Genomic DNA, 144,179 nt, shown 5'->3' on the forward strand with positions numbered 1-144,179 from the left:
TACATTTTCTTTTCTTTTTCATTATACAATTTCAAACTAAATCCCCCCACCGGCCCCCCAAAAAATGCCAGCATCGAGTGCTACTTTCAACAGTCCTGTCTTTGTTATACTATTTAGGTAATCCTTATAATATTTTAACATTTTATCATTTTAAAGCCCATTTTTTCCCCCTCTCCAATCTCATGATGCTTCCCTCCCCTTCCCACTCCTTTCCCATATGCCTATTTATGGATCATTATCCCCTTTTCCATCAACATCTTCTCAACTTAGTCCTTGGAGGGGACTCGGTTGGTGTGAGTCTCTCTCATGATGAATGGGGTTTTTTTCACTCTTTGTAAAGTGCTGGCTTTCACTAAGGGCAGCTAATTTCTTTGTAGCTACTTGGAGTAAGGAGGTTAGGTTACCAGTACTTCTGCTTATCTCATTCTAAAGTCAATGATCCAACTCACATGATCACCGCCTATAAATGTGGGGAAACAGTTACACAGAAGCCCTAGTAATTGATTAGTAGGTATTTCCTGAAATGAATCATTTACAAGACAATGCTTCAATTCCCAGAGTATTTCTGAGGCAATTAAGAACTCGTCAGTTGCTTAGTTTTTGACTGTTGGATGATGGTCATTTTTTCCTGGTGTAACGTGTGAGATGGAGACTCGCTTTCTCAGTGCTCCGGCCACTGGCTCGTTCTCGTCTCTTTGTCCTGTGCTTCTGTCCAAAACCTTCTCAGGTAGATGCTTGTGAAACAGTTGATCTTGAGTTTCCATCTGTCTTGGTTTGGATTGCACTGAAACGTCATGGGTTGTTTTGATTGTTGAAGAAAATTGTAGTCGAGATCTGCGTCCTTCCTCCTGCCTTGCCTTCCCAGGGTCAGCCGGTCATGTCAGAGGGAAAGTGAAGGGGACGTGTGGTGGAGGACAGAAGCCCTGTCCCTCTTCCCGAGGCCTGGATGCTCTCGGGCTATGCCCACAGAGAATGCCTGCTTTGCATCTTGCAAGGCGCTCAAGGCTGGAATTCTTGATTTTCTATGCATATGGTATTTATGACTTTGTGTACCCCAGGCACTAAATTGCAGGCTGTGCCTTAAAGTCTGTGGGACAAGAAGTCAGATAATAATTTCTGTCTTACACCAAGCGCTTTCTGTGAACAAGGTTTTCATGCTGCTAGCTTAACTTACAGCATCTTATTTAATCTTAGAAACACTGTGTGTCCTAGATGTGATCACCCACATAAGAAACCCAAGGCTGGGAGAGGTTGGGTGTATTTTCCAGGTCATCAAAGAAATTCAATTCAAACATAGATTTGCCTAACTTCACAAGGTGCTTTTAACCACCACACCGTCCTGCCTCCCTCTTAGAGAAAATAAATGATAGGCCAGAAATACATGAAGTGGCATGAAAGTCGCTCAGTCATGTCTGACTCTTTGCGACCCTTGGACTATACAGTCCATGGAATTCTCTAGGCCAGAATACTGGAGTAGGTAGCCTTTCCTTTCTACAAGGGATCTTCCCAACACAGGGATCAAACCCAGGTCTTCTGCATTGTAGGCAGATTCTTTACCAGCTGAGCCACAAGGGAAGCCCAAGAATACTGGAGTGGGTAGACTATCCCTTCTCCAGCAGATCTTCCCAACCCAGGAATCAAACTAGGGTCTCCTGCATTGCAGGCACATTCTTTACCAACTGAGCTAATACATGAAATAATGCCAGAAATACACGGTACTAACTAAAAGGAAGTTACAGAAAGGTGAATTCATGGCAAGCTGGAGTAGTCAAGGGTTATAGAGCAGAAGGAAGGGGTCCAAAGAGAGTCTCTGATCCCATGTTTCTCAAACTCTTCTCTTTTAGTTGTTAAAAATAAAAAAAAACATTAAAAAACATGGAATGTTTTGTGAGTTTCTACAGGGGCCATGCTAATTTTCTTTGATTCTTTCCAATTTGGTATATGTACTACCAGTGAGCACTCTTACAGTTTTTAACTTTCAACCCACAACATAACATGTATTTTACTTTCAGTTCAGTTCAGTCGCTCAGTCGTGTCCGACTCTTTGTGACCCCATGCACTGCAGCATGCCAGGCTTCTCTGTCCATCACCAACTCCTGGAGCTTACTCAAACTCATGTGCATAGAGTCGGTGATGCCATGCAACCATCTCATCCTCTGTCATCCCCTTCTCCTCCTGCCTTCAGTCTTTCCCAGCATCAGGGTCTTTATGACCCAGTAAATGCATATATTTATAACTGAAACAAAATTTTACTTCAATACTGGCCCCAATTCTATGCAGTGCACCCCACTTTTCTTTGTTTTACATCTTTTAAAAGAATTTTTAAAATGTGGACCATTTTAAAAGTCTTCATTGGATTTGTTTCATTATTGCTTCAATTTTATGTTTTTAATCTTTTGGCCCCAAGGCATGTGGGATATTAGTTCCCTGACCAGAGATGGACCCACACCCCATGCATTGAAAGGCAAAGTCTCAACCACTGGGCCGCCAGGGAAGTCCCTATATCATTCTTGAAAAATAATTCTGGTCCTAAATAGATTCTATGACCTACAAATCCTGATCTAAAAACGTCAACAGATGGGAGACATCAAAGCCTGGATATGCGTTGAGTCCTCAGCATAGTGTCTTGCAAGTATTAAAGCCGAATGTCTTTATCTCTTTATGTGACCCAGCACACTCATGTAGCACCTCAGTGGGATAGAAGCCAGATTTCCTGATTCCCAGTCCAGGCTTTTTGAGTCAAGGAAAGCTTGTCAAAAGGGAGAGACTCCCCCGTGGCAGAGTTTCTTCACAGGCACAGGTAGAAGTGGGAGGAAACAGCAGTGGGGGGACACTGACACAGGTCACAGCGGCCCCAGTCCAAGCTGACGGTGTTCGGACAGAACTAATCCCAGGGCCCACACTCCTTCAGTGGTGATCTCTCTTGTTTGCTCAGTAAAATCACCTGGGAGCCCTTCAGCAATACCAATGCCCAGGTGACACTCGGATCAATTCAATCCAATTATTTAGGGACAGAGATGGCCTTAACCTTCCCCAGGCGATTTTACTAGAGAGCTACAGCCTCAGTGCAGTGTAGAAGGTATCCCTTAAAAGCCTTCCTGTTTATCCTTCAAGCCTCAACACAAATGCCCCTCTCCCAGGCCCACAGAGTCCTGACTCAAATTCACAATCAAAAGTGACTGCCTTTCCTTTACTGCATTCATCCAGCTCTCACAGATCCTTTCATCCGGTTTGTCTCCCCTGCAACATGGTGCCCGGATTGAGTCCCAAGCTTAAGCCTTCTCATCTTTGTATCTAAGTGTGTAATAAATATTTACAGAATGCCCTTTGCTCAGATGGTTCTTCTCCAAACCTTCCAGACCTCGGAAATCTACTCTGATCCAGCTCCAAATCCTACCGAGGGTGATGAACACTCTCCCCAGGATCCGTTCTACCAAGGACAAAAAGGGTGCTCATGTGAGGAACTGCAAAATCCTGACCAGTGAAAACAACAGTCGTCAAATGCAGTGACACGGAGGCATCCCTCCCCGAATGGCCGGGCTTCCTCTCCCACGCATTCCCTGCCAGTCATCTCCTCCAGGTTTTCAGATTTCTGACAAGGCAGTGTGGCCCAGTGGGAAGAACCCTGGACAGGAAGTGGGGAAGAACGGCCTTCCTGTCCTGATCGTGACCGTTAGCGTATCCTGCTGCAGGGCCTCACTTTTCCGTTTTATTAGCTAGGAATGACAGCGTTCCAAACTCAATTGTCACCCTCTGCCCCTTTCCCCTTGGGGATTATATAAGAACCCTTACATATGAAAACAAGCTTTGTTCAGGTCCTTGAGCTTTTCTGAGGACTGTGTTGTATAAATACGAGATACCTTTTGTTATTGTTTGTAGCCCAAGGGATTTGCGGAAAGACGCTGAGAGCCAGCGATGCTCGTTTTTATAGGCAGAAAATAGCTGCTGGAAAAACAACCTGGTGGGCAGAGCACAATGTTCTTATCGAGCAGACAGAATTATCTTTCCCAGGCAGCCATGAACACAAAACACCTGGTGTACACGTTTCCTGCCCCTTCACATATTTGGAAAGAAAGAGACCTTTACCCTGACCTGTCAAGCAGTGATCTTCATGAACTTCTGTCCACAGACCATGACAGTTATCTTGGCCTGCCGCTGTGGAGTTAAATAGTAAACATAGCTGATCATCACTCGTAGGGCATCTTCTCCACATGTCACTCAGATCTTATCAGGTCCACACATGCATTTCTTCTTCCTAAAAACACAGGCCCTGGATGGGCTAAGAGTCAGGGGCATCCTGACATATCCAGCAAACACCAAGTTGGGTGCTGTTGAGAAGATGAGAAACTTGAAGACTTGATCCTGACCCAGCCATAGATTAAAATCTTTGGAGAGAAAACAAAATAAATCCACTAAAAATATTTAGAGAACCGTACAAATCTATTCATAAGATTCACTCCCTACGTTCAAGACTCAGGTGTTTAAAGACAGTAGAAATCAGTGTGGGAAAGCTCCATGGGAGATGAGGATGCAGCATACACAGAAGGTGCCAGACGGTATCAGTTAAGTGAATGAAGGAAAGTGGAAATGGGCTTTGAAGGACAAAAAGCATTCGAAATGGTGGTGCTTGTACACAAGTCGCTTCAGTAGTGTCTGACTTTGCAAGCCAATGGACTGTAACCTGACAGACTCCTCTGTCTACGGGATTCTCTAGGCAAGAAAACTGAAAGGGGTTACCATGCCCTCCTCCAGGGGATCTTCCTGACCCAGGGATCTAGCCTGCGTCTCTTACATGGCAGGCAGGTTCTCTACCACTAGCACCACCTGGGAAGTCCTTGAAATGATGGAGGAAGGAGCAAATAACTGTGCTGGGAAAGCCAGAGCTTAAGGACTGACTTTGGAGAGAAGCAGGCTGACCTGGGTATGCCACTCACCAACTATGTGATTCTAAGCAAGTCAGGGAAGCACTCTAAGCTCTACTTCCCTGGTCCACTATAAGTCAGCGCTCACAGTACCTCCATCATAATTTTGGAGAAGAATTAAATGAGATTAGTGAAGGCAAAGTTCTTAGCCCAATGCCAGGCATATAGTAACTATTCAGTGTTTATATATTGTTATTGTTGCTATTAGTACTAGAAAAATATAAACCAAGGCAGGAATTGCTCAGTCTGAAAATAGGTTTTCTCCATAATAAAATAATCAAAATACTTGATATTAAATGATATTTATGTATGATAAATTTGAGCAACCAGCACCTGCCCATTGCATCATTGTGAGGGAAAGAAAATGTCTATTTATACCTCTCTCAAGTTCTGACTTCCTGCTTCTTTCCCCACCCCTACGACCCCTGTATCCCCACGGTCCCACCAAGCACCCACAATCTCTCCTCTTTACCCTCTCCTCCCCCCAGTCCCCACCTTCTTCCCCAACCTGGTGAGAGACTGGTGAGTCATAAGGATGGATCTACAACTGTAACCTTTCAGGCAATAACGACAGACTAAGGGATCTGGGGATCAAGATTCTCTTAAATACTTTTTGATCCTGTCAACTCATATATGGACAGCTAATCACCTCGAACACAAGAAGCTCTGTGCAGGAGAATTTCAAGTTCCTTTATAGATCAAATTTTCAAGAGTGAAAACTTAAGAATTCTTCCAGGCAGAGACATGGATTGGACCACCAGTGTCACGGCTAAGCCCCGACGTCACAGGTCATTAGGGCTGTTGGGAGCTGCACACAAGGGCCTGATGCAGGCCTCCGCTGGTCAGGCTGTGATCTCCCACACCTCTCCCTGCCCAGTGGTTGACAGTCGTGCTCCTACTGGGACGGTCTTGGCCTCATTCCTAGGTTCACAGGTCTGTCTTGACTTCATATTTTGTCCTACCTCCCTTCGAAGACAATGAGCTGCTTTTCTGGGCGCCTGATGTCCTCTGCTAGCGATCAGAAGTTGTTTTGTGAAATTTGCTCAGCGTTCAAATGTTCTTTCGATGAATTTGTAGGAGAGAAAGTGGTCTCCCCGTCCTATTCCTCCGCCATCTTGGCTCCTCCCCCTGTCTTGACTTCAGATTGTTCAGTCAGAAAGTCATGTGCAACTCTTGTGACCCCATGGACTGCAGCATGCCAGGTTTCCCTGTCCTTCACTATCTTCCAGAGCTTGCTCAAACTCATGTCCACTGTGTTGGTGATGCCATTCAACCATCTCATCCCAAACTTCTTAGCCTATCAGATAATGGTCTTTACATCATCCCTTCCTTACTCTCTGCCTTCTCCTTAACTCCTGCCATGACAGATTTCTCCCCAGTGCCCTGAACAGCACCTCCTTTCAGGTCATTGTTCTTTGATCTGAACCTTGAACCTTCCCTAACCTTCCCCTGGTCAACCGGTGCTCACTCTACCAGAAGCAGCTTCAGTATCATTTCCAAAGTAAAAACTATCATCTCTTCTCCAGGCTTTGGACTCTACAATTCTTTGTTCTGGGTTGTTTAGACTCCCAAAGTTTTGTATATAGTAATATGTTCAAGAAATATTTCTTGAATGAGTTCAGACTTCAATAATAGCATTTATTATGATGTGTGGTAACTGTCCTACTTAACTTGTTGGTTTCTTCATTAGGCCGTGAGTTTCTCAAAAGGATGAGGTGAAGGGAAATTGTATCCTTTATACTTATATTCTAGGATCCTAGTATGTGACTCATAAGGCTTTAAGTTGAAGTCTGACAAATTTAAAATTTTCTAATATATTTTTTGCAAAACTAATATTTTTTCTCATTATGAATTCTTTCTTTCATGACTAGGTTGCCCTTCTCTGTTAAATGTTGAGTTGAGGAAGGAGATAGGGAGATGTCTCCAAAATACAGCTGAAAATGTGAACAGCAGGAAAGCAGGTGAACCTGTCTTAGGTTAGAGTCTCTGAAATCGGAGACTGAGTCTCGCGCAAGTGCTCTCAGGGACACTTTGGAGGCAAAGTAAAGCAAGATGTGGATTCAGCTGCAGTCCAGCCTCAACCCAATCCCATGGGAAGCTCTGGGACAAGGGACAGGGATGGCCTCACAGAACTATTCCACCTGGAGGCAAAGGGGCTGGGATTTTATACCCGTGAATTTGTAGTTGGCTGCAACCACCCCTGGACACCTCCCAGGCATTTCTGGGTAGAGGAGCGCCCGTGGACAAAGAGCAAGTCTTCAGGGAAGGATCAAGCTGCAAGCTGCAACTCACAGCAGCAGAGCCACAGGAGAGCTGGCCTGGGAAAGGATCTGGCAAGCACAATGAAAGCTCCTACCATACCCCAAAACAAAAGATGATGAAAGGACTTACCCCTAGAAAGGATTATGTAAACCTTTATTTAAAGCCTATCTCCTCTTATTTCATTTACAAGTCTCTCTGGACCAGTTGCTCACTTCTTAATAGATGGGAAACTGCAAGAGAGTAGAGAGTGCAGAGACTCTTAAAGGTAAGTGCACTTGTAGAAGCCAAAAAGAAGCAGGAATTTCAAACAGCATAGCAGTCTGGAACCTTGTGGGATAGAGCCCTAGAGGGTTGTATATTCAAGTCTAAAAACATTGAGATTTACAGTGATACCCTAAGTCAACGAGAAAGGTCAGCAAATGGCATTTGGCATCCTATGTTTAAAAACACAGGATGATGTGCCAAGTAGCTTTAACATATTTTGTTCAAAGTTTGGAAGCTTATAGAATGCAAATAATTACATAGTCATTTTATTTTTGCGGATTATCTCCTTCACTGCCAGTCCTTGAATAAGTGAGGTGTCACTGAACTATACACCTTGGAGAAAACCTGACCTCCAGGAGCCTGTTGAAACTCCTTGGATAGTAGCACAACTTCAGACTTGTTTGAACGTTCTGTGGTTCTGATGCCACCTGGCACATATGATTACATAATCAGAGTTTATAGAAACCTCCAATCACTACGTACACACCATCTGGTATACAGCGAGCTCTAGCCTAGCATCAGACCTGTGGGTTTCAGGCTCCTCCACCTCCAGTCACCACGTACACACCGTCTGGTATAGAACGAGCTCTAGCCTGGCATCAGACATGTGGGTTCAGGTTCCCCCGCTGTCATTAGGTGTATGAGATCCTAAACAAGTCCTTTGTCTTCTCTGAGTCTCAGTGTCTTTGCCTGGAAAGGGGGCATAATCATATTTATCATATTAAGACTTGTTATGTCACATATTGCACCAATGTATTATATGCACTATGTTGTTATATTTACTAAATTAACAATATTTTTTTATCATGTCCCATCAGCCTGCTATGAGGCACAAATGAGATAAGGAGAAATTGTTCATAAGGGGTGTGAAATAATTAAAATGAAAGTAGAGTATTTGGAAAAGTAAACCCTTTCTTTCCTTCATTCTTCCTGATGCAATTTCTGACAGTTTACGTAAACCCATAGAACTGATGCAGTAGACACAAATGCCATCTCCCATCAGTTTACTGTGCCCAGTGCCCCACCACCTGGCTTCCTAGGCTGCCCTCCTGGTTGGCCAGCCTGTCCCCGCATTTCTTGCTCTGGTTTCAGAATGACTGCCTTTGGAGAATGGGGTTTCTCAGGAAGAGCATTGCACAATCAGAAAACGCTGATCTGCCAAGTCTGTAACATTTTTTTTTTTCCTGGAGCCTTTTCAGGAATGTGTCACAGGAGGTGGGGGAGATGGGCCAGGGAACAGAGAGTACTAGGCACCAGCCACCAGGTAATAAAATGTCCGAGCATTCCTTTTCACAATCTAATGAAGACATCAATCTTCATTAAGTCAGAGGGTCTGGGGTCCACAGCAGTGAGATTCACTAGAGCTGCTTCAAAAAGCAGGAGGAACAATGACCAAAATGCAGGCCAGAAAGCAGGAGGCGGTGAATTCTAGAACTCGATGATGTCTTTTTTCAACAAGGGTTGAATCTGCCAATAGCTATAGCAATTTTCACTAAATATGAGCTCGGCGTTGTGCCAGAGCTGGCTTGCCCGAAGCCAAGAGAGCCAGTTTTTCAAGGCTCTCCCCCACCCCACGCTCAGTGATGTCACATCGGTAGCTTGTCACTGACTCAGGTGGCAGTATTTACACCATGGAAACCAGCAGGTGCCATCAATAGGGCCCCTCACACCCCACCCAGAAAGCCAGTCTACCGGCACATCACTGCTTAAGCTTGTCTCCAAACGTCAGCAAGATGTGTGGGATCCTGAAATCGCTCTCAGAAGAGCAGGGCTGTCCCTGAGCTTCTGTGTGAACCACTGAGGGAAGAGGTCTGTGTACATAAATATCAGAAACTTTTTGCTTTCGGTCTGAATCACCTTCCTCATGTAACCTCTCTTTTCCTCCAGGCTGGACGTGGAGAACGGCTACTACTGAGCTGAGAAAAGCCTGAGTCGCTGCCACAGCCTCAGCACTGTCCATTTGATGGTTTTTCCCACAAGTGTTCCCAGGCTTCAGCTTCTGCCGGCACGGAGGACCCCTACGGACAGCAACTACCCCGTGGGGAGCACACCCTCAGTACCGGATCCTGCAGAAAAGGAGGGGCGAGATGCTGCTCTCTGCTTGGAGCAAGTTTGTGAAGCAGATTTTGGATCCAGCGGAAAGTGGCCACCCTGGCGGTGCGCTGTGCTCCGTGTGACTGACTGACTCAGTCGTGTCTGACTCTTTATGAGTCCATGGACTGTAGCCCACCAGTCCATGGCAGTTCTCTGGGCGAGAATACTGGAGTGGGTTGCCATGTTCTCCTCCAGGGGATCTTCCCAACCCAGGGACTGAACCCTAGGTCTCCCAAATTGCAGGCAGATTCTTTACCGTCTGAGCCACCACGGAAGCCCAAGAATCTCCTAGCGACCCCATGGACTGCAGCCTCCCAGGCTCCTCCGTCCATGGGATTTTCCAGGCAAGAGTACTAGAGTGGGTTGCCATTGCCTTCTCCAGGGGATCTTCCTGACTCAGGGATTGAACCCGGGTCTCCCGCATTGCAGGCGGACGCTTTACCCTCTAAGCCACCAGGGAAGCCCAAGAATACTAGAGTGGGTAGCCTATTCCTTCTCCAGGGAAATTTCCCAACCCAGGAATCGACCGGGGTCTCCTGCATTGCAGGCGGATTCTTTACCAGTTGAGCTATCAGTGAAGCCTGGCCAACCTTAGTAGGAGAACATAATTTTCTTTTCTTTTTTTTTTGGTCACATGACACGGCTTGTAGAATCCTAGTTCCCAAACCAGAAACTGAACCCTCAGCAGTGCCCTCAGCAGTGAAAGTGCAGAGTGCTAACCACTGGACCATAAGGAATTCTCCCTTCTTTCTTTCCATACCAAATGGTAGGACTAATGGAGAATTAAGGGGAATAAAAATACAAATATGCACAATATCCACTTCCACAGACCTGTCTTTCTGACATCTTTGGGGCTGTAGCTGGTGATTTGCATCACTCTTTCCCATAACTTACCTAGAGGTTGAAAGGAAAAGGCATGGGGAAAAATTAGCATTTATAGAGCACTAACTGGCTATCAGGTACTAGAGTGTCTTAACCTAGTTGCCACAGCAACCGTGCAAGAAAGGTACTATTACTTCCATTTTTTTCAGAAAAGAAAAGATAAGAATTACCTAAGGTTATCAAGGCACAGAAGCAGGAATTTGAATACTGGTCTCTGACTTCAGATTTGGGGCTTTTTTCACCGTTCCTGCTACTTCACTGACCCATGGAAAAAGCAGAGCCCAACTGTGGAACTAGTTCTGGAGACGTGATGCAGGCTGCCTGCCCCCGCTGGGGCCGGCTTTCCACAAGGATACACGCTGCATTGCCCAGTGAGAGAAAGCTAACAGGCTTGCAGGTGCAGGGCTTGCAGCTTCTCAGGGACAGTTTTGAGACAAACCCAAGTCTTTGCTGTCATGCTCACTGAAGACGTAAAGCAGGACAAGAGCATGGGAATCAAAGACGAATCCTGGGCAAAGTTTTGAAGAATTTTTTTTTTCCCAAGCTGCTCCGTTCTATAGCCTAAGTAGCCAACTCTTCCCAATTTAGCCTCAAATTATCACCTATGTTCTTTAAAGAAAGAGAGGAAAGAACGTTCTTTCCAGTAACTTTACACTTGGAGAAATAAGTGATGGTCTTCCCCACACAGCAGCAATCGTGCGTCATTTCGTGTCATATCCCAGGCTAAGGAATGAGGCACACTCCCTTTGGTTTCCTGGGATGTACCCTAAAAAAGGACTTGTCTTTTCAGGTTTCAGTGATAAAGATGTTATGGATATTCATAACTTAAATTCATAGAATATGCCAACTCACAACTCCATGAAGTTAATAGCTTTTAGATTTTAGTTGAAGTGTCAAAGAGATATTGTATTGATTTATGCTTGCTACACCTTAACACATTCAAAGACAATCATTTATGCTTCCTCTAAATCTTCTTTTTGCCTGGGCAATGACTTCTTTTAATAGACTTTTTATATTTTTGATTATGTAAATAATAGATAGTCAAAGGTCAAATAATAAAAATTCTAATGTAAAATGATATAAAATAGGATGTTGGTTTAGTTATTAAAGTGAACACTTTAACAATAAATGATATCTTAGGAATTTAATCTTGGTACCCCAATTTTTAATATAAAAATTTTGTATACAATTTTATATAAAGTATTTAAAAATTTTTTATTGTGACATCCTAAAGTCTGGGCTTCCCCGGTGACTCAAATGGTAAAGAATCTGCCTGCAATGCAGGAGATGTAGGTTCAATCCCTGGATCGGGAAGAGTTCCTGGAGAAGGAAACAGCTACCCACTCTAGTATTCCTGACTGGAGAATTCTGTGGACAGAGAAGCCTGGTGGGCTACAGTTTATGGGGTCACAAGGAGTTAGACACGACTGAGTGACTAACAATTTTTCACAAAGTCTAGCAAGGAGAGAAAGAGAGAGAGAAAGAATGTGTACATTTATTATGTTATGAATATGCTCAGTTGAAAGTGTCTTTATGACCTGCAGATGGAAATGTATGCAGTGGACATATGGGTCTAGAACTCAGGAGGAAGTTTTGGGCTATAAGTATAGTTTTGAAATTTATCAGTATATAGATAGCAATTGGAGCCATAAGAATGGATAGGATCACCCAGTAAAAGTACATAGAGTAAGAAGAGGATCAAGTCTAGAACTGAACCCAGAAAATCCCCTACATTTGAAAGCCAGGACTACTCAGATGTCTAAAGCCATCCAAATATTTCCTCCATCTCCAGGCTGACTCCAGTGGGATTCTGTCTTCTACCTTTCAGGTAAATTTTAAACCAGAAAAGAGGCTTCACTGACATTTCAGATCATGTTGGATCTTTTTACACACCAATTTGAAAGCTGCATCATGGGAGAATTGACATTTTAAGAAATGGCATGGGAGAACCCACATTTGAAGTTAGGATGTAGGAGCAGTCAACAGATACAAACCCAAAGATGACTCAGTTATTAGAATTATCATAGCAGGACTTTTAATCAACTATTGTAATATGTTAAAGAAATTGTATTAAAATATGGATATAATAAGTAAAGAGATGAAGTATTTTAGGAGAACAATTTAAACAATAAAAAGTTGAAAATATAAAACTGAAAAATATAGTATCTATGACACTGGTGCTTAAGAATAGCATTTAAATACTGCAGAGGAGAGGACCAGTGAATGGGAAGAAAGCACAAAAGCAATTACTGAAATAGGAGGAAAGAGAGAAAAAGGTAGAAAAATGAATAGATTATCAATAAGCATGGGATAAAATCGAGTTTCTAATGTACATGCAATTTTTTTAAACAGTCACTCCCCATTCTTTCCTCTCCTCAGCCCCTGGAAACTATGCCTTCTTTATTTTTTGGCCACACTAAATGGCATGTGGAACTTCCCTAACCAGGGATTGAACCTGTGTCCCCTGCAGTGGAAGCATGGAGTCTTAACCACTGGACCAGCAGGGAAGTCCATTTCCATGTAATTTGAGTATGAGGGGGAGAGAAACAAGCAGGCAGAAGAAAATACTTTAAGAAATAATAACTGAAACTCTCTAAATCTGATGGAGACACGAACCCATAGATCCAAGATATTCAACAAGCCCCATGCAAGATAAATATAGGGAAAACTCCTCCTAAATACATGATACCCAAATTGGTGAAACAAGAAGAGAAAGAGAATATTTTAAAAGCATCAGAAAAATAAGATATACATATGGAACAATGTTATGAATGATAGCTGATGTCTCATCAGAAACTATACAAGACAAAAAACATCTTAGAAAACAATGCAATACCATCTTTAAAGGAAATAAAACTGTCACCATTGAATTCTATATCCAACTAAAAGATTCTTCAAAAATGAAGGTAAAGTAGGGACATTTTCAGATGAAAGAAGGCAGACAGAATTTGCTGCAAGTAAGTTTATACTATTCAATACACTATATGCTAAAGAAAAAATCTCAGACTAAAAAGAAATTTATCAGATAGCAACTTGGATATACAGAAAGTAAAAAACAATGAGGAAATGTAATGGGCTCCCAGTTTTCTGTCCATCATGTAAGGAACTTTAAGAAGTCACTACCCTGTCCTAACAGTGAAAAGCTGAACAAATTGGAAAATCAACAATTCTTCTTAAGACTTCTCTGTGGGAGAAGTGAGGTCAAAGGTCAAACTGCTGCCCTTCAAATTGAAGAAACAAGTGAATACAGAGAGCCACAACTTATTGGAGCAGAAACTTACAAGAAGAAACTTCTGTGGGAACCGCTGCCTGGGCAGAGAAACCTCAACTGTACTTGACAAATTGCTGCAGGCTGAGTGTGGACAACTCTGAGAATTCTCAACCAATGGTAAAATTTAAAACTAAAAATGTACTTTCTTGCCTTGTAGGCAAGAAAGGCATCTATTTGGTTTTTAGGACAAAATAACTCAAAGAAGCACAGAAACCCAGTTATTGAAAAAATTCCCCAACAAATGTTAGCCTCAGTCCTTGTCTTCAGCTTGGACTAGAAAACAGTAAACTACAGACAAAGCAAAACCTGCCCTTTTGAAGAAATTTTATTTAAAGAACAGAAAAGAGGAAAATAAAATAGTCTTTGAAATATGGCAGGTGGTTTTTAGAGAGCCCTGGAAGCTTGCCTTAATCATTCTGGTGAAATGGAATACATGTGGTCATTGGAAGATGGCCATATTGTTTCTTGTCAGTAATGATCTTCATCTGAAGGGGGGATGCTGGCCTGGGCACCATTTGATGTCATTTAGGCAATCTGAGCTATCAAGGCCAAGTAGCCTCAAGTCTTCCATTCCACATCTTCACTGAATCTCCCCCATATAAGTTTCTTAGCACTGGATGATGAGTGAATGATGGACTCATCAGGGTAGAAAGACATTTCACTGATGGAGCCAGCATGGTTGGGCAGCTCTCACAAAATACTCCTGTTTCTGAAATTCTGCACAAACATAAACACGTTGACTGAGCCAGTTGCTATCTTGCTTTCATCAGGTGATCAAGACCATCTCAGAAGATTCTTTTGAAAGTGGTGCCCATTTTCTTGAAATACCTTATCATTTACTTATCACCCTCCAAGATTAAATGTTTGTAAATCTAACTAAATATGTACAAGATCTATATAAGGAAAACTACAAAATTCTGATGAATAAAATCAAAGAACTGAATAAATAGAGAAATATTCTGGGTTCATGGATAGGAAAACAGCATTATCAAGATGTCAGTTCTTCCCAGCTTGATCTATAGATTCAGTGCAATCCCCATCAAAATCCTAGCATATTATTTAATAGATATCAGCAGACAAACTTGATTCTAAAGTTTACATAGAGAGGTAGAAGACCTAGAATAGCCAATACAATATTAAAAGAGAAGAAAAAAGTTGGAGGACTGATACTACACAGCTTTAAGACTTACAACAGTAATCTTGTGTGATGCTGACGAAAGAATAGAAAATAGATAAATGGGATACAATTGAGAGCCTAGAAATAGCTTTCCACAGATAGAGTCAACTGCTCTTTGACAGAGGAGAAAAAGCAATACAATGGAGCAAAGATAGTCTTTTCACTAAATAGTATGGGAATACCTGGACATCCATGTGCAAAAAAAAAAAAAAACACAGACTTTATACCCTTCACAAAAATTATTTCCAAATGGTCACAGACCTGAGTGTAAGATGCAACACTATAAAACTCCTGGATTATAACATAGGAGAAAATCGAGATGACCTTGAGTATAGAAATGACATTTTACATATAACATGGAGCATAATCCACAAAAGAAATTGATAAGCTGGCTTCATTAAAATTATAAACTTCTTCTCTGTGAAAGACAATGCTAAGAGCATGAGAAGATAGTCCACAGGCTGAAAGAAAATATTTGCAAAAGATACAACTGATAAAAGAGTGTTATTCAATATATACAAAGAGCTCTTGAAACTTAACAATAAGGAAAAAAATGATTAAAAAGTGGATCAATTACCTCACCAAAAACATGTACAAATAGGTGGCAAATAAGCATAAGAAAAGATGCTCCATAGACTATGTTATCAGGGAGATGCAAATTAAAACATCAGTAAGGTATTACCACACCTTTGAGAATGACCAAAGTCTGAAACACTGATACCACCAAATATTGGCAAGGGCGTGGAGTAACTGGAACTCATACACATTTCTGGTAGGAATTAAAAAACAGAGCAATCATTTTGGAAGATGGTTTGCCAGTTTTTCACACAAGTAAACATACTCATACCATAAAAATCCAGCAATCATATTCCTTGGTATTTATCCAAAGGAGGTGAAAACTCATGGCCCACAAAAACTCACACACAGATGTTATAACAGTTTAAAATAACCTTGTTCAAAAAAATAAAATAAAATAACCTTATTCATCATTGCTTAAACTTGGAAACAACCAAGCTGTCCTTCAGTGGGCGTATGGACAGATAAACTACAGCGCATCCAGACAATGGAATACTCAGTACTAAGAAGAAATGAGCTGTCAAACTGTGAAAGGACACGAGAACCTTAAAAGTGTATTAGCACGTGAAAATGTACATTACTAAGTGAAAGCCTGGGGAGACTACATGCTGTGCGGTGCCAACTCTACAACACTGCGGAAATGGCAAGACTGAGGTGGCAGATCAGTGATCGCGGGGAGAGGGCATAAAGCATGAAGAGGCAAAGCTCACAGGAATGTTAGGGCAGTTAAAATACTCTGTATGATATTATAATGATGAGTGCATGTCATTATACATTTGTCCAAGCCCCTAGAATATACAATACCCAGAATGAACCCTAAAGACTTTGGGTGATTATGTGCCAATGTAGATTCATCCCTTGGTAAAAGACAAAACATTTAGTTGGATGATGTTGGTAGTGGGGAAGGCTACGCATGCGCAGGTGCAGAGGGTATGAGGGAAATCTCTGTACCTTCCTCTTACTTATGGTGTGAACCTAAAACTGTTCTAAAAAAAATTAAGTCTAGGGCTTCCCTGGTGGCCTGGTAGTTAAGAATTTGCTACTAATGCAGGGAATATGGCTTCAGTCCCTGGTCCAGGAGGATCCCACATGCTGCGAGGGAGCTGAGCCCTTGCGCCCTGACTACTGAGCCCATAAGCTGCAACTACTGAAGCCTGTGTGCCTTAGAGCCCGTGCTCCACAATAAGAGATGCCACTGCAATGAGAAGCCAACAAACCACAATGAAGAGGAGCCTCCATTCACGCAGCTAGAGAAAGCCCACAAGTAGCAATGAAGACCCAACACAGTCACAAATTAATTGATTGAATTAAATTTAATAAATAAATACATTGACAAAATAAAGTCTTTAAAAAGTCTTCAGAGAGGCTCAGTCATAGGGGCTCACAACTCACAAAAACTCCCACACTTCTGTGAATTTTACTTCTAAGAGTTTTACCAGGTCTTTATAGTAGACAGTGGAGAAATCTCTCCGGGCTTCCAGCAGAAAAGTAGAAAAGAAACCATTTTGAAATATGCTAGAGCATTCTGTTCTTCTGAGCAAGACCTGAACTCAAGAGAAACTATTTCATCAAAGCCCAACTTCCTAGGGTTCTATCAGAGCCTAAACTCACTGGAGAAAGGGAAATACCCAACTTTAGCCCCAACCAGACATTTTGTCCTACTGAAGGATAGAATGGTGGGGAATAAAATTGAGAAGAATTGATGAAATTCACTGTTCAGGACACAGGTCACCAAAAGACTGAGGCCTAATCATAGGATTAGTGAACATTTTCCCTCTCCCCAAACTTTACCACCATATTACTAAAGGCATATTTACTGCAGTTCCTTTATACACTACATTATGGCCACCTTTCAACAAAAAAGTATAAGGCATGCTAGAGGGCAAGAAAAATACAGTTTGAAGAGATGAAACAAGCATTAGATCCAGAGTCAAAGATGACAGGAATGCTGGAATCATCAGACCATAAATTTTTAAAACTATGGTCAACATGCTAAGGCTTTATGGGAAAAGTAGACGACATGCAAGAACAGATGTATGACTTAAGCAGAGAGATAAGAAGTCTTAAAACTAGTTGAAACAAAATGTTAAAGACCAAAAATTCTGTAACAGAAATGAAGAATGCCTTCTGATATCACTAGTGGACTGAACATGGCTGAGGAAAGAATCTCTAAGCTTCAGGATATGATGTTAAAAGCTTCCAAAAGAGAGGGGAAAAAAAAAAAAAAGGCTGTAAAAACAGGGCAGAGTATCCAAAAATAGGTATAACTACCAAAGGCATTACAAACACATAATGGGAATCTTGGAAGGAGAAGAGAGACAGGAAAAGAAGAAATATTTAAAGCAATAAGGGCTCAGAATTTTCTCAAATTAACATTAGACATGAAAGCACAGATCTAGAAATCTCAGAGAACACTAAGCAGGATAAATGAAAAATAAACACAGAAACAAAAAGAACACATGTGGGTATATCATATTCAAATTTAAGAAAACCAAGCATAAAGAAAAATTCTTAAAAGAAACAGTTATGTATAGAGGAGCAAAGATAACAATTACATCCAACTTCTCTACAGAAACCATGTAAGCAAGAAGAGAATAGGGTGAAATATTTGAAATGTCAATAGAAAAAAACTTCCAACTTAGAATTCTGTACTCTGTAGAGTTATCCTTCAAAAGTGAAGGAGAAATAAAGACTTTTTCAGAAAAACAAAAACTGAGGGAATTTGTTGCCAGTAGACCTGCCTTGCAAGAAAATGTTCGGAAGTTTTTAGAGAAGGAAATGGATTTTGATTAAAAACTCAGATTTACAAAAAGAAAGAAAGAGCACCAGATAATAAATGAAAGTAAAATAAAAACATCTATTTTTCTTATTGTTAGCTTATATAACAGTTCATTCAAAATAATAATAGCAATGTTATTAATGTTTATACATATATAAGCATATATACACAAGCATACATATATACATATGTTTGTGAGTATTCATTATGAAAAAAGCTCAATATTTTTTTAAAAAGTGTTAGTTGCTCAGTCACATCTGACTCTTTGCGACCCCATGGACTGTAGCCTGCCAGGCTTCTCTGTCCTTGGAATTCTCCAGGCAAGAATACTGGAGTGGGCTGCCATTCCCTTGCCATTCCCTTTCCAGGGGATCTCCCCAACCCAGGGATTGAACCCGGGTCTCCGTCATTGCAGGAGGATTCTTTACTGTCCGAGCCACCAAGGGAAGCCCCTGTATAGGTTTATGTATGCTTATATATAAATTAAATGAATGACACCAGTGATATAAGGAGTAGGAGGGAGGAATTAAGAACATTCTGTTATTATACATATCAAAAAGCCCGAAGAATAGTAAAAAGCACTCAATTAATCCAAGAGAAAGCATGTAAGCAAGAACAAGGAAATAAACAATCAGATAGAACAAGTTGAAAACAAACGTAAGATGGTAAGCGTAAACCCACTGTTAATTTTAACACACGGTGTTAGTTTTAACGCACGGTTGCAAATTCTCTGACATCTACTCCATTGAATGTTGGAGTCTGTCTCTCCTCCCTTGAATCTGGGTAGGCTTATAAACACTTTCATCAAGGTGACTTCTGAGGCTGGGTCATAAAATGTCACACAACCTCGGCCTTGATCACTGAAAACACTCACTTTTGAAACCCTGAACCAGTATGTAAAAATTTTAACTACCTTGAAGCTGACATACTCAATCTGTGGCTTAGCCATAAAATGGAATGCTACTCAGTAATATAAACCACTGATGAACAACTAATACACAAAAAAATATGATTGAAACTTAAAAATATTTGTTGAGTGGAAAAAGTCTCACACAAGACTATGTACTTCATGACTCCGTTATAGGGAAAACTAATCTAAGATAGAAAAAATGAGAACTATAGTTGACTCTGGTGGGTGGGAGTTGGCAGAGATTGACTGGGAAGGGCAAGAAACAACTTCCTGAACCTGAAGGTACTGTTCAAAAGAGGTTTGGGTATTACAAGTTTATGAATGATCAACATCATCATATATACTTAAGATAAATTAAGATTTGTTCTGTGCATTTTATATCAAAACAAAAAGCTGCAAACAAATACTGAACTCTCCTTAACGTCATGCATACTGAAATATTTATAGGGGAAAAAAACCTGATGTCTGCAAGTTGCAATGCAATAAAGAAAAGATGCATTCATGGGTGGATAGAGGGAGAAACAGATGAACAGATACATGAAAAAACAAATTTAGTTAAATGTTAGTAGTGGACTCTAGGTGGAGGGTGTATAAGTGTTTACTGTCAATTTTATCAACTATACTGTAATTTGAAATTTTTCACATTAAAATATTGGAAAATTCCCCCCACCCCAAAAAGAGGAGAAATTTTTTTTAGAAAAAGGGGAGGGGGGCTGGGGCAGGCAGGGAATGGGTAATTAGGGAGTTGCTCCTTCTCCTTAGAAGATTGTTACTTCTGCAGAAGAAACTGCTTCTATAAAAACTGATTATACAAAGATCCCAGTAGAATGGAGTCCTACAGGATATCTATATTAAGTGGGTTTCAAATCCTTCCAGAATAGGTCGGAAATGCCCAGGTTCCTGAAGTTGTAGGAGATTTCCTTGCCTGAATTTGCCATGGCTCCTTCATGGCTGGTGGCCTGTTTGGGATTAAGCTAGGGATCCCCAAATGCAGCAAGCATTGCTTCCAAAGGTGCTCAGACTGAGAGATCTATTGAGAGGACAAGGTCTCCAGATGGACATCTCAAAGCATCCATTATTCTAGTACAAAGAATATTGCCTATATGGCCCAGAAAAAGGAAACAAGGGGGTAAAAAGTCCCCTGTGCTATAACTCCAGGAAGGCAGAATCCAGTTTATCTTGCTCACCATTTTATCTCCAGCATTTTAGTACAGTGTCTAGCACAAAGTAAAAACATATTAATTAATGAATTAAATGATGGTCCGTCCTATTGAAAATCTTGGAGCAAATTTCAAAATAAATGATCCACACATTTCAACTGCCCTCTTTACCCAGCGTCAGTGGAAACAACTTCCAGCAAGAAGCATAAAGTATAGAATTGATAAAGTATAGAATTGTGCATCTTTGTCAAAATGGTTAATATGTTTTTCCAGTGAGAGAACAAACAAAATGACAATTGCTACTGTTACTGTATTTATTAAGCAGGTACTATAAAGCTAGGAAATATGTTAAGCACCTTACCTTGTTGCCAATACTTGCAATAACCCTAAAAGGTAACTGTGGGATGAGAAAGCCAGTGCTTAGCTAATTTACCAACTGATATACTGTGAGTAAGACCCAATGCATTCGAATGTATGCTGCCTGACTCCAAAGTTTATTTACAACACGTCACAGTGTAAGGTATACATGCTGTATACCGAATAACACATAAATAAATGTAGAGGATCATCTAGTTAGGTTGCTTTTCACCATGTGCATATATGGAGAATCTACTCTTGGCAAACACCTACTGTAGAACATGGGTATGTGTGTGTCTGTGTATGTGTGTGTGTGTGTCTGTGTGTGTGTGTCTGTGTGTGTGCGTGCGCAATGACTGCCTAAACAATTAAAAGAAGGAAGGAAGCACATCCTCCCTGGCCTTTGGCCTCTCCCTTCCTCACCCTCTAGTAAATACAAATCTGTCCAAACCAGAAAGCTTTTCCTAACTCTAGTAGAAACAGTTGTCCTAGCATTATTATTCTCCACCCAACACAGATTTTTAAGTTTTTTTTTTTAATATCTTTTCTCATGAAAGGATGCTCCTGGGGGTTTGTTGTGTCCTCATGCCCTCAGTGGACACTCCAGAGCTCTGTTCCTCTCTCCAGTGAAGATCTGTTTGAACACTGAACAAGAATATCACACATACGGGGACGCAGGAACCATCGACCTGGGGAAGAAACTCACACTGCAGAGAATCAAGACGTACTTAAATTTTGACTTCGGTGAAATCCACCACTCCTGGTCAGGTGTCACAACGAGTCAAACACAACTGAGTGACTAACACACACACACAACATAGAAAATAATGTACAAAAGAAGGAATTGAAAACAGAAGAAATGAATGCATAAAGCAGTAAACAAAAAGTTATAATGTTATTAAATCTAAGAATAATACTGAGCAGATGCAAATGAGAAAAGGATACTTATGATTGGTTCTTATAGTCAAAGTCTGTTTATATAAAGTCCCAAGACAGGCAAACCAAAATTATATTCTTTTACAACAGGTACATACTTATTAAAACAGTAAAAAATGAGAAATTTTTAAAAATAGTTTTTATCGGCATATAGTTGATTCACAATGTTGTGTTAGTTTCAAGTGTACAGCAAAATAAATCAGTTATATACATACATATGCCTACATTTTTTAAGATTCTTTTTCCATATAGGCCTTCACAGACTACTGAGGAGAGTTCTCTGTGCTATATAGTAGGTCCTTACTAGTTATCTATTTTGTATATAGTAGTGTGTATTTATGCTTCAAGAGTACATGAACCGTGAACTTCCAGATGTTCAAGCTGGTTTTAGAAAAGGCAGAGGAACCAGAGATCAAGTTGCCAACATCTGCTGGATCATCAAAAAAGCAAGAGAGTTCCAGAAAAACATCTACTTCTGCTTTATTGACTATGCCAAAGCCTTTGACTGTGTGGATCACAACAAACTGTGGAAAATTCTGAAAGAGATGGGAATACCAGACCACCTGATCTGCCTCCTGAGAAATCTGTATGCAGGTCAAGAAGCAACAGTTAGAACTGGACATGGACCAACAGACTGGTTCCAAATCGGGAAAGAAGTATGTCAAGGCTGTATATTGCCACCCTGCTTATTTAACTTATATGCAGAGTACATCATGAGAAATGTTGGGCTGGAAGAAGCACAAGCTAGAATCAAGATTGCCAGGAGAAATATCAATAATCTCAGATATGCAGATGACACCACCCTTACGGCAAAAGGGAAGAGGAACTAAAGAGCCTCTTGATGAAGGTCAAAGAGGAGAGTGAAAAAGTTGGCTTAAAACTCAACATTCAGAAAACTAAGATCATGGCATCTGGTCCCGTCACTTCATAGCAAATAGATGGGGAAACAATGGAAACAGGGACACACTTTATTTTTGGGGGTCCAAAATCACTGCAGATGATGACTGTAGCCATGAAATTAAAAGACGCTTACTCCTTGGAAGAAAATTTATGACCAATCTAGACAGCATATTAAAAAGCAGAGACATTACTTTGCTAACAAAGATCCATCTAGTCAAAGCTATGATTTTTCCAGCTGTCATGTATGGATGTGAGAGGTGGACTATAAAGAAAGCTGAGTGCTAAAGAATTGATGCTTTTGAGCTGTGATCTTGGAGAAGACTCTTGAGTCCCTTGGACTGCAAGGAGATCCAACCAGTCCATCCTAAAGGAGATCAGTCCTGAATATTCATTGGAAGGACTGATGCTGAAGCTGGAACTTCAATACTTTGGCCACTTGATGCAAAGAACTGACTCATTTGAAAAGATCCTGATGCTGGGAAAGATTGAAGGCAGGAGGAGAAGGGGAGGACAGAGGATGAGATGGTTGGATGGCATCACCGACTCGATGGACATGGGTTTGAGTAAGCTCTGGGAGTTGGTGATGGACAGGGAGGCCTGGCCTGCTGCGAATCATGGGGTCTCAAAGAGTTGGACACGACTGAGCAACTGAACTGACTGAGTGTGTATGTATCAATCTGAAGCTTCCAGTTTATCCCTCCTCACCCTTACATACTGGTAACAATAAATTTGTTTTCTGCATCTGTAACTCTAAGAGATCTTTTTGTCACTGAAACTTAGATAGTGACTAATTCTGATGAGGAAGTAGGGGGACTTGACTTGGGAGGGTTGTGAAATGGTTTCTGGAACACTCTTTTAATTCAATTTCTTGAATTAAATCATTGTTCTCAGAAGTGAATCTCTTTTGGAATTTGGTTATCAAGATGTATAGTGACATTATAATTATTATTTTAACTTTACATATAAATCTTTTGCACTATTCTGAATTATGATTTATCTCATATTAAAAATACTAATTTTAGAGAATTTAAGTTCTAGTTAATATGAAGATGGAAACTGGAACAGTATAAAATTAGTGCATTCTAAATTCCTGTGTTATTTAAGAAGAAACTAGAAATATGGATTAAGTTTTGCTTTGTTCAAAACAGGTAGATTTTCTTACAGAACACTGTTTTTAAATATATATTTTACATTAAAAATATTTTAATGTTTTCTAATTTTAAAAATAATATTTTATTTTATACAGTGTACAATAAAGCTCAGGTAGGATATATAGCTTTTTCAATGCTTTAAAATCTGATGAGATTTTTACATTTGTAAAATGTAAAATTATTTTGCATATTTCATAATGTACTTTATGTTATATTTTGGAAACTTTATTTCCCCCAAAAGAGATTAAATCATTAAGGGCTGAGTATTCATTAGGAATAAAGTTTAATATTTTGATTTTTTTGTTGTTGTTGTTTTTTTTTTTTTTTGGATTTTTTTTTTCCATTTATTTTTATTAGTTGGAGGCTAATTACTTTACATCATTACAGTAGTTTTTGTTATACATTGAAATGAATTAGCCATGGATTTACATGTATTCCCCATCCCGGTCCCCCCACCACCTCCCTCTCCACCCGATCCCTCTGGGTCTTCCCAGTGCACCAGGCCCGAGCACTTGTCTCATGCATTGCAGGCAGATTCTTCACACTATAAATTAAGCTTTTATAAGTCTTCCCCTATGGAACGGGAGTCAGAATACTCCAGCTTTCTGTGTGATCTTAGGGAAGTTACTTTAACTCTCTGGATGTTAATTTTCCACGTGTGAAAAGTAAAAGATGATCTCCAGAACGCTTCCAGTAATGTGTTTCTAAAGCATTTAGTTGTTTCCGAAAGTTTACTGTTATAAAGGAGGCTGCCAGTAACATTTTTGTGCAAATAACCTTCTACTTTTGTTTAGTTCAGATTAGTTCCCCAGTATAAATCCCCAGAAACAGGATTAGTACATATAAATATGTTTAAAACTTTTGATACAACAGACCAGATACATTCTCTAAGTTGCTTTCCTAAGGCATTGTACTACTCATAGCAGTTGATAAATTGGCAGTAGTTAATAAAGGCTTTAAAAATGTTCTTAATCTTAAATCTACCACTCCACCTCTAGGAATAGATCTCTAAGAGAAAGAAAAGACAGTTATGTTTATCAAACAAATATTTATAATTTTAAAAGCTTGAGAAAAAACAAAGCTCAAGAACAGAATACTGGATTTTATACATTTAACAATGGAAGACTGTGACTATCAAAAATCAAGATTTAGAAGAGTATTTATTAACATGGGGAAATGTTTATAGTATATATCTAGTGAAAAAGCAGACTTACAAATGCCATGCATATTTTTATACAATTATATACTTAGATATCTAGTGTAAGTATGACAATAAGTATGTCAATGTATGACATACATTGGTATCTAAAATACACACACACATATAGATATAAAATATGTTTTTGTGTTACTATTTGGTTTCTAATCATATATATTCTAAATATACACATATATGCTAAATATACATAACATATATATATATACTTTTTTAACATATATTTAAAATGTGTTTGTATGTGTTCAGTTGCTCAGTTGTGTCCAACACTGTGACCCCATGGACTGCAGCCAGGCTTCTCTGACCATGAGATTTTCCAGGCAAGAATACTGGAGTGGGTTGCCATTTTCTTCTCCAGGGGATCTTCCCAACCCAGGGATTGAACCTGCATCTCCTGTGTCTCCTCACTGCCATCAGGGAAGCTCATACTTAAAACATATGATTAAAACCAAATTATAATAATGTTATTAGGTAGAGAGTAATGTGATTTTAATTTCCTGAATTTTAAAAATTTTGTATAAAGAACATATATTAGTTTTGTGACTTGAAGAAAAAAGAAAAGCAGTAAGAGACTTCCGTGTTGGCCGTGGTTAAGAATCTGCCTTCCAATTCAGGGGATGTAGGTTCGATTTCTGGTTGAGGAACTAAGATCCCACAAGCTGAAACAAAGACCTAGTGTAGCCAAATAAATAAGTATTTTTTAAAGCAATGAGATGTAAAATAAAACCAAACCAGTCACTGCAGTTCATCTCATCATTCACAGTCAATGGTCTCCTTCATCCAGACTTTATTTTTCTTCATAACAGTTTATTCAGGCACATGGTCTTGTGCTTTATGACAAAGCCACGGGTGTTGGCCATCTTACTTTTGGTTCCCAGGGCTTCCTGATAGATCTTTAGGAGAGTCCCATCCTCCTTGCCAGTGACTGACTCAGAAATGGCTGACTCTGACAAATGAGCCATCAGGTGAAGTCCAAGGTGTGAGCAGGGATCATTTGCTTGCTTCTGAGAGAGAGCCCAAGGAGAAGATGGTTTTTCCTTTACTTCTCTCACTGTGGTCTAGACCAACCACAGCCATCTTGCAGATCTTTGCAACTGCGGCCAAAGATCAGGAACCAGAGAGATGAAAATAACCTGGGTGTCAGGTGGCAGCGCAGAGCTGCTGAAGCCAGTTCTACATCCAGGCTTCCTGTTATGTGAGCTAATACATTTTATTATTGTTTAAATCAGTGTTTCTTAACTTTCACTGTGTAACAGAATCTCTAGGGAGTTTAGAAACTACTGATCCCCAGGTTATTCCAAGGTTAAGTCAAGGTCTTCAGGGGCAAACCCACCCAGGGTTTTCTATTCATTACACCTGAAAGCATTTTGACGGATGAAGACACCTCCATTGCTATTTTCCTTAAACCTTCAAGTCAGGGATTTGCTTTGGGATTTTCTCACATCAGTTCTTCCTGGGCTGAGCTTTTTGCCTCTAAAGTGCCCCATGACTAACGTCTATTTCTTTCAGGCCTACCAAACCCATCCAACGCCTGTTCCATGTGACTTTCCATATTTGTAACACATTAAGGATCAAGATGTGGATGAATCTACTCAGGCATTCCATAAAAGTGTTTATGTTTTCAAAAAATATTTTGTGAAGACTGGGCTTCCCAGGTGGTACTAGTGGTAAAGAACCTGCCTGCCAATGCAGGAGATGTAAAAGACACAGTTTTGATCCCTGGATGGGGAAGATCCCACGGAGAAGGGCATGGCAACCCACTCCAGTATTCTTGCCTGGAGAATCCCATGGACATAGGAGCCTGGTGGGCCACAGCCTGTGGGGTCACAGTCAGGCATGACTGAAACAACTAAGCACACACACACATTTAACACAGTAGTTACATGATATTTTACCAAATGTTGAGTTTAACTATCAAGTGAATATGATATTTGAACATCTTATGTTTTGGTACATTGGTTGGTTCCACAATGGTTGGTACATTGTGGAAGGTACAGGATGCTAGAATCTTCATATATTCTATTTTTATAAATTGCCAGTAAGCCTCAAAAATACTTTTCATGCAAGTACATTCATAAAATCAATCTTAGCAAGAAAACTGTTATAAATAGTACCTGCTTAAAAGAATTCAACAAGGTCTTAAAGATGAAGTCTTTCAGTGCATCGATTCTCAATGCAGACCATCAGAAGCACCGTGTCTGAACAGTTGGTGGGTTCAATGGAGAGGGTATGTATGATGACATACATAGTGGGGGGAAAAAAAATCAGAGAGCCATAAATAAGAATGACAACTTTCAAACCGACCCACTACTCTACTTCACCAGGCCCTAGAAAGCAAACTCGTCTCAGGAAGGCCAACCCTGCACCTTTCAGGGACTAACCCTTCATAGGGATGGCAGTACAGTCAACACAAGCTGTGGGCTGCCAATGGGCTTCCCAGGTGGTGCAGAGGTAACGACTCTGCCCGCCAATGCAGAAGACGCGGGGGAAGCGGGTTTCATTCCTGGTTTGGGAAGATCCCCTGGACTAGGAAATGGCCACCCCCTCCAGTATTCTTGCCTGAAGGATTCCATGGACAGAGGAACCCGACAGACTGAAGCCACGGGGTCGACGCGTCGGACACAACTGAGCATGCGCGGCTGCGCACGCACCGACGCCTGTGGGCTGCCAATAAAACATGGCACGCTTGCCCCACCCCTGTGGGGCCCAGGCAGACCTACCACGCTGATGGTTTTCATGCCATTAAACAGCAAGGAAGTTAATAATTGTAGTGGTTTATCTCAACACTCCCTGCTGCTTTTAGTGCTTGACTCAAATGTGATGTTCATCAGCCTTTGCTAGTAGCAAGAGGCAGAGCTTTATCAGAAAATGTAAAGATCACTTTGCGATTATTATTTCGCCCTAGGGCAAGGCTACCCTAAGTGCCTCCACACGGCTCCTGGTGGGATGTTATCTCCTGAAAGCTCTGGAAATGAGTACGACGGCATTTAGATTTCCGTCCATGCCTGCTCCACTCCACCCCCACACACTCTTTTTAAAAAAATTAATACTGGGCTTACTGAAGTCACACAAATGGCAATTGATAAGATATGGAGTAAGCAGTGTGTGTGTTTCCGCCTGGCCTGGCTGACCTGGTCACTCCACTCCAGTCCCACCTGGTTCTTGCGGACCACAGAGCCACTTACTTTCTTGTCGTCCTAAGTCTCTTGCACAAACTCCTTTCATCTGATGCGTTAAATGCTCAAGGCAGTCATACTGTCCTCCTCTGTGGACTTAGCATTTTACACACGGTGCAGAGTTTGAGGGAGACCATGGCTCAAGAACCCCAGAAGCTTGTGAAGGTCGGTAGTGTGCTGAGACTTTTAATTAAGTGCCTGGTGGGAGACTCTCTCGTCATTTAAGAGAGATTGACAAAGCTTCCAATTAGAGTGAATCAGTCTCTAGGAATCTCCCATCACAAGTTAGTGGACAGAAGATCCAGCCAGCATCTTAAAGAGAGCAGTGACATCAATAAGCCATCACATCACAACCTGCTTTGCAGGGAATGCACATTGGATTCTTAGATCAGACATCATCAGTATTCAAATATTTCTGATTGGAAGCTGCATAGAGGAGACCAGAAGAGAAAGAGAATGTCACTTCAGAAATTGTCATCTGCCACCCAGCCAACCCTTAAACATCTTATCCTGCCCAGGCACACAAACTCTGGAGAGCCTGACAGTTGGAGTGCTAGTTAGCTAATTCAAAGGAAAGAGGCTTTCCTAGATTCTGCTTAAGCATCCAAAATCTTAACTTGCAATGACTTCCCCAGCATCCCACCTGAAAAACAGGTTATTTGCCAAAAAAAAAAAAAAAAAACCCCTATAGCTACAAAATATGAAGCTACTCAAAGAAATAATTACCAGTGTTTTCACTGATTGCTTTGTTCTTACACCGTCTTGAAAAGTTCCCAAATAACGTAAACTTAACTATGACTTTTTTTGAGCCCCAAATGAATTTCTGAAGGTCAGGCTAAATCAGGCTGACAAAGCAGGGAGTGGAGAAGAGCATACTGTTATGGGCTCTACAACATATATTTTTTAAATTTATTTATTTTAATTGGAGGCCAATTACTTTACAATATTGTGGTGGTTTTTGCCATACATTCCAGAAAAGGCAATGGCACCCCACTTCATTACTCTTGCCTGGAAAATCCCATGGATGGAGGAGCCTGGTAGGCTGCAGTCCATGGGGTCACTAAGAGTTGGACTCGACTGAGCAACTTCATTTTCATTTTTCACTTTCATGCATTGGAGAAGGAAATGGCAACCCACTCCAGTATTCTTGCCTGGAGAATCCCAGGGACAGGGGAGCCTGGTGGGCTGTGTCTATGGGGTCACACAGAGTCAGACATGACTGAAGTGACTTAGCAGCAGTAGCAGCAGTTGCCATACATTCACGAGTCAGCCATGGGTGTACATGTGTTCCCCATCCTGAACACCCTCCCACCTCCCTTCCCTTCCCATCCCTCAGGGTCATCCCATGCACCAGCCCTGAGCACCCTGTCTCATGTATGGAACCTGGACCAGCGATCTATTTCACATATGATAATACACATGTTTCAATGCTATTCTCTCAAATCATCCTACCCTCGCCTTCTCCCACAGAGTCCAAAAGTCTGTTCTTTACATCTGTGTCTCTTTTGCTGTCTTGCATATAGGGTCATCGTTACCATCTTTCTAAATTCTATATATATATGCGTTAATATACTGCATTGGTGTTTTTCTTTCTGACTTACTTCACTCTGTATAATAGGCTTCAGTTTCATCCAAAAATATGGATCGCTTCATGAATTTGAATGTCATCCTTGTGCAGAGGCCATACTAATCTTCTCTGTATCCTTCCAATTTTAGTATATGTGTATATGTGCTGCTGAAGTGAGCACTCTACAACATATTTTTGTAATGCTTCTTATTTTGGGTTGGTCTTGATACCAACTGGAGTCTGAGGAATGGCAAATTTCTCCAAAAGCCTAGTGGAAGATGTTTCTAATGGGTCCTAAAATATTTACTATGAGTTTCTGCACTTGAATCAGCTTCTGGGATTAAAACCTAAACCCACTATTTCTTCCTAACTGTACAGTTTTGTACAAATCTGTGAACCTGCCAAAACTTCTATTTCCTCATCTGTGAACTGGTGATAATATTAGTACCTGGCTCATAGGCTTGTCATGAAAACTATATTTATATAAACTGCTTTGTACCCAGCCTAGCACAAACTAAGTTCCTAATAATTTATTGATTAATATTGTTTCTGTTATTTCTATGAGATCAATGGAGATTATGAGGAGGTGCCATTGGTATTTGAGGGGAGTGCCATTTAGTAGCTACCTGCCCAGAAATGAGACTTTGAATCTCCTTCTGACAGATGCAGCTTTATTTCTTTAGCAGAAAGGAACTTATTATTTTTTTATTTTTATTTTTATTTGACTGTGGCAGGTCTTGGTTGTGATACATGAAACTTTAGTTACAGCATGTGGGATCTAGTTCCCTGACCAGGGATGGACTCTGGGCCCCCTGCCTTGGGAGCATGGAGTCTTAGCCACTGGACCACCAAGAAGCGCCCAGATTCAGCTTTAATGGCCTTGCCAGGAATCCACAGCGGCCATGCTGGAGGGCACTCGACCTTCACCAAGATCACCTGGCAACCTCATGCCACAGTGCCGAAGGCTGTGTTAGCGGGAGACACTGCGTGAGCTGGCTGCCACATGGAACAGGGATGGGACTTCAAAGCCTCTCTCAGGGAAGACTCTCACCCTGCCAATGTAAGGGAAACAAATTGGTCCTTGGTGGCCATGGCCCCCCCAAGGTCCTTCCTCCTCAGGGGCTTTGTGGTTGCTGAAGCTGCGGAAAGCTCGGCCTCTTGATCCATTATCTGTCACCATTCTAATGATCTGGCAGGGAAAGATACCTGCCCTCAGTCCCCCGGGACAGACTCACATTCATTTATGAGCCAGCAGGGCACCCCTTCCTCACAACTTAATATGTTTAACAGCTAATTGCATCTGTGTAGGGATTACACTTTACATTGTGCAGCTTTATGGAAACGAACCCCCGGCTTCCTCAGATTCCCCTAAACAGCTCCTTATCTTGGAGAGTGAGATCCTTATCAGGGCCATATGTTAGAGGGCCTGGGCTGCCTCCAAATGACCCCAAGAGAGTCTGGGGCCTCATCAGGCTCCAGAGGCCTGAACAGAGTTGCAACCTGAACCAGCTCAGAGCCTCAAGCCAAGCGTGGAGCTTCTTCCCTGCCTTCTGCCCCTCATAAACCTGTCGAAGGCCAGTCAGGGCCGGGGTGGCCCATATCAGCTCCTCTCCGCAGGTGATTTCCTGCGTGAGCACCTCATGCGCAATCACAGTGAAGCCTCTGGCCGTCCCCAGGGTGCTGTGGAAGCAGTAACACATGGTGTTTTAACTCACTTAGGAGCTAACCCCTCTAACCCGTGAGGAAACCAGGTGACACTAATGGCTTCCTTTTGCCAAGATGGCAAGATGGGCTCCAGCCAGAGAACCGACTTGTTTCACACACCGTTATCACAAGTCTTGGGAGATTCCTGGCCTTGGCAGACACTAAAAACACTCCTTCCCCTGGGTTATAACAATTCAGTGAGAGACCTTGTCTTAAGGAACTCCTGCGGGAGGGGGGTCGGCAGAGCGCAAAGAGCAGGAAATGTCTCCCAGTGAGAGGAGCCTGGAGCCAGAAAGGCCTGCTGGAGTTTTCCAGCCTGTGACTCATGGGGCTACTTCCCTACTTGACCTGGCCTGGACTCCTGCTCCTCGGCCACTGTGTCTCAGCGCCTCTTCCTGTCTCCATTCCACCCAGGCCCTTGAACAAAGCAGAAGTCTGGAATCCACAGCAAGGACTGAAGTGTTGTGTATACAGTTGGGCGTCATCTGTGGAAGTAGCTCTTTTGAAAACAGAAAATAACTTCCCTACCCTGAGAAGAACTTACTGAGCTCTTAGAAGTGTCTACTTTAACAATTGGAGACAGAAACCTTGATTATCATCTCTTGAAAAAAGAAGACCTAGTACATTCTTTTTCATTGATTCATAGTAATAAAGGAAGGCAGTTGTCAAGCACTTAGGTGCCAGGCACTGTACTAAATGCTTTACATCTATTACTTTATTTAATACTCACCACAACCTTTTGAGGTCTGTACTGTTATTATCTCCATTGCATGATTGAGGAAACGGAGGCTCAGAGAGCCTTGTACATGTATTTTGTACATGATCACTTAGCTGCTACATAGTGGAGCCAGGATCCAAACGGGTCTGTCTTATTCAAGCACTCAGCTTCTTTGTCTCTAATATTCTGGGCAGAAAGGGAACTTGGAGACCAGCTGAGTTAACTGGAACTCTGATCCTCAACTCTTGTAACTCCTTAACTGCTCTCCAACAACCTCACAGAACAGTCTCTACTTACTACAGGGACGGCAGACCCTGGGATGCACAAAGGAAAGAGCATTGGGCATCAGATGACCCAGGGTCTGCCGTTCTCGTGGTTTTTATCCATTGGTCTAATCACCATTTGGGAACAGAGAAGAAAGTCAGAATATTCTCCATGGACACCTCTTCATATATGAAAAGTGAGCCCTTGGTTAGTCCCTAACATCTTCCCCAGTCTAACTAGTTCCAGTTTGCCAACCATTCTGTATGTAAGGCCGTTGCGGGCACCCTCCTCTGGGTGTCAGGCAACCTGTTAACTCTTAAGTGTGGCTACAAGAATGGAGAGTTAGAATTAAGATGGTCTGATAGGCTTGGAGACAATGGAACCCTCCCTTCTTTATCTCCCCACACTCACGTAGTTATGTAACTTAAAATTTCCTCACCTCTTTGGAAACCCCAACATACCCTGAAAATGCAGTCAACAAAAGTCCTTAAGGTGTTTTGCCCTTGCTGATGCCTAGGAAAGCAAGCTAAAATGCCAAAAGTCAATTTGCAGAGAGCCAATTGACTAAAATTCTATGTACCAAATGATAGATTGTATCATTGCATTCCACAGATACTGAGTACCTACCACTGTCTGGACATTGTTCAAAACACTGGAGAGGAAGCAATGAACGAAATAGAAATTCTTGTCTTGATGAAGCTAACATTTTTACTATAATGGAATTGCTCCAGCCACTTTTGAGTTCTTCCGATTGCTCTGAATGTCATTTCACAATGCCTCAATGGGCATATTCATCTAGTATTTCTAGCAGTCAGAAAGAAAAATTGAGCATTTCATATCAGTGTGATTAGTTTGGGTCCCTTTACAGAATTTACATATAAATGGCAAATAAATATTATAATTTTATGCTAAAATTGATGAATTTGAATGAATCATTGAAAATGATTAAATGTATTCATGGGAAATGTAAGCCTATGTCCATCAATTTCTGAAAAATTGAAGTTTCCATAAAAGTCTGTTATGAAGACAGAGTGAAAACCAATCCATTACAACTTCACAGAAATTTTCAGTACAAATTAATGTAAACTTTATAGATAATTCTTTAAATCTGGGGGCTTACTGATCATTTCTTTTCACTTTTTTAAGATTTTATTTTTTAGAACAGCTTTAGATTTACAGGAACACTGCATAGAAAGAACAGAGTTCTTTTATACCCCATCCCCCAGTGCTGTTTCTTCCATTATTTTTAAATAATTTTTTAACTTTTTACTTTTTAATTCAGTATAGCTGATTAACAAACAATGTTGTGATAGTTTCAAATGAAGAGTGAAGGGACTCAGTCATACATATAGATAGAATTTGATGAGTTAATTATTAGGCAAACCAAGTATCTGACAAACTAATTCTTAGCAAATTGGTCACTGGCTAGCTGATTTGGGGCAAACTGATATTTGTAAACCAATGTACAGTTATTGCTAAACTATGGTGCCCCATCCCAAAATATGTGCAGAAAAATCAAATTAATTTATTTGAGTCTCTGACCAGTGAGTTTTTCTGAATTCTGACTCTGTCACACTTCAGTCTTCCCAGGAACTTGTCGTCCAGGAATTTGTTTCTCATGCTGAGTCCTTATGCCAGTCTTCAAACCCAGGGACGGCAGAAAATTCCACTGGAGGCTTCCATCCAGTTTGTCAATGGTAAGTTAATTAGCAATCTTTGAATCATTCAACACGCTATAAACTTAACTTCCCTATCCCCAGCATCATCATAGGAAAATGATTACCTTTATTGAATACTTTCCACCATCAGGCAGTATGGTGGCTGTTTTATGTACAAACATCACTTAATCCTCATCAGGCTGAGGAAAGGAAGGCTCAAAGTTAAGTAATTTGCACACAGCTAGGAAGTAACACACTTTCTTCCCTCTGGCAATCAGATGTTTATGGTAACACTCAGCTTTTACATTTAGTCAGAATGAATTTAATTTATAGATAAAGCTGCCTGAAAGATGGGAATCCTGAAGGCAACCATGTATTAACTAAGACGGTCTTTTCCTGGCGGCTCAGCGGTAACAAATCCGTCTGCCAATGCGGCAGACACAGGTCCAGTCCCTGGTCTAGGAAGATCCCACATGCTGCGGGGTAACTAAGCCTGTGAGCCACCACCACTGAGCCGTGAGCTGGGAAATGCACCTACTGAGCCCAGGTGCTGCAGCTCCTGAAGCCCGCAGGCCCAGGAGCCTGTGCTCCGCGACGAGAGAAGCCCAAGCACCTCAACTAGAGAAAAGCTCGTGCAACAACAAAGACCCAACAGCCAAAAATAAATACAATTCTATTAAAAAAACCAAGACACTTAAAGGCACCAGACTACCTTCACGTGCATCTTTTCTTTGGTTTTGATTCATCAGAAGACAAGTCAGTGCACTGCCTTCCATCAGGAGAAAGGATTCCATCCTGATTCCCATCCCAAATATGAGCATGTCCTCAAGATATAAGTAGACAAGATCTAATCCTGGCATGACCTTGCCTCCTGGGGCTTCAAATTTTAACTGCCAGTCTTCACTTGTAACCTGGTGATGGTCGCACCTCACACAAGGGCCATACAAGGATTTAATGAGGTAGTATAAGTGGAATGAATAGGTCAATGCTTGGCATATGGTAGACAATCAACGATCAAGGTTATTTCTCTTTCAGGCTACTCAGGTCTGAGTGACTGCAGAGCTAATTGAAATGTTTATCACCATGAAACAGAGAAACATTGAAAGTGGAATCTATAGTATATGTTTATCTAAAAACTCTATTAAACTTGCTCTAATATATATGTCATCTGAAATTAATACTTATCGGTACTTCCTTTTTAAGTGAACATTGCTAATTCTGTAAGTCTGACTCAGGAATGGTTTCTGGCATGACATCTTCTTGTCTTGTTCATCAGTCAGAGAAGCAATAAGCTCTCCTGCAGTGCAGAAGACTACAAGAGTGAAAGCTGGGCAGAAGGCTGAAATTTACTGATAAATGCGGTGATAAGGGAAGAATGAGGATCTTTTTCTCTGTCTTCATGACAGGTCCTCAAGGCAATTTGCCAACCATATTAGACAGCAGAGAGGGGGGAATGGTACAGAAATGTATCATGATCTATTCACAGTGACTGAACTAAAAGAAAATTCTATTTCTATTGACTTCAAGTATATGCTGCTTAAAAGATTCTCAAGCTGGTTTATACAGGAGCACACTTTGATTTGTAAAACAGATATATTTATGAAATGTTGCACCTTACCTGATAGTATTTTGAAATACCCAAGGGGAAGTCATTATATACAGCAATCCCTACTAAAGAATTCCTAGTAAAACTAATGGCAATTGGAATTTACTCTTTCTGTACTTCGAATGTTCACCAACTGGAAAAGTTTAAAGTGTGGAAGAGTAGTATAAGGGTCAAACAATGTTACTTATGACAAAACAAGCTTCCTTTTGTGTTGCCATACAATGCCTGCCAACATGGAATTCTTCTGAATGCATTATCAGAATCTCCTGTTATATAAGTGAAATGCAAATTTTTCAACTTGAGGTGAAACAGACCAAGAAAAGCCTCATTCCCTCAACCTGCTGTCAAAGGGCTTCTTATCTGATTTTTGCCATGAGCATTCTGACTCTAAAGTCAGGTTAAGTACCCCCACAGTAGAATCTATGTATTATAAAACCTAGAAATGTCCTTAAACTCAGATCTTTGTTCAAAAATGACTGAAAGAAGAATGAGCCAATAATGAGAAATATGCTTAATTGGTTAAAGGGATACCCTAAGAATATGTAGAGAATTCTGGCATAAGATTGAAATTCCTCCTTTCCAGGGTTCTGCTAATAACTTTTAACTCAAGCAGCTAAGAAGATAGTTCTGACCACTAACTGTTAAGGTGCCTGGCACATAGTAAATGCATAACAAACATTTGTAGAAACCATCAATGAGCTCCTTCAATGTCTCCTGCATGGGCTTGCCGTCCAATCTACACTGTGATGCTTATATCTTGCTTTAGAGTCTCTATTAATTAAATTCTTTTCAACAGAGTGTCTGGCACAATGTAGCATTTTTAAAGTACAGTTAAATACAAACAAACAAATATTACTTGCTTAAAATTGAGTATTAAGGGCTGAGTCTTTGGTCCTGATTTCTTTGGAAGGCCTGCTTTGCCACTACAGGCTGCCACTTTTCTCGTTAGCTTAGGCAATGAATGTGGAATGCTGTTGCCCACTCTGCATCCAGCCTGAATTCTCAACATTGGATCCAGGCTTTCATAAGTCCATTTCTGCTCTTTCTGTGACAGTGAACGGAATGTTTTCAATCCCCTTTGTCATGATAAGTCATTTTGGCTTAACGAGATTCCCTATGCAAAGCACCAGGCTCCCTTGAAATCTCTCTCCCTGACGGTGGCTCAGAGTGTTCTTGATGAGTCATTTCTTACCCCACATCCTGTGAAAGGCACATGGGATCAGAGTCAGTCAGTGCTACTGTCCTTCCCACTGAAGAACTCAATCCCCTTTCCAGGATTTATTCCCCCACAAACATTACTCCTTGAAGAAAGGAGAGGACAAAGAGCAAAGAATGGGACAAAACTGGAGCAGAGGTCAGCTTCTCATTCCCTGCCTTTTTCTTTTTGGAGTGCATCTAAAAGTCGAGGCCTTCAAACAATTAAGTATGGGGATACGCTGTCACCAGTTACTAGTAAGTATGCTGTCATAGGTTCTCAAGTATTTAGTATATACAAAACGTGAGACTAACATAAAAAAATCAAACCATATGGTTTCATTCTTTTATTTTTAAACCAAAAACTATGAGTGAAACTACCGAATGTAATGCTGTTCTACAGGTGTCAAGGAATTACAGAAAGGTCATATGCTGTGTTGTAAAAAAAAAAAATCTAAGATGCAATTTGATGTCTTCTCATTAACATTCACTCGTCACATATCTGTCACAGTTTACTGTAATCCTTGTCTTATCAATAGTCTCCTTAGAATAAGTCTTTCCTAATTCAGAGCTCTTTCTTATCTCTGAGTCAGACCTCAGCTGAGTCTGTTATGCTCTACCACTTTAGCTCCAGAACTTCAGGCTAACTTGACTTATTTTTCCTCTCCAAGTTTCTACTTCAGATTTCTCTTCTTCTTTCCATTCTAATCAAAACCAGAGTAAATGTCTTTAGTTTACCTTTTTAATCTCTATTACGTAGGAGCATCCTGTAACTTTCCCCCCAAAACATCAGGCTTAAAATTACTTTCACAAAGACTGCCCAGATTTTCACTTATGTCCAAACCCTTTTGTGGGAGAGACTCATGTAGAAAACTCAATTTTATAAAAACAGATTGGAAGCCCCTTTAATCTGTGCTCGCTCCTTACCTGAAAGCCTGGGCATGATATGCCTACTGCCCCTATGGGACAAGGGCACACAAATGTGAAAAGTTGTATATTAAGAGCTACTCTCTGATTATATGCCAATTAAAAAAAAATAGAGAAATTTGTTTTTAAAAAGGAGCTACTCTCTGAAAGGCATTAGCTTTCTGAGTTTGCTACATTTTACAAGCAGGGTGATAAATATCTGAGTGGAACTTCTAAGACATGCTAGGGGAGACAGGAAAACTGGGCTACTACAAAGTGGTGGGTTATAGATTTTTACTTTTCTTCTTTCATTGAAACAAAAGAATATGCATTGATAAGAAAAGCTACTCTTTGGGTAATGAACTTAAACCTCCCACCACTCTCCTCTCTCCTGTGGTGTGTTTGGGGAGAAAGGATGCTGGTGGTGGGGGAGGTGGGAAGGTGGAGAGGAGAGGAAGTTTAGCGGGAAGAGAGAAACAGAAGGTGAAAGGACAGGGGCTTTGAGAGGAGGGAGGAGAACAAAGCAAGTCAGGGGAGAAAACGAGAGCAGCCAGAAGCCAAGGGGAGACAGTGTGGCCTCACCTAAAACACACCAAATGTCTCCAGTGAAAATTTAGAAAATGAGGCCATGCAGGAAGCACTCTTAAAAGCTACAAGGTTCTTTTCAATACAGGGGCAAAAGAGGAGAGAAAAGGAGCTAAGAACAAGGGGCATGGGAAACAGAAGAAAGAAGGGGAGGGCTAAACCACCCCTCCGAATTATTCTGTCTGAGGTGCTGAAAGCATTTCTTCATAAAGTGCGAAGTTTCAACCGAATCCAAACCCCTGGCATTGGAAACAGTGCCAGGGGCCGCTTATGAGAAACAAAATCTCTTTTTCTTAAAATGAAGAAAATTCTGTTTTTTTGTGAGGTCTTTTCCATCTTGAATAGCCTAGACTCTCCTTCCATTCATTTACCGGACAACATTGTAACAATGGGAAAGACAAGACCAGACCTGACCTACAGTTTAGCATCTCTCAGAAGACCCTGCCTCACTAAGTCCAGCCAAGGGCTCAATCTGTGAGTGCAGTGCCCAGGAGCCACACAAACCTGGAATTGCCCTCTTTTCCATCATAAACTTGTACAGAACGTCTGAGTGAAATGATAGGGTATGAAAAATGGTACAGTGTGTATTTCCCCAACCACAGGGGAAAAGAGGTATATTTAATAAACGACGCTGCTACAACTGCTTGAAGAGAACAAAGCTAGATCCCTACCTCGGTCCATCATTGTTGTTGTTCAGCAGCTAAGTCAGGTCCAACTCTTTGTGACCCCAAGGATGGCAGCACGCCAGGCTCCCCTGTCCTTCAAGTCTCCTGGAGCTTGCTCAAATTCATGTCCATTGAGTCGATGATGCTACCTAACCACCCTATCCTCACTCCCAAATCCCCAAAGGATTTCAATGCAATAAAAGAAAAAAGACAATTTAGAATTTTGCATTATTTTAGAATTGGAAAGATCTTCCTCAATATGATTTTAAAAACATAGAAGACACTTAAAAATATACATAGGCATATCTTTTGACTATATAATCATTTTTAAATCTTTTATGAAAAAAATCCCACAAAGAATAGGACTACCATTCAGTGCCAATAATCTTTAGATAACTCTATTCACTGAATTCAAGCAAAAGTAATCACTCAAAATGGCAATGTTGGAGCAGAGGTTCTGACACTGTAAGGATGGTGTGTGTTAGTCGCTCTTTGCGACCCCACGGACTGTAGTCCACCGGTCTCCTCTGTTCGTGGAGTTTCCAGGCGAGAATACTGGAGAGGGCTGCCCTTCCCTCCTCCAGGGGATCTTCCCAACCCAGGGATCAAACCCGTGTCTCCTGCATTGCAGGCAGATTTTTACTGTCTGTGCCACCAGGGAAGCCCCGTAAGGACAGAGTAAAGCGTTACTGAAAACTATAAATATGCTCCATGCTTCCCGGCACTGCTGGGTCTGGTATCTTGATGATGCTGTCTCAGATATCTTGATCCCTGATTTTCATGGTTGGATGTTCTGAGAGGCACGGGGGTTACTAGAGAGCCAGAAATACTGTTAGAGTACTTATCACATATCTCTCAGTCCATGTTTTAAGAATCTCCAAAGTGTTTGGAATTTAACAAGAGTATGTGTGTGTGTGAATTATTTGTGCTACGAAGAAGAGGGGGAGAAGCAATTATACCTTAAGCCAGAAATATTCACCCTCAAGACAGCTGTGAGAGTATTATACCATTGTATTTTTTTAAACTAAGAATACATTTGTTTATAAAGCATATAAGCATTTTATGAAAACATCCTTTATAAGAAGAGTAAGAGAACAAGCAAAAAATAAAAAGCAGCCACAGGAAATGCTGTCCGAATGTCCCGCCTCCATTTCAGAAGTGAGAGAAATGATGGGTATAGTGATGCAACCCTGCAAAGGATTCCTTCAAGTTTTTCACTTTTTTTTTTTTTAATAAAATGGCATCAATTGCTAAAAGCATTATGACCTTTGTTATGCTACATAATACTGATATGAAATGTGAATAGTACAAAGTTCATTATATATAATATAAGGTTTTAATATATTACATTTGTTTCTACATAAACAGACTATAAATATATGTGCCATAGCATGTTTTATAGTCATTGCCCCCAGCCTCTCATACTATGGTACCAAACAGAAAATACATCTTTTTTAAAAAGAAAAGAACAAGGGCAGAACCAGTAAAGAGTTTTACATGTTAAAAGTCTAAATAATACAATAGGTATTGTTATAACTTGGGCTACAAGGTAATTTTGAAATCTGGCTAAGAATTACTCAGAGAGTGAACAAACCAAATCATATTTTACTAGGGCGTACAGGTCAAATGACGAGAATGCTGACTGGCTGGGAGCGGGGCAGTGGGGAAGGGACAGTCAGGAAAACACTGAAGGGAAGGGGGAATACACGGACAGGGAAGAAGGAATGAGAGCAAAATCCTTCCTGAAGCTTTGACACCACAGCTCCACACCGAATCTACTGCGTTCAGGCTCAGACACATCACATCAGGACAGAGAGGTGGGTGTCCATCCAGAAGAAACCAGAAGCTGGTTCACACAGTCAGAAATCCTCAACGTGACAGGGAGCCTCCATCTGAGTGTCCTTTTCTGTGGCATCCTGAGTCAAGGATCAGTCTGGAGACAAGAAGCCAGAGCTGCATCATTTCCTTCCTGGGGCTTGGCCAGGAGACACGTAAGAGAACGGAAGGAACTCTCATTAGGAGTCGGAAACAGCACAAGGAACTCTCATTTAGCCCAAATGGGAAGAGCACGCAACCTTCTAAAACCAGTCACCTTGTCTGAAGCCTTTACATTTCCCCCACAAACCCTATGTCCCCCACCTCCACCAGAGTCAACACATGTGCAGGTTCCAGGGCGCTCCCCAAGCAAGTCAGCGTCTTCCTTTCCATCAGTCCAAACCCCACAGGTAGGACGTGGCTCCAACAAGCAAAGCTTCCTAGATGGATTTAGCTCTAAAGGTCTTCCCGTCTTCAACACCTAAAGCACTTCCATTGCCGGTTTCTCTCCTAGTTTTGCGAGGTGTCCGCTCCCCAGGCCCTGCTGCTTCTCAGAGGCTGAAGCCATTTCTTGAACTTCCTTTGCTGCAACCCCTGGGGCAACCCAGGGTAGGGTGCATCCACCGTGCTTTTTAAATGAATGAAAAAAAAGAATAAGGTCAACACGGGAAGAAGAAACAAACACATTCTTGGGTCACAAGCATCTCAGGAAATGCCTAGGGGACTGGCTCCCTGCAGTCTGAGGTCCTTTTTTTTGAAATGAAAATCAAACGTGGCTACTTCCTGGTGGTGGAAAGAACAACACTTGAAAATCGGAGCAGCACCTCTCGTTTGATTTCCAGGACTGGAGGACGCGGGTGTCTCCTTCTAAACCGGAGGAGAGCTCAGTGTGGTCCCAGAGTCAGGCTGGAGAATCGGAGCTGCACTGCCGACCTGCGGCCCAACCTCCATCAGCTTTAAAAGTTCAGCCTCCTCGCTGGAGTACACAGTGGTGTCCGTGTCGTCAGAATGGTACCCCGACTGGTAGCCGCTCGTCTGGTTTGAGCCTTCGGATGCCACAGACTCCTTGCTTTTGCTGGGCATCAGTCCACTGCGGAAGAGATGGCATTCAAATAAGTTGGCAGAGAGAAGGCAGTTCTTGTGCATCTTATCCCAACCCCATCCCCTACCCGCTGTGGGCTGTCAGTTTCCTGGAGACACGGCCCATCCCTCCCACTTGTTAATCAACATAGCAGGCTTACTCAGACAATGTCTATTTTCAGGTACTAGGATGAAATCTGAGTTTCAGATAAGTCCTCTTATTCGGGTCCAAGTCTTTCAAGCCTGAGATGAGATGAAAGGCTGTTCTCTTGGATTATGCAAAGGCTCCAACCAATGGAACCTTTTTATGGCCTTGCAGACTGACAAGTTTGTGTACAAGAAAAGGAGCCAGAGAGACTCTTTCATGACGTGGGAGGAAACTGGGATGTTCTGAAAGTCCAATGGTACTTGCATACAGTGCCAAGTAGGGGATCACAAGGCCCGTGCATGGTGTTAATAAAATTCTTGAGCAACTTTAAACTTTACTAAGCTGAAGCGTGTGTGTACAATCAAGCTAGACATGTCAAAAACTGCTTTTTACTCATCAAAACCACATTCTTTGGAAGCATGGAGGACGGGATCACTCGGCAGCAACGAGAGAATGTTTTCAATGGTGTGGAATTGTGACCGACGGTAATCATGTCAAAGCTTAGAAAAAAGCTTAAAAAGGCCTTTTGTAGCTGGGTGTAGGCTGTGTGGAGTGTAAGTCATTCTGAAGTACAGTGATTTTCCCCTTACTAGGTGTTTTACCAATCTATGCATGTTACAAACCAAAAAAAAAAAAAGAAAGGACTTTATTAACTCTATGTTCATATATAGTTTAAAAGTTATTTCAAATAACTAGAAATGCATCTTTTCAATCCAACCTCAACAAAATGGACTTAGTGTCTCAGACAATGGAATGGTACATAGTCATTGCTAAGCAAATAAAATACTTTGAATTGGTGAATAAAACATATAATTGGCTCTCACGATTTGTCATCATGGGCCTAGGGCAAATGATAAAATCGCACAATACCACATTTTAATTTTTTTTTTCTTAACATGAGCATCACTCAATAATGCAAAGGGGCTCCCATTTTATCCAACAGTTAGATTGTAAGTAGATCAAAATCTTCTCAATTCATACCTAGAGTGAAATTGTCAGCAAATAAATAACCATTCTGCATCCCACTATTCTTATAAGTATAGAATTTCTTATTTATTTATTAAGTTAAAAGCAGGTGGTGGTGGTGTAGTTGTAAGTCATGTCCAGCTCTTGCAACCCCAAAGACTATAGCCTGCCAGGCTCTTCTGTCCATGAGATTGTCTAGGCAAGAATACTAGAGTGGGTTGCCATTTCCTTCTCCAGAGTATCTTCCAGATCCAGGGATTGAAGCCAGGTCTCCTGAACTGTAAGCAAATTCTTTACTGATTGAACTACCAGGGAAGCTAAAGGAAGCCAACTGTAAAAAGCAAGTACGTCTATTCAAAGCAACTACAAACTCCTATAGAACCATGTGGAAGACATTATATTCAAAATCAAATTCACTGTTTTCCCCACAATTAAATACTCAATAATTCAGCCAACAGTATTTAAATATCCTAAACAAGTAGACAGTAGTTTACTTATATATCATACGTCTTAAGGACAGGTGCACCCATTTCTGTTCAGGTCTGAAAATTCTTCACTATAGCGTCCACAAAGATTTTAACTATCTCAAGAGTTTTATTAAAGATCAAGCCAATGACCTCTTTGTCACTTAGCCAATATCACACAAACAACTGACCACAGCAAATATGCTCATAAATTCCTTAGTATACATAAAATCTGGTAAAAAAAAACAAAAACAAATCCTCTTATTTCAGATTCTTTTTAGACTTGCCAGGTAATGTGTTTGTTTCTGTTCTTCATTACTTAGGTTGATGCGAATTTGCCTAACTGATAAAGATACAAAAAAAGGAAAACTCTGCACTTATGCTCAAAGTCCTAAGTTCCTTCCAAAAATTCCCCTTGAAATTTGTCTTTTCTATTTGGCTGAACCTTACCTAAAAGGTGGGGCTAACTTGGTTCTGTCTTCCAGGGTTTTCAGCTCTTCAGATGCAAGAACCATCCCACTGTCGGTCTGGCTGTCCTTTTTAAGAGACAATGAGATGGCACAGTTGATTGAGTGTATATACTGACCAATCACTTAATCAAACTGATTTCCTAACCCATCTCTGAGACAGCATTTCCATGTTCTTCAGGGAGAGATAAAGGTATTATAGCCAGAAACTGTACTGGCTATGAGAGGAAGCAATTGCTTCCACAAGAGACCCAGGCCTGGAAGAAGAGAGGAATTTAGGAAGAAGCTAAGGAGACCCATTTCTATCCCTCTTTCCACAGTAATATCATTTACACTTCAGTGGAATTGGGCATGAAGTTCAGTTGTCTTGAACCTTAACCAGGGCCTTCACATATGGAAAAAACAAGGCAGCCCAATAAGTTCCATTGCTATAATGACCCCAAGACACACACCCACAAGGGCAGCCTCATAATGAGGCTCCAAGACTCTAATGCTTAGGCTAATATTTGTCTAGCTAATGTTTCATCTTTGGTATTATTTCTAAGACTATTTTTAAAAGATGTACTTACATCTGGGATGACTTTTACTTCTGGTTCTTCCAACGGGATATCTTCAAATGTTTTTACACTGACGGGCCGGCTCTTTCGCTTACTGTTCTGCAGATACTGACTGCAAAAGAACAAATATTTATATTTTAGTGGTGGTATAGTTGACTGCAGATTCCACAAGTGATACCTAAGTTCATTATCTCTGAACCACAAGTTTAATAGCGACCTTCAAAACATCCTCTGAAAAAAAAAAAACAAAACAAAAATCTTTCTCTGCTAGCACACACCAAGGGCTTAATTTCCTGTGAAAGTCCATTTAAAAGTATAATATAACAGAGGGGCCTAGATGAGCCCCCTTTCCTTTGAATCTTACTTCTGAGGTCCAGGGCTGGACTGAAGACAATAATAGCAGACTCAGTGGTCAGCTGCCTACTACTTGACTTCCTGATTGCCTGCAATTCCTCCACTAAGCTCTCAGCATATCGCTGAGTGTTTCACATCTTTCTGGCCATCTCCTAGGCAAGTTATCTAGACAACGTCCACGGAGCAACCATTCCATGAAAGATGGGCTGAGGAAACACTCCCAGATTTCACTGGGTTCAGTAAAAGATGCTGAACCCAACAGACTCTGGAAACCACCTTCTCCTGCTATATGTAATACAGGATTAATGGGTAGAGGTGGGCTGAATCTCATGATCTCTTATTTTTGGCCCACAGAGTTGGGGCTGTAGTTTGAGAATCATGAGATATTCCGTCTATTTCCAAGTTTACCATGGACTACACAGACTTGGGAAAGCCACCAATATATTTCTATGTCCCTGTTTCCCTATCTTTAAGATGTACAGGCCAAAGCTTTCCTTCCCTCACTTGCAAAGATATCTGGAGGATGAATGAGGTGATCAGTGGTGGGTGGTAAAGATCTTAGAAAGAGTGATGATCCACCAACCAAAGCTTGTTTTCCTCCATTGAATTCCAAAGACTACCAGTTTCTTTCAAGAGTCCAGAGGATAGCACCTGTCAGACAGCACATCACATGTCCCTTAGGAATGCTTCTTCCCCTACCATGTGACTTTGGGTGAGTCTTGAGTGATTTTGTGAAAATCAACCCAAGTGGAGAGAAGCAGTCTTTTTCATAGGAAGGGACAGCAAACTCAGTCTTCACTTGAACCCCACTGTACTTCCCACCCTAGCAGCCTTCTAGATATATTGCATATTCCTTGTGTTTTCTGTGACCAAGTGAAGAGAGGACTCAATTGGGCAAAGGAGGATAATGGAAACCAAGTCTTCCCCCACTGCCCAAGGAGGCTGATTCTTCCTCTACAAAGAGAGAATGAGGTTCACCAGTGACAGCCTCACTCAGGGAACCCCACGGGAAAGAGGACACAATGTATTAAAAATAAGGAGACTGAAAAGCCTACTTCTCCTAAATCCAGCCCCGAAAAGTGGTAGTTCTACCAAATTACTGGTACCATAGTCAATCATCCATTCATTCACTCATTCAGGAACCCTCTATTGAGACGCCCATGTGCCAGGCACTGTGTCAAATGACCCTCAACCACTGTCTCATGGCATCTCCATGGTACCTCTCTAGGTGGGTATCATTAGCCCAACTTCAGATGTGGAACTAAACATAGAAAGGTTAAGGAACTTGTCCAAAATCACATAACTAGACTACCTGGATTATCATCCTGAGGGCAATGAGCAGCCACTGAAGAATTTTAAGCATGAGATTGACAAAGTCAGATACACCCTTTAGAAAGATGACTCTGGGTTCAGGAAGGTAAGACCAGAAATCATGAGATCCACTAGGGATCTGTTCCACTCATCTAGGAGAAGGAAGGGCAGCTTGACCAAAACGTGATGCCCACAGGTCTGGAGACAGATTCCAGGGGTATTTGGGTTGTAGCATCAAGTAGAGTTGGGGAGCTTGGGCAATAATGCAGCTGACTTAGAAAGGCCACTTCCTTGATTTCTGAGCCCAATAATTCCAAACATTGCTCAGGCAGTTCCAGTTGACAAGGCATTTTCATATACATTGTTGCATCTGTTCTTAACAATCTACACAGTAGGTTTTTCTTATTTCTTATTTGGAAAAGAGGAAGTGATGGCTTAGGGAGGAAATAACTAGAACTGGAGCTCAAACTTAGGTTTCTAGAGCCCATGCAGGGTTGTTTTTGTTTGTTTTGACCTCACTCCACATTGATACCCTTGGAATAGCATTAGGAAGGAGAAGGGAGAAGAGGGCAGTGGATATGACTGTTCAGTTCTTCATTAAGCACCTGATATGCATGCAGCCCTGCTTACTTCCATGTGTGCATTGAGCATGCAGTGATGTGGGGTAGAGGAGGGGGAATGTGGGCTGTGAGACAGACAAAAGGTGAAGAAAGGACAGGTTCATTTCAAGCAGTCTAGTATCAGAGCCAATTTCAGGAACATCTAGCCAGCAGGCTGTCCCTGGCATCAATCTACAAGGAGCATTTATATCATCACTAGCAATTAACCAAAATGAGAGAAAAAAAACAGTATGTGCCAGAACCTTTCTCTGGGAGAGAACTGAAAAGAAATCTTTGCTAAGCCGCTTGGAGTGGGAGGTGAAACTCCCCAGGGGAAACAGTGGAGCAACCGCAGATGGTCCCCAAACTACCCTGTAAGGAAGATGAGCCCAATTAAGATGTGTTTTCTTGCAGGAAGCATGCAAACTGGGGGCCGGAGCTGATCCTTAGGGAAATTAGAGACAAAGCAGAGTCTAGACACTAGTGGTCCTTCCTCCTCACCCTTCCCCCACATACCTCTCAGCCGCTTCTCTAAATAAATGCTGAACAAATATTTTTTAAAATAGTTAATGGGGCAAAAAATCAGGAGGCTGGCTCCCACAGGGATGTCTCTGTCCTGCTCTATTTATAACACAATGAAATTGAAAATTATAAGCAGGAAGCAAGTGAGAAAGACACCTCGGCTCTCCTCCTTGAGTGGCAACATGAAGATAAGAGAACAAGTCCCCTGAAAGGCGCCCCGGCCTCTCCTCCTGCTCCCCAGGGAAGCAGAACCACAAGTGATCATCGAAATGAAGTGTGCTGCGTGTAGACGCCTGGACTCTGCCTCGCTTTTAACCTAAATGATTAGAATGTGACCGTGGTGTCTTATTTTTAGAAAAGGGGAAAAGGTGGAGGGGGTTGAGTGGGGATGCAGACAAGAGATTCCAATTTCCATTTTATTTTTCAAATTATGGCTGGATAAAAGAGAAACTGGACTGCAAAGACCAATTCAAAAAGCACAGACAGCAAATAGCAGCCAGGCCTGCGCTGGGAGTGTGGTGTCACATTTGTCCACGCTTCTGGGGATAAATGTTAGCAGCCCTGCTTTAGATCCAGCATCGCATTTGGCACTTCCATCACACATAAATGACTTCATCAACCCTCGGCACCATATGCAAAACGCCCAAGTGAGCCAAGAGGCTGCCTGCCGGCTGGGTCCTCACCCCACCTGGTCACAGAAAACCCAAGGAACACAGCTCATGATCAAATGGCTTTCTGATCAAGCAGAAGGCAACAGTGTTGCAGGAATAATTACCACACCAGAAGGCCAGTTAAACTTGAACTAGGACTTTTTAAACACGGGGGTGGAACTATGGATTTTCAGATCTTCATTTCATTACTCCTTCTATTTGAGGCCCCCTCCTTGGTATGGGAGAAAACAGCCCTGAGTTAGATGTCAGAGGAATGGGATTCATCCCCACAATGTGTTTTAAGCAGCTCATATAATAGCTATTATTTATTGGGTATTCTCCAGGTACCAGGCACTTAGAAACTCATTATGCCATGTAATTCTCAAAGTCATCATTTTTGTACAACACCAGTGTCCCAGCCTGGGTCACACTGAAAATTTGCCCCACATCAGAGCAGCAAAGAGCAGACTTGGGAATCCAACCCAGTTATGAAAGTCAAAGTGTTAGTCACTCAGTCATGTCCGACTCTTTGTGACCCCCTGGACTGTAGCCCTCCAGACTCTTCTGTCCATGGGGATTCTCCAGGCAAGAATACTGGAGTGGGTTGCCATGCCCTCCTCCAGGGAATCTTCCCAACCCAGGCCTCCTGTATTGTAGGCAGATTCTTTATCATCTGAGCCACCAGGGAAACCCAATTCTATCTGACTCTAAAATCTGGATCTTTAACCACAATATTGTATTCTTCCAGGTAATTGCTCTGAGTCTCATATTTAACATTTACATCAAAAGATAATAGTATCTACTTTGCCTAACTCTGGCAAAACCTGGTAAGAAAAAGTTCTTTCAAAAATGCCAGAAGTTCTTGACACAGATGGAATGGACAGCTTAGTAGCTGGCTCCCACCCACTCTGAGCTTTCCTCTCTCCCACGGCAGCACCCCTGCTGCCCGCCCCCCGTGAAAGTCTACAGGGCCCACTGACCAGGGCGGCTCCCCACCTGCTGTCTGGCACCCTGGCCACAGACTAGAGCTCCATTCCCCCCCATCCCGAGCTTCGAGGCCCCCCCTGCAGCCTGTGCACGCTCAAGCGGGCAGGCTGGGCCTGCATGGTCAGGGATGCAGTTATAGGAGGAAAACACCCAAAGGGATGGGAACGGGAACAAAGTGAAGTGAAGTAGTCCCAGGCTTATGAAAAGGCAATTTTAATATCATATTGTAGAAACCATATCAACTCTTTCCTCATGCACAGGTGCTGGGAAAGAATAAAAAGAAAGCTGCCTTTGGAACTCTTCTACAAATCAGGAAAATACTGCAGAGCATGTGTTTTAAATAAGCCCAGAAGTCCCATTATGCAAATAAAATGCTGAAAATCAGACTTGGGAGGGGCTTCTGAAGATGTGCTGTCCAGTCTAATTCAGGACGCATCCCCACGGCAACTGTATCCCAGCCAGAGAGGCAAAAGTGTGCTTTCATAAACGCATAGAACTCTTCCTTCCTGAAGCTTTCCTAAGCTGTTTAATTCACATTAATAAAAGAGTACATGGGGATAATTTAAATACAGATGTCTTTGTAAAATCGGTCTCTTTTTCTGGAGATTAACAAACTATGGCATTCCAGCTATTTGCAGCTGCAGGGCTTAGGATTCTGAAAGGAAGAGCTTCGGCCGCAATGTGGACCACAGATGGGAAGAGGTTCACCTCACCGCCCTTCAGGGGGGACCTCTCAGAGCCAAGGGTGAACGCGCAAGTGAGAAGCAGCAACTTCATACAACGTCCTTCCTCCACCCGCCTCCCCAGAATGACCTTGAAGCCCCCTCCCCCCAGGGGATGTTGACCTTAGACCATACCTGATTCCTGCTGTGTTGTCATAATGGAATTTGGGGTCACATACTTCCTCTTCCTCCATACAGGAAACAGGTGAGGTAGGCAGAGAGAGTCCCGAATCCTCTTCCATGCTCAAAGTCTCTGATATGGGAAGAACAATGTAGTCTTTGCCATCCTGAAACAACAAACAGACAGGGCTATTGTTATGGCTTCAGTCCTTCAAGAGCCTGTACATGAAAAACAAAGCCCATGGGGGCTTCTTGTTTATGGGGACGTGGCTTTCATATCTGAAGGTAGAACTTTAAGACAACTTTAAAAATGGCTTGTCAAAAACACAAGGGCACTTGAAAGGGATGTGTATGCGAGAGTATACTTAAGGAACTAACGGAACACGAGATGGGCAAGGGGGCAACAGAGAAGTCCGGCTACAATGAAGACGAAGCAGGCTGTGGTTACAGATGCAGCAACGGAACAGGCAGAGCTCCGCAGGGCTGAGAAATCATTTCTTCACAAAGTCCCATCTGCACCAGCCAGGTCCTTTAAAGGGCATGTCATCCAATTTTAGCCTCGACACTTCAAGGCAACAGAAAAACTGATGACAGTCTAAAGAAAAGCAATATACGTGCAGGAAAATGGGTCTTCTGAGAAAAGGTTACACAGCTTAACATTATTTCATTGAGAGAAAGAAATAAAGGGCAATTTGATACTTCTCAATGTTTGGGAGGTTTATTGATAAAGACAGACTTGACCCGTTGTCCCCCAGCTGTTCAGAAGAAAAGTAGGAGGAAACTGGCTTCCATTCACTGTGGTAAGAGGTGCTGACTGGAGAGTACATAACTTTCTAAGGGTAAAGACTATAATAAAATCCTCCAATGGAAGTTATGGGGGCCTGGGATTTCATGGAGGGGGGAAAAAAAACAAAACATTTATTTTGCAGGATTCAGATGTGTTTTTGCCTGAAGAATGTATTTAAAATTCCTTGAAATTCTGTCCACTGTGGATATTCACCCACTGTTGATATTCACTTAATCAAAGAGGTTTTGTTTTTTTCAATTTCGGGGTTTTGTTTGTTGTCTTTGCTTTTTTTACTTCGTAAGAGCACCCAAAGACACCAAAATATACATCAGTAAAAATAAAAGTCATCAACTGCCAGGTTATGGATTAGGATCTCATCTGCTTAAAGGGGCAATTAAGACTTTTAGAAGAGCACTGCTGCTCAGATCTGGAATGTGGCTCCTTATTCAGCGGCTGAGAGGACCGCGTGGAGGCCATGCGAAGGCAGCGAAAGGGCCCTGGACACCTAAGTCCTCTCTGCAGAAGCTTCTTGCATGGAGGTCACAGACCTGTTGAGCGTTAGCTTGTAACAGATTTCCCAGGTGCTCCACCAGCTCTGAAAACGTGGGTCTCTGATTGGGATCCCCATGCCAGCAGTCAAGCATGGTCTGGTACCTAGGGAAGCAAAACACTGATGTCATCAACTGTCTCTTTCCTCCTGATCTGATGCTGAAAATAAGCACTTGAATGGGTAAACATTTATAAAGAGTCCACCGTGAGCCAAGATGCTAAATAGGGAGATGAAACTATGTAAGACATAGAGCCCTAGCCTTGTATGGAGAAGGAAACATCATAAATCAACATGTAGTAAAAACCGACTGGTTCGTACAGATAAACTGCTGTCATTTCAAGAAGGATGACTCTGTGCTTGAGATGATCAAGGAAGACTTCAAGGGAGAAGTAAGACACACACTGGGCCACAAAGGTACACAGGATGGGAAGTCTTCTAGGCAGGGAGAATTTTTGTGAGTAAAGAAGGAGGATAGAGAAATATGTGTAAAATCTTACATTTCTGGTGTGGTGTAATCAGGGGCTCTCATTCTAGTTCCTTCTTTCAGTCGCCTACAGAATTCCTCATCAATCTTTACTCCAGGATATGGAGAAGCACCTGAAAGAAAACAGTAATGGGACACAATTGATTAGATTTTCTCTTGCAGAAATCCCTGAGTCTAATTCACACATATATGAGCCTGACTCACACCTTCTTCACATGTATATCTTTCTTTCCCCCTTTCTTTCTCTCTCTTTTTTTAAAAACATTTTTATAACCCAAAGCTTCCAAATAAGTTTCATCTAATGAAGGTGAGATATGGGAGTAACTGACTTTTATCATTTGCTTTGCAGTATGGATGGAGGAACAAGGAGAAGGAACTTACCTAAGGAAAATATCTCCCAGAGCAGGACTCCGAAAGACCACACGTCACTCTGAATTGTGTACACTCGGTCAAAAATCGTTTCTGGGGCCATCCACTTCAAAGGGAGGCGAGCCTATAAGGGTAGAAGACAAAGAATGAGAACCCAACTTAGCAAAAACCTGAAGAAAAAACTTCCATTATCCCTGCACACAGCTTCTCAGGCTGGCCCAGAAGAGTTTGGATTCTGCAACTTAATAGATCACGGGGTGCATCTTTGGAACTTACATCTCCTTTTCTGACATAATCTGGGTCTTTATAAATATCCCGGGCCAAGCCAAAGTCACAGATTTTAACCACGTTCTTTTCCGACAAGAGGATGTTCCGTGCTGCCAGGTCCCTGTGGATACACTGCAAAAAGAATTGTGTGCATGAGAGTTCAGCCTTGCTGATCTCTTCTACATCTGTTGTGACCTCATGCTTTAAAAAAAAAAAAAAACCCACATCAGAAAACCAACTGATTAACAAGCACTGGGTTAACATCTTTTATCAACACTTCGGGAAAAAAAAGTCTGAGTTTCACTGAGACACACATCTGCTTATTCCATAAACAGCCTCGGACCCTGGAACTAACTAATTAAGTTATAGCATGCTGATGGAGTCATAAATAGACTTCTCTTGGACACAGTTAAGAATGTGTTTCTGGTCACATCCACACATCCCTTTGGCCTGGCACCATATACAGTTAAAAGGCGTTATTCTGAGGAGGCCCTAGAATGAATGACTGCGCGGAAATCAGAGACAAGGGGCTCTCCTTGGTTTGGGGCCCTTTGTTGGCTTCTCCATTTCATATGTAACCGAAGCTGGAAGCAATTCTGAGTGGGGCTCACCCTGATTTCAAAGTGCTGGCTTATCACAGAGGCCAGCGAAGGCACTCACCGCCTCTCGCCCATCAAGGAGGTTCTCTGACGCACACAAAAGAAAAGCCAATTCTCCTCGGCTTTCCTTCTACTCTTTTCTGTCCCTCAGTTTCTCTCTTCTCTGCATCTCCTAACTTCATCTAACTTCCTACACTAAGCAGTTCTATCTCTACTGGACAGATTTGTGACGGAACAAGAGCCTCAGGGAACATTTAGAAATGAATGAAAGGCTCAGATGAGAAACTCTTAGGTCCGTGGAACAGTGATGTGTGAGCAGAGCATGAGGGACCCCACACCTTGCATCTCTATAGCACTTTTCCTCTGAACAAGCAAGGCACAGGGACATATTGTATAACAAGGGGAATATAGCCAGTATTTTGGAATAACTGTAAAGGGAGAAAAAAGTCTATAAAAATTTCAAAAAAGTTTTTTACAAAGCACAGTGTATAGTATGATTAAGCAAGCTAGGAGACTCCAAAAAACACAGTCCTTCCTACTTCCTCCCCCACACCCTACCAAAGAGCTTCCTTTTTTGAAGCAACCAGGTGTTATTCAAGAATCAGCTGGTAGATGCAGGGAAAAATGAAAGGTTCTCTCCTCCAACCCCCATTCCCTTCCCTGTGAAAGGAGCCCTGACTAAATGGCAGGCTCTGGCCTTTAAAACATAATAAAATAAAATCGTCAAGAAGGGCAGAAAGCCTTTCTCTTTGCGAAAATCCTCTAAGATTCCACTTCTCTCCCTTCTCCTTGGGAGCAAGAAGACAAGAGTTCCCAGGCAGAAACCTCTGGGATCCTGAGGCTCTGAAAGCTGTGACAAGCTTTAAACCCCAGAAAAAGACACAGCTGAGGGATTTCACTCTAATTTAGAAACAAATAACAAAATAAAAATGTTAAGTCCTTCTTCTCCAAGTAGGCTGCAGCAAATGCATTCTGTCAAGTGATCATTTTTCCTGAAACTTGATTTGAACTTGTCTTGTTTCATGTAAAACCAGCCACTTTACCCTTTCCAGAGTGGTGACTTCAACCTCACTACCTCCACGATGTTTACAACCTTTGGAATGCTTGTGACTTGTCACGTACCCACCTCAGCCTTTGTTCAGCCTACTTTTCTAATTTTAGCTCTTTCAATTGCTCTCTCTAAAGTCTGTCCTTCCTGGTTTCTAATTATACCACTAACAAATACTTCTTGATGGATGGTGATGAATGTAAAAGAAATGAAAAATAGACTCTCTTACGCCAAGATATCTGCAAGGCTCAGCCCCTCACCTCTTCCAGGCCACTGCTCAAATTCCATGTTTCCCTCAAGCCATGCCCACTTAGTTTAAAATCAGTGCACAGAGAGAAGCAGATGTACATAACACACGGCTCCTACAGACTCTATAATTCTTGCTTATTTTTCTACACAGTACCTACTCCCACCTAAACCACTAGGTCTTTCACTTGTTTCTGCTGTTTGCTCCACCCCACTGGAACATAACCTAAATGAAGGTAGACAGTCTGCTTACTTGCCCACACAGCGTCCTTAGTGCTTAGAACAGGGGTCCCCAAACTTTTTGGCACCAGGGATCAGTTTCAGGAAAGACAATTTTTCCATGGACTGGGAGTGAGGGGATGGTTTGGGGATGATTCACGTGCATTACATTTATTGTGCACTTTATTTCTATTACATCAGCTCCACCTCAGATCATTAGGCATTAGACCCCAGAGGGTGGGGACCCCTGGCCTGGAAGACTGCTGGCACTTGGAAGCTATTTATCACATGAATTAACTTCATGAGCTCCTAATATCTCTTTAATGAGCAGAAATGGAACCTCCCCAATAAAGTCTCTTAACAGTCTCAGGAGTGGTGAATGAATTACAGTTCTAGACAAACATGAATGGCTGGCATTGGACATCTCATTTCCAAATCTGTGATGTAAAGAGATACTCTGTCTCACCTTCCGTGATGCCAAAAACTCCATGCCCTTGGCCACTTGGAAGCTGTAACAGATGAGATGCTCCAAGGTCAGGAAGTCCTTGTACAGATCTTCAGAAACTGTCAGAAGATACAGGGGCACAGAGATTGGTATTTCAGTCAGAAAGTATGTTTCTAAGCTTGATAGAGTAATCTTCATTTTAAAAATTGGGAGTTAAATTTCAGGAAATAGAAGCAGAGAGAAAATGCTTCTCTCTTCTGTACATATGCTGAATCATGGTATATTAATAGCCTTCATCAAACCCTTTAGCAAAATATTGGTTTTTTTCCCATTTTAGCCAAATTGGGAGAACAAATCCAGGAGGCAAAATGGAGGTGAAACTGGCATAGATAACAGAGGTAAAAGAGGGCTTTTACAAATTTGCTGTTTTAAAATTGTTTTTTTCATGTACCCAGAGGGATAAACAATAGTTTCATATCAAGAACTCTAAAAATAAAACAACAATCTCCAGGGTCATTGAATCTTTTCTCTCCCAGCTTTGTCCTAGGATAAAGGCTAAAGGTCAAATTATAATCTACAACGGATAACTAAAAATAGCAAAAATATATTTATTTCTCTCACTTTCAAGCTGAGAAAATGCTGTAAACACAGTAAATCAGGCCTGTGAGGATGCTTTTTTTCCTTCAAGGATATGAACCAGAGATGACAGGAACATCGAAAGAAAGATAAAGTTATGTAAACTCATGGTATTTACTTCCGGGCAAGTGGTACATATAAACACTAAGACATTACTGGGTGTTTCAACATGATCTCTTAACTTTGGTCAGATAAGATAAGACATGGCTTCTCTCCTGGAGACAAATACCAGAGTAAATGAAAACTCAGATGTAATACTAACCTTGTAAGTATTAAAAACACTTGAACCTTTTTCTCAGTGACTTTCTATATTTAGGGCTAGAGGCCTCTCCATGAATAATGAGTGAAACCTCTTCCTTTTCCAAAAAAATGAAGGCAAAATTCCAGGCCAACACCCCCTCTACTCCAGTGATTCCCTCAAGCTCTTGGGTCTCCCGCTTACCGGCCACCATCTCGTGAGAGAGAAGACGGGGCAGAGACTGCCCCACTCATGTGCTCTGGGTCACATGAGTTCTAGACCACCTCGCCAGGCTTTTCTAGACCACATTCTACCTCACACTGCCTGCGTGGCTTCTATGGGAAAGAGGTTAGTTTTATGCTCTGTGGCCTCATGTCAAAGGGAACAGAAGTGGGTTTCTTTCACTATTTCATAACAGAACTCTTCTATGCTCACGTCTCAAGAAGAGCCAGATGTCAAGAAGCCCCATCTCTTCCTCCACGGGGCTGTCTCTGCTCCTTCTGAGGGAAGCAGATATACAGGGTATCCTGAAGCTGGAAGAGGTTCTGGAAGTTAGGCTGGGAGCACAGCTCCACTCATAAAGAGCACTAAAATATCACTGGAAGCATAAGTGGATAAAGAAACAGGTATTTGCCAAGACTCCTCTGAAGAAGTATGGGAGACTTGATAATCCACTTGGGATGGCGTAGAAACAACAGATGCCTACACTGCCTTGGAAACGGTTGGGTGTGATTAACTGAAGGACTTGTGTTGTGCTGCTGAAGCAAACAGCGTGGGGCTGAACCCCTGTGGACAATGGGGAGGCTGGTCAACCACCGCTGTGGTTGTCTCCTTTGCACCAAGCTGCTCCTGCTGATACATGTTGAACCAACTCTTGAAGAGCACTGGTTTGACTGTTGCCAACTGCTTAGGTCTCCCGGAAGACCAAGATTTCTCAGGCTAGCCATGCTCCACTCACAACCTAGCCCACTGCTTCTTTAGAACTTCCGCCCTTCCCTTTTGGAGAAACTGAATGGAAGCCTTCTAGAAATTCAGGTCTCTTCCAAATATTAAGTAAGACTTTTCCAGGACAACATTCTTTGTCACATCCCGTCACCTGGGCTGTTCCCACAAGAGCATGGATTCGGCATGGAGGAAGCAATGGCAGGTACCTTCCTCCTCCTCCACATCACTGAGGGACTTCTCCTCAACAAACCCAGAGCTGGCTGAACTCTGGCTGCTGGTGATGCTGTCTAAGCGGCGTTTAGGATCCACGGTGATCTCCCCGACGTATTCTTTCCCCTGCCGGAACTGTGCCCCTTTGGTCTATGAAGAAACAGATGAACAAACTCCTTGAATGCCAGGAAACCTCTAAAATATAATAAACTACATAAGCAATTGTTAACTATTAGAAGATGAGGGACCTCAATTTCAGGATTATGAAATCTCTGGGCTGAAATTTTGGGCCGGTGTGCTACGTAAAACATTTTCTTCCATAAAGCCTGGTTCCTTTTTAACTTAGAGATAAAGGCCTTGCTTCCAGTTTCCCTCAGACACACTTCCAACACTAGGGCACTTTGACAGTGAGATTGATACTCGATAGGGTCAAATATGGCCAAGGAAGAGAGAATAATCCTGAGCTGTCCTCCCCTTCTCATTCTTTTTCCTTAATCATCCACCTTTCCCTACTCAGCATCACCTATAATGGGTCAGTAGATTACACTCACAAAAGCTAAACATGAGATGTGTCCTACAGAAGGTGAAAGAGAAAAATACAACAGCCAAGAAAGTAACACGAAAAGATTCCTCAAAAGTTCCTCGAAGAGTTTTACCAAAACAATTCATCTGTACCACTTGAGTTTTCCTCTGCTTTACAATGTGGCCACAGTTGAGGTAGCAAATGACATACCTTGTAGGGGACGAATTCATTTCTCTTGCTTCTTAAGTAAGTCGACAGGTTTCCAAACTTGCAGAATTCCACAATCACCATGAGTGGCCCTGCAGACAGCACAGCATGCCAAGAAGGAAAAATGTGTTTTCACTCATGTTTCTCACCAAGTGTTTAATACATCAATGAGTCAGAAAACATCATAGACAAGGCTGCAGCCTTTCACTGGAAGCAGGATCGTAGAAATCAGCTGCTTGCCATTCCCTTACATTGTAATTTTTTTTCTTTTTCTAATAGGCAATTCCACAGAAGATTAGTCAAAATTTCAGAAGAAAATCCACCCACTTGCTTTTCAACACAGTCACCTGAGCTGATTTCATTTTAGGGGGAACTACTCTTAAATTCCTTTGCTCTCAAATTTGGGGAAAAGTTTACTTCTGTCCTCTGAACACCTTTTACATAGGAAGCAAACTGGTTATAGTGATACGGCACTTTTTAATTCATAGGAAGTTCTAGAATAATCTATGGTTCCCATTAAATGTCCATGGAATATATTTATTTATTTATTATTTTTATTTTATTTTTAAATTTTTTATTAGTTGGAGGCCAATCACTCCACAATATTGCAGTGGTTCTCGTCATACATTGACATGAATCAGCCATGGATATACATGTGTTCCCCATCCCAATCCCCCCTCCCACCTCCCTCTCCACCCAATCCCTCTGGGTCTTCCCAGTGCGCCAGGCCTGAGCACTTGTCTCATGCATCCAACCTGGGCTGGTGATCTGTTTCACATGAATATGTTTATATCTAGGAATCTGCCAGACTTAAGGAAACCAAGGCCACGGGAGCTGGGTGGTCCCCCGAAGCCAGCAGGGAGGCATACACTGAAATCCCACAACCAGAGCCATCCACAGACACTCACCCCCTGGCTTGGTACAGGCACCGAGAAGGTTGACCACGTTGAGATGGTGGCCGATGTGAATAAGGATCTTGAGTTCAGACATGAGGGCTCGGTGTTCACTGTGTGTTGCTCCTTCTGCAGATACAGAACAAAGAAGGCAACCAAACATGCGGGCCTTACCTTAGGAGGGTGAATGCCACACTGCATGCATCTGTGCACCTTTCCCTCCAGGGATAACATAACTATGAGCCAATTTACAGACTAGCTACATTAAAAGACAAATATAAGTTGTATTTTCTAATTCTAGATCAGATTCTTTAAATGCACCCACAATGCTTGATATTTGAAGGAAGCCATTGTGGGCTGTCTTGCAAAGTGGAGAAATACATCTGCAAAGGAAATCATGCCCAGGTTTTCTCCTTTTACAAAAGTGGATTTTCACATATCAGGTTTACCAAGCTTTTTAGGGCCTGATTATTTCAGGGCTTCCTCATAAGGAAGCAACATCATGTATTAAATATCCTCATGTGTTACGGGCTCTGCTGAAGTTCCCATCTATCTGTGCTGAGCAGGAAACTTAACAAGGGCCAGCTGGCAAAGCCAGTTGGCACATGAGGCTGCTGAGGCTAAGACTGTGAGTTTGATCTGTTCAGACGGGTACACTTCACTGTGATTCACAGACGTGGTCCACACCTCAGACCCTGATGAGCCACCTCATCAGGTGGATGATTACACACCCGCCCTGTCCACAAGGGAGAAGAGGCAAAAGGAGAGAGATGGCTTTAAAATGCACAAGACCTATTGGCAAAGGATCAGCAGCACTGTCTCCATCAGGGAAAGCACATTGCAATTCTAGCGCAGAGCTTTATAGGCATGACCTCCCCAGATGAAAATGGGAAGACCAGAATACCATTACTATCAAGCTTAACAATTGTTTGCTGTCATTGTTTAGTTGCTAAGTTATGTCCAACTCTTTTGCAACCCCATGGACTGTAGCCCGCCAGGTTCCTCTGTCCATGGGATTTCCCAGGCAAGGATACTGGAGTGGATTCCCATTTCCTTCTCCAGGGGATCTTCCTGACCCAGGAATCAAACCCTTGTCTCCTGCATTAGCAGGTGGATCCTTTACCTCTAAGCTACCAGGGAAGCGAAACTTTTAATTCTTAAAATGTCACCCATAATCCTTTTTTCCCCAGCACAACCATTCTTTTGCATATTATTGTTTATATACTCCAATTCTAGGGAACATGGCTACTATTTTTACTTCTTAGATCAAATTTCTTTTTTTTGCTTCTTGATTGTCTGTAGTTATCTTGCTAATGCACCACAGTACACTAAGAAGCAATTTTGAAGTAACCTAGCTTTTATTTTCCTATGGCCCAGCAACTAAATATACGTAGAGAGAGAGTTGTAAAAGCTTTTTCTTGTATGAGGGCTCTCAGGCAAGGTGGGGCAGTAGGGTAGCTGAAATCTATCCCAACTTTGCCTGCCAGGCCATGGACTCTGGCATGAGAGGAACTTTTTATCCAGTTTGCCCAAAGGCATTAAATAGTCTGGCTGCAAGTTTGTCTAGTGGGGCCATCTAGCCACAAAGCCACTGATAAAAAGCCTTCATCACGTTTAAAGGATGGGATGAAACAGATAGAGGGACATATCGCCACATAGTTTTGCTTTTACCTTTCAACATTTTGACAGCCACTGTCTTGCAGGTTGCTGTCTTGTCAATTCCAAAGGCATCTGCTTCAATCACTTGTCCAAAGGCACCACGACCAAGAGGCTTACCTAGAGTCAACAACAAACAGACGTGGACTGTATCACTACCGAAACCACAGGCAGAGATTCTGACTTGACGGGATGGCCATACATCCTAGTTTCACGGACGGTCCTGTTAACCCCCTTGTCCTGGCTTAGTGATTTAATACCTCCCTCTTGCCTGGTGGTTCTGATGGTAAAGAATCTGCCTGCAATGCGGGAGACCTGGGTTCGATCCCTGGGTTGGGAAGTTCCCCTGGAGAAGCGAATGGATACCCACTCCAGTATTCTGGCCTGGAGAATTCCATGGACAAAGTTGCTTAGCAGGCTCTAGTCCATGTGGGGGGCAAAGAGTCAGACACAACTGAGAGACTTTCACTTCATTGGGCTTCTCCCAGGTCATCATCATCTTCACTCTACAAATGTCCTGCTCTGAGCAATTATACAAGGAGCTTACTTCTCAGTGACTAAATGGATGATTACTCAAATTCAAGAGATGAAATGAATTTTCTAAACCAGAATCTAACATTTGAATAGACTAGATCTGTCATCAGCCTAAACAAGGAGGAGATGGTCTGGTAAACCCAATATCAAATCAGTATCGATTGAAAACACACCTAGTTTCAGCCGGTCTCTGGGGAATTCCCATTTGCTGGCATCATAAGGCAGGCGTTCACAGTGCTCATCCAAGGGGAGTTCGTCTGGATCCATGACGATGGATAAGTAGCCCGTCTTCAGTTCCCCTCCATTGGCCTGGAAAGCATTACTCTTTCCAGTCACACACACTCTGTTGTTTGGCTGTTGTTTTGCGAGCTTGTTATTGTTGTTTTATAGAAGCCCTGTTCTTGGTGTCTCATTTTCTAAACGGTTCATGGAGTGTGAGGGTTGTCCTAGTATAATTCTGTTCCCAGTGTCCCCTCAACCCCCAAATGAGCTCAGAGTTTAATTCTCAAATCTTAATTACACTAGACAGTCCAAGCCCATTTCTTCTCTAGTTGCTTCTATCAATTAAAGCCCAGTGGTCCAGCCAAAAGTAAGTGGGTAAGAACGTTATTGTATAGAAATAAAATTGTGCCTATTGAGCCAATAACAATGGAAAGAATCAACTCAAAGAACTCCAGTCAGCTTTCATTAATCATGAAAACCAATGTGAATGGGACAGAAGGAAAATTATTCTGTTACCCGCTTAACGGTCCGTAGAACGATGACAAGAAGCAGCCAGAAGAACATGGCAATCACTGCAGTGCCTACTAGAATAATGACTTCCAAGTTTGTCTTTTCCTGGGCACCTGGCAATACACAAATTAATGAACATCAACAACTGGAAACTCATACCTTTTGACATAAAATAACAAAGTTCAATCACTAAAGCAAAATTTCAATCTTATGAACTCAGAAAAATCCTAGGCACTAATAGTCACAATCTCTAACTTGGATGGAGCTTATAATATTCTTAATGGATAATTTAAAGTTTGCAAAATATTGCTCATGAAAACTTCCAACAATAAAATTCTAAAGTAATAAAGGAGAGAAATATTAATATCTTAAAAGGCAAACAAAGTGTTTGTAAGAAGAGCAGAGTTTGATGGAAAGAAAACAGATCATGTTCTGCAGAGAAGAAAAGTATTATGTTTGGAGAAAATAAATGTCTGAGTTTGTGCTGATAGTCTATATTTTGATCTATATGGAGTTTGAGGAGGACTGTTTAAGAAAACAAGTAGGGAAATAAATGTATTCCTTTGGCCAGAGAACCATTGGTGACCATGCACCTACTAGGTGCCCATCACTGTAAATATGTCATGCCACTGAAGTCTTCTCAATAACCCTCAGTTTTCAGATGGAGAAGACATTCAGAGAGAATTAAGCTATTTCATAAGGACACACAACAAGTTGCTGGAACGGTCAAGAGTTAAACAAGGTCTGTCTGACACGGCTAACATCACATTACCCCATCCTCATGTGATAGTAGCCTCAGTGAGGAAAGAGAGAGAGCTGAGGTGAGTGCATGAGTGCACAATCACTCATGAAAGGACAGAGAAGAGAAAAAGCTGAAGGTCAGCAAGGAAGCTGCAGATGCTCAGGACTCCAGAGGAGGCTCTGAGGGGGGAAAATGAAGCCCAGAGGAGGCTTTCAACTAAGAGTGATTAGCAAAGTGGTGATAAGGAAGCAATTATCACTTAGGGTCACTGCCTGTTGGAGGAGTGCAATGTGAATCAAATTGGGCCACAAGCTGTGAGTGTGGCTCAGGCAGCCTCAAGAAGACAGGAAGACAAGTAATTAATTAGTTAGCAAAATAAGAGCTACAGTTGAGAGACAAGCATCAAGTCTGCTTGCAAGCAGACTTTGTTTCTCTGGTGGTCTTACTGAAGGATTTCTCTATTTATACATAGAGATTGAAATGTCTGTTTGTTCAGAGTAGGAAGTGCAAAGATACAACTGTCTATATAAGTTGGTGCATTAATATTCCCATATGAACATTTGGGAAACTAGCAGGAGCATTAAATACGTACCTCATCCTTTCTTAATATTCTCTCCTGGTGAAAAGTAAACATAATCTCAGTGCCACTGTTACCTAGTTAGGCCTCCTTGAAACCAGATGCAGAAAGCTAACAGAGCTGAGGCAGGGCATGGGAGAGAACTGGAAATCTCCCTTAGGATTTGCCCTAAAGCATAAAGCAGTTTGAATGTGACCAACCGCCATGTCACTTGAAATCTATTTGCAGGTTATAAAATGGCAATAAACCTACAGATTCGAAAAGAAGTCAAAGTACTGAGATGTAATACTTGGCAACACAGATTAGACAGATTAAAGGGACTAAAATCTAGAGCTTGAGAGACAAATTAGGATGCATTCATAGAAATCTGTCAATTCCTCCATCTATCACCACTCTTCTCCTTTCCCCCTGCATACCATTCCTTCACCCACATAATACAGTTCCACTGTCCCACTCATGGGTTATTTTTTTTAAAGATAGGAATACACTTTTGAAGATAAATATTCTGTCACAAATTACCTTTCCCATCTGAGAAAAATGCTAGATTTCACATCATTCCTGCATATTCATTTAGATAAGAACCCCAAACTTTCCATTTCAGAGAAGCAATGCTCCATTGTTCACAACTGAATCTTAATTATCTCCAGTCCAATAAGAACTATGAACCTTTGTGACTATCTAGATAGCACTGATTTTCATGACTAGGCAGGAATTCTACCCAATAAATATAGGGGCTTAATTTTCATAACTAGTTAGTTGAGCCAGTCATATGAAGAAAGAATCAAGGAAAGAAAGACATTCCACCTGCCAGGCTAAGAATTTTTCTACAATGAGAACTGCAGGGATAGAAATGTGATGCAAGCAGAATTAAAATAACATTAATTATGTTTTCTGGTTAAAATAATATACATTTATAGTAGAAAACTTACAAAGTACAAAGAATATGAAAAACCAGCCATAACCCTCCCACCCTAAGTACTTGAGTACAGGTACAAGATAATTTTTAAAAGCGATCTGATTGTCTATGAATCCCCACTGACCTTCTACTATGAAAAACGCCTCCACTTTTGCACACCCAAGGACACTGCACGCCTGGCACGTGTACAGGCCTTCATCCTCCTTCCTCACCCTGCGGATAGTTAGGTTTCGGTTCCCATCTTTCAGCACAATGCCTGAGAAAGGGGGAGAATGTAGTTTTGGTGTTATTTTTAAATTTTTATTGGAATATAGTTGCTTTATGATGCTGTGTTAGTTTCTACCGTACAGCCAAGTGAATCAGCGATGTGCATGCATATATCTGCTCCTTTTTTGGATTTCTTTCGCATTTAAGACACCACAGAGCATTGCGTAGAGTTCCCTGTGCTGGACAACTGTTGTTGTTTAGATGCTAAGGTGTGCCCGAATCTTTTGCAGCCCCATGGACTGTAGCCAGCCAGGCTCCTCTGTCCATGGGAATTCCCAGGCAAGAATTACTGGAGTGGATTGCCATTTCCTTCTCCAGGGGATCTTTCCAACCCAGGGTTCGAACCCATGTCTCCTAAATTGATAGATGGACTCTTTACCACTGAGTCATCTGGGAAGCCGTGCTATACAGTAGGGTTTTTATTTTATGATGTGGTCTAGTGGAGCTTTCCAGGAAAAAAAATTAATATACATGTTTCCCTTTATCTTGGGCTAGTGTCTGACTCCAAAGTGTCAGGGTCAACTGCTATCTCAGCACCCATGGCTTCCACGAAAATTCAGCAGTCTCTGGACACTTGGGCTCTGAGTCTACAAAATGAGTCAGACCATGGACACTAATACTGCTTTTTGTTCTGCCTAAAACAAATCAAGAAACAACATGGATGTTATACTGTATGACCCTTCTACGTGGAATCTAAAAAATAAAACAAACTAGTGAATATAACAAATAAGAAGCAGACTCATACAGAGAACAAACCAGTGATGACTAGTGGGGAGACGGGAGCGGGTGGGGGAAGATACCAAAGGGTAGGGGATTAAGAGGAACAAACTACTATGTATAAAATAAATAAGCTAAGGGGATATATTGCATAGTACAGGGAATATAGCCCATATTTTGCAATCATGATAAACAGAGTAATAATCTTGAAAAGTTGAGAATCACTATGTTGTCCACATGAAAATTAAATAATATTGTACATCAACTATACCTTAATAAAAATAAATAAGTAAATAATTTTTAAAAAAGATATAATATGGACTTTAGTCAATATCTCTAGGAAAATTATACAGCCAAAGTGAGATAGACATGCTCTGTTCACCTGAGTCCTCCACAAGCGTCTCATTATCTTTAAACCACGTAATCTGTGGAGAGGGATTCCCAGATGCTGTGCAGGAAACTTCAATGGTTTCACCAATACTTGTCGTCTGATTCTCCAGGTTTCCCGTGATCATGGGTGCCATGCGCTCTATGTACACACACACACACACATCACATGACATTTAGTTATGACTTTTGAAGTGGTTTTTATATCAGTAAACTATTAAACCATTTGGTAAACTATTAATTTACTAGGCTGAAAATACACAGAGGTGGACAACAGGAGTGTAGGTCACTGAGCAAAGTTAAATGAAACAAGTCAGTTCAGACAGATTACTGCATTTCTGAACATTCATACTAGTGATTTGACCTGGTAATAAACACAAAATTAAAGTTATCTTTCTTGTGGACTTCCCTCCTATCAAATAGATATATAGATAGATAAATTCTAGCCACTGATACCCAAGAATTCTGCCATGCTTCTCTTGGAAAGTATATAACTTCAGTGCAATTCAACAAAGAACACCTTATATTTATTTGGTATTTTTTACAAAACTCATTTGTCCTACTTCTGTTGCTCACTGTCAACTCTATGGTGGGAGTAATAGTCTTATTTTGAAGATGAAATGGGTTAAGCAACTTGTCCAAGTCCCTGTAATTAAGTTAACAGCTGAATTCAGAATCTAGTTAGCCTAAAAGGTTAGTTCAATACTATTTCCAGTAAAGCATAGACAAAATAATAATACTCTAACAAAAGTCAAAGTTTTTTTTAAAAAATGAAGCCCACGGGTACTTGTTTAAATGTACAGGACAATTTTAGATTTAACCTTTCCTACAAATCAGCAAAATGCTATGGAAATAACTTGTCCAAACCAACTGAATATCAAAAGGAATTTTGCTGAAAGAATCCACTTCAACATTTGGCAAAACGACAGTACCTCAACAGTGAACGGCACTGGGGCTTAAGCAAATAGACTCTGGTCTATTTCCAAGAATAATTTTTGGAAAACAACCTGTGAGTTTGTAGGGAAGCAAACCAGCCCACTGTGAGCAAGTGTTTCCTGGGCATGGCAAGCCGGGAGCCTCCTTTACATCTCTTTCTGAAGTTTTTCATTAGCTTGAAACCAGACCAGTCACCAAGATGAACAGAAAAACCATGCTCATATATGGGCTGTGATCTGAAGAGCCTTGGGATGACTACACTCAAAAAATCTCTTCTTTTGACACCAGAGTCTTAACACCAGCAAAATCTATCCTAGTTCCCACCTGAAAAATATGTCAAGGCCTTTGAAATATTATTCGTCTGAAACTGCAGTATAAATTAGCTTATCTGGGCAGTTCTCCTTAACAAAACAGAACATATGCATCCTAGAAACAAGGAAGGGACACTAAGGAGATGAGAAAATGAGAAGAGAGGGTACAAAGAGAAACTCTCTAAATTTGCCTGATTTCCCCAGAGACAGAGCCATGGCTGTACAGATTTTGCGCAAGGTGAAATGTTAGAGGAGGTGCAGAGAGTGGCTTCATGTGGCACCGACAAAGCCTTTTGCTCATTAGAATGATCAACTCATTGACCTTGAGCTGTGCCCCAGCGGCACACACACAGTGCCTCGGCCTCCCAGGGGCTCTCACAGGTCTTAAAACAACCCCATCATCACACTCTCCAGGCAGCAAATGTCTTATCAAGCAATATATGCCACTGTGTTCTATGTCTGCAGCTCAGCAAGGGGTAAAGCAGAAAACAAGCCCGGTCTTCATGGACACAGAGCAGTCACTGGACTACGACAGGTTATCTGCGTTCTCATCCTACCCACCTAGTCACCACTGTGACCTTCCAGCACCCTCCAAGCTCACGGTGGGCATTCACACATACATGTCTATTAAAATAAATGAATGCCCAAGAATGAGGCAGAAATGTCCCTGGTTTAGGGTAATCCCCTGAAGATAGCAGTGAGCAACCCCACCATCAGGGTTGGAAAGAATAGGATTATTTTCTCCTTTTAATACATCACTTCAGCATGATTAGCTTCCTTCTGCCTTGAGGACTTTCAGTGAGTCAGATATGAGCTCATCTGTCTAATGTATAAGCACATAGAGGACAATCTTCTCATGGGCCCTGAAAGCACTACATTGAAGGCATCCCAACTGCCTCTGGATGGTGCAGAGTGATCGCCCTACCTAGGACTGTGAGCTGCCTGGCCACACAATGTCTTTTCTTAGTCTTCCTGTCCTGAGCAAAGCAGACATAGTCTCCTTGGTCCTGCAAGGATGCATTCTGCAGCTCCATGATCAAGACGTCATTTGTGCTGTTAGAGATCATGGTGGCATTCATTTTCCAAAGAGCATCCAAGTTCTTGCAGACAGGTGTGGGTAAATCACCCATGTGGATGGGCAGGGCCTGTGGGCCGAGTTTGTACCACGTGAGGTTCTCAAACATAGTTCTGTCCGCGGAGCACCACAGAGACACACTCTCCTGCTCGGTGGGCTGGGTGCCGGGTTGCAACGTGATTTCAGGACCCCCTGAAATGTAAAACCCATGGTTAGAAGACAGTGATTTACCTTGTGCTTTCTGCTACTGCTTTCATGTTGCCTGCAGTCTGCAATAAAGCACCAAGAAAAGTGAAGCCCTGGCATTCCCAGACAACAGAATACAAGGAGACAACCAAACTGGACAATGTGGTTTCAAAACGTATTGTTTTGCTAAAATACATTATTTGGAAATGTAAATGAATTCCTCAGATATTTATAAAATCTTCACTTGGAGTCTAAGTATGGTTTTAAGATTAAAAAATTCAAATTGAAAGAGGATAATTATAACATGAGATTTACAAACTTAATTCCTCATTGATATGTAACACTCACTGACAGGAAAGCTATGTTTATTACCATGAATTGGCCCAGACTGAAATATTTTATCTCAGTCAGCTAAAGACAAACCATGAATTAAGATGAACAGACAAAATCAGCAGCATCGGGACGGCACCGCTCCCATGTCATCACAACTGTCTCCCCAAAACCCAACTTTGTCAGCTCTTCAACAGCAAGCCCACAAATACTGACTGAATCTCGCTAAGCCAAGTGCTGTGCTAAGACTCTGATGACAGAGACAAAAAGCATGGCGCAGGACTTGACGGTCAAAATCAATTGTTCTCTCCCCTGTGAAGTCAAACGCACTGACTTCACATGAGTCCAGGAGCTACCTGAGGAGTTCTCATCCATGAACAAAAGCATCGATTATCCACCCAAGTTCCCTTCCTAAAGCCATTGCCGCTCATGGGAATAGTCAGGACGATGGGGTATCTATCAGCCAGCCCAGCTCCTGGAGATTATCCACCCAAGTTCCCTTCCTAAAGCCATTGCCGCTCATGGGAATAGTCAGGACGACAGAGTATCTGTCAGCCAGCCCAGCCCCTGGAGCGCACTTACTGGTCACATGGAAGGAGATAACCCTCTCTCCTCTTCCAGCTTTGTTCACTGCTTCACATTTATACAAAGCAGACACATTGGCCGCTTGGATAACAAGAGTACTTACAGTCTGTGAAAAAAATAAATCCCAGGCCATAAACAACAGAGCCTATGTTTATGCACACGCACTCAGACTAAAATTCAGCGTCCCCCCAACTGCTGCGACCTGCCTACTCCATTCATCCTCCAGTACTGACTGCACTCAAATCCATGCAATTATAACTATGCTGATGCTACTCACACATCATACAAAATGAGCTTTGGAACCATAAAATTAAAAATGTTTTAACACAACACTACATACCTTGTCTCACTTTCATGTTTATAAAATCAGAATTACCATACAACTGATGTACAGAGTTAATGGCATATGTATTTTATGTTTCTCTGATTCAGTAATAGCAAGTCAATAGTGCTTTTTAAAAAGTCAATGGTGTTTTCAAACTGACTTAACATGCTAGTATTTTATCATTCCATTTATCTGACAGTCAATCTCCAATCTTCCTCACCTATTATTTTACCCTGCTTTCAGTCCATCCTTCCATAAAAGAGAGACAGATTTTCAAATTCAAAAACTTAAAACTCACTTTGTTTCTTCCTTCAATTAGGGCAATCTGATTTTTGTTGACTTCGATTTTGTTTCCCCCCTGGAAGTCCTCCACATTTCTCCATTCCTTACAAGTGTATGGGTTTGTCGTTAAGGCAGCGAGGCTGTAAGACAGAGGTAAGAGATGATGTCATGACTTAATTTTCCCTTAATTCAAATCAATATCAAGGAAAGGAGTCAGACTTTGGTTATTACATTCTTAGAAATAACTTCGAATGCACTCCACCAAGTTACAAGACTTGGCGCCAATTAAAAATAGGCCTCCGCAATGGAGGAAAAGGTTCTAGGTAGATTCATTCAGGATACAGGAGGGAAGCAGCTATTCTGGGAACAAACCTCCATTCATAAATTGGATCGACAAGACAATTCAAGCTAATTTAGTTCAAAGGAAGGCAAGGAAACTAAGAAGCCATTGGGCTTCTTAAAGTAATTTCCCTGGGACTGTATCCTTGTGTAGGAAACGGTCAGCATCTGAGGAAGAAACTCGAGAGGCCATCTCAAAAACAACAACAGGAAGTGCACTGCTTAGGGTGGTGGTGGGTGACTTGTTGTTGCTGTTTTTCCTAAGGATGTCTGGACTTGTGTGTTAGGACCTGATAAGCCGGACCTGAGACTCTAAGGTCTATCACTCCCTTGCAAACATCAGTACTTCCTCTGAGATGGACCTTCTCACAGATAAGGAGATTGGGGTATTCACTGGCTGACTGGCATAGGAAGAAAAACCAAGGACTGGCAATTAACAAAGTGGCAAAGAAACTGCATTCAGGGAGGTAGACATAAGGGCTAATTAGAGAGAGCTAATCTCAAAGCAGGATACCCCAAGGAATGACATCTCCTAAGGACATAGCACAGAGAAAGATGGAAGGAGATGAAGAGTACTGCTTGAGGAATAACCTTAGAGATAGCCTTCTTGGCTTAGAATGGAATCGTATTGTAGCATGGCCATGTCCGCCAACAGAGGCGTGGATAAGGAGGCTGTGCTACATATTTGTAACAGAGTACTACGCTGCCATATAAAAGAATGAAATAGTGTCATTTCCAGCAACACAGGTGGACCCAGAGATTATCAGAGGAAGTGAGGTAAGCCAGACAAAAACAAGCACGGTCTGTTATCACTTACACATGGAATCTAAAGAATAAAACAAATAATTTTTTTTTAGGTGCAAAAGAGCAGGGGCAAAGGGCATGGTCCTACTCACGCGGGCGGATAGGTGCACTCTGTCTCCAGCTGCCAGTACCAGCGAATGTGACTTGGAGGGGGGACAGCATAGACCGTGCACGTCAGCGTTTGGGAGGTGCCATACTGGTAAGAGTCCACGGGAGACAGCAGCGACTTCTCACCGATCTGAGGTGGGACTGGAGATGAGAAAGACAACTTCTGAACTGTCAATCAGCTTTGAGGATGGAAAGCTGCAGTTTTCAGCAACCAAAGCCTGTGTTTTTCCAAGCATAGCGTTTTTGCCCCCATTTGCTTTTTCAAAGAACATTTAGACTTGGAAGCAGGGCACCTGACTTCTAGTGATGCTCACGATAATGACAATAAACTAGTAAGCTGGGTGGCTTTGTGCCCGTCTCACTGCCCCGTGACTCGCTTTTCTCATCCGCATCCGCGGGAGAGCTCTCCTCGCCCTTCCAATTGCACAAGACTGGGCAAGCCTCCAGAAAAAATACTGCAGTTGTGAATAATACAGTAAGCAGATGCATTATGTGCTGAACATTGTTCGAAGTGCTTCACACCAATTTATTCATTTAATCCTCACAGCCACTATTATTGTTCTCCACTTTACACATGAGAAAAATTCAAAAGTGAAATGACTTGACAAGGTCACCACCCTGCCTCCTTCTCCATCTCTCCCTCCTTCTTCACCTTCCTGCCTTCCTTCCTCTCTCCTATCCTTTCTTATCTTCTTGCCTCCCTTCCTCCATTCCTTCCCTGCCTGACCTCCTTCTTTCCCATTTTTCTGTTTTTGGCTCCAAAGTCATTAATGTGAAACTATCTTGTCATCACTACCAACTTAAGGCCCAAGATTATACATTCAAAACTTGACTTCTTTTTAAGGCTTGTTTTAGAGAGGAGGGTAAATGCTAGGGTGAATCAAATGTGGAGTAACTTCTTGGATGAATGAGATGGTTATTCACCATCCATTCTTACGTCTTTATCTCTTATTCATTTCCTTCTTCCCATCCTTCCTACCAGCTTCTCAGCTTCTCTCCACTCCCAAACCCCTATATGCAACTGGCTCCTAAATGACATTTCTGGAACCTGTTATCTTTAAAATACTCCTTGAAGCTGATGTCCCAGCAAAGAAATGAAGCCAAGCTCAGTAGACATACAGAGCATGGATACATACAGGCAGGATATATAAGGAAGCACATGAGAAGGTTTAATATCACATGAGAAGGTTCTGAAGTTTTAATCTGCTACGCCAGTAGACTGCATAAAGAATTGCAACAGACAGGAATTTCCCAACCTGTGTCTGGAGCAAGATATTAACGGATGCATGGCGGAGGGGGGGCACTAGTCACATGTTTGTTAAACCTCGGCTACTCTGTCTTCCTGACCTCTCCCCCTGGAAGATGGCAATATACAATGTCCATCAACTTAGCATCTCTTGCATTTGCTTGACCACAATGACCTTCTTCTCCCACCCAGAAGACTTATTATAAATAAGCATCTTTCAGGTTGGAAAAATAAAGTTCAAATTATCCTTAAATCTAAAATTTAATATGTCCCCTTTATAGCCTCAGAGTTAGGTCCCAGACATCTGTTGAAAAAAAGATTAAAACACTTCCAAGCAATGTCCACCTAGAAAAGCCTTCTGCATTGGAGCCTACCTGTGCATCACTGATACATCAACCCCAAATCAAACTAGAAATTTCCCACGAAATTCAAGAAGAATCTTAAACATTTGCATGCCAGAAGCACAATTCAAAGGTATTGCAACTGAGCCTGATGACGGTCCCTGCTGGCAATTTTATTCCACAGTACTTAGCCATCTACTTTACTGTCACATTTGACCAGGTTCGATCACCTGGCCTCGTAAGCAAAGTGTCCAAAGCACACTGCTGCCACCTCGTCTCAAGCCACACTGTTCTGGATCATTTTTATACACAGGAGCCTACTCGTGATGCCAGTGAGGCACACGTGCCCAGCTGCTCCGGAGGACATCATCAAATTATTTATAACAGAACTGGGGCAGAGAAGGAAAACTGAACGGACTCACCATTCACCACCAGAGACACCATGTGGCTCTGTTTCTCCTTTGAAATGGGGTTGGTAAGAATGACAGTGTAATTTCCCGTATCTCTTTCACTCACTTCCATAATAGTCAGCAACATGCCCCACTTTCATTGTGTGATTGGACTCAATGGGCTTTCCATTTTTATACCTATGGGGGAAAAATTCCAGGAATTAGTCCAATCTGAGGATCTGTTTTCATGTGGCACAAGGCTCTGCATTTATTCCCAGTCATTACCATTTTATTTCTGGAGGAGGGTAACCAAGGTACTTGACAGGGACTCTGACACGCTCCCCCACGGTGGCTTCCACCAAGGATTCCATGCCACTACCGAAAGCAACAAAAGGCTTTTCTGGAAGAAAATAAAGATAATTTTTTTCTCATAGATGGCAACTTCTTAGACACGGCCATTTCTAAGAAGAGTTTCAAGTGAAGAGTCAAAAGCTGTGTGTCTGAGTCGCTGCGGTTCCCACACTCCCACAGGTCCCATTCCAGCTTCCCTCTCACCCCAGGTCTCCAGCGTTTGTCTCTCCCCCAGTCTACTTGGCAAGTCCACTGAGCACTCCAATCTCACTCAGTCCAAGCATCTGCTTCTCTGTGAAGCTTTCTCTGCGTCCCCCAGGAGCCCTTGGGCGCTCCTTCTCCTCGGTCCCTTCACACCCTACACGTAACCCCATGCACACCAGGACTCAGTCCTCAGACCTCTTCTCTGTGTCGACACCTCCTCTCATCCATTACCTTCCTCCTAAACTTACATCTCCTGGCCCAACTTCTCTGGGATCTAGGTTAATATCTTAAGTTTCCATTTGGATGTTTAACAGGCATCTCCAAATGAAGCCACCAAACCCTGGGTCCCCAAATCTTACTCCCCTCCTTACCTTCCTTATCTCAGTTAAGAAAACTACCATTCACTCAGTTGCTCACACTAAAAACTCAAGAGGTCATCTTCTATTTCTTTTTTCTACATCCCACAGGCAGGGAATCAACAGGCAGATGCTACTGGCTCTATCTCCAAAGTTATATCCAGAATCAGTTCACTTCTCACCACCTCTACTTCCACCAACCTTGCCCAGGCCACCATCCATCTCTCAGCTGGATGACTGCAATTAGCCTTCTAACTAGCCTCTCTACTTCTGCCCTTACTTCCCTAAAGTATTTCACATCAGAAAAAAAAAAGCTTATATAGTGATCCTATTAAAACATAAGCCAGAGCACATCTCTCTCTGCTCAAAACCCGTCTTGCATTCCCATATTATAAAATCCAAGCTTTTACAAAGGCCTGTAAGTTAGATGCCATACAAATTATCATCTAAACTGAGACATTTATGTGAGTGAAAGAGAATAAATGGGAAATTAAGTTATTTTCTCAAAGCCCCACAGAAACTAACTAAATATAGCTTTCACCAATTGTAAGGCTTATGCTTGCAATTCAAGGAAGACTCTCAGCCTTGTAATTGAACAAAACTTGTAAAATGATCTTAGATAAAAACCCTCTGCTTGTTATAGTGATAATAAGAATAGCAGCAACAAGTAATATTTAGTGAGCACTTCCTGCATCAGCTCATTTCATCTCTAAAGCTGGGCTCTGAACCCAAGCTATGTTCTTGACCCTGAGGTCCTAGCAAGAGCTCAAAAACATCTTCTGAATGAACAAAATAGGATTCACTAGCTTAACTTAACTTAACTAGCTTAAACTTATTTGAATTACCTCACTTTTCAAGGCAGAGCATAATTTCCAAGGCAATCTTGGCTTACCATGTACCCGGACGAACGTACTGTTCTTCTTGGTCATCAGCCCACTGGAAGCTGCACAGATATACCACCCCTGGTCACTCCGGGTTACACCATCTATAGTCAAGGTGCTCAAGAACTTCTTCATTTCCGTCCCAGACTGGGTTTTTAGGTCCCGGTTTATAAGTTTTTTATGCTGATGCTGAAAAAGAGGTTACTGAACTTCCAAAGGCCAGCATAACATTCCCCAATAGCTTCTAGATACCCACAAAAGTCTTGGCCCTTGGTGAACACTATTTAATGCTAATAATAGAGACTTCTGAACTTTTAACATTATGCAGATGACAATTAAATTTGGTTTTAGGAGAAATAAATAGAATCAACTGAATTAGGAATTTTAAAACCTCACATAACAGGAATGAGAGAAATATAAACTGCAGAAACACAAGGAAATATGACCACAGTCTAAGGAGAAGAATGTCTCATGCCACTTCTTGCAAAAGATTTCCTTAAAGGGAAAATAGATCAAGGACTTTGGAGAACAGAGGAATAACGCAAACTGGAAAGACATAATCATCAAAAGAAAACTAATCTTCACAGCTTGGACAGAGTTCTTGATTTTGCCTCTTTCTTTCTATGGGTGCCGTATGTCCTGTAGTTCTTTTAAAAGGTATGTGTATGTGTGTGTGTGTGTGTTAGTGTGAGCTAAGGCCCTTAACTTTATCTGGCCAAAGAGGTCCCTGTCTCTCTCAAGCAAACTTCAGTGGAGCTTATTACCAAAGTATTTGGCGGTCTGGCTTTGGGCTGTTAGTGTTACCTTCAAAGACGGGTATTCCCAGTGGAAGTCGATCCCCACATTTAGCTCAGTTCGTGCCGTACAATTTAAGACGAGCTTCTCTCCAACAGACAGCTCGACTCCATGAGCGGGGCTCAGAACCACATCATAGATCTTGTACCCTGGAGCAAGTAAATTGGAAAAAGGGAAAGTGAGAGGGAAACCAAATCTATAACTTGGCTCACATTTTTTCAGAAATGATGCATCTTCAAAATGTGTCACATCATTTCCTCTGAGGGCCTCCCCAAACCTTGGGAACTCCCAGGAAAAATGGTCTACAGAGACTCACAAAGAAGCTCTAAACGGATTTCCAATGTGTTGTAGCCCAGTGGATAGAAAAGCAGTAAAATCTGAGAAGTCAATAGTCACTGGGTCCAGCTTTAGAAAGTTACTGAACTTTCCATAAAATAGGTATGCTTAAAAAGAATTGATGCCAAGCAATGCTCGAACATTGAATTTTTCATAAAACATGCTCCTATAATAGAACTCTTATTCATCCTTGCTCCTGATAAGAAAGGAGGAAAACCTCAATTGCACATAGGTTTATTGGATAGAGAAAGAGGGGATGTAATGAACTGCTTAGCACTAAATCTTGAATTAATATATTTCTCAATATCTTCCGTCTTCCAGGATCTTAATATAAGAAGCTAATTTTTATTATCTAATATTAAAGATTAAAAAGGAATTGTCCTCTTACCTATAACCACAATTATGTACATAATAGACTGGTAGCTTTCATCATTGATTTTTGCTTCACAGAAGACCACGCCAGCATAACTGATCATAGAGCTGGGAATACTGAAGCCTTTCTTGCTGTCCCAGGAAATTCTGTTCCCATCAGGAACAAATCTTTTTTCTGGATACCTCTGGGTAGAAAAAGCAATATCAAATATTTAATCGTATTATCCCAAAGTGAAAACCATGAACACTAAAGAATTCATCTTATTTTAAGATTACAAGTTGGTTTCATTTATTGTCATATTGACCCTTCCTAAAGTTTCCTTTAAAATTCATTGTTGATTTTAATGTTATATAATATATACTATATACAACACATAAAATTACAATATAAGCAGGCTAATCATCTTAATATTAGCTAAAAATTAAAGGTAAGAGATGATGGAAGGAGATGTAACTTACTGCACAAAGTGACACATTGAGGTTGGAAACAGTCCCCAAACATGGAATTACCACAGTTTTGTTTTTGTTCTCAGTGACGTATACAACTTCATGTTGGTCGCTAACAGAAGCAATAAACGGAGACCTGTAATCTAAATGAGAATGTAATTTCATTCGTTAATGGCATTTACTAGAAAAGCTGGTCATCTTTCAGGTTCATAAACCCTAACCAGAGAAATGAATGACTGGGAAAAACATTTCTCCCTAGGCGAGGGAATCTGGAGGTAGGTCGTCTGGTAGAAACCTGGCAGGTTGATCACTACAGTTCTTTCAAAGTGAAAGAGCGCATGTCTTTATTTTCATAAACATTTTCGTATACATTATACATCTCTCATATACATAAATTTTAAAGTAAATTTAAAGTTAAATCTGTATGGTTTGCCTATCAAGTTTTTTAATATTAAAAAAAATTCATGTTCTTTCTCTTTAAGCAAATAATATGTCATGAAAGCAGATTAATGGCTCCCAAAGGATCTTTAAAATAAAGAAATAACTAACCATTTTTAATTCAGGAGAAAGCTTATGTATTTTAAAATTGTGAAGAGTAAATATAAGATCCTGTATAAGGTAATGTTTAATAGTTATTGCATTTAGTTTAAGATTCAGTAGTCATTAATATTTTCAGTGACCAAAACACGAAAGACCATCATGGCAAAGACTGAGAAAAAAACAAAAGAGACTTTAATGCTGTTCAAACATTGATCATATGATGTTAGTATGCTGCTGGGAAACCACTCCTTTCCCCAGGGACAGAGTTGGGGTAAAGTCATGCTTGAAATCTCTGAGAGATAATGGGTCATACCAATACCCCCAATACACCTGACCAAGCATTTTCAGAGCTCTTCAGGGTCGCTGGTCCAAGTGAAGAAACAGTTAATTAAACCAAAGGGGGAAAAGCAGCTAATTCCCTGCAACAGCAGAAGTTTGATTTCCTTCCCAGCTGGAAAACACAGAAAGGCAGCCAATCCAGGCCACCACATGCCACAGCCATTATCTTACGAGGCCAAGACCCACTTCCTGGCTCCATCATTGCTGGAGGGAATGGGGTCAGAAGACTAAGGAAGTAAGGTGGGGACCAGAGGGGATATTAAAGGACTATCCATAGGGAATACTTCAATGTTTTCTTTTCCATTGTTAAACTTCATGACCTAAATCTTGGACAACTCACCTCCTACAACACTAGGCTTAGAAAGGAAGTAAAATTTGATGGTATTCTCAAAGACAGGCAGTGTACAAATAAACAGTGCTGGAGGTGGCTACTTCTTAATATTACCTATCTTTCAGCTACATGCTATGAAATATTGCATAGCTTGCTTATACAGCAAGTCTTTGAAAGCTAAATTAACCCCTTGACGTAAGACTAAAGCTATTCAGTAAATCAATTCTATTTCAGTACCCCCCCAGAAAGGAAATAAACAAAAGAAACCCAAACAACCACCCATCCTCTCAAAATAAAATATTTACTGGAACTCATGAAATGAATTTTTGCATGTCTCCAGGTTTCCTGACTTGGGGAGAAGGAAATAACGAGATATTATGGGAGAGGTTCATCTAGTAGTATTTCCAGACAGCCTGAAAGCAGGAAATCCTTGCAATCTTCTGAGAAAGCCTGATCTCCCAAGACTGCCAGATCAAAAGGAGCCAGAAATTCTCAAAGATCTGAGCCTTGTCTCTTTCAACTTCTGCAGAAGGAAGGAGGACACAGAATCTATCCTGGATTGTGCTTACCCGGCACAAAAGTAATTCTCAAATATTGTGCAAATCCAGGAGTGACATACATTATTTGATGGTTCTCCACTGCACTGACCATATTGCACTAATGAAATGGAAATGGAAACGTGCAAGTATGCTTCCCAAAGCTGATGAAATCCCTGTTCTGTAAAAGATGCTTCTGGAAAAAAGTCTAAGCCATCTTCACCTGCTTCAGATTCTCTGGGATGTACAGAGGTATACAAATGTATAAATAAAATTATGTCATCTTTACTGAAAAGAAAAATATTTAGTATATCTAAGCAAAATACTATACTATACAATTAACACTCACCAAAGTTACATGATTGGTATCTCACTAGTTAAGTCAGTTTTCCCAGGAAAATTAAGTTAATATAAGATTTTTGAAACACAAAGGAAAGACTAACTCAGATTATAAATACTAAATACACGTGACATGTATTTTACCCTACGTGGATGGTAAGCTGGCCTCCACAGTGTAAATTCCAAATTGCAAACTCTAGGATAAGAAGGCACGTCATCCAAGATCTCAGACCACACAAGCAAAGGAAAGAAATCCTGTCTTCAAAAGGCTCTTTGAGTCAGTGTCTTCATATGCGTGAGTGTATGGAAACTTGTTTTTTATAAAGTGTAAGAAGAGGGGGGGAAAGTTCTTATGAACAAAAAGCTCCAGAGCCCTTGGCTGATTCCCTGTGCATTCTTGGGGAAATCTCTGAATCTGCTGTAGATAACCTATCTCTCCACAGAAACTGGTCCATAATTCATCCCTGAATCTTCCTTTTCAAGGATTTCAGGGTTTTTTCCCTCAAACATCAGAAGGCTTCTTATAAATCTCCATTGCCAGTTGTGAACACAGAGCTCCCTTAGAAACAAAGATCAGAACCGAACTAATTGGGTAAAAGAGGTGTAACAGGGCCCAAGCTGCAGAACAAATCACAGAATCCTGTCCTCAGAGGAAGCCTTGGGAGAGAGGAATTCTACGGGCTCCTGTTGGCCGACAGCCTTCAGAGCGAGCCGCTGTTGTCCTCAATTCTGTGCACCTATTGCGCTTTGTAACTGGTAACTCACTTTGAGAAGTGAACGGCATTTAACCACTTACCTTGAACATACACATAAACAACGGAGGCCACGTCAGTGTCCCGGTAGAAGCACTTGTAGGCGCCAGTATCATTTCCAATCACTTCTGGAATTGTGAGCATCTTACAGAAGAAGCTGTCGCTGCAATCTGTGACCTCCACTCTTTTCTCAGAGCCACTCTGATTGTTGGGCCAGAGCCAGTCCAACTCCCTCTGACCCCTGAAAAATTCATTCCAAGCAAGTATTTAAGTGAAATGCCTATCAGGCTGTTTCTAAGAAAATAGAAGGTTTAGTTCTCCAACTTATACAAACTCCTCAACAGACAGATTCACAACCGTTTACCTGTGATGACAGGATATTATGGACACAATGACAAAAAGGTAGAGCCTTAATTTCAGAAACTAACTCATTCATTCATTCAACAAATATTTATTAAGCATGTGTTAAGTGCCAAACATTGGTAAAGACTGAGAATACAGCAGTGAACAAACCAAACTAAAATCAGTGCCTTCATGGAACCTCAGTCTAACTGAAAGACACTGGCCCAAAAAAAAAAAAAAATAGTAAATAAACTTCAATAAAGCTAAAACGTTCAAAAAGTGAATAAAATATATTGTATAAAAGTAGTGATAAGTACTATGAGGAAATTTAGAAGATGCAAAGAAACAAGTGAAGGGTTAGTTCTGGAGGGAGGCAACTTGGTGAAGTGGGCCGTAGGTACATTGAGGGGGACAGAGTTTCAGGCAAAGGGAACAGCAACGTCAAGGCCCTGGGGTGGATTACTACCTGGAGTGTTAGGGGAATGGCAAGGAGCCCAGAGTAGCTACAGAAGAGTGGGCAGTCAGGAGAGTAAGAGGTGAGGTTAGGATGGAAGGGAACGCAACTGTCTAAGGGCCTCACAGGACGTTGAAAGGACAGCATTAAAGCACAGACTACTTTCATTGCAGAATTTCTCTGCAAAGCCCCAAAGAAGATGGTCAACGTGAAGACAAATGTAATATTGCTGATCCTTTTTTAGTGAACTTGACATCAAGTTGCAGCGACATTAATGAAGTTACTTTTAACATACTCCATCACTTTTTTCACGACATAAAGGGAGTACAGAATCTCAGGGGTTTCAAATAGCCTTTCTTGTCAAGGGTGGTTAAGAGGAAAATCTATGGAGAAATGCATCTTGAAATAGCAAAGCTAGGCCAATAGCACCTCTTCCTATGTTTTTTCCCCAAAGGCTGGGTATTGGTGACCTACCCTTGGTAAGGGGACTAGAGTAGCCTTTACACTCGGCAAGCTAAAATAGATCGGTGTCATCATGCTGAACACTTCACATTCATCACGCAGAAACAATGGCAACAAGCGCCCCAAGGTTCTTTGTGGACCCTCAGCACTCTTTGCAGAGAGCAAGGTCACCTCCACCCATCATTTCTGCCAAAGCCACCCTGGTCCCGAGAAGCCTCTGGGTCTGACAAGCATAATCACTACATTAAACCCTAAGGTTTCTTACTTTTCTTCCTGCAGTTAGGGGCTGGAAGGCAAAATTTAAAAGCCTCTTTTTCTTGTCAAGAAGACCTATTTTCCCAGTGAGTAAGAATCAAGAGCATGACTTCTTGCTAGCTGGTGAGTGACAGACATGTCAGAACCTCAAGCCAGAGGATGAGATTCACTCAGTAATATTAATGACCGAATATGAAATTGCTACTAGAGTCAGAATTTATCATAAAATAAAGTTCTTGAAAAATGTTAAACAGATGTCCAAGAGCCATGCTGAAAATAACAAATATGTCCCAAAACTTCTTTAACTCTAAGGCTACATCCTTGGTAGAACATACCACATGCCAGGCACTATCAATAATGGTTAGTAGGGTGTGTGTGTGTTGGTAGAGGATAGTAGGGGAAAAAAATATCAGTAAAATTGCACAGAATTTTGGGGAGAAAAACCTTTCTCATGTTTTCATTACTACATTAGTTCTTAGAAACCTCACGACTTATAAACAATTACAACGACTCTATTACAATTCTGCTGTACGAAAATTATTTTTTCTTTAATAAACAATGAGATATTTGACACAGGAAATCTGAATCTAAAAGGCATCCTTACCTGCAAGTGATCTGAAGCGTTGTGTTAGCCATAATTGTAAGTATGTCTTTTTGGATGCTGAGCCTGGGTGGATCAAGGGAAACACTAGAAAAACCTAGAAACAAATTAAATAAATGAATGTAATTGCCACTGAGTCAGGGCCAATAGGAAACACCTTCCATAAACAATGCACACTCTATACTTTAAAAGGCCTCTTCAGCAGTTCATTGTGCAAAACTTGTGAATTTACTTTTCACCATTCCCAGTAAAAGTTCACAAGCTGTGTCATAACAGGAAGAATGGGCAGATGGTCATAAACCAACACAACAGTTCTGCAATTCATGGAGCAAGGGTGGAGTTCCTGTTTTCCCGCACTGCCAACTTCAAGGTCTTACAAAAGGATATGGGACATTGAAACCAAATGAACCTTCATCAGATGACCTCACTCCTTTGGGAAAGGACCCACAGACACTTTTTTATAAAACATAGGATGCACACATTTGACCAAACTGCTGATTAATGAGTACTACATAGAGCGAGTTCTACCTAGTCCATCGATGTACTTTGGTGGGGGCACAGATGTCCATGACCTTGTCTTATTCTCCTTTATCAATTTTCTAATGCACTTACTCTGGTAACTGAACTGCCAAGGTTGAACAATCGTCCATTAAAACTAGGTGAGAGGAATTGAGAAAAGAAACATTTTCCAATGTCATATAACATGCATGTACTTTTCCTCAGGGAACAGGACTTTAAAAAGGATAATGCTAATGAACTGCAACTGGGGAATCTCAACTTATTGATCAAAGTGTTGAGCTTGTCCTGACACCAAACTTGGAACACAGGAAAAGTGTCTACCTAAATACACCACACAGTTTCCTTGCCATGGGTCACTCCACAGCAAGAAAATTGGGTTCCCTGCCAACTAAATGCAAAGAGCTACCAGGTGTTAAAAAAGCATCAGAAAAAGAAAAACTGTCCACCATACTAGGGTCTTAATTGATATCCAGATTTTCAAAACATCACCTTAAAAAGTGACTGATGCTAGGTAAGCACCCAAGATTCATATGACCCTTAACTCACATCCACTAAGAACAAATGACTCTATAGGCCTACACTGGGATTCACATTGTTGAGCAAATAAAAGAGTATTAGCAAATATGAAAAAGTATGAAAAAACAAGTATGAACAGATATTTAGTGTAAATGTGCAGAGCACTAACTCTTTGGACCCCAGCGTGAACAGCTGCAGGCAAAATAAACTGATCACACTGTTCTCATACGCTCATTCAGATGTGCAAAATATGTTGTTAATAGATTTGTTGCTCAATATCAAATTTTATTTTAAAAACTGGAAATTGTTATATCAATAAATCTCAGAAGCTAATAGGCATTGGACCTGACATGTTTCAGGGGCAGCAGTCTTAAAGTTTAGCATGTATCAGAATATGACTAGGCCTACAAATCTGCCTTTTAACAAGCATTTCAGGTGAGGCAGGCATACTCTTGGATACCTGCGGTCTGGGGGGTCACATTCAGTTAATCAGCAGAGCACTTTTCAACATGAAGGAAATAACCACCCCCAAAGAAGGCAAACAGTAAAGCAAAATGTTTAAAAGCAAAAGAAAAGTCTTCCAATAATCGAGCCCTGCTGCATCTAAGAAAAGGAAAATGAAAACAACTCATTTGGATGAGCACAGACATCAAGTGTGACGGAGAAACACTCAGCTGAGAATCGTGTCAAAAACAGTAACTTAATACAATTCAGATGATGACCCAAATGAGAAACAATCTATTATTTGTGTACATTCACAAGAGAAAAAAATGGTAGTAAAGACTAAGCTCTAAATAAGCTATGCTCCCACCATCACCAAAATAAAACATTCCTGAAAATCTCTTGTAAATCACCTCCACAGATTATCACACACTCTGAACACACTTTCCTATGTCAAAAAAAAAAAAAAAAGTTCTCCATTCACAGGGAATCAAAACAACATCATACTATTCTAGAGACATATCTCCAACAAAAAACTATTCTACAAGGCTATCAATAATGACAACTTCAAATTCAGACATGTAGACCAACGCTCAATTTCTTTTTGCTCCAATAAGCTTCATTCATTTTCATTGGCAGGTTTGAGTTCTGCTTTTCAGAAAGTTCTAAAGAAATAACTCTAAGAAGTACATACACTGCTACTCAATAAAAAGCTCTTCTATGTTCAAATCCCATAACCAAAATTAATTCATTTGTGCACTATTACCCTTCCAGCTCAAAGACAGGAAGGAAAAACAACAGTGCCTCTGTCTCTAAAATTTGATGGCATCAATTATAGCCCAATCCAATTAAGCATGTCACACACTCCAAAAGGGCAACCTCATCATTATGTTCAGGGCAACCCGATTACAGTTCCTACTGCTGTGCTATGGAACACCCTAGGCTTAAAAGCAACTCACATCTTTGGGGAATGCAGAACAAACCACAAGTTCCAGAACTCCACTCTCTCCCCCTAAAGGGAGACAGAGAGAGGTCCTGTCAGGGACAAACGAGTGTCCCTGGTAGAGCTGGCATGTATGAACCAAGTCATTATTAAGAAAATTCAGTAACTACAGACAGATGATCCTGTTACTGTATATGCATGTGAGTGTCCTAAAAAAAACAAAGACAGGTGATACTTTAATTTATAAGGAATTTTAATTTTATAAGACTTTCCCCCTGAATTATGCTTTTTTTTTTTTGCTTTTTCACCCTCTTCCTTCTGGCCCTCCGAAGAGTGAAAATCTGGAAACCAGCAAACTGGCTACAGAGAGATGAGAGAGAAAGGCGGAGTAGGGGAAAAGGGGGAGAAAGGAGGGAGAGAGAGAAAGGAAATTTATTGCAACAAGGGCATGTGTGTTCCTAACCTTGAAGGAGAGAAATTTTAGACGGCAAGGAGGGTGGCGAGTGGCACCCAATCTAAGTACCAAATCGCTCAGAGAGTTTTCAGAACGTGAACTTCTGTCCAAAAGACCAAAAGACCAAAGCGCTCTGAAAGATGTTAAACTGTTTTACAATAAGAAGGTGTCTATTACTTGGAGACACCTTGGGAAGCTGTCACAGCCCCGGGTCCAAGGCCCCATTCCCCTTTCTCTCCGCGAGGAGAGTGGCATCCTGCACCAGGAAGAAGGAAAAGTTTCGCTCTCCCCTGGACCCCACCTCATACAATGGGTGTGTATAGATGAGCTCGAACCAAAAAGGAACATCCGACCATCAGCCCGGGGTCCCGGTTCGACTCCTACAGAGGCAGAGCTGAGCGCAGGGTGCCCTCCGGTCAAGCTGGCTCCTGGCTCCCAGACGGCTTCCTTCCCCGCGCTCAGCCGAGGATGGTGCGCGCAACCGGACAAGGTTTCACCGCCTGTTCCCGCCTGCGGGAGCAGCTCCTGCCTGCCAGCCCGGGGCGCCTTCCCACTCCCGCCTCCCAAGAGCCCGAGGGTGTATAGGCTTCTGCAGGACACTCTCCAGCCCAGGTCCCTGTCGGAAAACAGTCGTGGAGATGGAACTAGGCTCAAGAGACTACCAACTTTCTGGGTAAACTTGGATCAGTCACTGGGCTTCAGTTTCCTCTTTGGTAAAGGAAAGAACACAGTGTCAAGCCACTTTCACCTCTCCAGCTCTATCAGTCCCGATGAGGTCCTGCTTCCTCATCCCTATCTCTCCGCCCGCACCCGATCTCTCCGTTTTCTCTCTAGGAAGTGGGCTCCTTACCCACAGAGGCAGCCCGAGTCTCCACGCAGAACCACAGAGCAAGGGCCAGCAGCGCCTTGCTCTCCATCCCGCACCTCGCGCCGGGCGCAATGCCCAGAAATCAGGCGCCCGTTCTCTTTCTGGTTCTGCTCCGCGAAAAAGGCGCGGAGATGGAACGTGCGCAGCCGCGCAGGGCTTCGGGGCGCTCAGGGCGAGGGTGCCCCAGCTCCCGCCGCGGCTGCAGGAGCGTCTGCGGTGCCAGTCGGAGAGGATGATCCCGGCTGCCGGACAGCTCCTGGCTTTCCGTGGCGCGCAAGTGATGCCTCGCGCGGGCAGAGGAAACGCTACCATACACCTCCGGCTTTCTCGGAGTCCCGGGACTCAGTGCTGGGTGGGAGCCAGAGCCGAAACTCTAGAGCGCGGGGGCGGGGCTATGCAGGGCGGGGCTTCCCTTCGAGACCAGCGCCGCCCCTCAGCCGGGTCCGGTGCGTGGATCGCCGCTTTCCCACGCCCACTCCATCTCTGCATCTCCCCCACTTGCCCAAAACTGCGTCTGGCCCAGAGTGGCCCAAGGGAGAACGTCCCGGGTGCAACAACCCCATATCTAGCAGAAAGAAAATGCAGCCCGCAGCGGGTTCTGAGGCACTCCAAGATTTAGTTGGCCACTGCCTCCCCCAGAACCCCGAAATATTGGGGAGCAACAGCGGGAGCGCGGCGAGGGAACACTGCGCCGTCAGGAGGCGCGCCAAAGTTTGGGACAGTCTTGGCTCCGCGCGCGCCCGAAGTGGCTGGGGGACGGGCCGAGGCTCAGCGGCAGGTTGAAGCAACCCGGGAGAATCGGATACTGAGCCGAGGCGAACGCAGGATCGCAACCTGGTGGTGACTCCAGCCAGACTCCAGAGTGTTTTGCTTGGCCAGCACGGTTGTAAAAATCTGAATCTGAATGCCTCTAGTCCGAATATTCACTTGCCCAGTTATCCAAAGTTCCCACTATTTCCTCTTACACCTGATGGCTTCGAACGTTCTTAAGTTACCTGTCTCGCCTTCTAAAGCATTTAAATCTGAGACCCTCCCCCTGTACCTACGTTTCACCAAAAACCTACCTCGGACCTCCCGGGAGCTGGAGGTACCCAGGGCTCTGGCGTACCTTGGGCGTGTGTGAGTGTCTCCTTGAAAAGGAGCTTTTGTCCACCGTGTGGCCTGAACAGGAGTCCCTAGCGTGACGCTTCTCGGGCCTTCTCAAGAGCACAGCTTCCAGGCAGGATCCCCTTAGGCGGAGGGGAAGGAGGCCGGCAGCGGCGGGCTTCACTGGAGGGGCAATGAAGCAAAGCTCCCGACCCTGGGCACCCAGAACGGTCTGTGCCAAACCTCTCGACCCTCTGGGCAGGTGTCGACTCCTCGTGGCTCTGTTAGAGAACTCGGATTCCTTTCTAACCACATGTATTCTCTTCTCTCCATTTCTCCCCAAACCTGGAAAGTGACAGCACCTGTCCTCTAACTTCATTAAATAGGATCTTCTAGATCCCTCCATCTCTTACTTTCCAGGAGCTTTTTCCTTTTTCCTATTTTTTCTAATTAAAAAAATTTTTTTTTTACAATATTGTGTTGGTTTCTGCCATAGAACAATGCAAATCAGTCGCAGTTATACATCCATTCCCTCCTTCCCTAGCCTCCCTCCCTCCCCCCATCACATCCCTCCAGGTCACAGGTCACAGAGCTAGGCTGGGTCCCCAGTGCTACACAGCAACTTCTCACTTCCCTGGTGCTTTTATTATTTTTTTTCCATTTATTTTTATTCGTTGGAGGCTAATTACTTTACAATATTGTAGTGGTTTTTGCCATACACTGACGAATCAGCCATGGATTTACATGTGTTCCCCATCCCGATCCCCCCTCCCGCCTCCCTCTCCATCCCATCCCTCTGGGTCTTCCCAGTGCACCACACACAACTTAAAGGACCATCTTTCAGGAAGATGGAGAGGTAGAAATATTTCATTTCTACATCTAACCCAAGCTCCTCCTCCTGAAATACACAATTAATGTAAAGTCTTCCTTTTCTTCTATTTTTTTTATGCTTACTATATCTGTGCTCAGTCATGTCCCTCTCTCTGCGACCCCAGGGACTGCAGCCCACCAGGCTCCTCTGTCCCTGGGGATTCTCCAGGCAAGAATACTGGAGTGGGTTGCCATGCCCTCCTCCAGGGGATCTTCCCAACCCAAGGATCCAACTGTCTGAACCACCAGGGAAGCCCTTACTGTATCTATTCTTCTACTTCGCCAGGTTGAAATACTTTAACTTTGAAATGCCATGCGTGTATATGGTTAAAATTATTTTTCATATGGAAAGTTTTAGAATGAAGAGTCTTTCCTTCAGCAGAGGCAAGCATATTTTTGAAATTTTTATTTATTTATTTTTGGCAGCACTGGGTCTTGGTTGCTGAGTGTGGGCTTCCTCTAGTTGCGGTGAGCGGAGGGTAGAAAGACTGCTCTCAGTTGCCGTGTGCAGGTTCCTCATTGCCGTGGCTTCTCTTGTCGCAGAGCACAGGCTCTAGGGCACAAAGGTTGCAGTAGTTGTGGCACACAGGCTTAGTTGCTCCAGGCATGTGGGATCTTCTTGGCCCAAGGATTGAACCCCTGTCTCCTGCATTGGTAGGCGGATTCTTTACCACAGAGCCACCGGGAAGTCCCAGAGGCAAGCATTTTTACTTTTCCTATTTTTCCAAGCAAATAAAGGTATATCATGATCCTCCTTCCAAAGGGTAGCCTTGGTATAAATACCATTTGAGTATTGACTTTTTTCACTTTAAAAAAAAAAACTTGGAGATCATTCTACATCAAGCCTTAGGGCTTCATCTTGTTCTTTTTCATAGTGGCATGGTGTTGCACTATATAAATACACTAATATTTAATCTAGGAGCTATTTGTCAGGGCCAGGGGTGTACTTAAAAGAAACTCTTCTCTTCCTGAAAGTAAACTTAGCAAGGAAAACAGGATGCACTCTGGCAAAGTTGGATAAGGGGGAGGGAGATGGAACCTGGTTTGGAGCAGGCAATTTTTCTCCATCTCCAAACAATTCTTCTCTCTCAACTTTATTTACAATTCGTGACACTTCCTCTTCCACGTCTCACTTTAGAAGATAGTGTCTCTTCTGAATGCAAACCAGAACCTGCAGGCCCATGGTAATAGCCCCCTTAGAAGTCTTAGAGGAAATGATGCGTCTTTGATGGCCACAAGACCAGAATTTGGCAGGGTCTCAATGAAATCAGTCTACCACATTCCCTCCCACACAGCACAAAGAAGTGCCTTGTGTTCATGAAAAATGACAAAGTCTGTTTTTTTCTTTTTTAAGTCTGTTCCACGTGCAATACCCTCCCATTATCTGGCACTGCTGCAAAGGAATGGTTTGTGAGTTAATCAGGCAGTAAGGTAAGATCACTACCTTTCGAAGTATGCAAGTGTGTTCAGCTTCCCATAAATGGTGTTCAAACATCTTTAGGAACCAAGAGTGGTGCTAAGTACACATGGGCTGCTGGATGCCTACCTCCCAGGTCTACCTCTCACTATTCACATGATCTTGACCAACTCACTGGTTGCATATCTAAGAAACTTAAAGATGATAATAGTACTTTTGCCAAGGGTTTTGCAGGAATTGAATGAGTTACTGTAATAAAGCATGACTTAACACCTAGTAAATACAAGCACCTAGCACATAATAAGCACCCAGTGCCCATTAGAAAGCATTCTGCAAAGATTAATTACACTACAATGCCCAGTCTCTTTCATGTTGCTAAGATCTGAATGGTAAATCAGGCTTATTTCTTCAACAACAATTTCTCATCATATACTATGTGCTAGATACTACATGAGGAACTAGGGTACAGAAGGTAAAGATATAGACAACATGAACAGAAGTGAGCAGTCCACACTAGCTCCACCCAGGGCAAATTTAACTTAATCACAGTGTGCTCTGCATCTCCAGCTGTTTCATTGGGCTTAATGCACGAAGAATATAAATGGTTCATAGCACCAAAGCATAATGCATCAGTTACACTCCATGGGGCCAACTTTGGTTCCATCACCACCAGTATTTTGGACTTTATGTCTTAGAAAGTATGAAGGCTAGCAAAAGATTAATAACTGTGGAAGCTGGATGATGAGTAAAAAAGGGTTCATTTTACTATTCTCTCTACATTTACACATTTAAAATCTTCCATTATTAAAAAAAATCAGTTTTAAGTAACTATAATCAAAGTACTGCCTGGTCTTGTATAATACCACTGACTCTTAAACAGTCAGTTATCTTGACATTACCTCTGGGAAAAGGTTGGAGAAGAGAAGCAGATGGATGGGAACTTGCACTTTTTAATTCATATATTTCTACAACATTCTGTCAAAATGAAAAAGTGTGACTTGTACAAACAAAATATATAAATCAAGATCAACTCTCTCTTCCAGCAGCTGTTGAATTTTTCAGCTATCGCCATTTGTTGATCACATATTTGCATGTCACTTGCCCCTGTTTACTTCACTTAATTTGTTTCCAATATTTGCTTTTGCTCTAACCTACCAGAGCCCTGACTACCTTGCCAGATGTTGGCTGGACTTCACAGCCCATTGTACTCATGACACTCATGCACTGGGAGATCACGAGCACCCTTTATCTCTCCTTATCCGTCTTCCTTACACACCCATGTGTATTTTACTCTCTATGTGACTTATTTTTAACTTAAATTTAAAACCTATTTGTATGTTCAAGGAAAAGAAGATGTTTACCACAAAGCCAGGCTTGCCTTGGATATTTCTATCAGTGTTTGGTTTCATTCAGAAAGTCTTACATTTCGATAAATATATTGCAAACTCCCCATCCTTTTGGGGAGTTTGCAATATATTTATGAAACAGACTTCACTACTTGCTACCTGCATAGGAAAAATCTCAATTACTATAAATATGCTTGTCTATGTGCCTTCCCCAAGCTCACCCATATAGTTTCTGGTTATATCACTCAAGGATCAATATAACAATTTTTAAAAGTGGAAAGCATGCAGAGAATTTAAATAATCAACTGAAAATCCACATGGCACCGGAGAAGGATGTTAGAAAAAAATAATAGCAGCCAGCAGTCACTGTGTACAGTCTGTGAGCAGGCGCTGCTTCGGGTGCTTCACTGGTCGCTCACTTCATTGCTGTAACATCCCGTGAAGGCAGCAAGTGCTGTCAGCAATCCGCAGTGAAGAAGAGTGACGAGAAATCACCATCCTTAAATCAATGTTCCTTTGCCTTCCTCAAAGTCTTCCAAGACAGAATAGAAGTTGTTCCATCTGTCGGCCAACAATCCACGCATCATTTTCTTACAATTAGTTAATGATTGGCTAGCCAAGAGACTCATTGCTTTTTAAAAATAAAAATAACAACAATAATAATAAGTCAACTTTTGGAGCACTTTATATGTGCCAGGTATTTTCCTTGAGTTATCTTATTGTAATGTTTACAATAACTCAGTGGAGAAGATACTATAATTATTTTCATATGGGAATGAGGGCAAGAGATTTGCATGTTTAAGAAATTTTCCAAAGTCTTACAACTATAAGTGGTGGAATCAGGACTTCAAAGCAGAGAGGCAGTAAATATACAAGAAGCACTCTTCCAAATACATACAGTTTCTTGAAGGACTTGTCTCCTTCAGGGGATGAGACTGAGTCAGTAGGTGTCATTGGCTTCCTCAGCCTCTCTATGATGATGGCTTCCATTTTGCTGGGTGGATAGAAGGCCAAGGGTGACTAGGAGAATCACTCTGGGTGAACAATCAAGGCAGAATTAAGGATACATCACTACATCTCTCCATCTCCCACTCCAGAAACCCCATCTCAACTGGATTTTCACTTTACCCTTCAAAGAAAAGCAGGTACTCCTGCATACATAATTACTTGCACATTTGGAGCATTTGTTTTCTACCATGGCTTTTTGGGGGTTCTGTAGTTTCCAGGACTTCTATTTGTCCTTTAATACCCAGTTCAAATGACATTCTCAAGTAATGGTTTCATTTTTTATTCAACTGCCTTCTTCAACTGAGATCTTCCCCAAAGAAATAGGCAGAGGTTAAATCTTACCTGAGCTGGTAGCTGAGTTTAGCAGGATGGTTATTAAGGTATAATAAGAATGATGAAATGCATGATGTTGATGCTTATTTAATAAAATGTACCCTGAACATTATATACTTATCATGTTATGTCTGATTAAATAGAGCTATTGTCAAAAATACTGTGGGGGTCAAATTATATGTGCTAGCTTTATAAAATGTACCTTACAAATCATTCTTAAATTCACACTTATATAATAGTCATATAAAAACATAAATATATCCAAAGCTATACTGAATTTATATTTACCCTAGAACAAGTTAGTTTGTACTATTTTGTTATGCACAGAGCTAAGAAATTACTTTCTTTTTCTTATATACACATAGCACTTACATAGTATATGATAATATGACTATGTTGGTGTGAATGCTTCTCCCTAAAAAGTACGAATCAAGTCAAATCTATTTTGCATTTTCAACACCTAGCACAATCTCTGTATCCTTCCTTAATACACTGATGAAGCTCAAACTAATTTTATTATTTTGTTTTCTGCTCTTCTTTGTTTCTTCACTTTTTTCCCTCCTTAGAACATGTGTCTCTTGGGTATCCATCACCATGACCTTTACAGAAAGCAACTTACTGGAATAAGTAGAACTAAACAACATCAATAGACACAGAGTGAAAAAGTTCCTAATTTATTAATCAGTGAATATTGAAGTTTTGTTTTTTATTTTGAGTAACAAAAAAGGCATTATAAGATTTGCATGTGCTATACAAAAAATGTGTGACCCAAATTTCATTTCTGTGCCCTTTGCAGATTGTAACCATTTTCCAGTGAATTAATGCCATCTCCCCTCTTAAAAGCTTATCGAGCTTTCAAAGAACTAAATAGTGCAAAAACAAATGCTTTGTCTCCTGGAGAATAATTATAAGTCACTCATCCCTCACAGGAAGAATATACCCACTTCCAGATTAGTTGTATTAGTTTTCAGTGCTTTTCACATTTCTACAGAATAAAGACAGCATTTCCCAGTAATGTTGCTTCACCAGCAATGAGAGCTAATCAATAAAAGCAGAAAAATTTTACGTTCTTTGTATATAAATTTAGTTTCCAGAGTTTCCAAAACACTGGTGAGGAATCCCTTGAGGCACAAATAAAAATTTTCTTTCCGTGTGTTTCTGAACATTCATTTCTCACACGTCACTGTTTGGTGTACGTAATAAAACCAAGTGGAACAACTCAGCAAGGAACACCTCACACAGAGGGAAAGTTTTAAATAAAATAAAAAGTACAACTTCAGATCTAACTGATAATCATCCCCAAATTGGTCAGGCTGGTTATAGGCAGATAAAAGGCCATAAGGTAGTCATTTCACGCATCTGACCACATAATATAAATAGAAGTTCCAGATGTGGAGAAAATGAGTCTACTAACAAAGCAACACATCAAAAATATTATAGACAAAATCATCTTTGGATTGTATACAAAAACACTTACATTTCCTTATCCTAAGGAATAAGGGCCTTGACCTTGAGTCTCCCTAAAGCTACTTGGTTGTTGGTTGCTTTTACCTTTCCTCATCTAAAAGTTCTGGAAAGAGAAAGGCCACCCCTCATCTTCCCTTCTCAAACACTGTAGCTTCTTCTCAGACTCGGCTCTGCCCAGCACCTCGACCACGTCTATCCATTGTCAAGCCCATCTTGAAGCTCGGTGTTGGCTTGAGTCTCATGACACTGTGCGTGCCTACCTCTCCAGCCGATGCCTTTCATCAGCTTAAGCTCCTTTGCTCAACTCTGAAGTGAAGTGTTAGTCGCTCAGTCATGCCCTACTCTTTGCCACCCCATGGTCTGCAGCCCAGCTGGCGCCTTTGTCCATGGGATTTTCCAGGCAAGGTTACTGAAGTGGGTTGCCATTTCCTTCTCCAGGGGATCTTCCCAACCCAGGGATTGAACCTAGGTCTCCTGCACTGCTGGCAGATTCTTTACCAACTGAGCTACGAGGGAAGCCCTTGCTCAACTCTAGACATAGGGAATTCCCAAATAATTCTGGGTGATCATCCCTTTTCTTCTCCCATGAATTTCTCAGGAATCTCATTTTCCCTTGCAACTTCACCTCTCTTTATGGGGATAGCATGCAAATCTGTGCTTTCCAGCTCTGACATCTACTCTAGCTCCAGACTCTAATTCCAGTCTGTCCTGGATATATCCATGTGTATGTCCCACCAATCTTTTAAATTACAAGTGTACAAAACTGAACACTTGTCTCTATACACCTGAACTGCCTCATGCAGGCTTCTCAAGCACAGAGTCCATCTAAATGCTTGTACTCCATACCTTGCAGCCTTGCTACTCCCCTGCCTTTTTTCTTCCACCCAAACCAATCTTGTCTACTTTCTTTATATCTCTCATATCTAAGCCCTATTTTGCTTCACAAACTGCCCTGATTCATGACCATTTGCCTTTGTTCTGGAATTTTCCAATCCATCCATCACTCTGCTGCCAAAGTTATCTTCCTAAAACACCAGGTTCATCTGTCCTTTATCTTTGACTGTTGGCACTTGCATACAACATAAAGTCCCAAATACTAAGCCTGGTGCTCAAAGCTTCATTCTTCGCCTACTTCCTGTTTTTCCAGCTTATCTTCTAGTATACCATAGACATACTCTATATCCAGCCATACAGAGTTCACTGATCACTTACAAAAATATGCATTATACTCTCGGGTCTCCAGGCTTTTGCCCAATGTTAATTCTCTTTGCTTAGAATATACTTTATTTTAAAGTCTGCCTATAGGAGACTGGCCTCCCTTCAAAACCAGGCACTAAGAAGTCTCCTCAACTCCCACTGCTGTACCCCCATCCAAATGAATTATTCGTTCCCTACCTGCAGTAGTCAGAAGTCCTTGGATTGTATGTACATTGTTGTTTAGTCGCTAAGTCATGTCCAACTCTTTCCAACCTTGTGGACTGTAGCCTGCCAGGTCCCTCTGTCCATGGGATTTCCCAGGCAAGAATATTAGAGTCAGTTGCCTCTTCCTCCTCCAGGGGATCTTCTTGACCCAGGGATCAAACCCATGTCTCCTCTAGTAGCAGGAGGATTCTTCCCTGAGCCACCAGGGAAGCCCCCTTGGATTGTAAGCAATAGAAATAAAGCAACTCAATCTGGATTGAATGTATCAGATCATGTTGCTCTAAGTTATGGGCTGATTTCAGGTAATTTTATCTAGAACCTCAGTGAGTCAGCCTGCTATTTTTCTGTATAATTTGCTCAATTCTGCCATCAGGCTCTCCTTACTGGTAAAAAAAAAAAATAGCTGTACATCTTCATACCCCAGTATACACAAAAAATTCTTTGCCAGGAGCTCTTGAGGAAAAAAAAATGAGAAAGACTCTTTGTCTTCAGCAAACATATTCTTGCATCTCATTTGCTCATCCCTACAGCAGTTACAATGGAGAAGGCAATGGCACCCCACTCCAGTACTCTTGCCTGGAAAATCCCATGGAGAGAGGAGCCTGGTGGGCTGCAGTCCATGGGGACACTAAGAGTCGGATACAACTCAGCAACTTCACTTTCACTTTTCACTTTCATGCATTGGAGAAGGAAATGGCAACCCACTCCAGTGTTCTTGCCTGGAGAATCCCAGGGACTGGGCAGCCTGGTGGGCTGCTGTCTATGGGGTCGCACAGAGTCGGACACAACTGAAGCGACTTAGCAGTAGCATAGCAGTTACAAGGAGGCAGTATCTTAGTCCATTTGGATTTTTATAATAAGACACCAAAGGCTGGGTAGCATTCCAACAACAGAAATTTGTTTCTTATAATTCTGGAGGCTAGAGGTCGGAGATAAGGGTGAGGACCCTTTTTGGGGTTGCAGGTTTCTCCCTGTATCCTCACAGGGCAGAAAAGGCTGGGGAGTTCTGTGAGGTTTCTTTGGAAAGAACACTAATCCCATTCATGAGGGCTCTATTCCCATGACCTAATCACCTATCAAAGGCTCCATCTACTCATACATCATCTTTGGGGGTTATGATTTCAAAATATTAATTTGGGGAGGGGGGACACAAACATTCAGACCAGGAAGGATGCCAATAGGGTGACATTAATCAGAGTCTGGTGGCGCTAGTGTGTTGGTCGTTCAGTCATGTCTGATTCTCTGCAACCCCAAGGACTGTAGCCCACCAAGCTCCTCTGTCCATGGAATTTTCCAGATGAGAATTCTGGATTGGATAACCATTCCCTTCTCCAGGGGATCTTCCCAATCCAGGAATCAAACCTGGGTCTCCTGCATTGCAGGCAGATTCTTCACCATCTGAGCCATCAGGGGAGCCCATGCAATTAAGAGTGGGGTCGATAACGTCAAAAGCACAACACTGAAATGGGGTAGGGACTATTTCTCAAAGAAAAATCTAAAGGTTTTTGTAGAAAGTAAGAGGATATGAATGTTAAGGAGACAACCAACTAAGGACTACTATATTCTCCATACTCCAAAAACCCATTATTCTATATCTGTTGTAGCACATATGATACCCTGCTTTATATCATATTTAGTGGGTCTGTATCTGTCTTCATTTAATTGTGAGACTGAGGACAAGTTCAATGTAGTTTTCATAGCTATTTTCTCTAACCTTCCAATTAATTGAAGACAAGCTTTTTTAGTCCTCCTCTGAAACATCCCACCATCTTCCAATGTTATCATCAAAATGTATCATAAATATAACTAATAAAAATTTATTAAATCAGGTCTTCTTGTGTACACCTTACATGTGTTGACTCCCTTAATCATCACTAGTGTCTTACAAAGTAGGCACTATTATTATCTTCACTTCATAGATGTGGAAACTAAGATTCAGAGAGGTTAAGGAACCTGCCCATTGCCACATAGTTTGCGTGTGGTGGAGCCAGGATATGAGCCAAGGGAGAATGAATCTAAAGCAGATTCATGGGGTGGTCCAGTGGTTAAGAATCTACTTTGCAATGCAGTGGACTTGAGTTCGATCACTGTTTGGAGAACTGAGAACTAAGAACATGGAGAACTAAGCCATGGAGCAACTAAGTTCGAGCAGGCTGCAACTACCAAGGCTGCAAGCCGCAACTAGAGAGCCCATGCACTGCAATGAAAGGCTACACATGCGCAACTCAGACCCTATGCGGCCAAATAAATAAATAAATATTTTTTCAAAAGTTAATAAAGCAGATTTGTGCTAGTTCACCTCTCAGTAAAACACAACTCTTGATAAAAGTCACTAAAAAGCCACTTTTTGTCTTTCGGCCCTCCCTTTCCAAGTATCACTCAGTATTGCCAATTCTCCTTTCCTAACATATTGGTGCTTCCTAATTTACTCTTATATTAAGCTGCCCATCAAGTTCTAACCATTTCTTGCCTCAACTTTTACAATAATATATTTGAAAATCAATCTCGTGTGTTGACCCCAAACTATCCTCCTAATCTCTACACTCTTCTTCCTGATTTGATCTCCAATATCAAATGGCTAATGTTTTTCTCATTATCATGTAGCATGTAGTGTAGCATGCTACCTCATAATCATGTAGCATGAGGAACTGATGTTGGTTTATATTTGGAGCTGCTTCTGACAATAATTCTTATGAGATTGCCTATCAACTAACTCCTTGATGCTGTCCCTCCCATGAAATGGGACTCAGAATTATAGGGGCCCTTATTAGATTATTTAATTCAGTCTCCTGTCTTCAGTCAACAGCCATGAGCCACTAAAGACATGTCTTGATTATTTCCCTCTTGAAGAACTATTGAAAAGGTTCTCTATAACCACACTCAGCAGCACAGAATCTTTTCTACCATGTGACAGTGACAGAGTCTTTCCAAGATGTCAACACCAGAAGGTCTCAATAAGGTCTCACCTCACACTGTGTGCCCAGAAACCCTCTGCAGTACCAGAGGTCTGCTCCTTGAGTACAGATGGCAGGCTTCTGGGCAATCTCTATTCATTCAGCAAATTATTCACTTCCTTTTTCATAGCAAGGGAATTATGACATATATAGGCAAACACCAGAATTTTAGACTTTTTAAAAGTAATTGAACTAGATATACAGTTCATGTTTTTTATTAGAGGCTTTATTGTATAATTCTTACTTTAGTTTTGCTTTTAAATTATTTAAATTACATTTTTATTTATTAGAAAATTTACTTATTAACAACAAAACAGTGGTTCTCAATCTGACTACACATTAAAATATCCTGGGTCTGGGAAGCTTTGAAAAACTACCAATACCTAGAATCATCTTACATCAGTCCAGTCAGAATCTCTGGGAATAAAACCTGACCAACCGATTTTTTTGTGTGTTTTAATGTGATTCTAATATGCAGCCAGAGTAGAGAGACATCATGTTAAATTCTTATTCATGAGAACAGAAAAGATCCCCAAACTTTGAAATTAACACATTAATTTCAGGACTCCAGGACTATTTCATGCACTGGGTACTATAGTCATAGTGAGCTTTCCAAAGAGTATAAAGATTTGTAAGAAAGTTTAAAAGTATAACTCATAAAGAATGAAATTATTCTTAGCAAACTCAAAATTATTAAGACTTTTAAATATTTTTCAACCAAAAACATCTAATGTGAGATGGCAGTACCTTTGAATGTATTTGCCATGATTCCAGGTGCATCTTCCAAAAGTAAGAGCATTTACAACATAAAGACACCTTAAATCCTCCTTAATAGAGTATTTCAAATTAGAATTCAGTATTTACAGCTTTAAATATTCTTATCTACTGCCGAAGAAAATATCAAGGAAGTAAAAGAGTCTGAAGTCAACAGTATGGCAACAACCATTCATTTTGATATAAAGAATTATAGCTTTAAACAGAAGACAAGATTTTTATGCTTATTGAGGCAGTTCTTCCATTCTTTCTGAGTTATGTTTTTTGATAAATGATATTCTGAGAGAAAGAACTGCTTGGGGGAGGTTAGAAAGGAGGAAGACACCAAAATTGAGTTTTAAGAAAGATGAATTATCTAAATCACTTTCTCTGATTTAGAAACACTATTGAACACAATGCAATTTGTGACGTCATTTTTCACTCTTCTTTAACTCCTAAAATCATAAGCTAGATTCTAATGAATTGGAGTAATATGGAACACTAGTTCTGATAACCAGTTACAAGAATTCTTCAGGGTCTACAGTGAGGACCCTGGACTACAAACATCTCTAAAATTCTTCAGGAGCTTTCAGTTCAGTTCAGTTCACTCACTCAGTTGTGTCTGACTCTTTGTGACCCCATGGACTGCAGCATGCCAGGCTTCCCTATCCATCACCAACTCCTGGAGCTTGCTTAAACTCATGCCCATCAAGTCGGTGTTGCCATCCAACCATCTCATCCTCTATCATCCCCTTCTCCTCCTGCCTTCAATCTTTCCCAGCATCAGGGTCTTTTCCAATGAGTCAACTCTTCGCATCAGGTGGCCAAAGTATTGGAGTTTCAGCCGCAGCATCAATCCTTCCAATGAATATTCAGGACTGATTTCCTTTACGATAGAATGGTTGGATCTCCTTGCAATCCAAGGAATTCTCAAGAGTCTTCTCCAACACCACAGTTCAAAAGCATCAGTTCTTCAGTGCTCAACTTTCTTTATAGTCCAACTCTCACATCCATACATGACTACTGGAAAAACCATAGCTTTGACTAGACGGACCTTTTTTGGCAAAGTAAAGTCTTTGCTTTTTAATATGCTGTCTAGGTTGGTCATAGCTTTTCTTCCAAGGAGCATGCATCTTTTAATTTCATGGCTGTAATCACCGTCTGCAGTGATTTTGGAGCCCCCCAAAATAAAGTCTGCCACTGTGTCCATTGTTTCCCCATCTATTTGCCATGAAGTGATGGGACCAGATGCCATGATCTTAGGTTTTTGAATGTTGAGTTTTAAGCCAGCTTTTTCACTCACCTCTTTCACTTTCATCAAGAGCCTCTTTAGTTCCTCTTCCTTTTCTGCCATAAGGGTGGTGTCATCTGCATATCTGAGGTTATTGATAATTTTCCCTGCAATCTTGATTCCAGCTTGTGCTTTAGGAAAACAAAATTATTCTTAGCAAACTCAAAAAGTTGGAAAATGTATGTGTGTGTTTGCATACAGAAAACAGACTGAAAACTTGAATAACCTCTGAATTTAACAGAGGTTATTCAAGAAAAAATATGGAGAACTTAAATGATCTTCAAGAATCACAGAGTACTTTTTACTCACATATGCAGAAAAGAAAACTGATGAAGGACACATATGAAATTTAAAAATAATTACTCCTGAAGATGAGGATGGGAATGGTAGATAGAAGCAGTTACATGTATTATTCTATCCTCTTTTGTATGTTTTAGTATTTTTGTTGATAATTTAGAATCATAATTAAAATAATAATAAACACAACAAGTGTTGGGTTCTTAGAAAGCTCTTAAAGGCTATCCTCATCCTCTGTAATTTGGAAGTGTCTTTGTTAATATCTCCTTTGCCCAGGTGGATAAGAGAATATGAAGTGCTTGCCCTTCTCTCTCCTGCTTAGAGGGCATGGAGCAATTCTCCTGGAATATTCCCTGCTTCCTTGAGGGTTTCATGGAGGTGCCAAAGGAGGAACTTGATCTCAGAGAAGCCCTAATTTATCAATAATAATTCATTTTAAGAGCTCAGATGTATTAAGTACCTGCTATACAAAATATTTCTTACACATTATCACATTTTCTCTTAAAACAATCCTATGAGACTCAGAAATTTTAGGTATCTTTGACAGCCCACATCATTAGTAAATGGAAGAACCAGGATTGAAATCTCTATCTTTCTGGACCTTCCTGGTGGCTCAGTGGTAAAGAATCTGCCTGCCAGTGCAAGAGACATGAGTTTGATCCCTGGTCTGGGAAGATCCCACATGCTGTGGAGCAATTAAGTCTATGCACCGCAACTATTAAACCTGTGCTCTGGAGCCTGAGAACCACAACTACTGAAGCCCACACAACCCAGAGTCCACGCGCCGCAACAAGAGAAGCCCCCACAATGAGAAACCCATGCACCTCAATGAGAGGAGCTCCTGCTGTTCACAACTACAGAAAAGTCTGCGCAGCAACAAAGACCCAGGGCAGCCAAAAATAAAAATAAGTGGATAAATAAATAAAAAGTATAAATCTACACCTTTCTGGCTTCACAAACCAGTGTCCTAAAATGGAGAGAAATTAAAATTGTGAGACAATCAGGAAATTTGAACAGTAAGTGGATTTCCGCCTAAGTTGGTAACATTTCTGCTAATATAACCCTCCTTAAAACTTTGTAGTTCTCCTACAACTCTTCTTGACTCCATCAGTCAAAATCCACAACCACAGATCTCTTTGAGGCAAGTGTTTCTCTACCTTGGGTTTCTGCTGACATGGCTGGGGGGACAACGGCCCCAAGTTTCTTAGAAACTCAACTGTTTGACTGAATAATCCTGAACACCTTCGACCTTTCTGCTCAACTTGCTGCCTCCAATGTCCAAGGACATTTTCCTTCTAGCCCTCACCAGCAGGCTTCTCAAATGTCATCATGCTTTTGCTAGCAACTTCAATATTATTTTTTACATATATAATTCCTCCCATACATACATATTGTAATAGTTTAAAAATCTTTTTTGTGGAAAAGTTTCAAGATACTAGGTTTGGTCCATATTACTTTTTTAAAGTTTTACATTGACTGATTGCAAGTTTTGATCCCTGTTCAATTCTTCAGCCTAGGTCCTTTTCTCATAACAAGCTCCTAAATAACGATCCCCATGACTGAAAAGGGGGAAATCCTTCAAAATACATCTCCCATAACTGTGAAGGAGGAGACTCCTTAAAATACAATAGGTGATTTTTCATGAACATATATATAATATATATAATAATACCGTACGTGTAAAGGCTGCCATTGTTTCTTTTCATCAATTTCCTATGGAGTAACATACTGTATTTAGTTTCAAAGGGCTTGTTCCAAAGATATTTTCCTTTTCCAGTTTCCCATATTTGTTTGAAGGGGAAGCACAATGATGTAGTGGAGGAGGGGGAGCTTTGGTGCCAGATGAACCAAGATTAGAATCTCAGCTCTGCTACGTGAGCAATTTTAACTGTGCTCAACCCCAATTTTCTTTTTCAAATTTTATTCTATTTTAAAAATGTTATTGTGGCAGGAACACTTAACATGAGCTCTATCCTCTTCATTATAGGATACAGTACTATTATCTACAGGCACAATGTTTACAGCAGATCTCTAGAATTTATTCATCTTGCATAACTTAAACTTAATTCTGCCAAACACTTACAGAAGCATTAGCACTAATCCTTCTAAACTTTTCCCCAAAAGATGTAGAGGAGGGAACATTTTCAAACTTATTTTGTGAAGTCAGCCTAACTCTGATACCAAAGTCAGACAAAAAAAGAAAAGAAAACTGCAGGACAGTATCCCTGATGAATATTGATGCACAAAGCCTCAACAAAACACTAGGAAACTCAACTCAACAGCACATCAAAAGGATCATACAGAACCAAGTGGGATTTATCCCTCAGATGCATGGAGGGCTCAGCATATGAAAATCAATTAATGTGATCACCACATTAACAGAATGAAGGATGAAAATCACAAGATAATTTCTTTAATATTCCTTAGGTTTTCACTAACAAGCTTCTCAAAATCCTGACAACCTCTTCCAGCTGCCACATTTGAAAGCCACTCCCACATTTTTAAATGTTTGTTGTGGCAACACCGCACTTCCAGGTACCAAAAGCTACGCTAGTTTTCTGTTACCACATAACCAATTATCCCAAAGCCTAGTGGCTTCAAACAATAAGCATTTATTATTGCAGAGTTTTTGTGGTTCAGCAGCATGGAGGCAATTTAGCCCGGTTGTTCTAGTTTCAGGTCACTCGTAAGGTTACAGGCAAGATGTCAGCCTGGGATGCAGTCATGCGAAGGTTTAACTGGGGATAAAAAAATTCACATGACTGTAGCTAAGGATTCAGATCCTCACTGAAAGTTGGGAGTCTCCATAGCGCTACTTGTGTCCTCAGACAAGGAGGTTGGCTTTCCTAGAGCAAGTGATCCAAGATAGCAAGGTGGAAGTCCCGGAGTCTACCATGACCTGGAACTTAAAGTCATACATGATCACGTCCACAATATTCTATTAAGCAGTTCAGCCTTATTCACAGTCTGAGGCCATTAATATCCAGGGATTAAATACAGGGGACAGGGGTCATTGGGGATCATTAAGGATTTGGCTATAATTTCTCCTGTTAGTGTTGCATTGTCTTCAGCATTCAAATTTTGACCATATCTTACCAGATTTTCCCCAAAGCATTTCATATTCATTGATGCCATTTTAAGTTCTAACTTCCAATTGGTTTTTGCCACTATATAAAAATACAATTAATTTTTTGTATTGTCCTAGTAACCTGTGCCCTTGCTAGACTCACACAGAAGTTCTAAGTAGATTTTTGGTAGATTCTTTGGGACTTTCTTTTTCCTTGTAGATAATCATATTTCTGTGAGTAAAACAATTTTGTTTTTTCCTTTTTAATCTGTATGCTTTTAATTTGTTGGCTTCTTATATAGGCTAGAATCTCCAATATGCTGTCAAATAGAAGTGATGAGGGTAGACATCCTTGCCTCAAGTCCATGCTTGAGAAGAAAGCAAGCAGTCCCTAACCATTACTATGAAATCGTAAGTTTTGCATAGATTCCTTTCATCAGGCTGAAGAAGTTTCCTTCTATTCCTAATTTATTACAAATTAATATGAATGCTGAATGCTGTCAAATGCTTTTTCTGAATCTCTTGAGACAATCCTATGGTTGTTCTGGTAAATCGCATTTATGGATTTTTTTGAATGTTGAACCAACATTCCTTGGATTCCTTGGATAAAAATGCAATTCCTTGCATTCACTTGGACATGATGTGTTACGTTTTCCATATTTTGCTAGATTTGGTTTGATAATAAGGATGTTTTAAAATCCATTTTTAGGAGGGATATTTGTCTATAGTTTACTTTGCTTGTAATGACAGTTTCTGGGTGTTTCTTGTTTTTTTTTTTAATCATGGTAATGGTAGCTCCATAAAATTAGTTGAGAAGTGTTCCCTTATCTTCTATTTTTCTGGACCATATATATTTATATGTGAAATGATACCATTATCTTGGATTTTCTTAAAAGTAATTTGGAAGGAAGGGAGGGATGGATGTGAATATGGATAAAGTGAGACAGGCCAGGAGTTGATAATTACTGAAGCTTAGCAACGGGTATGTAAGGATTTATTAAACTGTGCTCCTCTGTATATGTTTGAAATTTTCAATAATAAAATATTTTCTCTTAGAAATAAATGTGTCCTTTCCACAGCTCTCCCCCACTTTCCAATGAGTATGCTGGACAAAAGGGTGCCCCCACAGTTTCAGCAGAGTGAAGCAGAAACTCAGACACTGAGAGCTCCCAAGTCCTGTAAAGACTGTACTGATCATGAACATCCAAATGTGCACTAAGAGGAGAGTAGGATAAATCAATTACAGCTTCAGTTTAGATGTAGGATTTAAAAGTCTTAATTTCTTGGCTGTTTCTCCCATTTAGCTTTGAAAAATTCTATCCTGTAATGCAATGGTTTCATAATCTAATGTACATGAGACTCACCTAGAGGGCTTCTTAAAATACAGACTGTTTAAGGCAGTGAAACTATTCTATGTGACGCTGTCATGGTGGACCCATGTCACACATTTGTCAAAAACCGTGGAGTGTACAGCACCAAGAATGAGACTAATGTAAACTAGGGACCTTGGGTGATAATGAGTCGTCAGTGCAGTTTCACTGACTCTAACACACGTACCATTCTGGTGGGGACTATTGATAGGGGAGTAGGCTGATAGACAGGGATATATAGCAACTCTCTGTACTTTCTGCCCAATTGTGTGGTGAACCTTAAACTGCTCTAAGGAAATAAAGTCTAATTAAAAACCAAAACCAAAAACACAGGTTGTTAGACTCTATCCTCAGAACTTCTCATGCAATAGATGTGGGGGAGAGCCCCCAAATCTGCATTTCTAACAAGTTCCCGGGTGATAATGATGATGTTGACCCAACAGCCAAAAGAGAACTTCTCCTTTAATATAAAGCCTCAGATTTCAGAAATTCCAATTTTCTCACAGTTTAAGCCCTGAGTCCAATCCAAGTAGAATATTATTTAGATCACAAGCCTCAATGACTCTAAATTTTGTTTGTTCCATTTTGGCAAACTTTGAATATTAACCATGTACCAGGTCTTCTGCTAGCCTCTGGAGATACAAGGATACATATTAATGCACTGTCCCTGCCATTGAAAGTTTATAGTCCAGTATCCTTATCCTTAAACCTGTTTATAAATTTTATAGACTATTTTGTTCAATTGTTACCTAAGCTTTTCATTTATAGTAGACTGCTTTTAAATTTGTCTTGATAAATTAAATTAACAGTTAAGTGGTGGCTCAGACGGTAAAACATCTGCCTGCAGTGCAGGAGACCCGGTTTTGATCCCTGGGTCAGGAAGATCCCCTGGAGAAGGAAATGGCAACCCACTCCAGTACTCTTGCCTGGAAAATTCCATGGACAGAGGAGCCTCCATGGGGTCACAAAGAGTCGGACACGACTGAGCGACTTTACTTACTTACTTAAGTTCAACTGGTAGTGTAAAATATTACAGTGTTTTTTTCTTTTCTATATCTTGGTTTCAGAGTCTACGTCTTCCCAAGCTTCTTCCAGAAGAAACCTTAGAAATCATCTCATTCATTCACCACCTCCATTTCACAGCTGAATAAACAGAAAGTGCAGAAAAATGTGGCAACTTTCCCAAGGTCACTAAGCTAGTAAGTGACAGAACTAGAAAATCCAAGGCATTGAACTCCAAACATGGTGACCTTCCTAAGACATCTAGCCTCATGATTTAAATTCCAACATCAAGGAAAATTATAGATTCCTATATTTAGGAAATATTTCACAAATTTCAGTGGACTTTCATGATTACATTAAATTATTGACAATCTTTGTGAATTAAAGGAGAAAAGGTGGACAGAAAAAGATGAAAGACTGGAGTAGTGATGGCTGGCATCATAATAGCATTAGTAGTTATAGTAAAGTATAGCAGTAATAGATGACTTCCTGTGTGCTGTTTACTGTGACTTTCTTAGAACATTCACTCTTCTCAATAACCCCACAAGATAGGTACAATTATTATACCCATTTTACAGACGAGGAAACTGAAGCACAAAGAAGTTCAGTAACTTGTCCAAAGAGACATGGCTTTTGTACTTGTTGATGAGACATGTCTGACTCTGTGACCCCATAGACTGTAGCCCACCAGGCTCCTCTGTCCATGGGATTTCCCAGGCAAGAATACTGGAGTGGGCTGCCATTTCCTTCTCCAGGGGGTTTTACATTCCATCTAATGGCCTTGAGTATAATGAATCCCCAACTATAATTAAATTCTGCTAGGAGGAAAATTTAAATAATATTTAATCATTGTGTAAAGTTGCACAGTTCTTCAAAGCCCCAAATCCTTTCTGGATAGCTTAACAAATCTCAGTGAGGTAGCTGAAAACAAGGAAATTTCAAACTCTTTCATCTATGCCTGTTAGAAACCAATTTAAAAGCTCTATTCTTCTGAACAGGTCAAATATTAAATCAGAATATGATTTCAGTAATTGGAATTCATAAATGGGTCAACAGGCTTGGCTGGAGTCGAGCACCAGGTACATACACAGTCACAGACATGCACACACACACCCTCATTCCGTCTCACATATAAACAAACATTACCTTATACCCTTGGGAATTATTTTTAGCTATCTTTAGCCAAACTGGTTTCACTTGGCAAACTATAACCACTACAGGTGGCACCTATTCTCTGCGAAGTGTTTCCTTTTCCCAGAACTGAGACATTGGCATTGCATACCTCCTTACCCTTTTCGACATCTGTTTCTACTTATGTGCCAGCTAAGGCCACCTGACCCATGAAAGGAAACAAAACAAGGGTTCATGGTCATTGTCTCCTGAAACATCGTGTTTTGGTCCAACCAGACCTTGGAAACACAGATTGGGATATGAGATGCCAAGCACTGGGCTACCTTAGGAAGGGGCAGAGGAAAAAATATTTCCCTTACTCATCAGATGGTGCTGGATAAAAAAAAATAAGGCAGGACTCTAGAGAAACCAATTTATAAAGTGACTAAGTATTCACTACCATTTGCAAAGCATTGCATTTTGCTTCAGAGGTGCTATAAGGGACATAGGACCAAGCTTGCTTTGAAGGGGTTTATAAGATTATAATCAAGTCACAGTACATACATTAGAAAATAAATCTGTAAGGTTAAGTACATGAGCATGTCAAATTTACAAGACAAGCAGCAAATATCACAGGCATTTCTTGGAACAAAAACTGACGGCTGGAAAGGATAGGAAAACCTCAGTGATGCTAAGACTTGAAGAAGAAAAACATATTTTGTGACAAATGAAATCACTTTCTTCTAAATAGTTTATCAGGATAAAAATTACCAAGTCACATCTCTCCTAAGAGTTGAACTAGATGACACCCAGGAAAATCCCTGTCCCTGTTTCATAAATATATTTTTCTGCTCCTCTTCTCTTCCTATACAGTCAGCTTTCAATTATCTGTAGCAGTTGAGGATAGAGACCAAAGAGATAAATCTAGGGACATGTCATACCATTTATTTTTGCCTCCAGGCTCTCTTTCTAGTTTTCAAAACTTTGCTTTTGAAAACTTTGGTAATGGCCATCAAACTGTAATGATTTGAAGACATATATACACAAATCTGCAAAGCTGCCTATAACAAGGATATTCATTGCAATGTTAGATGATTAAAAGATTTTGAAAACAACCTTAGTATCCATCAACAAGGAGGATTTTAACATATTGCAAATGGAAAAGATAAAACCGCCAAGCAGTAATGTCTCATATGATCCCACTTAGTTAAAACAGAAAAGGACACCTGTATCTCATGACTGCCCCTCATCCTCCAACCAGTTCTAGGAGGCAATGTGAGACATCATCAATAATGCGATAACTGTGACATCAGTAGCTGACTTTTGTTTTTATTTATTATTTTCTGTGCTGGTGAAGGTTTTTTTTTTTAAAGTGTATCACAATTATACTTTTAAAATAGTTTAATTAATCTACATGTACATATATATAATATTGACATTTTTGCTTTTCAGATATTCTGCTTTGCAAATGAATGAGCTAGAGACATCTACTCAAAGTGAGGCAGAATATTAACAAAAGGGTGCATAAAAATGAACCATCAGGCATGAAGAATGGTCACTACACAGATTTTTTTATTTCAGTGTATTGGTCATTCCCTCACAGAAAATTAGAACTTCCTCAAGTAAATCTGATGGATAGATGGATGAATATTTGATTTTCGGGTGCTAATCAATAGTTCAAAGCCTCATAAGCTTGAATCCTATAGCTGAAAAAGCACGTGCTTTTTCAGAAAAGAACTAACCACAGAACAATGTAAGGGTTTAAGAAGTGGGAAGCATGTGGCTATGATGCTCTCCTAGTTGGTGACATTCTGTGACAGCTGCCAGCCTTGAGCAAGATTGAAGACGTTTGGACATCCAAGTGGCCTTTCTCCTCCTTCACCTGCTGGAACTCAAACAGGGCAGTTGAATGGCCATGAACTTTGTGCGTGAGATCAGGAGGTAAGTGGCAGAGGCTCAGCCCGTTCTGCTGATGCACCAGTTCAGAGAAAGTTAGATGACGCAGCCCTTTGCTTTCCTCTTGGCTTGAATAAAATCAGGAAAAGTGGTTTAGATTCAGTACTTTCTCTGCTCTCCTCGGGGTCCACATGTTTCCTGACCCTTGCCCCTTTTTTTCTGTCCAGGGGCAGTCATCTGCATATGGGATTAGCTGACAATGACATCCTGTTCATCTCTATGTTCTGGACCTATCATTCTGTCTCATCAGGTTGCCCAGGTCCTCTGCAGAATAATTCACTTCATATCCAGCCATCACCTGGCCATACCATCACCTGGCCACACCATCACCCAACCATATCACCAAGCTGGGATTTTTTTAGGAGGAACAAAACTTTTTGAAGGAGGTCTCTATAAAACTAACTAATTTACATAGTTAAACATAACCCTCAGGAAATTAATTGACGCTCCTTAATTTTTAAGGAGAGTACAATGGCCAAACCTTTGAAGCTGGTGATAAAACATCACTCAACACTGGCTGTTCAGTTCTTTCTTTCCTTCTAGGGAAACTCATGGAATTTTCCAGGCAAGAATACAAGAAAACTTTCTCTAAGCTTTCTTTACTTCCTTGGAACCCTTTATTCCAACACTACAGGGGGGAAAAAGCGATCAGTTGGAATGCCTCATCTCCCATTATTTACCATGCCAACCTACATACATCTTTTCCTGTCCTATTTTTGTTTCTTCTGACCCCAAAATGATTTCTTCTATTCTTTGGAACCCATCCTCTGCCACTTTCTTAGGACCTTAATACTAACAATTTGTTTTTCAGTAGCTCAGCTGTGTCTGACTCTTTCAACCTCATGGACTGCAGCATGCCAGGCTTCCCTGTCCTTCACTATCTCCTGGAGTTTGCTCAAACATGTCCACTGAGTCAATGATGCCATTCAACCATCTCATCTTCTGTTACCCCCTCTCCTCCTGTCCTCAGTCTTGCCCAGCCTCAGGGTCTTTTCCAATGAGTCAGCTTTTTACATCAGGTGGCCAAAGTACTGGAGCTTCAACTTCAGCATCAGTCATTCCAACGAATATTCAGGGTTGATTTCCTTTTGGATGGACTGATGTGATCTCCTTACTGTCCAAGGGACTCTCCAGCACCACAGTTCAAAAGTGTCAATTCTTCAGCACTCTAGTACTTCAGTACTAGAGAAGTTAATTTTTAACTTAACTCTGGCCTCTGTGTCCTTCTTTATAGTCCAAGCCTCACATCCACACATGACCACTGGAAAAACCATAGCCTTGTCCAGACGGACCTTTGTTGGCAAAGTAATGTCTTTGCTTTTTTATGCTGTCTATGTTTGTCATAGTTTTCCTTCCAAGGAGCAAGCATCTTTTAATTTCATGGCTACAGTCACCATTCACAGTGATTTTTGAGCCCAAGAAAATAAAGTCTGTCACTGTTTCCATTGTTTCCTCATCTATTTGCATGAAGTGATGGGACCAGATGCCATGATCTTAGTTTTTTGAATGTTGAATTTTAAGCCAGCTTTTTCACTCTCCTCTTTCACCTTCATCAAGAGGCTCTTTACTCTCTCTTCACTTTCTGCCATAAAGGTGGTGCCATCTGCATATATAAGGTTATTGATAATTCTCTTGGCAATTTTGATTCCAGCTTGGGCTTCATCCAGCCCAGCATTTCGCATGATATACCCTGCATAGAAGTTAAATAAGCTGGGTGACAATATACAGCCTTGATGTATTCCTTTCCCAACTGGGAACCGGTCCGTTGTTCCACGTCTTGTTCTAACTGTTGCTTCTTGACCTGCATACAGATTTCTCAGGAGGCAAGTAAGGTGGTCTGGTATTCCCATCTCTTGAAGAATTTTCCACAGTTTGTTGTGATTCACACAGTCAAAGGCTTTAGCATAGTCAATGAAGCAGATGTTTTTCTGGGATTCCCTTGCTTTTTCTATGATCCAACAGATGTTGGCAGTTTGGTCTCTGGTTCCTCTGCCTTTTCTAAACTCAGCTTGTACATCTGGAAGTTCTCAGTTCACATACTGCTGAAGCCTAGCTTGAAGGATTTTGAGAATTACCTTGGTCTTACCCCTACAGATGTTTCATTGTCCACTCTGTTGCATTTAATACTTTCTGCCTGGCCCCTGAGGTCACTTAAGTTTATGATGCTCACCTTAAATTAATAGTATGGTGTATATCCTCCATACTTTTACACTTACATAATATAAACATATTTACTATATTTAAAGCTCTTAATATTGTTCTTCTACAAAATAAAAGGGATCATGGAGTTAAGATATTCTTTTTAGGTGCTGTATCATATTCTATGGGCTTCCCTGGTGGCTTACCAGGGTAAGATTCCACCTGCCAGTGTGGGAGATGCAGGCTCAATCCCTGGGTGGGGAAGATTCCTTGGAGAAGGAAATGCAACCCACTCCAGTATTCTTGCCTGGGAAATTCCATGGACAGAAGGAGCCTGGTGGGCTATAGTCGATGGAGTCACAGAAGAGTTAGATATGACTTAGCAACTAAACAATAGCAATCATATTCTATTCTATGAATGTGCTATAATTTATTCAGTTACTCCTTGATAGGCATTTGGGTTGTCTGCAGCCTCTAGGTAAATAATTCTCCAATATGTCACCTTGTCAGCACATCCATACATCTGGCGCTTTGGTTTCTTTGGGCTCAGCGCATAGCTGTGTACTGCTAGGTCATAACATGTCAATTTAAATTTTAATGAGCACAGACGTGTTTTAACATTCCTAGAAATTTCAGCAATTCATCTTACAACAACATATAAGGGTATCTTCCCTTCCTCCTCCCCAGCTTTGGCCTATATTGGATGTTATCAATATTTTAAGCTTTGACCAACTTAATGGGATTAAAAAAAAAGAAAAAGGCCATTTCATTCTTATTTCCATTTCTTGAGTACTAGAGAAGTTAAAAAACACAGGCCTCTGGCAAGATAATATATCAAAATGTTAATCAAAGCGTTTTCCATGTCCTCTCACTGGTACCTTTGATCTCGGAGGGTTATTTTTCTATCACCCCACCCCCCTACCACACTCTAAACTGAAACAAAGACTCCAAGATGCCTCAGGCCCAACTGCAGAACAGGAAGAGTTTAATGCCTGCTTTTCCTCTCCCAAAGGTTCTGGCATGAAGATGCAAATTGGAGGCAGAAGATCCATCCTAATTGGGGGCAGAGAAAGAGATGGAAAAGATCCCAGATCACAAAGCAGAGAGGGGAAATGTCTTTTGCTAAGAGGACCAGGAAAGGAGCAGCAGGAAATCGCTGCCAGGTAGCTCTCAAGTGTTTGCTTTCTCACAACATCTCACTCCCCAGTTGCTGACAACCCTCCACCCAGCAGGCTTGGGCTCTCTGAACAGAGGGTCAGGAGGAACTTTAACATCATGAGAGGTAATGGGGTGGAAGGTGGGATGGTGGAGAAAAGAAAGTGGGGTGGTGAGGAAGACAAAGGAAAACCATGTTCCCTGACCAAAGCAGAACCAAACAAAGCAACTGGGGTTTCCCGAAAAGCCTATTCGCACCATACATGTTGCCACTGTTATCTATTTATTGCTCATTTGCATTTTATCTTCTGTGAATTGCCAGTACATATCCTACTCAAGCTGACTTTTAAAAAAAAAAATGTCATTTTATAAAAGTTCTTTGTATAGTACAGATACAAACGCTTTTTCTGTCAAATGTATTGTGAATATATTTCCTTTTTGGTAAACACTGGATTTTTTATTTTACTTGTGATATCCTGTCAACAGAAAATTTTGGTTTTGTTTTTAACGTTGTCAAATGAATGTTTTTCTTTATTTTCTTCTGGAATTTCTATTTTGCTTACAAAAGTCTCTCTAATAGAGACTAGTTGTTCCTCTGGATTATCTTTTTACAGTGTAATGATGTTACAAAGATGCTCTTTTATACAGTTAGACTTTTAATCCATCTGGAATGTCAGTTTTCATACTATAGCATAAACCAGGTAATGATATGATTTTATGGCCTGGGTTCAAATCCTGACTCTACCACACTCTATTAGCTGCGTGACTTTGGACCAGTTACTAAACGCCCCTATGTTTCTTTTTTTTTTTAATTAAAGAGGGGATAAAAAACAGTTTCTACCTCAAAAGCTTGTATTGAGGACCGAGTTAACACATGAAAATATCTTAGACTAGTATCTGGCACATAGTAAGTGCTCACTAAACATTAGATGTTAACTGACCCAGTTGAAAAATCCTGCCACCATCTACTAAACAACTTTTTCAATTAAAAATGCCCATTTTAGCAATATGAAGTAAACATATGAAGTATACATATGGAGTATGAAGTATACACTTGGGTCTGTGCCAGATTCTCTGTGCTCCATCAATTGTATATGAATACTATATTGTTTCATTATTACCTTTACAACAAATTTTTTAATTTGGCGGTGCAAGTCCCTCTCCCTAATCTTCTTTTTCAAATTTTCTCAGTGATTATTTCCATAGTATTTACCTATATAAACTTTAAAACAATATTATTCTGTAATATTCATCTATGAAAATTTAAACATTTTAAAAATAATTTTGGACAGAAGAACAGAACTAAGATACCAGCTTCACCCTGTCTGGAAAAGAACTAGTACCAAACAGTACAAAACTATTACCAAGAGTGGAGATCAAGTCTATCTACTTCTACTTGAAGGCACCCTCAACTTTTGGCATGGAATGCAAACTCCAGAAGTTGTTGGGGAAAGAAGAGCTATCCCATTCATTAATTCAAACAAATTCTGCTATTTTGCTATGCATTGCTACATTATGGAAATCCAAAATTTATACCCACAGGAGGATACACGGGCTAAACAAGTCACTTAGAGACAACTGTCACATCAAATTATCTTTAATCTGGAGAAGTGCTAGCTTCTCCCAACACCCTACCCATGGGGCACAACACAAGGCTTCTTACGTGTTTACTTTAAACTTTGTTTGGCATTCATGCTTTCTAGGATAAAATCATTTATCTGGATTTGCAAAATCATTTCCTGTCGTTCCAAGATCAAGCACCATCTTGACTGTAAACACGGACTCTTCTGTCTGCCCGAGCAACTTAGAGGGCACCAATTCAGGTTTCCCTTCCGATTGTGACCAGGAAGAGGCCCAATAAATATTTCAAACATGAAAGGATTGTTATAACAAAGGGGTCTTAAAATCCTCCTGGGTTATCTGAACAGCTTTCCGTTTCATTTTGTTTTCACCTCTACCCCACTGAAACTGGAAGAGATTTTTTTCCCTCAGGATGAAACAAAAGTTTTATGCATAGAAAGGCTGAGATTAGAAAATAAAATGAAAAACAAAGGCAACAAAACTGAAGGTTTAGATGTGAAGGGAGAAAGAAAGCTATGTGAAGATGATGATCTGACCACAGGCCAGCCTTGGTAATTCCCAATCAGGATGTACCTCCTGATAGCAAACAACTCCTGCTTCAATGACAACTCCATGTATTCATGTCACAAACACAATCCCATCAAAGCAAGTATTACACACACCTTACTGTCACATGGCAAAGGCTGCCTGGCTTCCAAGATAAGCTTTATGGAGAGTGAAGAGGAAGGGACAAGAGAAACAGGTGAGAAGCCTAGGGAAAACACTTCCCTTAATCCTTTGATGTCACCAAAGTGATCGGTGATGAAAGAAGCATCATTCTTACTCCTCCCCACCACTTCCTTAGACTGAAACCGGAGGCCAAATATCATCCAACATGGTTCTCCCTTTAAGGAGATGACTTTCTAAGATCATCAAACCAAAACCCAAAGCAGAGGACAGTGGATGTGTTATCTGGGCGAGGTCGTAAGGCATTTCTCCAGCTTTATTTCTTCAAAGTTGCTCATAATGAGTGCCATTCTGAACCAAAAGACTTTATTTTCTTAATCTTCTCTAGATTAGAAAGGGGAAATGATAACCACCTTGATATGGTTACAGAAGCCTGACAGCCCAAGGTAATTGATGAGAGGTTTAACTTTACAAAAAGTATACGTTGACAATGGAGTGTTTAGCTCAATTAGAGATAACAATATCTGGCCCGATGGAAAAAAAATCACAGTATAACAAAAGCATCTGGACAATTAAATGAGTTGAAGATATACATATTGGTTGTTCTTGTTGTTTAGTTGCTCAGTCATGTCTGACTCCTTTATAGCCCCATGGACTATAGCTCACCAGGCTCCTCTGTGCCTGGGATTCTCTAGGCAAGAATACTGGAGTGGATTGCCATTTCCTTCTCCAGGGGATCTTCCCAACCCAGGGTTAGAATCTGAGTCTCTTCTGTCTCCTGCATTGGCAGGTGTCTTCTTTACCAGTAGCACCACCTGGGAAGCCAGAGATACATATATTCAGTTCAGTTCAGTTGCTCAGTCCTGTCCAACTCTTTGCGACCCCATGGACTGCAGCATGCCAGGCTTCCCTGTCCATCACCAACTCCTGGAGCCTACTCAAACGTGTGCATGGTTGATGGCCATGGACAGTGGACATCATGTCCACCGCGTCGGTGATGCCATCCAACCATCTCATTCTCTATCGTCCCCTTCTCCTCCCATCTTCAGTCTTTCCCAGCATCAGGGTCTTTTCTAATGAGTCGGTTCTTCGCATCAGGTGGCCAAAGTACTGGAGTTTCAGCTTCAGCATCAGTCTTTCCAATGAATGTTCAGGACTGATTTCCTTTAGGATTGACTGGTTTGATCTCCTTGCAGTCCAAGGGACTCTCAAGAGTCTTCTCCAGCACCACAGTTCAAAAGCATCAATTCTTCGGCACTCAGCTTTCTTTAGACTCCTACTCTCACATTCATACATGACTACTGGAAAAACCATAGCTTTGACTAGATAGACCTTTGTTGGTAAAGTAATGTCTCTGCTTTTTAATAAGCTGTTTAGGTTGGTCATAGCTTTTCTTCCAAAGAGCGTCTTTTAATTTCATGGCTGCAGTCACCATCTGCAGTGATTTTGGAGCCCAAGAAAATAAAGTTTCTCACTGTTTCCATTGTTTCCCCATCCTTTTTGCCATGAAGTGATGGGACCAGATGCCATGGTTTTAGAAGAAATGGAGTAGCCCTCATAGTCAACAAAAGAGTCCAAAATGCAGTTCTTGGGTGCAATCTCAAAAAGACAGAATAATCCCTGTTCGTTTCCAAGGCAGACCATTCAATATCACAGTGATCCAAGGCTATGTCCCAACCAGTTATGCTGCAGAAGCTGAAGTTGAACAGTTCTATGAAGACCTATAAGACCTTCTAGAACTAACACCCCAAAAAGATGTCCTTTTCATTATAGGGGACTGGAATGCAAAAGTAGGAAGTCAAGAGCTACCTGGAGTGATAGGCAAATTTGACCTTGGAGTACGAAACAAAGCAGGTCAAAGGCTAACAGAGTTTTGCCAAGAGAACGCACTGGGCATAGCAAACACCCTCTTCCAACAACACAAGAGAAGACTCTACACATGGACATCACCAGATGGTCAACACCAAAATCAGATTGATTATATTCTTTGCTGCCAAAGATGGAGAAGCTCTATACAGTCAGCAAAAACAAGACTGGGAGCTGATTGTGGCTCAGATCATGAACTCCTTGTTGCCAAATTCAGATTGAAGAAATATATATATCACAAAATTATTTTAGGCTTAGTTCTGTGAAGGACCCTGAGGGGAGGGGCATAAGAAGTACATGATCTCTCTGCTCTAAGGACTGACCTTCCTGTTAGAATAATACTTAGGCAATAAAATGAAGTAATATGAGGCAATACATGATTACTCTTTTAAAACAATGCGGAAACAATACACACAATCAGACTTCCATCAGAGAGAAAACAGTTCTTTGGATTTGATCATCGCAATGAGATTATTATGTAGATCTCAAGCTACAGGCTCAGTCCTTTAAATTATAAATTATTCTAGTTAAAGTATACTTCTTTATTTTAAAATACAACATTGGGCTTTCTTTCTCCTCCAAACTGTTATTTAGTTGTTTGGGGAAGGTTTTATTTTTCTTTCTCTCTAGAGTTTTCAAGTACATATTTAATATCTTTAACTTTATTCAACTATTTGAAAATAATCTAACCTGAAATAGCATCAATAATAAAATTTTATTCTCCCCCTTGAACAAAGTCAGTTTGAGCTGAACTGTGAAGCCTCACATTAAACCATTTAATAATGTTTAATTACAGTTCTAAATAAGGTTAAATTAGATATAGGAAATAACATGGAAACAAAGCCAATTATTCATCATTCTAACAGCCATTTTCTACAGAAAAAATGGAAGGTCAACAAGCAATCATGGAGAAAATGAACTGAACAGTTGAAGATGACGTGGTAGTACTATATACTCAACCCTCCCCAAAATCACTGACACAGTCGTAAACAGGGCTCATGTTATTCAGACCAGCTGTCCACACTGATCAAATCCTACAGACAGCTCCTTACAACAGGAGTCATTCAATAAATATTTATGAAATTGAGCTGAATATTCAACTCTCCACTTTAAGCAGTTATACCCTAAATCATGAGATGAATCAGACAGCACATGCAGGCGTGCATTTGAAATTCATTTAATAATAGCTAAGGTTTACATAAACAATAGTTGATTATTACGAACTTTCACTCAGAAATTGCCTCACTTGCCCCTACAGAACCCTGTGAGGTGATTAAGAGGTCATTACGGCCTCACATTAATGAAGAAGAAAGCTGAGTCTCAGGAAAGTTAAATGGCTGCTCACCTGAGGTCACCCCCGTGTAAACGGGCTGGCTGGCACCGTCACCCGGGCTTACTGAGCTGCAAAAGCTGCCCCGCCTGTGCCTGGGTAACTCAATTCATCAGAAGCACACATACATGAAATGTTCTCAACCTTTCCAAATAACTGTCACCAACTGCTCTGTGGACAGCTACCTCCACCCCCTTTCCTAGCTATGAAGTATGTCCTTTAATCACATCTCAGTCCAGTTCTCTAACGTCTCACCCCCTTTTAGTTAATGAAGTCTCATTTCGGCTAGCTCCCTTCCTTCCCAGAACAGGCAGTGAAGGGTAACCCAGGGTGTGGCATTGGGGCACAGAAGGCAGCCCTGCCAACGCACGGCGGCGTGGCCAACCCCTCTCGTGGGCCGGCAGGGTGGCGGGCTGCTAGGGCCTTGTGGACGCCTCGATAGGAGGTGCCAAGGGCAAGTTCTGCCAGGGGGCGCCAGGCAGGGGTGTAAAGCCTGGGCTGATCTCTGCAGAGTACCACTGCGGGCCAGGAAACGCACCTCTCCCACGCGGCTTTTGCGATGCCCAGGCAGCTGGGGGCCCAGGCTTGGAGGACTGGACCCTGTGGCCCTCGTTGGAGATGAAAACTCCTCCACCAGCCTAGTCTCCTGGCCACCCCATCACTCCGCTTCTCCCGGGGCTCTTGCTTAAGTTCCCAGTCAGGACAGATGTCAGTCTTGCCTACTTTCAGACATCCATGAAATTCAGATCAAAATCTTTTGAAGTCTAAGTGACTTCAGCACTCACCTCTGATCTTTATCCCCTGAACACCAGCGCTGCCAGGTAACCTCTGAGGGTAGAAAAGGATCTCAGGGAATGCCCCCACGCTGACCATATGCTAGTGTGTGTGGACATGGACGTTGGACGGAAGGAGAAGTGTTTACCTTTCTGCATTTATTGTTTCAGCTTCGCTTCTAGGCTTCACGTGCGTGGCACAAAACAGGCTCTCAACAAATTGTTTCACAGCTATGTGACTCTTACCTAGATGAGTTTTGTAAAACCTGCTTTTAAAGAACTTGACATAATTGCATTCATTTTTTATACTCTACACTTTTATCCTTTCACTGTGGATTTGAAGTGAACTTTACAATAGTAAGTAAACTTTTGCAGCTCTTTAAGTTAAAAATAATTGCATCAGTTGTTATTAAAGTTAGCATAGTGTAAACCACAAGTTTCAGGATATGTATACAGTCTTACTCAAATGACAGTTATGAGCTGTTAAAACTTCATTGTAGTCAAAGTATCGTAAACTTTCATTCCCACAGCACTTACTGTGTCAGACTCTATTCTAAATGTTTCAGGAATGCTAACTCAGTTATAAGTGTCAAATCATGTCATCCTCAGAAGCTGTGGAGATAGACAACTTTATATCTCCATTTTACAGATGAGAAAACTGAGGCTAAAGACTCATGGCTAGAAAGAGCAAGGTTTGACTCCAGGGGTTGTACCACTCTTAACCACCACCCAATATTGTTTCTCTGACTTTATGCTTCTGGAGAATACAAAACATCTCATTTTAATTTCTATCAGCTCTAGTCATAGAATTGCTAGCATTTATGAAAGCTTTACACTTTTACAAAACTGCTGAGTAGGAGCTTTAGGAGTGTCATGTCACTTAACCTCAAAGTCTGCATCCCCCAAGCCTACCCACAAGCTAGATGCAATCCCACTTTACAAATGTGGAAACTGAATCTCTAAGATGGTTAAATTCCTTGGCTAAGTTCATGATATTAGTAAGTGTCAAAGTGAGGCCATAAACCTATGTCAGCCGACACCAGATTCTGTGCTCTAAATCATGACACTTTGGGTTCTATTCAAAGTGAACTAAATTAGGTTTAAACACAACCCAACTCCCAGCCACCTGGAACTGTCATCTATGTTACTATCAAGTCAGTGGTTACAAACGGATGACTCTGCGTCCCAGGCCCTCTGGTGAAGCATATAAGATCCAGCAGCACAGAGCCGATGCTGCATGTGCTCATGGCCTTCCAGTGGGGCTGAAGAGTGACAGTTTCCTTGAATCGTGCAAGCTAGTACTCAGGTCCTTCCCAGTCCACTTCACCCAGCTCTGCCAGCTGCCTGGCACCTGTAGGCATTTGAGTTCCCAATCCTTAATCTAGAGATGCTCAAGACAGTACTGTCTCATGGTACTAGTGACCATTGCAAACTGGTTCAGAATATAAGCTGACTGGTTGGGAAAGACCTGATGCTGGGAAAGACTGAAGGCAAAAGGAGAAGAGGGCAGTAGAGGATGAGATGGTTAGGTGGCATCACGTGAATTTGAGCAAACTCCGGGAGAGGGTGGAGGACAGAGAAGCCTGGCATGCTACCGACAGTGAGGTCACAAAGGTTGGGTATGACTTAGCGACTGAGCGACAACAAGCAGAATATGAAATACTTTCCTACCAATTGAGCATAGTTTCCTACTATATAAGGCAGACATTTGGAGTGAGGAAGTTCCAATTTCTGTGCCCCTTTGTCTTTAGGCCAACTCTATTTTACAATCCCACATCAAGAGTCTAGGAGATGGCTCCTGGAAACAGATGTGTGGCACTAACTCTGCTCTCTGGGGAAAAGTATTCCTCTAACATAGGGCTAAAGTCAGCCTCCTTTTGCATGTGTGGGCTCAGCAGTCTTATTTCTCTCTCTGTAGACTGTCACCATACAGCTACATAAGCCTTCCAGGCCTTCTCTTTTCCTCAGAACTGGGAGGGGTAAGGCTATTCCGTACTGTCAGCATGATTCATGTGCTAACGTGGGGAGGTACTCATCTGAAAAGAGAAACTTGGCTTCCACAGAGCTCCAGATAAGACCTAGGATGTATTAAGCAAAGACAAAAGAGGGAGAAGGGACACCTAGTCTCTGCAAAACAGAGATCCGCTAAGCATGATAAGGCTGGACAGACAGGGGATTTCTAGACGAATGCTGGATATCTGAACACCAGGTGCCTGTCAAAAACAGATTTGGGGGCCAGAAAAAAATAATATGGTTCCTCATCCTGACACATTTTGGAAGCAAGCCAATAGGGAAACAGTCTCATCGTTGAGATATTTTCCTTTTTTCAACACCATGAAAATTAACAGAATATTCTGACACTTCATTTCTCTAGGCTATAAATTTGTATATGGGTAGTCTTCCTTTCCGGGTATAGCATCCTTAGAATTCAACTTATTACTGACTTGGACAACAACAGAAGACTTTTTGTTTGTTCATATAACAAACATCCAAGTAGTTCTGGCCTTAAGTGTGGCTGGATCCCGATACTCGTATGGTGTCATCAGGAATTAGTATCCGTCCATCCCCGGCTCTGCTCTCCTTCATGTTGGATGTCTTCTCTGGCGGGCTTTCCTCCCGTGGTAGCAAGATGACTTCCAGCAGCTCTTGGCGTGCATGCCGCCAGCTTAGCAATCCCAGCAGAGAGAAATGATCTCTCTCCCAAGCATCTTAGCAAGAGGTCCAGGGCTGTCTCTGTTTGCTCTGGCATCAGTCAAGGGTCAACCTCAACATTCGTTACCGTGGCCGAGGGATGCAGTGTTCTCATTGGTTGGATCTGAGTTCCCACCAAAGCCAGAGGGTTGTGTCCTTTCCATCCAAACCATAAGAGCGGGGTCGCGGACATGTGATTTCCTTGAAGAAGGAGATGGACGCTCTGTAGAAAAAGTGCACTGGGCAGGCGGACCACAGATGGTCTCTATAACATTCAGGGCTTGGAGAAGCTTCATTAATTCATTTTTCCTCTGGTCCCTCTCTCAAATAGTGAGTTCCTTAGCTTCTTAGTCCAACCCACAAATAAACCAGAAAAGTAAAAATATTATTTTCATTAGATCACTGCACCAAATATAATAAAATGAGAGCCAATATATCAACCAAAGAACTCTTTGCATAAGATTTCCTGGCTAGTCTTACAGACCCAAAAGTTATCTCCAGGTAATAATAAGCATCAAAACATTATTCACCCAAACTCCCACATATTAATTCTGAGGCTTCCACATTACTCATACAGAGCCAACTCTTTATTATTAAATGCATAGAATATGCGAAACCATGGATAAAACCCAAAGTCTTGTTTTAGCCAACAGCCTCAGCCTCTTTCCCAGATGGACCTTCACCCCAGCTGCAGGGAGCAACCGCACTGACTAATTTGACTTTCGCATCTGGTGGAACTGCTCCCACACATACCTAGATAAGTCATATACTCCTCGACACACTTCACAGAGTCTGATTAATTCCTATCAACTTACCCCCAATGCAAAAGGGGAGCACTTTATCATTTTGGCAAAAAGACTCAATTAACCGAGACTCAAAAAGCCAATAGTGAAAACCAAGTCCAAAGGGTGACATTTTAAACTGAATACCTTCCTGCCCTACCCCCATCTCCTACATTCCCAACCCTCTTTCCTCCCATCCTCATAATAGAAAATCACTCCTTTCCCCTCTGGCATTAATTATTCCCTAAGTTTCTGTAACCACCAAAGCATAAACTGACCATCAGGGAGAGGCGGTAGATGAGAATGACAAAGGCAGAAGAGGGAACCTTGAGGCAGGGGGATGCAGGGGAGCCCAGCGGCCGGAGATGCTGCACGGGATGTGAACGGGATTTTCCAGCGGAAGGCAACACAGAAGGGGTTGCCTGTGGAGTCCCACTTAGTGGTCAGTGTTATTTCACGTTAAGATTCTCCTTACTCCATTCACTCCAAGGGCCAGACAACCTTGCTTTAGTCATTTAGAAGCCTTCTCCACGCTCTCTTTTGGAAGCCTTTGTACATGGAGCCGATTTAATTGCTAACACACTGTCCTGTCTCCGTCCTGGTCTGTGCGGGGCCGCTGCCTCCCTGCTGATACTGACTCAGGCCTCCTGTGGGCCAGGCACAGTGTCAAATGCGGGGCATGAATTACTTGGTTTGATCCTCACAGTAATTCCACAGAATGGGACACTTTTGTTATCCCCATTTTCCAGATGAGGAAATTTTCTTAACTTGCCCAAGGTTAATCTATGAACAAGTGAGAGGGCAGTGACAATACACAAAAATGGAGAGAAGAAAGCAGAAACCTAGAAAATCTATGTATTGCGTAATTGGTTGTTCCATGGTCAGACTGTGATTATATTTTTAAGTACAGCTATGATCCTCTTAGAATGTCCACTAAGCAAATACTTGATAAAATATTGTATGACTGTATTCTTTGATGTAAGGCTTATTAAAACATTAGGAATAAGTAAAACTATAGGGGGGATTAGATAAAGGTGGTCAAAAGGTAAAAACTCTCAGTTTTAAGATAAATAAATACTAGGGCTGTAATGTACAATGTGGTTAATATGATTAACACTGCTCTATATGACATATGGAAGTCTTAGGTGAGAAAATCCTCAAAGTTCTCATTATGAGGAAAAAAATTGTTTTTCTTATTCTTTTATTTTGTATCTATGAGGTGATGGATACTCACTAAACATGTAGTAATCATTTCATGATATATGTAAGTCAAATCATTATGCTGTACATCTTAAACTTATATAGTGCCATATGTCAGTTATATCTCAATAAAACTAGAAGGGTTTACCTGGTAGCTCAACGGTAAAGAATTCACCTGCCAATGCAGGAGACATAGGCTTGATCTCTGAGTTGGGAAGATCCCCTGGAGAAGGAAATGGCAACCCACTCCATCATTCTTGCCTCGGAAGTCCCATGGACAGAGGACCCTGGCGGGCTGTGTAGTCCACGGGGTCACAAAAGAGTCAAGTACAACTTAGTGATGAAACAGCAAAAACTTGAAGGAAAAATCCTGTAGGAATCATTTTTCAGGACCAGCATATTCTAGTTACACTGAATTCCAAAGAAATACTGGTTTTTTTCCTAGGAGCACAAATCCCTCTCTTATCTGAGACCGAACAGAGACCCCATGACGTGACTGGCCTGGTGATTTAAGCTTAAATTCTGACTCCCGAGAAGAAACCACACGCGCACACAAAGCCATTGCAATTACAGCACTAAAAGTTAGCGTGCAGTGGGATTCATACAAGATATGGATCCAGGAATTTCTTGTACTGATCAGCCGTGGGACTCAGGACACATCTCCTAACGTTTACCGGTTATGAGGACAACCATGATGCCCATGCATGAGGTTGCTGTAAAGGTTCAATATGATGGTGAAAGGGAAAATATGCTATCAACTACTAGGTGCTCAGAAAATAAATTTAATTGAAATCTGACATACACTATTCTTTGACCCAGCAATCCCACTTGTAGGAGATAAGTTTCAAACAGAAAAGCAAAAGGACATAAAGATGGAGGTTCATAAAGATGAACACAAAAGTGTTCATTAAGTGTTGAAATTACAAAGAAGAAAAAAATCGGAAAGGCCGACAAGTCATGGTCCATCAGTGGCACAGTGGCTGCAAGCTGAGCGGGGGAATGAGCTGTATCAGTGATGGAGCTGACTTGCCTGAGCTGGGGTCCTGGATGCACTAATGTTTATGAACCTGGACACATCACACAGCTTCTCAAGGCCTCAGACTCCTCCCTCCATAAAATGGGAATAAGTGGTTACCTCAGAGCTTGTTGTAAGGATTATAGTTAATTCTTGAAAATGCTTAGAAGAATAAATACTAATAAAACAATAAATAATAAAATTTGCTAAATGTCATTTTGTAATCTCTCTTTTTAAAAAAAGAATAATTCCAAGTGCTGATGTAGAAAATCGAGTTAAAAAAGAGCAAATTACATCCTGTTCTGTTTAACAAAGTAGATGTGTGTGTGTGTGTGTGTGTGTGTGTGTGTGTGTAATTGCACATTTAACAAAACAAATGAAAGGAATATACAACTTTTTTCTTGACAATGTTACCCCAGGGACATGGACTGAGAAAGCTGAAGAAGACATTCTTCTTACAGAGTTTGTTTAAGTGGTCAGAATATGCGTAATTTTTTTATCATCTTTAAATATTTTTTAAAGAAATAAAACCATTAATGTTACCTGAATCTATTGCTCCATTGGAAAGGAACTTCCTCCTTTCACAGGAACACTGCAAAACAGATGCTAAGGCTTCTGGTTCTCTGAAGGATCTGAGGAGCTAGAAAGAGGGGCTCCAGAGGAGTTGATCAAATATGTCACAAAGTCCAGGAAAAATTATGCATTTGTCAGTAGGAAGGCAGCTTAAGCATCGTGTGTCTCTGCTTCCGCCCCAAATTATACTAATTCAGTGTGATAACACTGATTACATCAGGCTGATGAGATATTCAGAGGGGTAGTTTTATTCTTTACAAATTATGATTAATTATAAAAATAACTCTTGGCTGAATAAATGTTGCTAGTCATACAGTCTTTCAAAACACAGAATTCACAGGATTAAAAGATGGAAGACCAACAGGTCAACAGACCTTCACTATCTGCTACCATTTTTAAGACGTTTCAAAAACCTCCAGGATGTTGCTTTCACCAAAATGAATGAAAGCAGTCTCTCTGATACTAAGAACTCCTTAAAAGCTTCAAGTCAGGCAACAGTTTTCGCCAATTAACAACTTGATGGTCTCCAGGTCCAATGTAACTGCCCTAATCGCTCACTTATTTTCACCAGATAGGGAGTAGTTAGTAATACCCTTCAGCTGAACTGTCCATCTCTCCTGAGTCACCTCTGGCCCCTCTTTCCACCGTGGCCATGGCCTGGCCTCTGCCGGGTAAGCCCAGCGCGTCTGAACGTTTAGTCATCACTTCAGAGCCACTCTTCCAGGAAAAGGCTATTGTTCCTGTACTTCCTGATCACTTACTTCCTGTCTTTTTTTTTTTTCAGAAGGGAAAGAATAAAGCCCCTTCTAAAATCAGAGGATTCTGCTCAATTTCATAATTGTAGTTCATTGGATTATAATTATTTACTTGATTTGGCCATCTAAACACACCAATACTAGCCTACCCTAATCAACGGTGTCTGAGCCACGGTCAACTGCCACATGAATGCCCGATACAAGTATCACCTTTTCAAAAATTCACAAGTCCATGTGGCTTACAACTGATTTTGCTCCAAGACGTCAAAGAAAGCTTGTAAGAGACTCCGCGTTATCAATACTACCCCTGATCCATTTGATGAGGAAGATAATCAGGTACACAAAGGGTCAACCTCTCCGTTGGCTGAAAAGGAGGTGGCAGGCCCATGAAAACCTGGAAATGCCTCCCCGCCTCTCCGCTCCTGCCCTTCCCCCGACTCACACGAAGATAATAACTGGGTCAGAAAACTAAGTCTCACTGTCCAGAGGGACTGAGTCACCGGGAGGGGAAAAAAGAAGAGGTGGGGGCTCAGGAAACCAAGAACCTGGGTTTGAATCCTGGCATGCACGCACACACACACATACACATATGCACAAAAACACACGCTTGCTTAAGGGCTTGAGATATATGCCATCCCAATTAATTTTTACATCCCCCCATAGCGTAGGCACTTTTATCCTCCCAGCTTTACACAGTAACACACTTGTCTAAGTTCACACAGTAAGGCAGCTGACTCACACTTGTCTGATAGCAAAGTTGCACCACTAGCCCCTCCATTTGTGGTGTGACTTCTGTGAGTCACCCAACCATGCTGAACCTCAGCATCCTCAGCTGTAAAATGGGAATAACGAGGCATATAAAATCTGCCTCCATACTGAGTTGAGAATTAAATGAATTTATGTATATAAAGTATTCACCATACACAGAGGTGCATCTCTCCCCACCTCTGCTTTAGTTTGTCTGCGTGCTGCAGTCATGTCCAGCTCTTTGCAGCACTGTGGACTGTGGCCTCCCAGCTCCTCTGTCCATGGGATTCTCCAGGCAAGAATAGTGGAGTGGGCTGCCTTGCCCTCTTTCAGGGGTTCTTTCTGACCCAGGGATCGAACCTACATCTCCTGTATCTCCTGCATTGCAGGCAGATTCTTTACTGCTGAGCCACTGGAAAGCTCCCAACTTTAGTTTGCTTCTAAGTAAAATGCTTCCATCACCAGGTTATTGTAAGATTTTAATGAGAAAATATACAAAAGTGCCTTGGAAATGATAACTTGCTATATAACATTAGTAACTATTATTCTTAGATATATTTTAAACAAAGATACTTGACCAGGTAGTCTAACCTAATCATGTAGTTTGCCAATTATCAGACTGACAAAGATCCGAATGTTTGATATTACATATATTAGGGAGGTAAGGAGCATGAGCAAGTTTATGGGTGTATAAATAGTCACATTAAAAGGAGACAAATGACATTTGTCAAAACTAAAACTGCAGGTGCCTGAGACAAGTGCTCGGGCCTGGTGCACTGGGAAGACCCAGAGGGATCGGGTGGAGAGGGAGGTGGGAGGGGGGACCGGGATGGGGAATACATGTAAATCCATGGCTAATTCATTTCAATGTATGACAAAAACCACTGCAATGATGTAAAGTAATTAGCCTCCAACTAATAAAAATAAATGAAAAAAAAAAACACTAAAACTGCAAATAATTTTGATCTAGCTTATCCACTTGCATCAGTGTGGTAATGTAAAAGGCTACTTATTATGGCATCATCTGTAGAAACTGGGGGAAAAAACTTGAAACAACCCAAGTGTCCACCACTTTAGGGCTGAAATATAATGCAAGCTGCAAATGTGAGCCACATATGTTAATTTGAAATTTTCTAGTTGCTACAAAGTAAAAAGGAACAGGTAAAATGCACTTAATAATGTCCAAAATATGATCACTTCAAAATGCACTCAATACAAAAATTATAGATGAGGTATTTTGCATGCCCTCTTTTTAAGTCTAAATCACGGTGTGGGCTCTACCCTTAAACACATGGACTAGCTACCTTTCCTGCGCTCAGCACAGCTACACACAGCAGCATGTCCTTACTGGACACTGCAGGTATAGTTACCTCCCAAATCAACTGATAACAACAACAGTTACCTCTAGGGAAGAAGAACCTCTCTGGGAATGAGGGTGAAAGGGAAAATTAATTTTCACTCTATGCCTTTTCATGTTTTCTTAATTTCATGCCTTGGGCATGTATGGCTTTTTCAGAATAAAATAAATAAAGTAATTTTTACAGGTATTCTTTACAGTAACTTTTTAATCACCCTGGCTTACAGTTAGGGACAGATGATTCATACAACATGAAGACAATCATCAATGATGACTGACTCTCCTATTCCTTTTACTCTTGTCATTATTTAGTAATTTAAAGAATCTGTCAGAGAGGTGACAGGAGAGCCAGGGCTTGCTACTAACAGAATGGTGCCAGGCTGGGAAATATTTTTAAAGTGTGGAAGTCAGTCAAATTAGAAAGGGGGTTTTATTACTAATTTACTGCCTAGTAAGTGAAATTCACAATGTTCCACCTGGTGGGGATTCTCTCAAACAAGCTCACTATGAGTTCAGAGAAACCTCACGGCAGGTCACAGAGCAGGAAATCGTGGGGGGCACATGAAGGCAAAGACAGGAAGAAGGGAACAGGAAAGACAGGTGAAGAAAGATGAGGTTTCCATAAACAGGAAACAACCGTATGGCCTCTTTACCTCTTAAATCTTATGTGGAGACAAGCCGAGAACCCCAGTTCCAATCAGGAGAGAGGACCCGACTTCTTCCGTCTGGCTTAGCCTGGTAAATACTCAACTAGATTCAAGTGAGATAAATAACACTCCTTCACTTCCTTCACTGTGGGGCAAGGTGGGGTTCTCAGGGGAGAGACAGAGTAGGGTGGATTGGTGGGTTGAAAGGAAGGGGACAATGGATATGCCATGAGGATTTCACAGAAGTCAGGAGGACATGGGATCCAGGAAAGCAGTAATCAAGAAGACAGCTATGGCTGTTCTCAAAGACTTAGCCACCAGGACATTTACCAAGGCTTTGTTCATGACCCAGAAACACACCCCAGTATTTTCATAAGGGGATTACTTGTGGTATAATTCAGGGGGAAAGCAAATTATAGAATAGGACATTGTAATTCCACTCAAAAATAATTCTACACATGCACATGTAACCAGACTGGACAGACATTTATTAAAAAGGGAAGAGGTGGGAACCTAGATGTTAATTTTCCCTTTTAGATCATTTGTATTTTCCAGATATTTCAATAATGAGGACACATTCATTAACAACAATATAAAGCGGGGTCAGAAATGTACCTCATAGCCTTTAGATACACAGAGAAGAGGTAATTTCCTTATTTGATCTGTAATTAATTCTTTAAAATAACCACTTATTAGAAGAGAAACATTACCTTTTCATCCTTTCTACTTTAAAATATAGTTCATTCAGTACATTAAATAGCCTCTCCAATATACTCATGGTCCAGTATGGTAGTCCTAGCCATGGGTGGCTGCATAATTTTAAGTGTTAATTAACTCATATTTAAAATTCAGTCACCCACACCACTGTTTGATTTTATTTCCCTTTTTAATTCTTTAAAATAATTCTCACAAAACTACAAAATAAGGTTTATTTTCACCGCCATTTACTCAGAAATATTTTGGCTTTCTTCCCAGAAATCCTTAGAGATAAAATAATTAAAAGCTGATTTTTATCTTGTATGTGTTCAATGATTTTTAAAATGTAAAACTAGATACATTGTTGTTTAGTCACTAAGTTGTTTCTCTTTTGCAACCCCATGGACTGTAGACCGCCAGGCTCCTCTGTCCATGAGATTTCCAGGCAAAAATACTGGAGTGGGTTGCCATTTCCTTCTCCAGAGGACCTACCTGATCCAGGAATAGAGCCCTTGTCTCCTGCATTTCAGGTGGATTCTTCATTCCTAAGCCACCAGGGAAGCCAAAAAAATAAACAAAATAATAAAGATTCAAGGATTATATACAAATAACTTTATGTTCGGGTATAAGGATTTTAAATCATACTGTTACCTATTTTAAGTTCTCCATTTATATTGTTTTTTTTTAACAATAAAAATAATGGCTAAAATTGAAAAAAAATTCATTTCCTCAGAGTCTCTAGCCACACTTCAAGTGTTTAATAGCCACACGTGGCTCATGGCGACCATACTGGACATTTAGAATGTCTGCGTCATTGAAGAATGTTCTGTTGAACGGTGCCACTCCAGGTAATGTTCAGGCTCAGAGTTCTCAGTCAGCGCCTCCCTGACTGGACAGGGTCTGGGTGGGGTTTCAAGGTGGTCTGCGTGTATGCAGAAAGGGGTGTGACTTCCCCTCCTCCAGGCCTGTGGCTTGGAGCTGGTCTTCAGTGAGCGCAGGCTGCCTCGACTCTGGGTCCCTCAGCAGCCATCGAATGTTCATACAAACATCCCCCCAACTCACCTTCCTGATTTCAGAGTCCTACGGAGGCCGAGCCTCTGTTCCTTCCACTGACACGCTCCTCCAGCCCGTGAGGAGGCCTGGGAGGGCTCAGGAGGAAGCCTGCGAGCGTCTCAGTTAACCGCCTTCTGCAGTCCAGGTCCGTGGAATTCTCTGGACTTCCCACCACTCCAGCCTCAGTGGGAGCCCTGGTCTACCAGAGCCTCCCCCAGATCTTAAGTCCGAAGGCTGCCCAGGTTTCCCAGAATCTGAGGCACTGAGGGAGACGAAACTGTAGTCTCTCTACAAGCTCTCTCTCAGCGGACTACAATGGTCCCAGGCTGTGCTCACAAACCATGGCAGGGCCCCAGCCCTCAGACGACCTAAAACTCCTCTGGCTGAATTTAACACATATCCTCCCACAGAAGTTTCAACCCAGAGTGGAACAGGTTCCTGTTTCTCTCCTCTCTACTCTTTTCCTTTCCTCTCCGCCCATCTCTCTTCTTCCTGTCACTCCTTGGGGCTGGAAAGGAGTGGGATATTCATTTACAACCCAGTGTCCTGTGGCGGGGCCATCCCAAGTGGCACCAGTGGTAAAGAACTCACCTACCAATGCAGAAGACGCCAGAGATGTGGGTACGATCCCTGAGTCGGGAAGATCCCCTGGTGGAGGAAGGACATGGCAACCCACCCCAGTATTCTTGCCTGGAGAGTCCCATGGACAGAGGGCTACAGTCCTTAGGGTTGCAAAGAGCGGGACATGACTGAAGCAATTTAGCATGAATGCACATTGTATGGCAGAGTTACTAACCAGGGTTTCTCACCCCTAGTCAAGAAAGCAAGGCCTTTTCCTTTGAGTATTTTACGGGGAAATGAAATTTAGAAAAGCCCTCCTCAAAACAACAGCGATCTTTTATTTGCAACGTCAGGAGGGATTGCTACTTGCACCTTTGTCTTTACATTTTTTTTATGTAAGATTTCTAATCCACACCCTCCCCTGGTGTTTTTCCACCCCACCCCACCAGATGAATGTCCTGCTTGTCCCACCAGGGTCAAGGTTATTTCCTCAGAAAGATGAGCATTAAAAAGCACATGAAGAAGTTCCCAATCATCATACCAGCTATGAGGAGGAGGAAAAATGTTAATTAAAATGTTTTATTACAATTGCTGGCTTAGACTAATCAGAAACTGTCTTTAGAGAGAAGGTAATTACCAAGGCCACATTTTTGGATGTAACTGGGGAGAGGTCAAAGATGCTTTAAAAAATGGATGTTAAAGGGTTGACACCCCAAGTCTTCACCACACTCTTAGCTCTGTGACATTGAGCAAGTTGCTTACCTCTCTTGGCCTCAGTTTCCTCATCCATAAAATGGAAATAATAATCATGCTATCATGCATTATTGTGAAAATTCAATGAGACTGCATTTGTCAAATATGATGTCTACAGCATAGTAGTTGTTCAGGAAATACCCCCACAATAATACTACAGCCAGAGAGAGTAACAAAGCAACATCAGCAGAGGAAATCTTGTAGTAGGGAGTAATAGTATTAGTCTAAAATCTGCTTTGGGGCCCAGAGTTTTGGTTTAAAAATGTTTTAAGTGTAACCATTAAAGTAAACCTTGTTTATCTCCAGAGAAGGGGAGCTTGCTACTAACAAAGGCAAATGTTCTTTTTCTGAGTTCTGATGATTCTAATCCTCTTCCTTACATTATGCATTACTTCCTCTCATTACTACTTTCCCCTCATTTGTTCTTTTAAAAAATTCATGATAATTCAAACAACACAGCAGTCTGTAATATAAAACATTATGAAAGTTTATAAAGAAAAACTCTCCCACTACACTCTGCCAAATTCTACACTGAAGCTTCTCCCACTACATTCTGCCAAATTCTACTCTCCAAAAGTATCTCCTCTTAACAATGGTTTTTCCATTCTACTTACTCAGACATTGTCTATGTATACACAGTTATATAGGTATACATTTTTATGTAAATGAGATCAAACTCTATACATATTTCTGCCACCAGCTTTTTAAAAAGTCAGCAGTGTGTTGTAGATGTAGTCCCATATCCTGACACAAGAATTGACAGCACTGTGTGGACAGGTCATGGTTAATCTAATCGATTTCTCATCGATGGGCCTCTCCCTGGCCCTTGTTTGGCCTTCTGTGCCGCTTGGAAGAGTCTTAGTGGTTTTAAAGCACTTAAAGTCAGCTGTCACATGAGAGCTTTCTCTAAGCTAAGCATCCCAAGTGCCTAATGGTGTTCCCCATAGAACACAGTTCTAGAAACCTCCAAATATGATGGAGATTCTCTGAACATCAAAGAACCAGACAGCATGTCCAGGACAGCTGCCGGGCTGGTATAGAGTACAGGGGGTCATGCCTCTCTTCCTGCCAGGGAGCTTAGGAGCCCACTCATGTGCCAGGCGGCCAGGTTCACTCATCATTCATAGTTCTGTGACTTTCTCTTCTAACCCTGAACACTTTTGAGAGTGGAAAGTACAGTAACTTGATGGGATAAGGAGAAAGTGGACATCTATATCTAAGGTGGAATAGAGAACTTTTCATACAAAAGTTTGTCAGTTAAAGCGTGATGGCTTTTCTCTGTCATGCCAACTGCTTTTAAGCTAAGCTCCAAAGCCACAATTTCTGTATCAGAGACAAACTGGCCTCCGGGGGAAGTAGGTTTGATTTTTAAATCTAATTCCTTTTTACAGATGAAGAATCAGGCCCAGAGAGGTTATGAAACCTATTTAAGGTCATTTAGTTAATTAATGACATATTTCTTTAAGGAAAAAAAAAGGTATGGGGAAATAGGACCAAAATTCTAACCAGCACCACTCCCCACACTATGATTTTTTTTTTTTTTTTGGTTTTACTGAGATATAATTTGACATTATTGCTATTGTTTTAGTCACTAAGTCGTGTCTGGCTTTTTTGTGACCCCATGGACTGTAGCCCACCAGACTTCCTTATCCATGGGATTTCCCATGCAAGAATACTGCAGTGGGTTGCCATTTCCTTCTCCAGAGGATCTTCCCGACCCAGGGATCAAGCCCGAGTCTCCTACATTGGCAGGTGGATTTTTTACTATCACTGTACAAATTTAAGGAATAGAGCATAGTGATTTGGTTTATACATCATGAAATGATTACCATGAATAAGTTTAGTGGACATCTATCATCTCATAAGATACACCATTAAAAAAATAGAAAAAAAAATTGTTGTTCCTTGTGATGAGAACTATTAGGATTTACTGTTAATAACTTTCACATATAATGTACAGTGGTGTTAATTATTTTATTATGTTGTACATTACATCCTTAATAATTATTCATCTTATAACTGCAAGTTTGTACTTTTTGACTACCTTCATCTAATTCCCCTCTCCCCACCCCCAGCCTCTGATCTTTATTTGTATGAGTCTGCTTATTTTTGAAGTATAATTAACCTACAACACTATGTTAGTTCCTAGTACACAACATAGTGATTCAATATTTCTATACATTTCAAAATTATTACTATGCTAAATCTCACTGTCTTTTGTCACCATAGAAAGATATTACATAATCATTGACTATACTTGCCACATTGTATATTTCACACTTGTGACTTATTTATTTCGTAATTAAAGCTTTGTGCCTTGATCTCCCTCACCTATTTCTCTTTTCCTCCCATCCCCCTCTCCTCTGGCAACCACTTATTTGTTCTCTGCATTTATAACTCTGTTTGCGCTTAATTATGTTTGTTCATTCTTTTTAGATTCCACATATAAGTGAAATCATACAGTATTTGTCATTCTCTGTCTGACTTATTTCACTTAGCATAAACTCTCTAGGCCTACCCATATTGTTGCAAATGGCAAGATTTCATTCCTTTTATGGCCAAGTAATATTCCATTGTATGTATACATATATACCACATCTTCATTATCAATCCATCATTTGATGGGTACTCAGTTGCTTCCATACCTTGGCTAATGTAAATAATGCTGCCATGAACATAGGGCTCCAGGTATTTTTTCAAGTTAGCATTATTGTTTTCTTCAGATAAATACCCAGAAGTGGAACTGCTGGATCGTACGATAGTTCTATTTTTAATTTTTTGAGCAATCTCCACACTGTTTTCCACAGGAACTGCACCAGTTGCATTCCCACCAACAAGGCACAACAGTTCCCTTTTCTCCACATACACTAGGATTTTTTTAAATATATTTTTATTCAGTTAATATTGATTGAATATTTACTACATGTCAGCCACTGTGTTATTTGCTTGGGAGGCAATCTCTGTCCTTGTGCCACTCCAGGATCTATGGTGATACCTAGGGGGAAGACACATGGGCAGAAATGGAGGCTCAGAAAAGTGAACATATTTTCCCAGTCACAAAATGAGTAAGTGGGCAAGCAGGATTCCAACTCCCTGCCTTGCATCCAGGAATCACACAATAACTGCTCTTCCCGAGGGGAGACTTTGGCATTGGGAAGCCTTTCTTCTTACTGTTGCCTTGGAGGTGATTTAAACTACAAGGGCATGTTCCATGCACAGACCTCAGGCCGAGTCACATCACTGTAAGCTGGCCGACTGACTACTCAGGTTTCCTTTCCTTGGTGTTTTCTTATCTGTCTCCCACCAATGGCTTAGCTCCTATGGGTGAGTGGGGTCAGGAAGTGGCACAGAGCCTCTGTTTTTATTCTCTGTGTGGAAATTTTCTAATTATAGGTCACACCGAGAATTTCCATTCTCCCCCATGCACTTCACTCTGTTTATGTAACTTAATAAGCAAAGACCCAGAGCTTTCTTTTTTAAAGACTTAAACCATGAAGCTTTTAATGAGGAATCAAACTCATTCCCTTATCTTTCTGATTAGTGAATAGCCATCGTCTGTTATCTGCTTAGTCTGTAGCTGAAATTACGATCTCTCCTCTGGTTGGGATTTTATAGTCTGATTATGCCTTAAGCTTCCTGTGTAAGCCATCAAGGGAAGTAGGAACATTAACTACTCCCACCTCCACCACCAAGAAATAGATTCAAATACAGTCGTTTAAAACACCAGCCTTTACAGAATAAAGAGATGATATAACACAGTATCAAGAAAAAAGAGTTCAGGATGGTAGATAGAGCATGGCATCTGATGCAACTGAAGGTCCCCATTTAGAGCATAAAAAGGAGTGAGATTTCAGACAATCATGCTTTGGAGAACACAAGCTAAAGACCAACAGTTGAATTCCTTTATTTTAATTATATGGCTATTTTTTCCCTAATTTAACTGCCTAAAAATAATTCTAAGTTTGTCATCTCAGTCTAAGAGCTACTGGATATCCTATTCAGTAATAGTAACTTGTAGGCAAAACTTGTTTAGTAGCAACAAATCAGTTCCATAAAACAAAATGAAAAAGAAGATCCCACAAAAACACATTTTTAAGCCAAATTTTTTAAAGTCAAAGAACAACAACCTAGGAAAGATTCCACTCTCTCCCTGCCAGCACTGTGTAAACAGAAATCTTTTTTGCAGAACCTCTCGACAAATGGAAGCTGAAAAAGAAATAAAAAAGAAGTGGGATTTTGGTAGAAAATTCTGACCTTGAAGAGCTACACTAATATTAACTATCATAAAATTAACTTTTTAATTATCCTCTAGGGGCTTCAGAATACACTATAATGAAGGGAAATGAATTTATGAAAAAGGCTGCCAACTAGGAAAAAGGAAGGTGTTTGCTATTCAGGAAGCAAGCAGCACCAAAGCAGGCAAGCAGGGCCCAGAAAGACAAGAGTAACTGGCCCCAGGAAAGTCACTGGCTGAAATATCAAGAGTAGCAGTCTTACCACGAAAACATTTTTACCTTCCTCCTTGACAAGGTAGGGAGTAAACGAAGTGTGGTATGTTCCTGGCACAGAATCTGGCACAAAAATCAGTGTCATAACTGTCACGGCTCTTGCTATATTTTTGGGAATTCCCAAGCAATGTCCATTTAGAAGATAATTGAAACCAGATAAGGAGATATTTTCCAATCTTTGGGATTTTTATTTTTTTTTGCCAATTTTGTTTTAATCATGTTCCATTTCGATAAATGGAAAAAATATTACCTTGCTGACTCAACTAGAGTGTAGTATGTTCCCCTCTAAGGGAAGAGCCCTAAGAATTCCTAAAGAGCCTATCTATTTTCCAGGCAGGAAAATTTTGTCGAGGTTTACTTTTTTGTTGATTATATAATTAAAAAGAATCCACATTTTCTATTGTTCATTATAACACAGAATCTTTCATGTATACAGTCTTATACTGCTTAATATATTACCTAATACATTTTCAAACTGAATATGATTTTTCCAAGTATACATAGCTATTTCCTCCTCTCCCTAGGGCCCCTCACTAAGTCCTTCATAAAAATCACTGCTTTAGAACTCAGACTAGGAGAACTATTCCATTTCTAATACATATTGCAGAGTGGTTTTCTGAAAGCAGTAGGGCTTCAGGAACTTGCTAAATTCCTGTGAACTGAAGGCAGAAAACATCCAGAAACATGGCTAATGTGGAAATAAGTTGGAGGAAAGGGGCTCCGAAGAGGGTTAGATTAGTTATATGGACAAGTAAAACAATACACAGGCTGCTCTTTATCCCCTCAACAAAATCAAAGTGTTCACCTAAGCCACCAAAGTCTTAATAATGGGTGAATCCAAGTATATTTTAATGTAATTGCCAGGCCCACTACCAGCCCACACAGTGCCTTTAGACAAATTAGGAGAGCACAGCCCTTCCTAAAAGCACTTTACTTTCATATTCTGAAAAATCATTGTACTTGTTCTGCCCGTAGTCCAAGTCCCCGGTCGGGAAAGAAGACTCCTTGAAACAATGCAACTTGCAATAGGGGAATTTATTACTGACTCGAACCAGGGCCTCCCATCCTCACTAAGGGTGTGAGGACGAAAGGCCCCGAGCCCCAGTTCTCTCGGGTATTTATTAGGTCAAAAAAAGCAGCAGGTAGTTGGCGCAAGCGGATTGGTTACACAGTTGCAAGGCAATTTTTGTTGGCCCAACGTGGGGCTTTCAGCTTTCCCCTGATAGGTTCCCTTTTTTCTTGCTAGGCATATGTTGATTGGCTAGCTCCAGGAGGCCCGATAATTATGTTTCCCCGGGAAACCAGGCCTACTCCTAATCTAGGCTGCCTGTCATGGCGTTAGCCGTGACAGCCTCACAGTACTATACTGATTTTTTTTTTTAAAAAGAAACAATTCCCATCTACCTAAAAAGCATCTCATCAGTCAGTTCAGTTCAGTTCAATTCAGTTGCTCAGTCATGTCCGACTCTTTGCGACCCCATGAATCGCAGCACGCCAGGCCTCCCTGTCCACCACAAACTCCCGGACTTTACTCAAACTCATGCCCATCAAGTCGGTGATGCCATCCAGCCATCTCATCCTCTGTTTTCCCCTTCTCCTCCTGCCCCCAATCCCTCCCAGCATCAGGGTCTTTTCCAATGAGTCAACTCTTCGCATGAGGTGGCCAAAGTACTGGAGTTTCAGCTTCAGCATCAGTCCTTCCAATGAACTCCCAGGAGTGATCTCCTTAAATTTGCACAAATCTGCGATGTCTATGATGTGAACAATGCCGCACAGAAGGTACTTTTTTCAGTCTACAACTCAAGTGCAATGACACACAGCTCCCCTGGGAATCACTTGTTTAATGTCCATCACCCCAACCATGAGGAGCTGTGTCTGTTTTATGTATGGCTTCATCTAGCTCAGTTCCTGGTACATAATAGGTTCTTAATATTGAATTGAATGACTTGATATCGATTGAATGATGGAATGAATGAATGAGTAAATGAAAGGTCCTCCTTTAATCTACTAAAAAAGTAAAACCTAAGGAAAATGTACATTGGTGCAGCTGCTGTGGAAGACAATGTAGGGGTTTCTTAAAGAACTGAAAGTAGAACTACCATATGACCCAGCAATTCCACTTCTGGGGAAAAACAAAAAAATCCACTCAAAAAAAAAAAAAACAAACCCACTAATTCAAAAGGATATATGCACTCCAATATTCATGACTGCACCATTTACAATAGCTATGATATGGAGGCAACCTAAGTGTCCACCAACAGATGAACAGATAAAGATGTGACGTATTTATTTGATGGAATACTACTCAACCATTAAAAAGAATGAAGTTTTGCCAACTGCAACAACATGGATGGATGTGGAGGGTACTGTGCTAAATGAAATGTCAGAGAAAGATAAATACATATGATATCACTTATATGTAAAACCTGAAAGATAAAACAAACTAGTGAACATAACCAAAACATAGACTCACAGATACAGAGAATACACTAGTGGTGACCAGTGGGGAAAGAGAAGGAGGAGGGGCAAGATAGGGGTGGGAATTAAGAGGTACAAACTATTATATATAAAATAAATAAGGATATATTCATACATATATTTGCACAACACAGGGGATACAGCCGATATTTTATAATAATCACAAATACTCATAACCTTTAAAAATTATGAATCACTACATTATACACCTGTAATCAGCTATACCTCAATTAAAAAAATACTGTAATCAACTATACCTCAATTTAAAAAACTGAAAACTAGGCATGGCTAATATTGACTGAGCACCTTCTCTGCATCAGGCCCTGTGCTAAGCAGAGATATGTGTTCCCAGGAGAGCCCTGTGAGGTAGGAACTATTTCCCACCACAGCCCTAGAAGCTTAAAGAGGTTAAGGAACTTACTGATGTCATTCTGCTTATGTGTCACAGACCACATGACCACCATCATCACATTCCTCACCACTCCACCAGCAAGTCAGTCTGGAGTCTGCATGCTCCAAGAGGCTGCTACACCTGCGGGAAACAGAGTTCCCTTGTGCGGTCAGTCCAAGGAAGGGAAGGCAAGAGAGGCTCCAAGCTCTGCCTTCCTTTGCTGTCTACAGAGACAAAACTATCCTTTAGAAGCAATTCTGGCAAGCAATAAGGTCACACAATGTTCCCAGTTCTGGTCTGCATGCCCAAGACTCACCTTTGAAAGCAGTTAGCAGCAACTCATTCAGCTACAGAATAACAGGAGGCTCTTTGGTCAGCTATGGGTGCAACACTCACGCCCACTGCACATTCTGAAACGTCCTGGCCGCTAGATGGCACTGAAGCTCAAATGTCACAAAACTGGAATCCTCCAGCCATATTTTAATTAAGATAATGACAACATGGTAGCAGCATTGTTAACCACTTACTATGCCTCTACAAGGGCTTCCCAGGTAGCACTAGTGGTGAAGAACCCCTGCCTGCCAAAGCAGGAGATGCAGGAGACGTGGGTCCAATCCCTGGGTCGGGAAGATCCCCTGGAGGAAGGCACTGCAACCCATTCCAGTATTCTTGCCTGGAGAATCCCATGGACAGAGGAGCCTGGCAGGCTACAGTCCATGGGGCCGCAGAGTCAGACACGACTGAAGTGACTTAGCACAGCACAGCACATGCTTCTACAAGCATTATCTCATTTAATCCTCAGAGCAACTCCATGAGGTCTATCCTTTATTGATTCTGTGTGACAAATGAAGAAACTGAGCTTCAGAGAGGCGACTCTCTTGACCAAGTCTGCATGGCTAGATAGAAGCAGAGCAGGGATTTCTATCAAAGCACCCGGACTCTCCACGACCTAACATTCTTACCACTGTTCTGCTTCCTCCCACGCTATCGTCATCCGGTCGCTCAGCTGCTGAGCACAGGTTCAATATGACCACAGGTTATATTTGAAACTCCTCTTGGGAAATCCTCTCTCAAAGAGGAAGAAGAAAAACCCCATTCAGGCCACATAAGCATGTCAGGCACAAGTGAAGATTCAGATGGACTTGAGCTGTTTATTCAAGGGCAACAGCCTCAAAAGGGTATCATCCTGGTGATGGGAAAAAAGGAGACACGGACTGCAGTACAGTAAAGCAAAGTGGGCTAGGTGTGGCTACAGGGTCTCACATGCTAGAGGAGTCCCATCACGGGATCTAGAACAGGTCCTTAGTTTCTCCAGCTTCTGGTAGTAAAAGGGGTAAATAATGCATGCCCTGTCTTCTTTGCTGGGTAGAAATAAAGTGTGTGAAAGTTTTCATTGTTAACGTAGTTTGTTGTTCAGTTCACTAAGTCGTGTCTGACTCTTTGCAACCCCATGAACTGTAGCATGCCAAGTTTCTCTGTCCTCCACTATCTCCTGGAGTTTGCTCAAACTAGTCCATTGAGTGGATGAGGCCATCCAACCATCTCATCCTTTGTCATCCCCTTCTCCTCCTGCCTTCAATCTTTTCCAGTATCAGGGTCTTTTCCAATGAGTCAGCTCTTAGCATCAGGTTGCCGAAGTGTTGGAGCTTCAGCTTGAACCCACGTCTCCTACGTCTCATGCACTGCAGGCAGATTCTTTACCCCTGAGCCATAGGGAAGCCTCGTTGATATGGCTTAACGGTAGGTGAAATATAATATCATTATAAGCCTTCTTGCTTTCTTTTCACTTAAGTAACCTCCTTTTTGATCTTTCTTAAGCCAATCTTCTCTTTTCACAACCCAAATCTGTTTCCAGAAAACTATTCTTAAAGGAGAGGTCTTACCAGATCTGCTCTTCCCACTCCCAGCCATTCTACCTCCAATTTGAAGCATAGTGACCCAGGCCTTCCACTGACCACTTCCAATCAGCCTTTCCTTCCTCAATTCTTCCACCTTCAGTTCCTCCTTGACCTGATGCTCCCAACAGACCAGATTCTCTGCAATGCTCAAACATGCTCTTTACTTCCTGACCTCTGCACCTCAGCCATTCCATCCACCTATCTGTGGTTTGTACCACCCAACACCTGAGTCACTGGCCTTTTCATTTTTCTTTTTAATTAGAGGAAAATTGCTTTACAATGTTGTGTTGGTTTCTGTCATACATCAACATAAATCAGCCATAGGTATACATATGTCCCCTCCCTCTTGAAACTCCCTTCCACCCCTCACCTCATCAGACCCCTCTAGGTTGTCAAAGAGCACTGGGTTGAGCTCCCTGCATCTTTCATTAGAGCTCAGAGCTCACAATCTTCCTTTAAGGAATGACTCCACTGGCATTGCACCGGCCAAGGGGTGGATACATGATCCAAGTTATACCTACTAGGCCTTGTTACCTTGAAATTTGCACCTTAAGAGGAGTGACTCAATCCAACAGTGTTGGAGATGACTCATCATATAGACCATGCGCTAAAAAAACACATCGGCCACCAATCTCCACACATCATCCCACAATGCCTGTTCCCTTATCTTAATTTTTATTTTAATTCATGAGCTACTCCCACAATCCCCAACAGATTCCCCTCTTTTCCTTTCCCACTTCCCTTTTCAACTAGCCACACACAGTCCATCTCTGCTGCTTGCAGCCACTAAACAATCCTTAACGATTCAGTTCAAATGGCAACTCCTTCAGAAAGCCTCATTTCAAACATATTATAGCAGTCATTTGTATACATTTTTATTTCCCTTCTAGATGAGTCACTCAAATTCAAGAAATGGGGCTTGTTCATTTTCGTATCCCCAACAGCCCCTATGCCTAGCACATGGGCATTTCTTGACAAACAGTACTTGCAGACTTGGCTAGCAAGCCATTTAAGGAGCAGAGTTTAAAGCAACTAATAGGATTCTGTGAAATTCTAATCCTGTGTTCTGTAATGTTCAGACATGTTGTTAGGTAGCTGAATGTGTTTTACTCTAGTAATCATCTATCCAAATTCTACAACCATTACCACATTTTCAAGAAATTTAAAAGTGTCACTCAGACCCAAAGATTTCTGACTTTATTGTCCTGCTTCTCTCCTTGCTGAAGTGTCAGGACTTCAGCAGCTGCCACCATTAGCTCCCAAACAAGCATGTGAATAACAATGGGAAGTGTGACAATTCCCTAGGTTTTGGGTTTGTTTTTGTTTTTTTTTTTTAAGCCTTCACAGGAAGAGCTTGACTATGGAGAAATCTATGTTTAGACTGTTGTCTTTTGTATTTAGTTTAGTAAACTGAATTTCAAGGCCCCTTGGATGCAAGTTATACTCATTATATGCAAAAACAATTTCCCCTGCAACATGATTTTCACATCAGAATGATAAAGGGTAACCGAAAAGTAAAAGCCATTGCAATATAAAATAGACCCACAGTTAATATAAGACCTTAAATGAATGCAATTAAACTGTTGAAATATCCGTATACTATAAAGCCAAGCATGATTGTTATCTCTACCATGAAATGGTGTTTCTTCTCTCTTCCCAGAGATCATTTTGAAGCAAAGGAAGAAGGAGGGGAAAAAAGAAGTTGACAGCAAGGTTTCTGAGCCTACTGCTCCTTCCCCTTCCTACCAAGACGTCAACTATTTAGGAAAAGTCCTGATGGCAGCTGAAGCCAAAGCGCCAATTCTTTGGCCACCTGATGCAAAGAGCTGACTCATTGGAAAAGACCTTGATGCTGGGAAAGATTGAAGGCAAAAGGATAAGGGAGTGGCAGAAGATGAGATGATTAGTTAGCATCACCAACTCAATGGACATGGATTTGAGCAAACTCCAGGAGATAGCAGAGGACAGAGGACCCTGGAGTGCTACAATCCATGAGGTCACAAAGGGTCAGACACAACTTAGCGACGACAACCTGATGGTGGCAGCCATCTAGCAGAAGTGTGGGAAAAGTTTCAGATCTACTGTAAATATTAGATCACCCCTGCCCTAAGTTATGTCTTCTCTACTTTCATTAATTACTTACTAAACATCCATAATAGAAAAATCATCACCAAAAAAATCCGATTTTCCAGCACGCCCATATTTCAAAAGTTGTCCTGTAATACAGAAAAGAATAAGGTTAAACTTGACCTAAAGGTCAGTAAAATCCAAGAACATTATCCATACAAAAGCAAAGTGCAAAGTCTGGGAAGATGGAGTAGAAATACTTTTCCCTACCCCTCCCATTAATTATATCTAAAAATACAGAAATTATGTAGAAAACCGATATTAAAAGTCTGAAAGGTGGACAGAAGGCAGATTGAGAGAAAGGAAGGAAATAATAAAGTTAAGAGCAGAAGTCCATGGGGAGGAAGAAAACGAGTAAAAGTCGATGAAATTGAAAATGAAAAAAGAAAAAACCAGCAGAGAAAATCAAGAAAACAGAGAACTAGTGATTTGAAAATATCAGTAATGACAAACCTCTAGAAAGACTAACAAAGAGAAAAGAAACCCAAAAATGCCAATATAAGGATCAGAAATGATAAAGGGTTATCACTACAAAATCTGCAAACACCAAAAGGAAAATAAGGGAAGACTGCAAAAAACCCTGGTGGTTCAGAAGGTAAAGTGTCTGCCTGCAATGTGGGAGACCTGGATTCAATCCCTGGATCAGGAAGATCCCCTGGAGAAGGAAATGGCAACCCACTCCAGTACTCTTGCCTGGGAAATTCCATGGATGGAGGAGCCTGGTAGGGCTACAGTCCATGTGGTCACAAAGAGTCGGACACAACTGAGCAACTTCACTTTCTTTCACTTTCCCACGTGGCACTAGTGGTAAAGAACCTGCCTGCCAATACAGGAGACATAAGAGACGTGGGTTCGACCCCTGGGTTGGGAAGGTCCCCTGGAGAAGGGCATGGCAACCCACTCCAGTATTCTTGCCTGGAGAATCCCATGTACAGAGGAGCCTGGAGGGATACAGTCCATAGGGTAGCAAAGAGTCAGACACAACTGAAGCAACTTAACACATAGACCAATATCCATCATGAATAAAAGCAAAAATAATTAACAAAACATTAGTAATTGAATGATATATAAAAAGACTTATATATCATGTCCAAGTGGGATTTATTTCAGGGATGAAAGCCAGTTCAACATTTGAAAATTCATCAAATTAAAATGAGGAAGAAAAATCACACGATCAAATCAATACAAAAAACTCATCAGACAAAATTCAATATATTCATGTTAAACACTCTCAGAAAAACAATAGAAATTTCTTCAGCTTCCTCTACCAAAACTTGCAATTAACATTATACTTAATGATGAAAGACAAAGCTTTTCCTCTAAGATCAGAAACGAGGCAGGACGTCCACTCTTTGCACTTTTATTTAACATAGTGGTGGAAGTTCTAGCCAGTGCAGTAAGGCATGAAAAGGAAATAAAAGATACACAGGCAATAAAAGAAGAAATAAAACTGCCCCTATTTTCATATGACATAATTGTCAACATAGAAAAACTATAAGTGAAGTGAAAGTGAAGTCGCTCAGTCGTGTCCGACTCTTAGCGACCCCGTGGATTGCAGCCTACCAGGCTCCTCCATCCATGGGATTTTCCAGGCAAGAGTACTGGAGCAGGGTGCCGTTGCCTTACTATAAACTATAAGGAGTCTACAAAAAATATCCCAGACCTAATAAGTGGGCTCAGCAAGTCACAGGATACAAGACATGCAAACTATGCTCAATCATACTTCTGTATACTACCAATAAACACACTAAGATGTTAAAAATATAGCTCCATTTACAATCACTCAAATGAAATGAGATGCTTAGGTATAAATCTAACAAAACATGTACAAAACTTGCATGATGAAAACTACATAACACTGATGAAAGAAATTAAAGATCTAAATAAACAAACATACCATGCTCAAGGATTAGAAGACTACTACAACCAACATAGATAGCATATTAAAAAACAGAGACATTACTTTGCCAACAAAGGTCCATCTAGTCAAGGCTATGGTTTTTCCAGTGGTCATGTATGGATGTGAAAGCTGGACTGTGAAGGAAGCTGAGCACCAAAAAATTGATGCTTTTGAACTGTGGTGTTGGAGAAGACTCTTGAGAGTCCCTTGGACTGCAAGGAGATCCAACCAGTCCATCCTAAAGGAGATCAGCCCTGGGTGTTCATTGGAAGGACTGATGCTGAAGCTGAAACTCCAATACTTTGGCCACCTCATGCGAAGAGTTGACTCATTGGAAAAGACCCTGATGCTGGGAGGGATTGGGGGCAGGAGGAGAAGGGGAAGACAGAGGATGAGATGGCTGGATGGCATCACCAACTCGATGGACATGAGTTTGAGTAAACTCTGGGAGTTGGTGATGGACAGGGAGGCCTGGTGTGCTGCAATTCATGGGGTCACAAACAGTTGGACACAACTGAGCAACTGAACTGAACCGAACGTCAAGATCACAATTTTCTCCAAATTGATATACCTTCTTAATTAAATTCCTAGCAAAATCCCATCAAGATTGATTTGCACATACAGATTATTTTTAAATCTGTATGGAAAAGCAAAGGAACAAGAATAGCTAAAGCATATTGAAAAAGAAGAATAAAGTAGGAGGTATGCATATGTAGTTCATTCAGTTGTGTCCAGCTCTGCGACCCCACCAGTTTCCTCTGTCCATGGAATTTTCCAGGCAAGAATACTGGAGTGGATTGCCATTTTCTATTCCGGGGGATCTTCCTGACTCAAGGATCAAACCTCTGTCTCCTGCATCGCCTACACTGGCAGCCAGATTCTTTACCACGGAGCCACCTGGAAAATCTAAGGTGAGGGGCTTCTGCCCCTGTGCTCTGGCGGTCGCCACAGTGATTACTGCACACTTGGGGGAAGCAGCAAAGGGGGAGGCATAGTCTACTCAATTTCAAGACACGACATAGCTGTTGTAATAAAAAACTGTGAGGTACTGTCAGAAAGACACATATAGATCAACATCAACACAACAGAATAAAGAACTGAGATCTACATTAATACGCTCAATTGGTCTTTGACAAAGGTGCAAAACTACCCAATTGAGGAAAGATAACCTTTTCAAGATGCAGGATAAACTGGACAACTCAAGGAAGGAAGGACAGGAAGATGAGAGGGAGGAAGGGAAG

At 41.4% G+C, this 144,179-nt stretch overlaps 1 protein-coding gene and 2 pseudogenes across 1 annotated transcript; all 3 read right to left on the bottom strand.

The window, feature by feature from the left end:
* Positions 1 to 1,869: 1,869 nt before the first annotated feature.
* On the bottom strand, positions 1,870 to 1,960 carry LOC139032097 (U6 spliceosomal RNA; annotated as a pseudogene).
* Positions 1,961 to 29,666: 27,706 nt separating this feature from the next.
* On the bottom strand, positions 29,667 to 29,781 carry LOC139032087 (U6 spliceosomal RNA; annotated as a pseudogene).
* Positions 29,782 to 39,893: 10,112 nt separating this feature from the next.
* On the bottom strand, positions 39,894 to 84,880 carry KDR (kinase insert domain receptor). Its single transcript, XM_070458058.1, is given in 31 exon segments — positions 39,894 to 41,805; positions 43,824 to 43,909; positions 44,410 to 44,509; positions 49,678 to 49,829; positions 50,998 to 51,103; positions 51,497 to 51,596; positions 51,865 to 51,976; positions 52,129 to 52,251; positions 54,698 to 54,795; positions 56,702 to 56,855; positions 57,439 to 57,527; positions 58,344 to 58,457; positions 60,000 to 60,104; positions 60,692 to 60,827; positions 61,257 to 61,363; positions 63,610 to 63,741; positions 64,852 to 64,998; positions 67,029 to 67,370; positions 68,277 to 68,385; positions 68,903 to 69,026; positions 70,122 to 70,278; positions 72,147 to 72,255; positions 72,257 to 72,311; positions 72,399 to 72,513; positions 73,917 to 74,094; positions 74,710 to 74,849; positions 75,425 to 75,593; positions 75,868 to 75,998; positions 78,737 to 78,933; positions 80,810 to 80,903; positions 84,530 to 84,880. Coding segments are annotated over 31 exon segments (4,071 nt in total). The 5' UTR covers positions 84,597 to 84,880; the 3' UTR covers positions 39,894 to 41,582.
* Between the last annotated feature and the right edge of the window lie 59,299 nt (positions 84,881 to 144,179).

The sequence above is a fragment of the Odocoileus virginianus genome, chromosome 29 (genome assembly GCF_023699985.2).
Source record: "Odocoileus virginianus isolate 20LAN1187 ecotype Illinois chromosome 29, Ovbor_1.2, whole genome shotgun sequence".
Taxonomy (NCBI): domain Eukaryota; kingdom Metazoa; phylum Chordata; class Mammalia; order Artiodactyla; family Cervidae; genus Odocoileus; species Odocoileus virginianus.